At 44.1% G+C, this 144,179-nt stretch overlaps 2 protein-coding genes across 3 annotated transcripts; both read right to left on the bottom strand.

The window, feature by feature from the left end:
- Positions 1-9,344: 9,344 nt before the first annotated feature.
- Positions 9,345-82,312, bottom strand: LOC125460411 (coatomer subunit gamma-1). 2 transcript variants are annotated; one of them, XM_048547875.2, is made up of 24 exons: positions 82,200-82,312; positions 71,175-71,227; positions 68,034-68,114; positions 63,349-63,420; positions 57,930-58,009; positions 56,022-56,097; positions 53,259-53,351; positions 52,883-52,969; positions 51,897-52,054; positions 45,183-45,316; positions 44,250-44,317; positions 38,404-38,592; positions 36,826-36,921; positions 34,494-34,737; positions 33,148-33,223; positions 21,438-21,541; positions 20,190-20,315; positions 19,498-19,566; positions 19,242-19,384; positions 17,850-18,021; positions 15,369-15,466; positions 13,175-13,313; positions 12,534-12,632; positions 9,345-9,866 (listed from the first exon to the last, which is right to left on the bottom strand). In XM_048547875.2, the coding sequence occupies exons 1-24, from the start codon at positions 82,225-82,227 to the stop codon at positions 9,736-9,738; spliced, it is 2,616 nt and encodes an 871-aa protein (XP_048403832.1). In that variant the 5' UTR covers positions 82,228-82,312; the 3' UTR covers positions 9,345-9,735. The 2 variants fall into 2 exon arrangements, with proteins under 2 accessions (XP_048403832.1, XP_048403831.1); XM_048547874.2 differs by lacking the exon at positions 82,200-82,312 and adding an exon at positions 75,966-76,145.
- An 18,288-nt stretch (positions 82,313-100,600) lies between these two features.
- On the bottom strand, positions 100,601-109,496 carry LOC125460555 (urocortin-3-like). Its single transcript, XM_048548126.1, has 2 exons — positions 109,233-109,496; positions 100,601-101,113 (listed from the first exon to the last, which is right to left on the bottom strand). The coding sequence occupies exon 2, from the start codon at positions 101,110-101,112 to the stop codon at positions 100,603-100,605; it is 510 nt and encodes a 169-aa protein (XP_048404083.1). The 5' UTR covers position 101,113; positions 109,233-109,496; the 3' UTR covers positions 100,601-100,602.
- Between the last annotated feature and the right edge of the window lie 34,683 nt (positions 109,497-144,179).

Genomic DNA, 144,179 nt, shown 5'->3' on the forward strand with positions numbered 1-144,179 from the left:
TCAATCAGATATCCTAAATAAATCTAGTCCCATATCCCTCTAAACCCTTCCTATTCATATACACATTTAGACATCTCTTAAATGTTGTAACTGTACCAGCCTCCACAACTTCCTCTGGCAGCTCATTCCATACACGCACCACCCTCTGAGTGAAAAAGTTGCCCCTAAATCTTTTCCCTCTCAACTTAAAACTATGCCCTCTAGTTTCAGACTTCCCTCCCCTGGGAAAAAGACCTTGCCTATTTACCTATCTTACATTTTATAAACCTCTATAAGGTCACCCTTCAGCCTCCGACTCGCCATGGAAAACAGCCCAAGTCTATTCAGCATCTCCCTCTAGCTCAAACCGTCCAACACTTTCAAACGTTCTCGTAAATCTTTTCAAGTTTCACAACATCCTGCCAAGAGCAGGGAGACCAGAACTGCACACAGTATTCCAATAGTGGCCTAACCAATGTTCTGTACAGCCGCAACGTGAATCCCAACTCATACACCCAATGCGCTGACCAAATAATCAGTCATTTTTCCCCAAAGTGGAAAATGTCAAATATTATGGGGCATAGGTTTAAAGTGAGAGGGGAAAAGTTTAAAGGAGATGTATGAGGGAAGTTTTGTTTTTAAACACAGAAGGTGGTACATGCATGGAACGTGCTGCTAGGGTAGATGGTAGAAACAGATAAGATTTAAGAGGCATTTAGTCAGACACATGAATCGGCAGGAGGTGCAGGGATATGAACCATGTGCAGGCAGATGGGATTAGTTTAGAATGGCATCATGGTCAGCACCAACATGGTGGGCTAAAGGGCCTGTTCCTGCGTTGTACTGTTCTTTGTCCTATTAAGCACATTTGGAAAATTACAAAAAGGGTCAGCATAGCCTCATGAGAAAGGAGTTGTCTGATTTTTTTTTACAGTTTATTGAGCAAGTATCAAGCAAAGTGGACAGAGGGGAAGCCAGTAAACGTGTTTTTTTTGGACTCACAGAAGGTGTTTGACGAGGTGCCTCATAAAAGACTCTCATAAGAAAAGAGCCATGGTCTTGAAGGTAGTACATTGGCATGAATAGAGATTGACTAATGGGCAGGAGGCAGCCGCTGGGGATGAGGTGTTTGTTTTCGGGTGAGCGATCTGTGACCGGGGTTAGGTTCCCCAGGGATCAGTGATGGGACCACAACCATTTAATTTCCTTCCGTTTTGCAGTCAAATTTGCAGATGACACAAAAATAGGTGGAAAGGCAAGCCTCAGGATGGACACAAACAAAATATACCTCTAAATTGTAAGTGTTGTAAATGTGGGAAATGTAAAGTTGGACGTTTTGGACCCCAAATCTCAGGAAGGATGTACTGGCCTTGGAGCTGGTTCAGAGGAGGTTTATGAGAATGGTCCCAGGAATGGAAATCTTAACATATGAGAAATGTTTGAGGACTCTGGGACTATATGCATTGGAGTTTAGAAAGATGAGGGGGGATCTAATTGAAACTTACAGCATACTGAATGGCCTGGACAGAGTGGATGTGGGGAAAATGCTTCCACTGGTAGGAGAGTCTTGCACCCGAGGGCACAGCCTTAGAATAAAGGGAAGGCCTTTTAGAATGGAGATAAGGAGAAACTTGCCATGATTGAATGGCGGAGCAGACTCGATGGGCCTAATGGCCTAATTTTTGTTCCTATATCTTATGGAATAGAAAACTAAAGAACAGAATATTATTTAAATGGAGAAAAGCTGCAACACAAACAGACTTGAGGGTGTTTGTACATACAACACAAAGCTAGCACACAGGGGGAGTGAATAATCAGGAAGGCTAATGGAATGGTGACCCTTATTTCAAAGGAGTTGAGCAGAAGAGTGGGGAAGTTTTACTGCAAATGTACAAGGTCATCAGTCGAAATCAAGACCGTGAGGTCCCAGGTTCAATCCTGGGTTTCAGCATAACATTGAGGGCTCTTGCGATGCAGTGGTACTGGCCCTACCTCTGAACGAGGAGGTCAGGTTCAAGTCCCACCTGTTCCAGAGGTATGTCATAACATCTCTGAAGATTGATTCAAAATATCTACCAGGTTCTGGTGAGACCATATCTGGAGTACTACCAGCTGTTTTGGTCCCCTCATTTAAGGACCAAATTTATTTCATTGGATGCAGTTCAGAGAAGGTTCACCGGGATAATCCCTGGTTGGGAGGGATTGTCTTATGAGCAAAGATCAAAGTGGGACTTGAGTCATTAGTATTTAGAAGAATGACAGGTGATCTCAGTGAAACATATGAGGATTCTTATGGGGTTTGACAGGGGGGGACTCTGGGACCAGAGTCATAGAGTACAGGAAACGACCCTTAGGTGCAACCCGTCCATACCGACCAGATATCCCAAATTAATCCAGTCCCATTTGCCAACATTTGGCCCCTATCCCTCTAAACCCTTCCTGTTTATGTACCCATCCAGCCCCATCCTGTTTAGACTCTCCCTTTAAATCAAACCATCAATCCTGGCAACATCCTTGTAAATCTTTTCAGTGCCCTTTCAAGTTTTATAACATCTTCCTTGTAGCAGGGAGACCAGAACAGAATTCAGTATTCTAAAAGTGGCCTCTCCAGTGTCCTGTACAACCACAAGATATTCCAATTCCTATACTCAATGCACTGACCAACGAAGGCAAGTACCAAACACTTTCTGCAATACCCTGTCTACCTCTGACTCCCCAGGACTTTACCATGTGGTGTATAAGTCTTGCTCTGATTTGCTTTTCCAGAATGTTGCACCTCACATTTATCTAAATTAAAGTCTGTGTGCCACTTCTTGGCCCACTGGCCCATCTGATCAAGGTCCTCCTGTTTTCTGAGGTAACCTTCTTCACTGTTCATGACACCAGCTATTTTGCTGTCATCCACAAACTTACTAACAATACCTCCGTTAGTCACATCCAAATAATTTCTATAAACAACAAAAAGCAGTGGGCCCAGCATACAGGGTTGCCAATTGAAGATGGAAATCATTCATTCTGTGGAATTCTGAGGAATTCATCCTATTGAGTGTCCTTGGAACTCCTTGCCACAGAGAGGTGTAGGACCAGAGTCCTTGTGTATGTTGAAAGCTGAGATAGATTCTTGATCACCAGGGGTATCAAGGGTTATGGAGTAAAGTGAATGTGTGGGATGTGGGAACAGGTTCAAGGAGCTGAATGGCCTACTCCTGGTCCAATTTCTTATGGAATGGTGGAGCGGGTTTGAAGGGCTGAATGGCCTACTCCCACTCGTGTCTTCTATGTTTCTACCTTATTGGACCTTTCCCACACTATCCACATGTATTCCTTGATATCTTTCACAATCTTTCTGCAATTCCCCTGCAGGGATTTTGTTTGCTTAAACTCTCACACACCCCTCTCCTGATAATCTTTTAGCTCTGTGACCATTCTGTTACATCTCTGAAATACTCTAAAACAGATTCAAAGAATTCCAAAAGCCAATGTATAAATTTACATCAAGGCAACACTTTAAAAACTAAAAAGTCTTGATAAGACCAGCCCCATTCTGTATCCTCTGCTGAAAGCAGGCCCCATCTCATTTAACTCCTCCAATTTCCTACAGATTAAGGGCATGGCCATGGGCAACCTCATATCCACAAGCTATGCCTCCCCTTCAGAGGATATGTGGAACACTCCCTCTTCCACTGTTACACTGGCACCAGCCCCCATCTCTTCCTCCGCTCCATCGATGACCATATTGGAGCTGCCTTGTGTTCCCATGAGGAGCTTGAACAGTTCATCAACTTTACCAACACCTTTCACCCCAACCTCAGGTTCACCTGGACCATCTCTGATAACTCGCTTTCCTTCCCAGACCTCACTGTTTCCATCTCTGGTAACCGCCTCAACATTGATATCTACTTCAGGCCCACTGACTCTCACAGCTACCTGAACTACACCTCCTCTCATCCACTTTCCTGCAAGAATGCAATCCCTTACTCCCAATTCCTCTGACTCTGCCGCATCTGCTCCCAAGATGGAGAGTGCCACTCTTGAAGGTCCCAGATGTTCTCATATTTCAAGGACCACATCCCCCCTTCGGTAGTCAGAAATGCTCTCAACCACATCTCTTGCATTTCCCACACTTCTGCCCTCACGTCCCCATCCCCAACAAAATAAAGACAGAATCCTCCTTGTCCTCACATATCACCCCACCAACCTCTGTACCCAACGTATCATTCTCCACCATTCCCACCACCTGCAATCTGACCTCACAACCAGAGACATTTCCCTCCCCACACCTATCTGTCTTTTGTTGAGACTGCTCTCCCCATGACTCCCCACTTACCCCATCACTCCCAACACCTTTCTCTGCAGCTGCAGGAAGTGCTACACCTGCCCCGACACCACCCCCCTCACCTCCATTCAAGGCCCAAACAAAACATCAACATCAGACATAGGTTCACCTGCACATGCATCAACTCGGTCTACTGCATCCGCTGACCCCAATGTGGCCTCCTCTACATCAGTGAGGCCAAATGAAGGTTCGGGGACCACTTTGTAGAGCACCTGCGCCCTGCTTGCAACAAACGACACCTTGTGGTCACCAACCATATTAACTGCCACTCCCTGGGTGACATGTCTATTCTGGGTCTCCTCCAGTGTCACGATGATGCCACCTGGAAACTGGAGGAGCAGCACTTCATATTCTGCCATGGGAGCCTACAACCCAATGGTCTAAACGTGTATTTTACCAGTTTTAAAATCTCCCCACCTTCTAGCTTATCCCACATCCAACCTTCCTCTCATCCTGGCCTCCTTGACCTGACACAACCTATCCATCTTTTCTCCCACTTACCTGTACGCCCCCCCACCATTCCCTACCTGCACTCACCTATCACCATCCAACCTACCTTCCCCAACCCCAAACCTCCTCTCTATATCCCTGCTCCGTTCGCTCTCCCCGTTTCTGAAGAAGGGTCCTGACCCAAAATGTCAACTTCCCTGCTCCTCTGATGCTGCCTGGCCTGCTGTGTTCCTCCAGCTCCACCCTGTGTTGTCTCTGACTCCAGCATCTGCAGTTCTTGCTACCTTCATATATTTATATATATTACCTTCCAAATTCAACTCTGACCATCCAGTCCTATACTGCATTACATTTCCCTTAGCACAGGAGGCTGCGTCACTTCAAAATAATCAGACTCTAAGATTAGCTCTAGCTTAATTTGCACACAGGGTAAAATATGGTTAGAGATTCTCATCAGGCAGTGCTAGTTCACCTCTCGACCAAGAGGTCAAAGTTCAGGTCCCATCTGCTCTAGAGGTGAACAATAGCATCTCTGAACAGGTGGATTAGAAAATACCAAGATGAAGTCCAAGAGGACCATTGTCCTGCTCTCACAATAGAATGCGATGACTGGTGAGGAGTTTAACCCAACGGTCACAACAAGGGGAGAGTCTGAGAAAACGGGGCCTTGATGTTAACCTCAGCTGGTTCAAGAATTGAAACTGCACTGTTGCTGTCACTGTGAATCACAAAGCAGGTGTCCAGTCAACTGAGCAAAGGTTTAATTCTATTGAGAGGAAAGGACTTCCTTTTTTGTCCTGCCACCACCACTTGCATCCCAAACAGCACTTTAAATATGTATGATTTCTTAATGGAGGAGAAACCCAATTTACACACAGAACGCTCCCACAAACAGCAATGCGATAAATGACCAGATAATCTGCAATTAGGCTCTGACTAAGTGATAAATATGGCCCAGATATTCATATAAAAGGAAATTGTTGTTTCTTGGAATGCTAGACTTTACAATCACCTAAAAAATAAACTGAAAAATCTGTGGATGCATTAAATCAGGAACAAAAGCAGAAATTACTGGAAAAGCACAGTAGGACTGGCAGCAGAACTGAGGAAGGATCACTGGACCCAAAACATTCAGTCTGATTTTTTTTCTTCACAGATGCTGCCAGTCCTGCTGAGCTTTTCTAGCAACTCATGTTTTGTTCCTTAAAAGAAAGGAGACTTGGTTTAATATCTCATCCAATAGTGGTGATTCTGTCAGTGCAGTGTTCTCTCAATGTGGTACAAAGTGTTTCAGGCTGGATTACTTATGCATTTCAGAGATTCCACGCTACTAATTCAGCCAAAATGATTGCGATAGAAGATGGGCATTTAGAGAGTGATCAATTGATTTCCCCATTTACCTCACCTGCCTGCAAAGATCAGAAATTTATAAACATTTTCCCCACATGGTTTGACTAATTTTCTCAGAAGTGCCATTCGACAGTCTGAGAAATGGCTGCCTTTTCATTTGAGTGGAATTTATAATAGGTTTCATTGAGAGAAACAGGCAAGCAGCTGAAGTATTTTCTCTGGTCACTGAGTCAGTAAATAGGAGATTAACATGTTCAATTTTAGGCGATACATTTTTCAAAATATTATTACAAACACAGATGGAGGCAGATTCGATGATAGCTTTTCAAAAGTACAGTAGAAAAATATTTCTTAAAAGTATTTTAAATGGAGAATGGCATGAAATGATTTCTCACAGCTAGCACAAGTGTAACAGGCTCCAAACACTTAATTAGATCCTGATGCCCATATCCACCATTGCACACTTTTGCTTACGTTTTAAAGTAAAGCATTTTGTATTTCGTTAAGTACGGAGAGTTCTCACAGTGCGGTAGGAAGTGCCTGTGTATCTGAACCAGAAGTTTTGGTTTCAGATCCCACTCTAGGACTTGGTCAAGGAAGCTGTGTTTATATTAAGGCCAAACAGGTGGAATATCAACTCGTAAATCCTTTTAACATGTCAGGCAGTAAGAACAGGAGAGATTCATGCTCAGCCGTCTGACAGAAGGAAAATTGGACCACCCATCATCATCATCCATAACTCCACTGTACAATATGTAGACAAAAGAGTTTGCTCCCACAAGATCAGAACCAAGGAAGCATTATATTGTCCTTGCACGTTTGGATTTTGGACGAGTGCAGATACACAATACTGTTCAATTAACAGTAGGGCCCTGGGTAGTAGTGTAGAACAGAGAGATCTAGGGGTTCAGGTGCATAACTGTTTGGAATTTGTATCACACATGGACAGGGTGGTTAAGGTGTTTAGCACATTTGCTTTCATTGCTCAGACCTCTAAGTACAGAAATTGGGACATCATGTTGGAGTTGTACAGAATGTTGAGGAGGCCTCGGTGTGCAGTTCCAGTCATTCCTGGAGAGGGTCCAGAGAAGTTTAACCAGGATGTTGCCAGAATTGTAGGGCTTGAGATATACAGATAGACTGGAAAGGCTGGAACTGTTTCCACTTGGAGCATGGGTGGTTGACAGGTGGCCTTATTGAGGGGCATAGACAATGTGATTAAAGGGGATCTTTTCACCAAGGTGGGGATGCTCAAAACCAGGGCATATTTTTATTTAAGGTGAGAGGAGAAAGATTTACAAAGGGCGTTGGGGGGGGGGGTGGGGGGGCAACTTTATTTTTAAAAACAGTGTGTGGAACGAAGTGCCAGAGGAAGTGGTGGATACGGGTACAGTTTCAATGGTCAAAAGACATTTGGATAAGTACATGAATAAAAAATGTTTGGAAGGATATGGGCCAAGAGCAGGCAAATTGGATTAACTTGGTTTGGAAACATGGTCAGCATGGACTGGTTGGACTGAACGGTCTGTTTCTGTGTTGTATGTCTCTTATGATTCTGGGTAACAAAAAAGACTCCAAGGAACCGAAAGCAGTCCCAGGAGGTTCACTCCCTCATTTACACCCTCTGCAAGACAGTCAGGAGGCAGTGTGTGCAGATTAATACTTGGAAGCACTAACCAAATGGGGGCAATATGTACAGACCAGTCCCATCATTACTTGTATCAAAACAAAGGGCTGGAAAACTCAGCAGCTGTGGCACATTCTGAGAGAAAAGCAAAGGTAACATTTTGAGTCTGATTTTACTCCAGAACGCACAAAATCTGCCAGAGCTGCTGAGTTTCTCCAACACCTCGTTTACACTTTAGATTGCAGCAGTATTTTGTTTTTATCTGACCATCACCTTGGAATGCCTTCAAAATCTCTCTGCATCCTGCCTTATAAATATATTGCTATCATCGGGTCAAAATTCTGGGAAACAAACCCCTTTCCCTAACTTAGCTATGGAAATGCCTTCATCACACTGATTACTAGGATTCCCAAAAGGACCGGCAATATACCTCCTCAAGGATAATAGATGCAAAGGTTTTGAGGAAGTGTCACTTGACTGAAACGTTAACTCTTCGATTTCTCTTCACAGATGCAGCTAGATCTGCTGAGCTTTTCCAGCAACTTCCGCCTTTGCTTATAATAAATGCTGGTCTTGCCAGTGACACCTGCACCCCTAAAATCTTATGCAAACTGTACAGTTTCATTCATTAAAGATATTACGAGATAGTTTGTTCAGAATGCTGTCTCTATAATGCCAACTGTCCACTCCCGAGAGTGCATTAACTCAGCATTAACATCTTTCACCTGCTGACTGACCAGGGCTGCAGAAATAAAACCCAATTTGCACGCACCAAGGAGCTGTGGAATTTTCAATGTATAAAAACTAGCCAGCAGCGGAATCTGCTGCGATTCATCTGCAACAGTAATTTCACAGTTATACTATCAGGCTGGTTTGTAATTTGGAAGTAGATATACTCTTCAGAATGCACGAGTGAGGAAAATTAGGAATTATAAGATTGCTCAGCAACAGATTCCCCACTGAGAAAATTAAATGTAATGTGTGCCACAGGAAGCAAGGGAATAGAACAGGTGGGGTCATATAAACATATTAGGTATAGTAATCAACTCATCTTTCAGTGTGATTCTAGATCATTGATTGCACAGCTCGAGCTGCATTCACAAAACCAGAAATAGACCAACATTTTCAACAACTGCAGGGTTTGTCAATGACAGAATACAACACACAGCAGTATCATTAGCTGTTTGTGACAGGGTAGGGGAGAACGCTGCTCAGGAATGGCTGTCCTGAGGGAGCACACTCCACAGACATGTATTTGGGATCACCTCAGGGCTGAATGCAGCTGCAAGCAGGATTGTTTCTACACTAGCCCCTGTTCCACCAAGCTCCCTGCCATGTCAGGTAAGCGATGGTGTGGGGGAGAGCCACGGGAGGGGAAAGTAAGAGGAAGAAAGCAGGAAGGAATGGCCAGGTCCTGTTGACTATCCAGATAATCCCCACAAAATGTGGGCTTCAGCTGACGTCGAATGTCCACCTCAAACTGCCCAAGATCCTGCTGCTAGGAGAGAAAGAGAACTTCAAATTGTACAGGGGATAGGATTTCTTTAGAAACTCCTTTTAAATGTCTCAATCAACAGCAAACCAAAACAAAACAGACAGAAATTGGAATAACAAAAGCCTTTTTATTCAACAAATTGCAGACAGGGGAAAAAAGTTAATTCCCCTGTGTTCCATACTACAGTTTGTGTATTATATATGTGTAATGTAACAAGCCTTCATAGGCATGAAGGGTACTTAAAATTCATTCCGATTTGCTGGTATCCTCCAAACATTTCCTAACATTAATCAGAGATATTATTACAAGTGATCATTTCATAAACCTGCTTCCCGATGCAGAAAATCCAACAGCATCTATTTTTGCATCACTGAAGCAAGCTCAATCTTTTTTCACCCATAATTAGCAATAAAATGAACTAGTCATGGCGTTCCCTTAGAAACTTCTCACCCACCCTGGGCAGCGAGAGTAGGTCCAGCGTTTTCTTCTTAGAAGACTCTAACCAACAGAGGCCATGATGACATCGACAGGAACTTCATCTTTACTGCGTGCGGTCACTTGCATCGTCACTCCATCCATCAGGGCAAGCCGGGCCCTCACAAGGAGGTCGTGACCTCCGCGGAAAACACCTGAGACGTGAGAAGGAAAGGTCATTTCCAGGGATCAAGCAAGGTTATTAGGCCAGGCTCAATGTTGTTTTAGGTGCTGAGGTCTCAGAAGGTTCAGTTCAAAAAAACCTGCCACTCTATCGGTATTTATACACCACATTAATTTCCTCCATTAGGTTTCATCTCAGACGATCAACACACCTTTTAAATTCCAAAGTCTGAAGTCATGCGACACCAGGTTACACTCCAACAGGTTTATTTAAAATCACAAGCTTTTGGAGCACTGCTCCATCATCAGGTGAAGTGGAGAAAGGCGCACTGACACAGAATTTAATTTCTTTTAATTCCTTTCACACATATTTATCTCTGGCAACATCACCTTGAATGTACCTATGCTTCTCACCTCAACTACTGGACGATGCATTTCAAACTTCAGATCTGCATTATCCCCCTACTCCAGATAATCTTTCATCCCAACGGTTGACAAGAATTTATACGACTACCTTAAAAATATTCAAGGACTCTGCTTCCAATGACTTTTCAGGCAGAGACTTACAAGACAAGAGTTAAATGGATTTTGATTGACAAAGCAGTCAAGGATTTTGGTGTGCAGATAGGACGGTGGGGTTGAGATCACAGCTTGAAGAACCAAGTGGCTTACTCCCACTCCTGTCAATGCCAAAACTTGAAGTGAATCGTAATAACATCCAGCTTGCTTTCGACACCCAACAGTAGTTATCTTTGCTGACTCTTACAAGTCTCTTGGAAAAATACAACAAGTGATACTTTAGGGCAGGCTGATAGTATGGTGGATTAAATACTCAAAAGGGAGAGAGTTCAAATTCCATTTCAGTCAGTCACTGAATTCAATAACCTGTGACCATAAGGAATGGGAGCAGAAAGAAATGCTATCCCTGAAGGAAAGTCGACATTCCCTCACCACTACTGCACCTCAGTCTGGCTGACACCTGATCCCAGCTCCTACATTATGCCTTAATGGACTAAGCTAGAAACTTAATGCTGCAAAAAGGAATGAGAGAAGTATCAGACAGGGTGGACAAATCTCTCAGTAATGACAACAGGAGTCAAAGATTGTGGCCTAGGGGAGTCCAGAACCAGGGGTCATGGTCTAAGGACACAGGATACGTCAGTTAGTACTGAGTGAGGTAGAAATTTCTTCACCCAGGGAGTGGGGACCCTGTGGAATTCTCTGCCACAGATAATAGTTGAAGCCAAAACAGTGAATATTTTAAAGGAGTTAGATATAGTTCTTACAGCTAAAGAGATCAAAGAGTATGGGAAGAAAGTGGGAACAGGGGACTGAGTTGGATGATGTTGAACGGCAGCGCAGGGCTAAATGGTCTATTCCTGACCCTGCTTTCTACGTTTTCATGTCAACCAACCTCATTCAGTCAAACCTATACAGCCTGTCTCATTGGAATGCAGGGACTGGTACTGAGTGAGCTTTTACAATGTCGAATGATGCAGTTATTACAGATAGTGCTTTAAATCAAAGCCCACCCTCCACCACCATGTGCTGGGCACATCTGATCCCACCAGGTGGACTCCCAGAAGACCCAACAGATTTAAAGGTATCGTGCAAGCAAGATGTAAAAAAAAATCCAAATTACAGCACCACAGAAAATGAACAGGGCCTAGTGTTAGGCTCTTATGAGTCAGACACTAGCAGACTTTCACATTCTTACAAGTTCGGGGTTGCGCCAGGGACTTTGTAAAGGGTACATCAATACCCAGATGCCAACATCGCTGCGGTGAGGATAAAGGCTCCTTTCAGCTTTGGCGGACACTGAACAGAGATGAGGGAGAGACTGTGTGCCATGAACTGTTCCGGGTGTTTACCCTAACACCCGGAAATTACTTGTTTTGGATGTCTATATGCCAGGTCAGTGCTTCCTATTACATCAGAAGGCATTTCCCCAAAGGAGCCACCAACTGCACCCCCCCGCCCCCCCAACTAAGCTCACTCTTGCAATGCCATCCAAGTCAAAACAAAAGTGCAGGGGCACAGTGGTTATGTTCACAGTCAGCGTTAAATTCCAAAGGAACTGTCTGAAAACAAAATCTGGAAACAGAGCTTTGCTTTCAGTAAAACAGGCCTTGAAGCAGTCAGACCCCACAGCGTCACTTTAGGGAAGCAGATCTACTCACACTGATCTCTATGAGACTTGAAACAGGAGCAGAAGTAGACTATTCAGCCCCTCAACCTAGCTCCACCGTCCTATAAGATCACAGCAAATGTGTTTGCGCCTCTAATTCCCATCTAGCCTCGAGACTCAGTGTTACGTCACCTGGTGCCACATAACTTCCCTCTTTAGTAGTCTAGTGCAGCACTGAGATCAGGACAGTGGAAGACAGGCAACTAATATCAGCATTGCCAAACAAAAACAAATGCACCCAAAATTTTCACTTTTAAAATCACAGTAGCCAGGGCAGCACACAAAGTCGACTGTTTTTTACAATGTGAAAGGTGCTACTCACAAGCAAGTTGTTGGCAGTCATCAATGTTCAGCGTTGGGAAGGCAAATAGAGAAGTGACAAAGACTGAACCTCTGACATGCGCCAGAAACAGATCTCTGGGATACTGGGGCATCAATATGTTCATGACATCAGAGTCCAAACAGACCACTGCTGGGTGGGGGCCTGGAGGTGGATAAGGAACCAGCTTACCTGCTAGATAAAGTGTATGAGAATTCTTATTCTCTGGCACCTTGTCAGACCTCTCACATGGCTGCATGCCCAGGAAGTTAATAATGTTATTCACGGCCTCTGCAAACACAAGGACAGCAAGGTTTAGAAGGTGAACCACATGCAGCAGCAGCATGGCTGAATCCCAGGAGCAAGTCAAGGCCCATTGAATGGCACAGCATTTACTGCTGGATATTAAAGATCACAGTCAACAAAATAGCTCTTATCCCAATTATACCACCCAACACTGTCAGCCATGGGACAGCATTTGGGCTGATCCCAGTGGAGGCACAAGCACAGTGCACTTTTTTCAAAAACTGTGGTGGGATGCAAGTATCAGAGATAATGGGAACTGCAGATGCTGGAGAATTCCAAGATAATAAAATGTGAGGCTGGATGAACACAGCAGGCCAAGCAGCATCTTGTGCTCCTGAGATGCTGCTTGGCCTGCTGTGTTCATCCAGCCTCACATTTTATTATCGTGGGATGCAAGTGTCATCCTGCCACAACTGCTTGGAACAAGAGGGTTGTATTTACAATGCAGTCACAGTACAGGACCTTACCGATTATCTGTGCTATGTACAGGTGGGTGTTACATTTGCTAACCACTTGTTACCACTCACCATGAAGTGTTTTCATGCTGGACAGGGCAAAGGTCTCCTCCTTCTCGAATTCAGATCCCACTTCCTCCCAAGCAGCACTGAAGTTTGGCTTCAGGACTTTCTGGATGTGATCTGCCACAGTGATCTCCACATCTTCCAGCTGAGACAGAAGACAAAATAAAGCTGACTTTGTGCAGAGGTGTCTCTGGCATCTATCAGTTGCTATGGCACACAACAAATGCCTACTCAGACACATTCAAATTCCTGCAGGATTTCGGATCATAGCGTGAACAGAGTGTCAAGGGCATATGATTCAAGTTAAAAGTTGAAAAGGTCAGACTTGAAAGAAAGACAGACAATGCTGCAAGGTGAAGCAGGAAATTCTTTGGTGTTGCTTCAGATTTGTCAATGTTCCTTTGCCAAAGTGTAGCCAAAGCATTGTTAATCCAAGTTAATGGGGCTTCTGCTGCATTGTAAGTAAGTGTCGGCAGAGGAGTAAGGGCAGCCCCAAGGAACTTCCTAACCATGCAATTAGACAAATGGTATAAGTAAGGAGGGAAAATCAAATGTTGCCTATTTAAAGAAAAATCTTGTTTTCATACACCATCTGTCTTCAAATGGCTGGATTACAGGCATTTACCTGTACCATAAGTACCAGTGCTTTTCAAATTACTGTGCACTCTCCCTACTGCATTTACATTGGGGAGCCAAGTCTACACTAGGCTTGAGTTCTAGGTTAAGCAGAGGTATGGAATATTCATGGCACAGAATGAGGTCATTTGACTGTTCATGTCTATACTAACTGACAATAAACTGCCAGTTAATCTCACTATCCAGCTCCGGGTCAATAACCATGTAGGTTTACAGCATTTTAAACAAATTGCTAATTATTTATTTTTTAAATGTCAGCAGGATTTAGGCCTTTGCCACCATTTCAGACAGCTAATCCCAGACTGCCACTACCATTGGGGTTAAAGATTCTCTCAACATCTTTCTAATCCTTCCACCAATTACTTTAAACCTAAGGCAGCTGGTTGTTGACCTGTTGAGGGAAATGTCTCTTCGATCCAATCTCTCTCAGCCTCACGATTTTATCCACCTTAATTAAATCTCTCCTAAAGACCATACAGTCACCCTTTCCTGTTCCTAAGGATACAGCCTTGCCTAGTCAATCCGTTGTCATTGTTAAAATTTGCCAGTCCTGGACAAACATCCTTGTAAATCTCCTCTATATCCTTTCTCTATCCTCATGACTATAATCACACTCTTCTTGAAATGTGATGATGGGAACTGAACACAGTAGTCTTGATGTGGCCAAGCTAGTATTTTACACAGTTCTGGCATTGTCTCCTCATTCTTGTATCCAATGCCATGGTTGATAAAGAGAATACCCTGAATGCCTGATAACAAAGTGTGAAGCTGGATGAACACAGCAGGCCAAGCAGCATCTCAGGAGCACAAAAGCTGACGTTTCGGGCCTAGACCCTTCGGGCCCGAAACGTCAGCTTTTGTGCTCCCGAGATGCTGCTTGGCCTGCTGTGTTCATCCAGCTTCACACTTTGTTAACTTGGATTCTCCAGCATCTGCAGTTTCCCATTAACCCTGAATGCCTTTTTAACCCCTGTACTACCTACCTGTCCCCCTGCTTTCAAGGGCCTGTGAGCATGCACTCCAAGCTGTCTCTGCTCCGATATAGTTTCAGTATTTATACTGCGTTAATTTGCCTTGTTTGCCTCTCACAAAGACATGACCTCACACTTGTACGGCTGAATTCCATTTTCCACTTTTCAGTCACTTGACCGTCCACTGAGATTTTCATGTGGCTGACAGCTTCCTTCATCAATTTCAACCACTCAGCCATCCTTTGTACTAAGAGCACTGCAATGGCTATCTTTCCAATGAATCTAACATTCCCCATCTGGACCCACCAACGAAGGTTCAAACAAAAAAAATCCCACGACTTTTAAGATAAGTAGGAGTGTTATCTCAATTATCCTGGCCATTAAATACCCAACAAATTACGACCACAAAAATAGATTATCTGGTCAGCTGGTTATGAGATCTTGCTGTGTACAAATCGCTTGTAATGCAATGGGACATCCCGAGGTCTTGAAAGGTTTTACATCAATACCAAGGCTTTCCTTCTATTGCTTCACTACGACTCAGGATATTGGACTCATCGGGCATAAAGATGGATTCGTTCTGTTCCACTTACCACATACTCATCTTCATAACCCTCTTCATCAGCCTCGCCCGTATTAGGATCACAGTCTTTCACAGTGAACTTTAAAGTGCAGCTAAATGTACAGGACACTGAAGGAAGAGAAAGGAATGAGCTGCAAGTACAAACAGGGCTTGAAAGAAACAAATCACACTAATATACTGAGGGAAGGAGGTAAAATGGCAACACTTAACTCTGGTGCCTGCCTTAACATCCTAACACCGCATGGAATACATGGGCACTGCATATTTAACAGCTTAAATCTTCAAATGTCAACAGGCCTGCCGTGACTTCTTCACTGCCAATTCCAAATCTTTCAGACAAGATTACCCACAGCTCCCATGCAAGTTTAGATTACATTTCCTTGTTTTCCTGTACAGCGCACAGCCATGTTGAACACAGACTGACAGATTTTTGTTGGTTAAGGGTGTCAAGGTGGGTTAGTGGGGTTGAATAGCTTGATTTAATGTAATAATGGAACAGGCTAGATTGTTTAACATTGGTTCTCCTATGATTCTGGGGCACTGTAGCGACAGTAGCACCATTGTAACAGAGAGTGGATTTCAATTCCAGATTTATGAATCAAAATTCATCAGCAGCTCTCGTGGTCAATAATCCAGAGTATCAGATTGACCTTGGGTTACTAGTCCAATTGCATTATCACAGCATTACAGTCTTCCCAAAGTACTCCACTGACATTCTCATGCAGTTGAGCTCAGGAACATATTTTGTGAAGTCTTGAATTAGACAACACAACAGCAAGCTATGGGGGAATGGGAACAGACCGACAGTTTACTTGTAATCCAGGTCACCAGCAAGCAGGCTGAAGGTTTGAAGGGTGTAATCCTAAACCGAAAAAACAAAACACAGAGACCGTTTTCCAACCAGTAATATCAACGCAATCCAGGCAGAACCTACTCGGCTAAACAAGCAGGGTGTGTAAACATAAGTGACTTAAACACAAAGCTATTTACTCGTATTTCCTTTAGCTTTTAAACTGGCTCAGGATTAAACAGCCTTCATGCATGAAGCTGTCTATAATTTCAGGTCAAAACTGAAATTCCACAAATTACATTGGACCAGGAAGGTTCTTCAAATTGAGCTGATTTCCTTATGGGGAACACAAAAACAATTTTAGACTGTACCTATCTAAAGGTATTTAACTTACTGAGTACATACCTAGTGTGCATGAATTGAACTATTAGTACAGAAAAAAGAACTCTAGATGCTGGAGATCTGAAACAAACAAATACTGAAGTTGCAATAGCTGGGGGCATCTACAGAGAGAAGACAAAGTTTTGTATTTCGAGCCCAGTGACCCCCCCTTCAAAAATGAAGAATTATACTGTTAAATTGTTTCCTGAGGGGTATTTTTGGTATTAAAATAGAATTTCCAGGGCTTGAGCATAACAGTCTACCAGTGGCCAATGTGTTAGCATGGCAAAAGTAGACTATTCAGTCACTGGTGTTTGTAGGAACTTGCTATGTGCAAAGTGGCTGTTGTGAGTGCAACAATAGTGACTACACTCCAAAAAGGAAGCATTCAATTGGTATTTGAAGAAATCCAGCACATTTGAAAAGCAGTACATAACTGCAAGATTTCTTTTTAAAAAAGGTGTTTTAAAAACAATTTACTCAGATGGAGGAATGGACATCAGTGATTCCTTGAAATTTTACAAGTTGCACATGGCTTGGTTACTTCAATCCACAATTCTTCAAATCTTCAATGGCCACACATGCATAACAGCTTAGTGCAAAACATTACTGGACGCCCGATTAAATGCATATAATTTGCTGAGAAACCCATACCTGTTCTCTTAATTAAACTGCACCAGGTTAAAACACTTAAAAAGAGAATCAACAAATACTTCAAATAGACAGAAAACAAAACCATTATTTTCTATTACAATTGGGCTGGAAGACTTCTATATGATTATGCAAGTTATGTTTAGCGGACAGTTGAAGCATATGCTAAGCAACACAATTCCAAGCAATCTTTGGGTTCAAATACTGATCAAAGTACTCAAAGTAGAAACTTTACTCTTGGGAGTTAAGTAAGTCAGAGCTTTACAGCACTGAAGCAGGACCTTTGGCCCAACTTGTCCATGCTGACCAGATTTCTGAAACCAAACTAGTCCCATTTGCCTGCATTTAGCCCTTATTCCTCCAACCCTTTCCTAAAGGTGCATCTGTCCAAATGTCTTTTAAATGTTGTAAATGCACCCACCTCTACCACTTCCTCTGGCAGCTCGCTTCATATATGCACACAGTGTGCGAAAAAGTTGCCCCTCAGGTCCCTTTTAAATCTTTCCCTTCTCATCTAAACCTATGCCTTGCAGTTTTGGATTCCACTACACTGGGAAAAATGGCCTGGGCTATTCAGCTTATCGATGGCCTTATACAGGCTTACAAAGTTGTGAGGGGCAATGTCTTGGTAATGCAACATCCTCCAGGTAACTGCAAATGCTTCCTCACCTGCAGCTGGATCTTCCTCAGGCAACATCACCAGTGTATAACAGATGCCTGGCTGGTTATAGGATAGGGTAGTCGCTGGAATACAGCACAGCACTTCGTAACCTTCCGTTGGTTCCATTTGCACTGTGACATTCTCCAATATTTGGTCATTCAGAGTATTGGTGCAATCAAACTACAGAGGCCAAACAGAAAGTAATTTAAAAAATGCAGCTTATTAAGATACCATATAGGGCTTGAACTAGAGCCTTGAGGCTTGCAGCCGATCCACCCCTCATTCACCTTTGGCCCTCAGAACTCTCCAGATCTTCACACACACAGCTATTATGGGTTGCTGAAAGATTTCAGACCCCTTTTTGTTACCTTGCTTCGACAAAAGACAACTTTAGAAGCTAGCACCATACCAAGAAGAGACTGTCATCCCAACTTTCACACAGTGCTGCAGGTGAAACATCTGACACAAGATGATCGCTGGAGCTTTTGTTCCTGATTCTTGAGGAGGGAGTGGTCACTTTACAGCTACCCACATGATTAACAATTAATTCAGGACTGCAGTGTGTGAGCAATGCCACACTTCGGTCTAAAGGTTAGTTGGCATTGTCTTTCTGACAGAAGGTCATGGACATGGCCCCATCTTCATGACCATAATCAAGACTGACCCCCAGTACTAAAGGGGTATTGCATTAACAGAGGTGCTGCCTCTCAGCTTAGTTTTTCAACTATCCTTTTGGGTGAACATGAAAGATCCCACTGCATTATTCAGAGAGTAACAGGGATTTATCCCGATCCTTTTTACTTAAGGAAAGGATTAATTAATAGAATTGTTGTGCTGTTGGAAAGATCACCTTTTCCCACCCACCCCAAATTACATTTAGGAAGGTGGTGGTCAGCTGCCTTCTTAAACCAGACCAGTATTTACAGTGTTGGTGCAATTACAGTGCTATCATGCAGGAAGATCCAGAATTTTGTCCTCGCCACAGTGAAGGATGGTGGTAATGCCAAGTCAGAATGGCATGCGGCGCTGCTTCCCTGCATCTGCTGCCCTTTTTTCTAGATTGTAAAGGCCCTGAGTTTGTAAAGTACTTTTGGCAGCAGGGTGTGGGGAAGGCAGGGTTCACTGCTATGCACCTTGTAGATGGTACACAATGTTGCCACTATGTGTTAGTAGTGTCCAAAGTGAATACTGAGTTCCCCAGTGAACTCTCGTGGAAGTACTCTGTAAATTAACTGCAAGTCTTCCTTTTACTGCTATTTCAGCTCAAATCAGAAAGTTAAATATACAGCATTATGGCCTAAAAACAACAGCCAGGGGAGGAAAATGCAACCACAAAGATTAACGACTCCAACCAACTTTGAGACACAAGAATACAGCTGAAAAGTCTAGGAGTCACCTACCTGGAATACAAAATGATTTTCGAAGGTGTGTTTTGTGCAACGGATAACATATTCTGTCTCTGATTCTGTGAGGGGTACAGGGTTAGGCGAAGACTTGAAAAGTGAGCCAAGGTCTTTGAACTCTGGGATAGCAGCAAGTTGTTCTGAAACAGAATGAGATTTTCCACTTTGGGTTTAAGGCAAACAGCAACTCTGAATCAGGTGTTGTAATATTTGCACTACAAACTGATATTTCTATAGTCAAAGCCACCCTCACCTTGGAAAATATCCTGCCTGCTCGATGCCACCTTCTCTGGCACTTTGACAGTGGCTGCTGGAGAGATTTCTGGAATAATAAAACATCAGTAAAAAGTCAACACAGACAAATTTTGTTGGGGAAGAATAGAGGTTGCAGAGAGAGCAGCGAAGGTGCCTCCCTTTTCATAACTGCCTGCAGGCGTTTTTACTTCCAATGCAATTCACCAAGCTCTGCTGGGATTCACAAGGGGTTCAAGTCATCTCTGTCCTTCAACATTGTTCTGGAAGGGGAAGGAAGAAAAAGACCTAATTGTAAGCCTTTTCTAACAGCTAGCTGACGCTCATATGTCCTTCCTTTGTGGCAGTCCTAAGAGACTAATTCAAACAAATTCATGCAATTCTTTTTTTTTCAAAAGAATGTGGCACCAACAAAACTGCCATTTCTATTTTCTGGGATGGGAGTAGTTTGACGGAAGCCATTAGATCCCACTGTTTCTCAAAATGTCATTCGAGAGATACGTAAAAATGAGGAGGATCGTTCAACTTATCACATTCAATTAGGAGAAGAAAAATGTTCTTCCCCAACCCAATCAAAATGCTGTTTGAAATGATTAGTGTCTCCACTACTTTGGTGAGAAAGCCCATTAACAAAGACAAATGACGTTCACAGTTTACCGAGGGTCAGTAGGGAACACAGCTCCATGCACCTACCAGACTTCTGTTCTGAGGTGGGAGCCATCGAGAGGGGAACTGATTTTAGGTCAAAGGGCTTTTCAGATGGTTCCAGTGTGTAGTGGTGAAGTGCTCGCTCCAAGCCTGGAATGGACACTTGTAGACCTGGAGAGGGAGAAATTGCATTGATTTTTAAATGTACCTTGTGAGCAAAACGATGCTGGTATTTTAAAAGCTAAAATTTGAAACACACTGTGCATGCTATTCTCCAAAATATTTTTTGTGTAGCTACTGAAGACACTGACACTCATTGCAGCACAAGTGTCATTGCTCGACTCTGTATGTCATCGATAGCCATAATTCAGCTCAACCAGTTGCTTCTCATCACTCCACTTTAAGATCATAAGATGAAGGAGCAGAAGTGGGCCATTCAGCCTATCAAGCCTGCGCTGCCATCTGCTAACATCATGGCTGATCTGATGACCCCTGACTCCCCTGTCCTGCCTTTTTCTCATAGCCGCTGATTCCCTTACTGATTAAAAATCTGTCTATTTCGGCCTTGAATATTCTTAACACCCTAAGCTCGACAGCCCTCCGTGGTAAAGAATTCCACAGATTCACTACTCAGAGAAGAAATTCCTCCTCATCACTGTCTTAAATAAGCGATCTTCATTCTGAGATTATGCCCTCTGTTCCTAGACTCTTTCAGAAGGTTATGATCTGTAATGCTGGGCTTTATAGTTTTCTATTTTCTTTTCCCTAAGAACTTATACTTAAGGACCTGTACCAGGTACCTTGTGCCTAAGACGGCACCATAAGTGGTGAACTTGTAAACTTCTCACCTGTACTCATTTGAACACGTGAAAATAAAGATAAACCTAACCTTAATCCTAATCCAAAGGGAAACAACTTTTCTAGTTCCACCCTGTCAAGTCCTTCAAGAATCTTGCAGATATTTTCTAATCAACCTGTGCAGAGGTATTATTACACACTGTCCGGAGCTAGTAGGACTTGAACATGGGTCTCCAGGCTCAGGAGTAGGGGTACTACTACTGCACCACAAGAACCCTTTTATTTATACAAATAAACTTCTCCCAAATCAGCTGTTACTCATTTAATTAAGGAAGTGCAAGCACTGCCCACCTGGGGGGGTAGGAGGGCAGTGCAACCAAACTCAGCTCTTAGGTATTTCAATTAACTTGAGACCTGTTACAGTTTGAATGATCAGATTCAACACAGAGTGAACACAATAACAATATATGAGCTGACACACATGGCGCTCCTTACCATTGAGGATATAAGCAGAGTTCAATGCCTTTTGTTTCTGCTCCAGCACACTCAGGTAGAAAGTGGCTCGGTCTCGTACTTCATTGTCATCATCCATCATACATCTGTGCAAAATATACAACCTTACATTAAAATTTTTAATGGCAGAAGGATCGGTATCTAGAAGGTACAGATTTAAGGGTGATTGCTCCAAGAACCCGGGGAAAGTGCAGGAAAACCTTTACACTGAGGTATGATGATCTGGATGGGTGGAGGAACCAAATTCAATGACAACCTTGGAAAGAAAATTAGATAAATAGAAGAATATCATTTTGCTGGGCTCTGGGAAAAGAACAGTGGTGGGTATTTCTTGCATAGTGCTTTCAGTGGCTAGCATAGGCTGGTTGGACCAAATAAACTCCATGTAGTATGCTTCTCAACTACAGACTAGAAATTTACACTGATTCAGTTGAGGACAAAGACATGGAGGCTGCGACTTTGAACTGCTATGAGCGCAAGTGTAGCATAAAATATTTAAGTGTAAGCATTTTAAAATAATGTTGGAATCATTTTGTGACAATACTATGGCTTTAAGAGGTGTATTTTGTCAAAGAGGTTTTACAACAGAGGTGGTGAACCATCTATTTGAATAGAATAAACAGTTTGTGAGGCTTTGGATTTTTTTGGCAAGTTGGAAAATAAATGGGTGGCAGCAAGCTCCCCCAAAGCCAGGATTTTTAGTTTTAGTTTGTCAGTAGCAGTTGCTGCTGGGGTCTTGAAGCTAGATGTAGAAGCTGTTTTTCCTTTCTCTGTCACAGCTAAAAGTTGGGCTTCTCTTTCTGCTCCGGATGTGAGTTTGCTCGCTGAGCTGGAAGGTTTGTATTCAGTCGTTTCGTCACCATTCTAGGAGACTCTGATGAAGCGCTGGTGTTATGTCCCGCTTTCTATTTATCTGTTTAGGTTTCCTTGGGTTGGTGATGTCATTTCCTGTTCTTTTTCTCAGAGGATGATAGATTGGCTCCAAATCAATGTGTTTGTTGATGGAGTTCCGGTTGGAATGCCATCCCTCTAGGAATTCTTGTGCGTGTCTCTGCTTGGCTTATCCTAGGATGGATGTGTTGTCCCAATCAAAGTGGTGTCCTTCCTCATCTGTATGTAAGGATATGAGTGATAGTGGGTCATGTTGTTTTGTGGCTAGTCGATGTTCATGTATCCTGGTGGCTAGCTTTCTGCCAGTTTGTCCAATGTAGTGTTTGTCACAGTTCTTGCAAGGTATTTAATAGATGACGTTCGTTTTGCTTGTTGTCTGTATAGGGTCTTTTAAGTTCATTAGCTGCTGTTTTAGTGTGTTGGTGGGTTTGTGGGCTACCCTGATGCCAAGAGGTCTGAGTAGTCTGGCAGTCATTTCCGAAATGTCTTTGATGTAGGGGAGAGTGGTTATGGTTTCTGAGCCCGTTTTGTCTGTTTGTTTGGGTTTGTTGCTGAGGAATCAGCGGACTGTGTTCATAGGGTACCCATTCTTTTTGAATACGCTGTATAGTTGATTTTCTTCTGCTCTGCGTAGTTCCTCTGTGCTGCAGTGTGTGGTGGCTCGTTGGAATAATGTTCTAATGCAGCTTCGTTTGTGGGTGTTGGGATGGTTGCTCCTGTAGTTCAGTAGTATGAACTAGTGTGAACTACAGGAGCAACCATCCCAACACCCACAAACAAAGCTGCATTAGAACATTATTCCAACGAGCCACTACACACTGCAGCACAGAGGAATTACGAAGAGCAGAAGAAAATCACCTATACAGCGTATTCAAAAAGAATGGGTACCCTATGAACACAGTCTGCCGATTTCTCAGCAACAAACCCAAACAAACAGACAAAACGGGCTCAGAAACCATAACCACTCTCCCCTACATCAAAGACATTTCGGAAATGACTGCCAGACTACTCAGACCTCTTGGCATCAGGGTAGCCCACAAACCCACCAACACACTAAAACAGCAGCTAATGAACTTAAAAGACCCTATACAGACAACAAGCAAAACGAACGTCATCTACAAAATACCTTGCAAGAACTGTGACAAACACTACATTGGACAAACTGGCAGAAAGCTAGCCACCAGGATACATGAACATCAACTAGCCACAAAACAACATGACCCACTATCACTCGTATCCTTACATACAGATGAGGAAGGACACCACTTTGATTGGGACAACACATCCAGCCTAGGATAAGACAAGCAGAGACATGCACAAGAATTCCTAGAAGCATGGCATTCCAACCGGAACTCCATCAACAAACACATTGATTTGGAGCCAATCTATCATCCTCTGAGAAAAAGAACAGGAAATGACATCGCCAACCCAAGGAAACCTAAACAGATAAATAGAAAGCAGGACATAACACCAGTGCTTCGCCGGAGGCTCACTGATGATGTTACCTAGAATGGTGACGAAACGTCTGAAAACTAACCTTCCATCTCAGTGAGCAAACTCACATCCAGAACCTCAACCTGAGCTACAAATCTTCTGAAAACTCGCTTCTTTTTCTGAGGCTAGAATTGCATGTGATACAATCAATTTTACTAAATTTGCCAGGTGTGTGTTTATGGGATGCTACTGCATTGAAACAGCTACTGTTTAGTAGTTAAATAATCTTATGATTCTGTTAAGATTTCAGTAGAGTTATGTTATTCCAATTTCTGCTTTCTTTTGTTTTTTCTTAAACTACAGTGTATGAACAAAGTATGTTTTGCTTCAGGACTGGTAGTTTGACCAATCGCATTGCATCTGGAATGCAATGCCTTGCATTTAACTTTTAAAATAAGTTAGAGTCTAGGCTATCTTAATATTTTTTGAGGAGATTTGGTCAGGTCCATAACATTTACATTTTGCAACAGTGCAGAAATTTAAACAAAGATAAAAATTCCCTGGTTTAAAATCTTAACCAATGGAGCAGAAAGGTTCTGGTGCTGGTTCTTTGAAAAAGCAAGCTAATTGTCAGTTCTATTGGAAACCTTTCAGAATGAATCAGCCCTTCTTTCAAATACTCCATCCTCCAGCTATGATATCACTAGCAGGCTTGCTGGAAAGTGACCGCTCGCTGGGGTTTGCCAATTTTGCAGGATTAGAATGGTGTCTCAAGGAATTAAAGATTAATTTCTGAGACACCACTTCAAGAAATGCAGGAGAAAATTTAATCATAGGAGTATTAAATCATGTAGGGAAATTATTCTTGCTTTCAATATTTCTTTGAACAACTCTGCACATTGGTTATAAAAAAGTGTTGTAAATGCAAAAAGGGCTGTTGCAAATGATGTGAGGAATCATCCAACTGTGTGACAAAGTCTTTCCAATTAACCAGGGGAAGGCAGTGTGTTGTGCCAATGGCAGGAGCATGAGGTTATACATACAAGACAGAAGAGTGAGAGGACTTGACAGGATCGATGCTGAGAGGATGTCTGCTCTCATGATGGAAATCTAGAATAATCTCATAGTTAACAGATTGCCCATTTAAGATACAGATGAGGGACAAATTATTTTCTCAGAAGATTGTTATGTCTTTTTAATTCTCTAGCCCACTAGATGTTGAACCTGACTCATTGAACTTTCCAAAGCTGAGATATACAGGTTTTTGAACTGTAGGGGAGCCAAAGGTTATAAGAAGCAGGTACGCAAGTGGAGTTGAAACCAAGCAACTTAACGAACAGCAGAACAGCCTTAAGGGCCAAATAGCCTTTGCCTACTCCTGTTTCTCATGAGGCAATTAGATCATGTAGTAAAAACTCCTGGAACATGCCAACCAGAAATGGCAACTGTACTGCTAGCAGTGGGAACTACAATGGGAGCAATGTGAGGGTGGCACCACAGAGCAGTTTTAGATGGAAGCAAAACAAAACCTAGAATTGTGTATTTGAAAAATAATCAAAGTTACTCGATGAAAACAGAAATTGCTGGAGAAACTCAGCCGATTAGGCAGCAGAGATAGTAGGAACTGCAGATGCTGGAGAATCTGAGATAACAAGGTATAGAGCTGGATGAACACAGCAGGCCAAGCAGCATCATAGGAGCAGGAAAGCTGACGTTTTGGGCCTAGACCCTTCTTCAGGCCTGCTGTGTTCATCCAGCTCGACACCTTGTTATCTCAAATCACGCAGCATCTGTGGAGAGTGAAACAGAGTTAATGTTGAGTCCAATATAACCCTTCCTCAACTATTTTGTTTTTAATAAAGTCACTCAATGCTTGATAACCATTTGTTATTTTTTGCCCTATCCTACAACTAGGGATTTTCAATATTCAGTCCTTTCCTATCTAAAGGCCCTACAGGTTTTTCTGCTAACGTTAGTTACAGACTCTTTAATCAGCATAAATTAAACTCCAGAGTGACTAAAAGCAACCTTAAGATTTTCAAAGCTATACAGAAAGTGAGTGAACTATTCCAGTCAAACCCTGCATTACTAGCCTAGCAAAGAGGGTTGGCAGGTTATGTAGCCTCACAAATAGTAAAACGAGGCAATAGTAATCTGGAACATTGTCCAGAAATGTATATTTTTGATTAAAGGATCTAGCAATTTCTCAATATAACAAGGTTAAGAATGCAACAGGAGGAGCAGGTCAATCAGACTGTGCAGCCTGCTCTGCCACTCAATAAAATGTTAGCTGATCATCAACCTCAATCTCCATATCCTGAGATCTCATTGAAGTGTGCATCTACAGCCCTCTAAGGTACTGAGTTCCAAAGATCTGCAACCCACAGTGAGGAAATTTCTTCACATCTCAGTCCTAAATGGAGTCCCCTTCAGTAGAAACTACGATCGCTTGCTCCAAACTCAGGATTGCGTTTTTTCGATAAAACCCTCAAAGTAATTTTGCATGTTTCAATTAGATTACCTCTGATTATTCTCAACTTCAGAGTATATAGATCTATTATATTTAATCCGTCCTCCCAGGGCAGCGCCCTCTCATTCCTCGTTCAAAGATTTTTATTGTCTTTTGTAAGAACAGAGTAAACAATGACAGCTATTAATAATCACAACCACTACATATTTTCACACATGTGTGAACTCTGCAGAAATGTGCACCATGAGTTACAATTCAAGATATAAGGATTACTAGTCGTTAAGCTCTGGTAAATTTGAAGAATTGGTTCTAATGCCCATGTTATAGCCTTGCTTTCGCTTTGCTATGTGTGAATTTGCATTTTTCCATCTTAGCTTATTCAATTAGCTACAATAACTACAGAATCACTCTGTAGCTCCAATTCATGGCAGTCACAGGATTTGTGCAAGTGCCCTAAGGAGGAGTTAGCTGTCAGAGCTAATGAAGTTTTAAGTTTCTGAATAGCTGGCACCAGGAACCTGTCAATAATCTCAGAGCTGCAAGAGTTAGGGAGTTCTTGGGGCGAACAAGCATGCACAGATTATGGGATCTGCAGAATGTCTTTATCAGTTGAGTATAAGCTACAACTGCATAAACAGCAACTGCTTTTACTAAATAATCATAAAATTATAAAGCAGTGCAGCTGGCTCATCTGATCTTCAAAAGGTTCTTTGAAAGAGCTGTTCCTAATTAGTCACTGCCACACTCTAGTCCCTGAACTAGCACATCTCCCCCTTCAAATATTTACCCAATTTCTATTTGTAGGTTACTGTTTAATCTGTTTCCACTACCCTTACAATCAATCAATCGCAGATACCTCATTGTGGGGAAACAGCATTTTTCTCAAGTTGTTTTTGCCACTTGCCTTATATCTGTATCCCTTGGTTACCAATCCTTTCAGCAATGGAAACAGTTGCTCCTTATTTATTCCGTCAAAACCATAAACGCTTCAAGACTCTGAACACCTCAGGTGACTAGCACCTGAAGAAGCACTGAGACTCTGAAAGCTTGTGTTTCCAAATAAACCTGTTGGACTATGGCCTGGTGTTGTGTGATTTCTGACCTTGTCCACACCAGTCCAACACTGGCACCTCCACATCAAATTTCTCCTTGGAAGTGGTGTATTCCAAGGAGAACAAGCTCAGCTTCTCCAGCCTTTTTGCTCATGGGAGGTCACTTAAAATCTAATTGTAACATAATTAATTAAAAGATTTCCTTACAAGGTGCTTCAGTGGCTCCCTGCTGGGAAGTGCCTGGTCTCTATTCTGCAGTTTCCCTTGGCAACGCCACGGGGATCAGAACCCCACACTGAGAATGGGAAACAGTAAGGTTCCTGAGTTAGGGGAATGGGAGGTGCTGGCAGAACCTTGTAAATTCAAATGATATTGCCACAAATTTCACATCAGTCCAAACCTGTGTTAATACAGGGTCCTTCTGCTGGCAAGATAGATTTCTCTCTTCAGAATTAGAATTATTAGCCTTTTAAATAAGTTACGATGCTGGGAAATCCAAAGACTGATCCTTCCAGGTTAAAATTCTGAGTGCTAATTCAATATACTGGTTAACACGCTCGTAAAATTGCCACTCAAATCTGTTTAACAGTCATTAAACATGTTAAAATAATTCCTGACATTTAATTGAAAAACCATTTCATTAAATTGGATACAGGGCAATTTAGCAACAGCTTTCAAAGCAGAACATTAAAATTATCATAAAAAATTTTTGACCTCTCCAGATTGAATATAACTTTCACAGCATCAAGGTTTATTGAGAGAACAAGCAGACTTGTATTTATAAGCCTATGAGATTACCCAAATCACTTTACAGTCAATGAATTACTTTGAACTGTAGTCACCACTTTTACATAGGCAAATCCCCCACAGTAAACAGAAATAGCCAAGACCACTTCTAATACATCAAATATTTTAAAGTATACAGATTTTAGAATGTCTGCCATGCCTTTCTCTTAGCAGTACATTTGGGAACCTTAGAAGGGGAAGTAAAGTCTAGGGCAGGACTCCCAGCTAAAGGCATGCAGCCTGTACAGCTGGCTGTATTTTTGCCTACAGTTTGATAAAACAGAATTATCTCTGGAGTTCTCAGGGAGTTGTACAACCTTAACTACTACATTGTTGACATAACAACCCAATAGTCAAGAGGTCCAATGTGGCAGATCTTAATGAACATCAGAGGAAAATGGGCTTGCATTTATATAGCACCTTTCATGGATTTCCAGAACCTGCTGCTCCCCTAGTCAAGCTGTTCCAGTATAGATGCAGCACTGGTATGGAAGTGAAAATGTGGAAAATTGCCCAAGTATGTCCTGTACATAAAAAGCAGGACAAATCCAACTTAGCCAATTGTCGCCGCATCGGTCCACTCTCAATCATCAGTGAAGTGATGGAAGGTGTCAGTAACAGTGTTATCAAGTAGCACCTGCTCAGTAATAACCTGCTCAGTAATAACCTGCTCAGTGATGCCCACTTTGGGTTCAACCAGGGCCACTCACTTCTTGACTTCAGTACAGACTTGGATCAAACATGGGCAAAAGAGCTGAATTCCAGAGGTAAGCTGACAGTGACAGCCCTTGGCATCTAGGCTGCATTCAACCGAGTGCAGCATCACAGAGCCCTAGCAAAACTGGAGCCAATGGGTATTAGGGGAAAATCTGTCTGGTGGTTAGAGTCATACCTAACACACAGGAAGATGGTCATGGTTATTGGATGTCAGTCATCTCTGCAGTAGTTCCTCAGGGTGGCATCCTCAGCCCAACCGTAGCTGCATCAGCAATAACCTTCCCTCCATCATAAGCTCAGAAGTGGGGATGTTCACCAATGATTGCACAATATTCAGCACCATTTGTGACTCCTCAGATACTGAAGCAGTCCATGTCCAATTGCAACAAGATGTGGACAATATCCAGGCTTGGGCTGACAAGTGGCAAGTGGCAAGTGGCACTCGCATCACACAAATGCCAGGCTAAGACAATCACCCATGAGAGACAATCTAACCATAACACCTTGACATTCAATGGCATTAATATCACTGAATCCCTCCACTAACAACAACCTGGGAGTTACCATTGATCAGCACTTAACTGAACTCACCTTATAAGTGCAGTGGCTTCAAGAGCAGGTCAAAGGCTAGCATTACTGCAGCAAGTAACTCACTTCCTGACTCCCCAAAGCCTGTCCTCCATCTACAAGGCACAAATCAGGAGTGTGATGGAATACTCCCCACTTGCCTGGGTGAGTGCAGTTCTAACAACACTCAAGAAGCTCGATACCAGCCAGGCCAAAGCAGCCCACTTGACTGGTACTGCATCCACAAAACTCCACCATCGGCACTCAGTAACAGCAGTGTGTTCTGACTACAAGATGCACTGCAGGAAGTCACCAAAGATCCTCAGACAGCACCTTCCAAACCCACAGCCACATCCATCTAGAACGACAACGGCAGCAGATATACGGGAACACCACCACCTGCAAGTTCTCCTCTGAGCCACACACCATCCTGACTTGGAAATGTATCACCGTTCATTCACTGCTGCTGGGTCAAAATCCTGGAATTTCCTCTCTAATGGCATTGCGGGTCAACCCACAGCACATGGAATACAGTGGTTCAAGAAAGTAGCTCACCACCACCTTCTCAAGGGCCAACTGGGAATGGGCAATAAATGCTGACCCCGCCAGTGACACTCACATTCCATAAAAATGAATTTAAAAAATAAAAATCAGGATATAGCTAACTGGTTGAAAAGTGCTTTTGGAAGTTAGTCAGTGCCATAGTGCAGGAAATAACTTGCAATCAGCAAATATCCCACAAACATCAATCAAATATATCTACAGGCATAACACAGCACGAAGCTGGATGAACACAGCAGGCCAAGCAGTATCAGAGGAGCAGGAAAGTTGACGTTTTGGGTCGAGACCCTTCCTCAGATTTCTGAAGAAGAGTCTCAACCCGAAATGTCAACTTTCTTGTTCCTCTGATGCTGCTTAGCCTGCTGTGTTCATCCAGATTCACACCGTGTTATCTCAGATTCGCCAGCAGCGGCAGTTCCTACTAACTCTATATAGACAGGCAATCTGCTTTCTATTACTCTGGCGTTATAGCAGAGGTTAGGTACTAGGGAGAACCTACTGATAGTGCCACAGGTCTTTCACATCCAGTGGAGCAAGCTAAGTGGAGCCTTGGTTTAATAATTCACCTGAAGTCCTGTGCCTCTAACTGCACAGCATAGGGAATATCAGCCTAAACTGTAACTGGCTTTCTCTAAAGGAGAAAAACCTTATTTCAGAAGAACTGTACTTTATAATGCTTTAATAAACGGCAGGTTCATAGCCTTATGCTTTTACCTTAAGCAATTCACTAAGAAATCAAATCAAATATATTTTTTAAAAAGCAGTTGACAGTGACATTGTATAAATGGTCTGATGGGTAACCATCAGTGCTTTCTAACACCAATGTTAGGCGCTCACAGCGATCCTCGGCACCAGGTTGTTAAAAGCCTTCTCCAATAAACACTCTTAAAATGTGCAAGTACATTTTGAGGTGTTGTTGATTGCAGATGGGTGAGCTTTGCTGCATACATGTGATTTTTCTGCCTGCGGTTACAGTCATAACACATCAAGCATACATTTAAAAGTCAGAGTTATGCTCCTCTATCTACTCAATTCAGTTTTGCTTACCCTTCCTGGACCACACCCAAGTGAGTCTCCCTTTGTAAAACATAACTCGGCTCAGAAACAAAATCAGAAATTGCTGGAGAAAACTCAGCAGGGATGGCAGCGTCTGTGGAGAGAAAGCAGAGTTAATATTTCAGGTCCAGTGACCCTTCTTCATAACTCAGCTCACCCCTTTCTTTCACCCCTTCTGTAAACCAAACCAGATTCGGATCCTTTCCTAAAGGAAAGGATATTGCCAGACTTTGGGTTTTTTTTAATATCAACATTGCTTACATGGTTGCATTGGACTAGCTTTTAATTCCAGCTTTTACTGAATTCCAATTTCACCATCTGCTATGATTGCAATTGAACCCATGTCCCCCAAATATTAACCTGAGGCTCTGGATTACTGGTCCAGTCACATTATCACAATGCCACTGCCTCCCCAGTTTAAACGTGCCCACTGCCTCTCAATCAATATTTAAAGCAAATGCTTTGGTCATTTCATTAATTCCTCTTTGCGGTAGTTTGCTGCATACTCTCTGTGGAATTCCTACATTACAACAGCCACCACACTTTAAAAGTACTTCATCGAATGCAAAACACTTTGGGGTGTTCTGGGATTGTGCAAAATGCTGTATATATTTGTTTTTAATACACATATATAAACACAAGCACACTTGCCTTTTCTTTTACAGCTAAGCTCAATCCTCTTATTACCCAATACTATTTTTCTAGAAGCACTGCTGAAAAGGCAAGCATTTATTACACTTTCCTCAGTGCCCATGAAAGGATGTAGTTACCTTCTTAAACCATGTTGTGTGGATTATAGTTTCTCGTAAGAGTTTTGATACAACTGAGTGGCCTAAGGTCACAGATTTCCCTCCTTAAAGTTTCAACTGTTACAACAAATTATATTTATGCAGCCCCTCTAAAGTAATAAAACACCCCAAGGCACTACACAGGAGCATTTCAAAACAAAATATGAAGCCAAGTCACACAGGAAATATTAGGTCAGAAGTCCAAATGTCTAGAAGTAGATTTCTAAGGTGTGCCTGAAAGAAGGGTGTAAAGGTGCAGGAAAGGACCTCCAAAACCAAGGGTCTAGGGAACTGAAGGCGCAGTCACCAATGATGGTGCAATTAAAACACTTAAAAATTAATTAGGTAAATAACTTAAAAATTAGAGGAAAGAAGATATCTCAGAGGTTGTTAGACAGAAGGAGATCGTAGAGACAGGAAGGGCCAGGGCCCTAGAGGGATTTGGAAACAAGGATGAGAATTTTAAAATCAAGAAATTTCTCAGCTGTAAGCCAATGTAAGACAGCAAATACAGGGGTGATAGGTGTTGCGATATGGGCAGTATTAGTGAACTTGATGATTTGTTCTGACAACTCAGTCGGTATGTGGGCACCATTACCGATACAAGATTTTTAATTCTAAATTTATATAAGTAATCAACTTAAAATTTTCCAAATAACATAGTCAAATTGAACTCATGTTGATAGTTGACTAAAGCAGATTTCCAGCTAACTAGTCCAGTAACAGAACGACAATGCTGTCACATCTGCGCACTCCAGCTAGCGGTCACTGCATCGAAAACAGGGCTAAAAAGCCAGTGATTTTCATTTCTCTTTACTGTCAAAGCATCCCTCCCTGCCAGAGATAATCAGCCACCAGATGAGAAACTGCAAGGAGCAATCTCTCATTTTTCTTCCTCTTTTCCCCCTAAAAATATTGTTGTTTCTACTTACAAGCAAGCTTAGCTCCACAAATTTTAATCCGAGTAGTCAGCCATATAGAAAACCACCAGAGAATAGGATGGATCCAAGTGAATACAACAAAGTCACTGTTAGAATAGGAGCACTTGCATCAGACCTTTAAATATCTGTGAAGCTGATGCTGCATTTCTGAACATGCTGGAAATATTCCACTATATTCTCAGAGATCAGTAAAATTTACACTGAATGGTTTGCTTGCTCTCTCTGACTCTATGCTTACACAGAGTGAGTAAATTATTTTTGGGGAGGATGAGCAGGACAGTACACCTGACCTTAGGAAACAGACTGGAGTAGGGCATTCAGCCCTTCCACCCAGTTCCAAGATTCAACTAGGCCTGCTGTGTATCTGTTCATTGCATCATTATACTCACATTGCCTTGGTAATAACAGTTAGCTGTACTGTGCACTTACCTCTTCAATAGCACGCTTACACTGGGATACATCTCTTCATTCTGGGCTCCAAACTTTGCCAAGGCACTCACAGCAGCTGCAAAAACGTTAGAAACAAAGAAATACAATTCCGTAACTTGGATTTGAAATCCTGCCAGGTGTATGGTTTGAAAGCACCTTAAGCGCGCAGGTGCAATGAAAATAAAATTCAGCACTCCAGTTTCAACATTACAACAAATGCAATTGCCCTTGAATTTTACTACTGTGATTTATACTGCAGATTTCTGACATGCATGGGAATTCCCGCACCTGTTCTTTGCCTAAACTGACAAGATCTGGGACAAGGCATGTCGGCTAGTCAGTCCTGCTGCTGGACTCAATATCCAATCTCACGTCACCACAGCAGTTTGATTATACAGTGCATAATCAATAAGGCGCACAGCATAACATCACCATGCATAATTTGTAAGGGGCCATACAACTAAGGCACACTGAAGCAGTAGGTCATTCGGCCCTTCTACCCAGTTCCACCATTCAATTAGACCTTCAAAGTATACAGACCCGTAGATAAAATTATATTGAACAGACAGTGATGTCCATTGTGTACCTGCTCACTGTTTTCACACCCGTGGTAACAACAGTTAGCTGTACTGTGCACTGACCTCTTCAATAACACGCTTATACTAGGACATATCATTTCATTTTGGGCTCCAAACTTCACCTCCATGACTGTAAACGGACAGGGGTCAAGGTTATGGGGTCACCATCCAAGATCCCCCATTCAAATTTCAAATGATTCTTTGGACACGAATGCCATTCCTTCAATGTGTCAGGGTCAACAGTCTGGAATTCTCTATAAAGTCCCTTAAGGATTGTAGTGGCTTGCGAGAGCTCACCAACCCATTTTCAGGGCAACTAGGGATGACCAACAGATGTCATCTTGTCAGTGTCACCCAGGGAAAGATCCAGCCACATGGCTTCCATTGTTTTAAACTGGAAGGAAGATAAATAGTACAGGGATGAAGTCAGAGGCTGCACTGATGATGTTACCCAGCAGCATAATGAAACGTTTGCAGAACAACAAGCCATCTTGATGCACCCACCAACCACAAGATAATTCACTTTCCTCCAGGTACACTTATTCTTATACTCCTTTGCTGGTCTTCAAAAGCCCAATAGCAACTCAGCCTCAGCAGTCTGCTGGCTTCCTCCTCCCCCTCCCAACCCCAGAACAACCACCACAAGCACAGCTTCTTTCTTTCTTTCTTCCTCCACATTCTTGCATGGTTATCACCTTGTCGAGCACTCTGTGGCTCATACTTCACCTAAGAAATATCTTCAATGAGCAGATACAAAGTGCAACTAACCTGCTCGGACCTCTTCGTTCTCCAGGATGACTCGATTATAGATGAAGCGAATATACTTGGAAGGGTTGGGGGTCCTGGCTCCTTCCCTCCCAAGCAGGTGAAGGATCCGGGTGGCGAGGACCGTGAACTCGCAGTCCTCAATGAACTCGCAAAGATGAGCCAGCCCAGTCTCCTTGCTCTCTGGGTTGTCCTCAATTATACAAATGATGCATTCCACAATGGCACGCTTGTACTCAAATCCACCCTGAGGGGAATGTCAGAATTCAGAACATGAACCAACTTTAGATTCCTCACTGCTCAAAAATCAAAAGACAGTCACACCATTTGTTGGCTGTGCAATGGCTGAACAGCTGATTAACTGTTTGGGAGTGGCCATCCCTGGAATGTAAACAGATTTAATATTGTGAAGCAATTCTCTGAAAGCGCCATGAACATGTGTATGAACAAACATTCAAAGTGGTGTACTGCACCCAGGCTGAACAAGGATGTCACTGATGTCCAATTTTCACCTAATCTGCTTCCTTTTTTGCAACATGAGCATGATAATATGAGAAAATGGCATCTTAGCATCGAACAACTATAGAACAGAAGGAAATAATTTGAGTCTCATGTTAGTGCACTCTTCATTCACAGCTATCTCCTCTATACCCATTTAGCACAATCTTTTTAGTACTTAACCAATATTATTTTAAATTATGCTATGGATGCTCTCTCAATAATTGGATTCACAGGGAAACTGACCAACCCTCGGAAAAACATCTTAACACATATTTTAAACAAAAATTACACTTCCTGTTGCTGCCCTGAAAGAACCTGCTTTAGACTAAACCAGATACAATAACTTAGTGTAGATAGGTGAGCACAAATTCAATGGGCTGAAGGGCCTTTTCGGTGCTGTATGACAAACTAGACTCCACAATTTATAAATACATTTGAATAACATTCCCAATACAAGCAACAAGATGAACCCAATTTTATTGGTGTTTTTAAACTAAATAATATTGCTGCTGTGGGATATTAGGTTAACAGGATTTATTGAGTTCTTTATCAAATTTCTGTTAAGTTAGCAGAGGCCTGAATAGCATGTAATGTTAACAGGACTGCGGGCTAATCACCTCACAAAGGTGATTTTCACCCCACCGGTGTTATAATAGTCCTCTCGTTTCTTTCTTTGGTTTCTTCTCTTAAATTCCCCAAACACCAGCCAAGTAGGAGTCTCCCCAAGACAATCTACCTATGCACTCGAGTTCAAGGTACAAATGCAAGAGCTAACTGTATGATTTATGATTTAAAACGATTGCTGGATAAGTCATATATACACAGAGCATGTTTCCACTTTCCTATCAATACCTCCCACACCAACCTTGGGACAGCTTTGCCGACAACGGGAACGCAAAAGGGACATCAATGGCTTAAGCTGGAGGAATAATTCCCCAGAATGCTACTGCATCGTACCATCATACTGCCTTCTAGGTAGATTGGACACCTGATCTCATAAGCCTGAGACTATTCAAATGCACAAGTTTGGACCAAATTCTGAACACCTCATAAACATCACTCTAATCTTACAGTAGGCAAGGAGAACAAAAAAAATTGAACAGGGGTGTTCAGTTTGGGAGGGGATTTTTACAGAACACACTGGGAAATGAATTTCACTGCCCAGGTGATTTTTAAACAGAGGACATCAGTTCATAATAATTGTTAGTTGACCTGGAACGCATGGAGGAGGAGTTTTTTTTGCTTTACAATGCAGTGAGTTACAATGTTCTGGAAGGCATTGTCTGAAATACTGGCAGCAGATGCAACAGTAAATTGCAAAAGGTAATTGAATATATGCTTGAAACAAAAAAGAAAATAAATTGCAGGTCTATAGGGAGTCAAACTAATTGGACAGGTTTTTCAAAAGAAAAATATACACATCATGGTTCTCCTTCTCAACTTGAGATTGCTACAAAGTTCAATGAGCAATTGCAGTCAAGTCTTTACAGTCACAGAGGATCATAGGGCTAATCCCTTGTTAGAGACAGAAAGATGACCGGTGGTGGGTTTAACCCGAGGGTCACCATGCCTCAGGCAAGGGACAAGTTGAGAATGAAGGACATTCATGGTAATCTCAGCTGGTGCAGGAATTGAACCTGCACTTTTTGCATCACTCTGCATCATAAACCAGCCACCTAAATAACTGGAATCACCACTTCGTCCCATTTGGAGGGCAGCTGTAAACTCTGCTCAAAATCCTGCAGAACATTAACTGAAGTAACTGTAAAACATTCCTTTAATTTAAAAGCAAGTTAATTTTCAAGTATTTGATCTTCAATTAAAATTAACATACCTCTTCTCGCAGCATGGTGAATAGGAAGTTCATCATCACGGAGTGCTTTCGTGGAAATTTCTGGCACAGAGTACTGATGGCTTGCACCACTACAACCTGAACCAAAGATCATTGGAAGAATCTTAGACACCAAGCCAGAGGAGTATTCTCCCTTTTTTTAAATTTTTCTTTAAATCATAAATTAAGCTTTCAAAAACAAGCTAAAATCAATCACAATCACACAGGACTGACACCTGCCAGGCACAGGATGTGGGCAGAGGGTCGGGGAAGCTGTAAAGAAAACGCAGCTGATCAGCAGCAGGTCAAAATGACTCTCAACCAACCAGCGATGAGGCCAAGAATCAAACCCAATACCTTCAGGATTACAGAGGCACTGCCAGGACAATCAGTGATGTGCCTAACATGGTCAGCTGTCACTCATCATACAGTACGCCTACTTGCAGGTCAGAAAGTTGTGCGTTCAAGAGCTATATTTAAGTGGATCCTCTCAATCCCACTGCTGGATGCTCCCCTCGCCCGCCCCTCCACTGCTGAATACTCCCTGGTCCCGGCCCTTCTCCTGCTGGATGCTCCCAAACCCTAGACACTTGTTTATTTCTGAAATCAAGCATAACGTATTCTCTTAGTGGCCTGGTAACTAAATCCTTGTGACTACCACAAAATGTAGAACAAGGCACAGATTTTATACTCAGTTCTGCACTGAATGAGCTAGTTTCGGCCTGGACACAGTTTAATTGACCTTGAGAGTCCTGGTTAGAAAGGAATAATCAACAAATGATCCCTGCTGGAAAGACTGTGTGCAAGTATGTACAATATTCAGAGTTTTGGTGGACATATGAGGTCTCTTAGATGGGGAGCTAAGGGGGTTGAAGTATGCAAATGAATTATGAGTACGGTAAGGTCTCAGACCCTGCTTTACCACTGAGTAAGATCCTGGCTGACAGGAATATTCTACATTCCCACCTACTCCTGACAATGTTTCACCCCTTGCTTATTGAAAATCTATCCACCTCTTCCTTCAAAATATTCAAGAGCCACCAATCCAGCACTTTATGAGGAAGAGTGTTCCAAAAAGTTATGATGCTCTGTGAGAAAGACATCTTTCCTTGCTCTATCCTAAATGGGCAACCTTTTATTTTTCATTACCCCCTGTTCTAGATCTGCCCAAAAAGGGGAACGATCTTTTTCAGAGTGGTGGAACCCAATGATGTGTAACGCTGGCAATGAGAGCATATCAAATAATATATACACACATTTATAGATTAACTGAAATAGGCATGTTGGAAATATATGATGCAGCTTGATAAGCATGTGGAAGAAATAATAGAAAGCTATGGTAATAGGAAGAGATCCAGTAGGACACAAGGTGACTTCATACGGAGCATAAGCATCTATATAGACTATGGTTGGTCCAAGTGGTCTACTCCTGCATTGTAAATTCTTTGTAAAACAAAAAAGTCCCTTCCTTCAAAAACAAAATGATATAACTCTGGTAACGAAGCCTGGGAATTTATCAAAAATACTGGAAATAGGTGATTACTGAGTGCCATCACTGAACTTGAAGGTGGTAACGATTACCTTGAACTCATCCGAGATTTCTGACATAAAGGAGGAGATCTGCTTCATGAGACGGTCAATGCTGCTCTCACTGCCCGTTTTCAGCAGCGTGGTGATGGCAAGAGTGGCAATGCTGCGGTTCGAGTCTGTCACCAGGTTTTCCAGATCCAGGTTGCATGCAGTCACGGCTGACGGGTGTTTCATTGCCACCTGTAAAACAAGCAGTTCAGCTGCTTTAAAAGGACTCATCAGCGCACTGATCTCCAACGCGATTAATGTCACTAACATTGAATGCGTTTTGAAAAATTTCAACTAAATAGGACCTGCCACAAATTCAACTAGACCATCAACAGTTTTCTAATTTAGGATTTTCCTTTCACACCATACCATAAAAGGAATGGACAATGATTGGGCAGACTGCAAAAAAAAATTCACCTGATTTCAAGTGGAAGAGGATGAACTCGAGGAAGCACTAGAACATCATGCAGTCTCATGACGGACAGCAGGGGATTGGGACTAAATAATTAGCACTTGCAAATTGCTGTCACAGGCAGATTGGACCAAATGCCCTCTTCCTGCGCTGTATGGTTCTGTGGTCCTAAAGTTGACTGTTTAACTACAGCTCCTTAGTAACATAAAGCATTAAAAAGTTACGCAAGGCGAAACCTAAATAGAATACCTGAACTTAATAAGATGATAGCACAAGAATCATGATTAATAAGTGGTGAAAAATAAATTTACATGAGATAAGACCGTAAGGCATAAGAACATAATTAGACTGTTTTGCCTACTGAGTCTGCTCTGTCATTCAATCATGGCTGATACGTTTGCCAACCCCAATCTTCTGCCTTCTCCCCATAACCCCGGATCCCCTTACTAATCAATAACCAACTATCTCTGTCCTAAATACACTCAATGACTTGGCCTACACAGTGTTCTGTAGCAATGAATCCCACAGATTAACCACTCCTTGGCTGAAGAAATTCCTCATCTCGAATTGAATTATTGTCACATGTACTCAAATGAGTAGTGAAAAGTTTACAAATCACCACTTACAGCATCATTTTAGGTACAGAACTTACTTACAGAACAGAGAAATAAAGGAAAAGAGGTTACATTACAGCTATACACGGTGTGCCCACAAGTCATTTTAGTTCTAAAAGGTCATCATTTCACTCTGAGGCTGTCCCCTCAGGCCTGAGTCTCTCCTACTAGAAGAAACATCATGTCCACATCCACTTTATCCAGGTCTCTCAGTATTCCGAGTTTCAATCAGATCCATCCTCATCCTTTTAAAAGCCATTGAGTACAGACCCAAAGTCCTCATTTAACAATCCCTTTGTCCTGGAATTATTCTTGCAAACCTCATCTGGACCCCCTCCAACATTAGTACACACTTCCCGAGATACAGGGCCGAAAACTGCTCATTTCGATGCAGTCTGGCCAGAGTCGTATACAGCCTCAGCAGTACATCTCTGCTCCTGCATTCTAGCCCTCTTGAAATAAATGCTAACATTGCATTTGCCTTCCTAACTGTCAAGTGAACTAGCATATTAACCTTAAAAGAATCCTGAACTAGTACTCCCAAGTCCCTTTGTGCTTCAGATTTCCAAAGCCTTTCCCCCTTTAGAAAATAATCTACGCCTTTAATCTTCTTACGAAAGTACATAATCTCATTTTCCCGCATTGTATTCCATCTACCACTCCTTTGCCCACTCTCCTAGCTTGTCCAAATCCTTCTACAGTCTTCCCAACTCCTCAACACTACCCATCCCCTCATCTAGAACACAGAACATAGAACATAGAACATAGAACAGTACAGCACAGAACAGGCCCTTCAGCCCACAATGTTGTGCCGACCATTGATCCTCATGTATGCACCCTCAAATTTCTGTGACCATATACATGTCCAGCAGTCTCTTAAATGACCCCAATGACCTTGCTTCCACAACTGCTGCTGGCAACGCATTCCATGCTCTCACAACTCTCTGCGTAAAGAACCTGCCTCTGACATCCCCTCTATACTTTCCACCAACCAGCTTAAAACTATGACCCCTCGTGCTAGCCATTTCTGCCCTGGGAAATAGTCTCTGGCTATCAACTCTATCTATGCCTCTCATTATCTTGTATACCTCAATTAGGTCCCCTCTCCTCCTCCTTTTCTCCAATGAAAAGAGACCAAGCTCAGTCAACCTCTCTTCATAAGATAAGCCCTCCAGTCCAGGCAGCATCCTGGTAAACCTCCTCTGAACCCTCTCCAAAGCATCCACATCTTTCCTATAATAGGGCGCCCAGAACTGGACGCAGTATTCCAAGTGCGGTCTAACCAAAGTTTCATAGAGCTGCAACAAGATCTCACGACTCTTAAACTCAATCCCCCTGTTAATGAAAGCCAAAACACCATATGCTTTCTTAACAACCCTGTCCACTTGGGTGGCCATTTTAAGGGATCTATGTATCTGCACACCAAGATCCCTCTGTTCCTCCACGCTGCCAAGAATCCTATCCTTAATCCTGTACTCAGCTTTCAAATTCGACCTTCCAAAATGCATCACCTCGCATTTATCCAGGTTGAACTCCATCTGCCACCTCTCAGCCCATCTCTGCATCCTGTCAATGTCCCGCTGCAGCCTACAACAGCCCTCTACACTGTCAACGACACCTCCGACCTTTGTGTCGTCTGCAAACTTGCTGACCCATCCTTCAATCCCCTCATCCAAGTCATTAATAAAAATTACAAACAGTAGACGCCCAAGGACAGAGCCCTGTGGAACCCCACTCACCACTGACTTCCAGGCAGAATATTTTCCTTCTACTACCACTCGCTGTCTTCTGTTGGCCAGCCAATTCTGTATCCAAGCAGCTAAGTTCCCCTGTATCCCATTCCTCCTGACCTTCTGAATGAGCCTACCATGGGGAACCTTATCAAATGCCTTACTGAAGTCCATATACACCACATCCACAGCTCGACCCTCATCTACATCAGTGTCATCTGCAAACTTAGCAACAATACCCTTGGTTTCTTCACCGAGATCGCTATTGCAAAATGTGGTTAACTGTGGCTCTGATACTGTCCCCTGCAGAACTCCACTAGCCACTGGCTGCTACCCTGAAAAAGACCACTTTATCCCATTCAGCCAATCCTCTATCCATGCCAGTACCTTGTCACTAACACCATGGGATCTTGTGTTATTTAGCAGCCTCCTGTCTGCCACCTTATCAAAGTTCTTCTGGAAATCCAAATATATCTCATCCACTGGCTCACCTTTCTCTAGTACCTTGCGCATTATCTCGAGAATTCTAACAGATCTGTCAGGCATGACCTCCCCTTGATGAAGTCGTGCTGACTCAGCCCTATGTTACCACACACTTCCTAGTACTCCGCAATCTTATTCTTAATCCTATAGTCTCAACAAGATCAAACAAAATTGCCTATAATTTCCTGTCATTCGGCCCTCCTCCTTTCTTAAACAGAGGTGATATGTTAGCCATTTTCCTGTCCTCTGAGACCTTCCATGTCTATAACGATTCCTGAAAGATCACCTCAACACCTCCTCAGCTATCTCCTTGAGAACTCTGGAGCCAGTTGATCTGGTCTGGGTGATTTATCCACCTTCAAACTTTAGCTTCTCCAGTACTTTCTCCTTAATGACCACTATGCTCACCTCTGCCCAGACCCGCCCACACCCGTCCCCTCAATTCTCTTGAAATTCTGGTGTGCTACTGGTGATTTCTACCGTGAAGACTGATTCAAAAGTACCTATTCAGTTCCTCTGCCACTTCTTTGTTGCCCATTACAATTACTCCAGCATCATTTTCAGCAGTCCACTCTTGCTACTCTTACCTTGTAGATAACTAAAAACACTCACGTAATCTTCTTTTATGTTGCTAGTTTTCTTACCCTCGTGCTTCATCTTCTCACTCCTCACTGCTTTTTTAATTGTCCTCTGCTGGTTTTTAAAAGGCTTTCCATTAATCTTCACCACACTGTGTGCTTTTTCTTTTGTTTCTACGCTTTATCACAGAATCCCTAGAGAGTGGAAACAGGCCCTTTGGTCCAACAAGTCCACACTGACTCTCAGAGCATCCCACCCAGACCCATCCCCCTAATCTACATATCCCTGAACACTACAGACAATTTAGCACAGTCAATCCACCCAGCCAGCACATCTTTGGATTGTGGGAGGAAACCGGAGCGACCAGAGGAAACTCACGCAGACACAGGGAGAATGTGCAAACTTCACACAGACAGTCACCCAAAGATGGATTTGAACCCAGGTTTCTGGCGCTGTGAGGCAGCAGTGCTAACCGCTGAGCCACCGCGCTGCCCTGACCTCCATTATTAGTCATCCCCTTAGTATGTTTCTTCTTCCTTGGGATGAATTTCTGCCGCTCCTCCCAAATTACTCCTAGACATTCCTGCCATTGCTGCTCCACTGTCTTCTCTGCTAGGCTCCCCTTCGAATCAACTCTGGCTAGCTCCTCCCTTATGTTTCTGTTTACCTTTAAGATATAAGACAACACTTGTTAATGCAAAGGGTGATCAATGTCTGCAATATGTCCCATGCCAATGATATAGATTTTAAAGCGTACTTAATTTTGCTGGGATAGAAGAATTTGAATATTAAAGATACAAACATGACAGGCCTGTCAACTTTTCTGAAGGTTCCAAAAAATTATTTGAGAATAACTGGAACAAAGCATTCAATTCAATTCTGCCACTTAGGTCTCCAAAGTACAGAGCTGCCACATTCTTCACTTTAATAAGGCCAGCATAAAGAGGAAAACTACCCAAGTCAAAAACTTTTCAAAGAATAAACCTCTGCAGATGTTAAAGTTTTTCCAGTTCTTTAATTTCCCTGAGTTAACTAGCATTTTTGTACAAAATCATTGTTCAAATGTTTCAAGATGGTGCCACAGCATGGTGACATTTTGCGAGCTTCCTACAGCAAATCTTATTCTTCCAAATCTTATAATCATTCTACTCTTCTAAAATATGTTTGGGTGTAGTGCTGAGAGAAATCAGAAGCACAGGGGTGAAACCCCATTGCCTTCAGGTCAACAGTTTAGTGCAGTAGTGAGGCAGTGATATCTTCAGGTGTTAAACTGGGGTCCTGTCTATTCATGATATATTGGAGGGGGGGGGGCAGTTCCCAATATCATGGAGCAATATAGATTCCTCAATCAACACCCACACTATCTCAGAGCTTGTTTATCAGACAGCTTGCACTGCACAATTTGAAGGCTGTGATTTTTACAGCAGTGCCTGCCTCAAAGTGCCTCAATGACTTTAAAATGCCATAATTAGGGAAACGCATTACAAAAATAAACAAATGCTTGCTGAAAAGTGTAGAGTGTGAAATTAATAACTTCAGAAAATTGTTTTATGACACTAATCATTAGCTATGATAGGAGTAACCACTCGGGATGGCTTTAGTTCAGAAAGTCCACGACCACCAGCTTGTCACAGCAATTGATATCTAATCTCACTGTCATCCTCATTTCCCATATTTGACCATTCCATTCTATTATTTATCTACTCTACCATTACAAAGAAGCAACAATCTCTGCCTCAATTTCTCAGTAGTAAACATTATGCACCCCAGCACCCCACAGTGTACAGACTTTTTCTCATGTTTTATTTAGCAAGCACCACATCACTGAATTCAAATACTAGGAAACAATTAATGAAATGTTTGCTTAATTTGAAAGAAATTTTTCTTTTAAAAATCTCCTGTTTAGCCTCCTTTGATCCAGTATGTCTTCACAACTACAGGTTCCCATCACTGGTGCTACCCACGCAGCGTAAAGAAAATTTTCATGCCAAAACGCGAACATCTAGCATCACCCTTCAAATCTGCTCTTACCTTATTGAGTGTCCTCACTGCTGCATATCGCAGGGCTGCCTTAGGCGAACTACAGAACAACTGTAGCACTGCAGGGAGAAAAAAAGATCAGAATCAAAGACCACATAAAAAGCAAAAATTAATGCATCCCACTGCCATACAAGCCATCAAAATATTGCTAAACTTAACTTAAACATTATCACACATATTGTTTGTGTAGGGTTGTGTGACGGTAACATGTAATAATCCAACGTTCGTAAGGCAACCAAGAAATTTTTTTAAAAAGTAATAAAAACAGAGCAATATGGGATAGTTTGCATAGTACAATGCAGAATTTGCCCATTGTTCTTCAGGTAATGGGCTATCAACTTCTGTGATACTTTACGGTTGTAGATATCTTAGCCCATTGTTTTGCTCTGCCTAGCTTCTATTGTATCCCCCAACCCTGCGAGAACTCTATGCTCTTCCAACTCTTGACTTTTTGTCCATCCTCCAACCCCTTTGCGTCAATGCTGGCAGCCATGCATTTAGCTCTCCCAGGTGCTGGCATTCCTTCCCTAATGCCACTGCACTTCCGTTTTTCCTTAAAGGTTCCTTGATTGAGGTTTTGATTACCCATCCTAAAACATTTAAAAACAATTTACTTCTGCTTGTTGAACCTATCATGATTTTTATGCCACATTAAAACACAAATTCTTATTATTGTCAAGAAAGTGAATCACTGGCTGTATAGGCACACTAAAGGACGCAAATTATTTGGTTAGCTTTCTCAGGTACATTTTGATGGAGTGAACAACTGAGAGGCCTCCTCATTTTCCTCCTGACTGTAAGCTTCTCAGCTTTACTAAGCGGGTCAACATTTCAATCATTGAGCCAGCGCGGAAGTTATTCTTAAAGCATTTCCACCTTTACAATATTTATTCAAACCAATTTTCTTTGCTTTCACACACTTACCAGACACAGCAGGAGCCAGTTCTTTGGCTGTACAGTTTGGCAAGTTGACAATGGCAGAGGCTGCTTCATAGACAACCATCTCATGCTTGTTCCTCATGCAGTTCTCAATGAAGTCAAATAGAGGATTGTCACGGCTGAGTGAACAACAAAGCAACCAATTAATACCCTGTTGGTTCAACAAACCCTTCTCTCAGAAGTCCAGCAATTTAAAAATGCAAATTTGGATTCCAGAATAGAAAAAGAGTTGTACTTCTGCAGAGCACAGGCAAACCCAAACATCGACTGGGAAAATTAAAATAAACCTTTACGGGAAAATGTAGCAGCACCACATGCAGCATACACTCCAGGAGTGAGGACTGTTTCAGCTCGCAACCACTTGTGCTTTTTCAACAAAAGCACTTTACATAAATAACCACAATGATTCCGAGAATTCTTAAGTATCAATAAAGGTGGTCAGGATTTGGATCTATTTCTTTGGAAAACAAAACTCTAAGTAGCGTGCAGATGTCTGGACTAAACACTCATTCAATTGTACACGTGTGTACTCAGTTACAGAATACTGCACTCCTGTCTATGCCAGCTCACTGCACACTGAACGAGTGGCTACTCAACAGCATGCCACTCTGTGTCTGGTGCTAACGCACTGTATCTTACTCTCCCTGTCATAGTAGCCAGTGTTCTACATAGCAGCTCTTCCATATGTTCCACTAGCAGATGCAGGAAAAGCACTAGCAAATAGTTTTCATGACAAAACATGTTGAAAATTTACTCTGATCGATTCTCTCCAGCCACAGCACAGATCTCTGCAAGATAGTCAACTTTTTCTCCATTCCTTTGACTTTTCCTTTTCGACTCACTAGCATGAGAAGTGGACAGATGGCCCTGAACATCATTTATAAACGCACAGAACATCAAATATTTCAATTGGCAATACCAAAAGTAACAAGCCTCGAGCGTTACCAACTGTGTCTCTAAGATACCGATATATGGCTTTTATCAAAATTTGACAGCGTCACACCTATTAAAACAGTAAATTTTCTGCAGATATTTTTTAATCATGTTCCACATCACTGAGTCAAGACCATTAACTCGCAAAACTAACTTAGACGCTAGTGATCATAATGTGCTAGAAAGGCTGGAATACTGTGCTGCACTTTTGCAAAGGCCTAACAGATCTTCATTTTACTTAACTGTCATGCCTATTTGTCAACTGTTCAATATTCTTTCAACCTGGGTTACATTTCAGACAAGAATTAGCTTGAACACACAAGTTGTAGGTTTGCCCCCCAATCATTTCTTCCCTCATCTTCTGGAGGTTTTAGCGAACTCTGAGGTTTTCTTCCTATCATATGCTGCCATGTGTGCTAACTTTGTGTCTGACCAAGATCAGCCAATTCAGCACAGTGCAGAGATTAAACCAAGGAAATCCATGCTCCAAGCAATTCTCCCAGTGGAAAGTCCTTTTACCATCAGCGGAAAACGCTGATGTTTGGAAGACAAAAGAAAAATGGAGTGCATACTAAGCACCGAAGTCACTAATATTTCAGTGTAATAGTTACAGTTCTAAATGACATTTTCAAAAATTTGGCAAAATGGCTCTAAGTCACACGACATATTCACACAACAGAAAAATGTAAGTTATTAGATTTCATAGCGCATCACCTCTTCCAAGTATGTTTGCATGTGACAATCTCTGTTTCGCAAAGATAAAGTGTTGAATAATGGGGAAGACAGATTGCTGAGGACGCTTGCTGTGCCTCCTGAGGGATTTTGGGCACCAGGATGGATGAAGGATTCGGAGCTGCAAATTTTGGATGATAGCCTAAAGGTTCCTTTGGAGTTGAAGCCCCAGTGAGTGTTTTCGCAGGGAGAATTGCATATGCATTTCTACCTGCCAATCAGGAATTGCGACTTATTTTATCCAAGGATCATCGTTAAGAATCCAATTTGACATGTTAAAACTGCAATTCTTCTGCAGATTTTGTTTTAGTTTTTCCTTTAATTAATTTCTTTCCCCTCCTCCACGCAAGCCCAATGTTATCTGTACGTGAACCAAGACAGTCAGTATCGGCAGGTTTTCCAAATATGGAGCAGCTCAAAGCCAAGTCGGATTTGGCACTCGCCAGGAATTAGCTGTAAGATGGCTGGCTGGTTTTTCCAGTGACAGGGACAGACGAGTGCATTAACCCAGAACAGACCACAAAACCCTCCGAGGCCCCTTTGGTTGGTGTGTGTTGGATAAAAGAAATGAACATGTGGAGGAGTTTAAAACAGGAGCACACCAACTTAAAACCAGACCCAGGCTAATCAGAAGGGAAGAAGGGAAACACTTTTACACAAAGAGCCATAGAAACATGAAATTCATAGAACATAGAACAGTACAGCACAGACCTTCGGCCCACGATGTTACGCTGACCTATTATCCCACTAAGATCAATCTACCCTGCATACCCTACATTTTACTATTCTCCATGTGCCTACCCAAGGGTCGCTTAAAGGTCTCTCACGTATCTGACTCCACTCCTTCTTTGCTCCACAGAAAAATACAAAGTCCACGAGTCGATCACATAAAATCCAAAATCAAAAGATTTTCTTCTCTACACTACCGTGCCAAAGGATATGGAGCCACGGTGGTAAGCAGTGCTTAAATATGGATCAACAATGATCTCAATCATTGGTGAAACAGACTCAACAGCTTGAATGGTCTATTCCTATTCTTAGGCTACAGTGAAAAGGCATGCCCAAGAGAAATCATTCCAACTCCGGCAGTGTGCAAATCATCCTACGGTTTACGTTATTCATTTATAGGATATAGCTTTCACAAAATAAGCCCAATCATAACTGCTCTCGAGATGGTGGTGGTAAGTTGCCTTCTTGAAGCAGTGCAGTCCATGTGGTGTAGGTCCTTTTAAGAGGCTTTGCTAAGCCATTGCAGTGGTTGACTCACAAATGGGTTAAGTGGGCAAGACCTGGTAAAAATGGCATCTTTCCCTAAATGATATTAATAAACCTGATGGGTTTTTACAATAATTGACAATGATCTCGTGATCACTGCTAGACAAGTTTCCATTTCCATGTTTAGTAGCTGAATTCAAATTTCTCCATTTGAACATATGTTTTCAGAGCATCAGCCTGGGTCTCTGGATTACTAGGCCAGTGACGTTAACATTATCCCCTGGATCCCAGCAAACAGAGTGTTTAGGAATCTTGATTATCTTTTTGAAGCATTTTGCAATTAAGTTAGAGCCTGAACAATGATATTTTTTAACTTAAGACCATAAGTGTCACAAACAAGTTTTCCCACATTATAGAACATAGAACATTACAGCACAGTACAGGCCCTTCGGCCCTCAATGTTGTGCCGACCTGTCATACCAATCTGAAGCCCATCTAACCTACACAATTCCATGTACATCCATATGCTTGCCCAATGACGACTTAAATGTACTTAAAGTTGGCGAATCTACTCCTGTTGCAGGCAAAGCGTTCCATTCCCTTACTACTCTGAGTAAAGAAACTACCTCTGACATCTGTCCTATATCTTTCACCCCTCAATTAAAGCTATGCCCCCTCGTGCTCACCATCACCATCCTAGAAAAAAGGCTCTCCCTATCCACCCTATCTAACCCTCTGATTATCTTATGTGTCTCAATTAAGTCACCTCTCAACCTTCTTCTCTCTAACGAAAACAGCCTCAAGTCCCTCAGCCTTTCCTCGTAAGACCTTCCCTCCATACCAGGCAACATCCTAATGAGAAGGTTCGTTTTCAGACGTTTCGTCACCATTCTAGGTAACATCATCAGTGAGCCTCCAACGAAGCGCTGGTGTTATGTCCCACTTTCTATTTATCTGATTAGGTTTCCTTGGGTTGGTGATGTCATTTCCTGCGTTGGTGATGTCATTTCCTGTTCTTTTTCTCAGGGGGTGATAGATTGGCTCCAAATCAATGTGTTTGTTGATGGAGTTCCGGTTGGAATGCCATGCTTCTAGGCATTCTCGTGCGTGTTTCTGTTTGGCTTGTCCTAGGATGGATGTGTTGTCCCAATCAAAGTGGTGTCCTTCCTCATCTGTATGTAAGGATACTAGTGATAGTGGGTCATGTTGTTTTGTGGCTAGTTGACGTTCATGTATACTGGTGGCTAGCTTTCTGCCTGTTTGTCCAATGTAGTGTTTGTCACAGTTCTTGCAAGGTATTTTGTAGATGACGTTCGTTGTGCTTGTTGTCTGTATACGGTCTTTTAAGTTCATTAGCTGCTGTTTTAGCATGTTGATGGGTTTGTGGGCTACCCTGATACCAAGAGGTCCGAGTAGTCTGGCAGTCATTTCGGAAATGTCTTTGATGTAGGGGACAGCGGTTATGGTTTCTGAGCCCATTTTGTCTGTTTGTTTGGGTTTGCTGCTGAGAAATCGGCGGACTGTGATCATAGGGTACCCATTCTTTTTGAATACGCTGTATAGGTGATTTTCCTCTGCTCTGCGTAGTTCCTCTGTGCTGCAGTGTGTGGTGGCTCGTTGGAATAATGTTCTAATGCAGCTTTGTTTGTGGGTGTTGGGATGGTTGCTCCTGTAGTTCAGTACTTGGTCCGTATGTGTTGTTTTCCTGTAGACGCTGGTTTGAAGTTCCCCATTGGCTGTTCGCTCTACTACGACAAACACTACATTGGACAAACTGGCAGAAAGCTAGCCACCAGGATACATGAACATCAACTAGCCACAAAACAACATGACCCACTATCACTCGTATCCTTACACACAGATGAGGAAGGACACCACTTTGATTGGGACAACACATCCATCCTAGGACAAGCCAAATAGAGACACGCATGAGAATTCCTAGAAGCATGGCATTCCAACCGGAACTCCATCAACAAACACATTGATTTGGAGCCAATCTACCACCCCCTGAGAAAAAGAACAGGAAATGACATCACCAACCCAAGGAAACCTAACCAGGTAAATAGAAAGTGGGACATAACACCAGTGCTTCGTCGGAGGCTCACTGATGGTGTTACCTAGGATGGTGACGAAACGTCTGAAAACTAACCTTCCAGCTCAGCGAGCAAACTCACACCCAGAACCTCAACCTGAGCTACAAATCTTCTCAAAACTCACTAACATCCTAGTAAATCTCCTCTGCACCCTTTCCAAAGCTTCCACATCCTTCTTATAATGCAGTGACCAGAACTGAACGCAATACTCCAAGGTGCGGCCGCACCAGAGTTTCGTACAGCTGCAGCTGTATGTCGAATGTGACTAGCTGTAGAGCTTAGTCTTCTCTATGGTGGCCCTAGTGCAACTTCAAGATGTACTCCATCTCATTTTTAGCAGTTTCAAGGAACACAGTCCAACAGTAACTCAAAGCAACAGATCGCCAATAAATATTAGGTTTGCCAGCGATCTGAACAACACCAATGATTTTTTTGTTTCAATACCATTATTTTTCTAGTTCTCCTATCAGCTTTCAGGTGGCATCTCTGAGTGAAATGTTCAATCAAACATGAATTGAGGATAATTTTGTACAGTCCACAATGGGACAAGCATTCTTTATCCAGAGTGGTTAAAATATAGAACATACCACCACAAAGAAAGGTTAAAGCAAATGGTACTGCATTATTAAAGGGACTGCAAAACACATACAAGAGAGATGGTAATAGCGGGATCTCCTGATAGGATGAGATGATAAGGAACCAGGAGAAACTGCTTGTGGGGCAAACACAGAGTCAAAGAGTCATACAGTACAGAAACTGACACTTCAATCCAACCAGTCCACGCCAGCCGTAATCCCAAACCGAACTAGACCCCTACCTGCCTGCACTTGGCCTTTATCCTTCCTAACCTTTCCTATTCATGTACTTATCCAAATGTCTTATAAACATTGTAACTGTACCTGCATTCACTACTTCCTCTGGAAGTTCATTCCATACATGAACTATGCTGTAAAAAAAAGTTGCCCGTCATGTCTTCTATTAAATCTTTCTCCTCTCACCTTAAAAATATGCCCCCTTGTCTTGAAATTCCCCACCCTAAGGAAAAGGCACCTGCCATTCACCTTATCGATACACCTCATGATTTTATAAGCCTCTGTAAAGTCACCCCTCAACCCCCCACACTCCAGTGAAAAATGTCCCGGCCTATCCAGCTTGTCCCTATAACTCAAACCCTCTATACCCAGCAACTGCCGGTAAATCTTTCCTGAATCCTTTCCACTTAAAATTAACCTTTCTATAACAGGGTGACCAGAACTGGACACAGAACCCCAGAGGAGGCCACACCCAATGCCCTGCACGACCTCAACATGACATCCCAACTCCTATATTCAAAGGTGTGAGCAATGAAGGTAAGCATGCTAAACGCCACATTAACCAACCTATCATTGACGCAAACTTCAAATAATTATATATTTGAACTCCTAGGTGTCTCTGTTCTACAACACTCCCCAACGTCCTATTTTCAATTGTACAAGTCCAGCCCTTGTTTGTTTTTCAAAAATGCAATACCTCGCATTTATGCCGTTTCATAGCCCAGTTGGGCTGAATGGCCTGCTGTCAATTATATGTATTCCTTTGCATTGAGACTGTCTAAACTCATTTCATACATGTTCTTTGCAGGCAGAAGACTTCCCACTCATTATATTATTGAGTGTGGGAGGCCTTGTCACAAATTTCAATGGTACAACAGAAGAACATGGTTCATTTGACCTTGAAAAGGACTCACTTGTTGTCGTCCTCCTCCAACAGTTTACTGGCAATGCGGATCATCATGCAATAGGCAAACGGTGACTTGAGGCCCTGGCGTGAGAACTTTGACACCATCTTGTTAACTGCAAGGCGGTCATTTTTCCTGATGTGGTACAGTAGGCCCAGAGCATGATACTGAAAGAGAGAAGTGCAGTCACACATTGTATTGGAGGAAGTACAGAAACCAGCATGCAGATGTGGAAAAGTTAATAAGCTCTTTATAGTCACAATTTATTAAGAGAATATTGTCTAGAACACTGGTAAAATCTGTTAAAATGGGGATTTTTTTTTGAATAGGTAGACACCAGTAGTTTACCATCTTAAGTAAAAAGCAGTATGCCTGACGGTGCAGCACTAAATTTGAAACAAAAACAGAAACGTTGGAAAAGCTCAGAGGGTCTGGCAGTATCTGTGGAGAGAGAAACAGAGTTAGTGGTTTGGGTCCAGTGACCCTTCTTCAGAACAGACACTTCATTTGACCTGAAACGTTGACTCTGATTTCTCTCCACAGATGCTGCCAGACCTGCTGAGCTTTTCCAACAATTTCTGTTTTTGTTTCAGATTTCTAGCATTCATAATACTTTCGATTTTCTTTCAGCACTCTATCAAATCCATCCATAATTTTCAACACGACTACTCAATCACCCACTGACCTTCTGTAAGTAGAATGAGCTTCTTTTATCTAATAACATTCTAGCAAATCTCCAGCACATTCCCTCCAAAAATTGGATATCCTTCCTAACATTTGCTGCTCAGCATTGGGCCTAATACCCCAAGCTGCAGACCAAGTGGTGATTTCTAAATCACTTACTTGCTTCTAATCTCCTACAGTCAACACAATAGGCTAATTCAGTGCAGAAGTACAGATTCAATCTTGAGCCAAGTGCACTGGGTGGTGTACATACCCACTAAGTTATCAGTGAAGTGTTTGTTTTGATTTGATTGTGCCAGCATTCAATTTACCTGCACCATAATGTTGTCACTAGAGGCCGCCTCTTGCGCTTCATTCACCCAGCGCTTCACCACATCAAAGCCAGTCTTGAGCAAGTGCTACAGGACACAAAGGTGGATTAATAATATCCTCTCCCAACATATCCATCCAATGATATTTACAGTTGAATTGCAAAATCCCAAAGGAGCACATGGAGGAAATCCCAAGTTGAAAAGACAAATGTCATCCCTTCATAAAGTGCCATCATACAAAATCAGAGCAATGAATTATTGGGAAGATGAATAAGAAATGGAGAGAGTCTATGTAAGAAACACCAATATCAGATAAGCTAGCATTATTCCTATACAAGTTACTATAGTGTATTTTGCAACAAACAACAAGGCTCACCAAGGAGGAAAGCAATGCTGAGCTGGAGACACTGGGCACTTTGTCCACGATTGCCTGTTTCATGTATCGCTCGATGGCTTGCAGCATGGTGCCCTGTCAGGAATCATACAGTAGAGTGAGTGAGAGAGATCGCAAGTAGCACCTTCACAGAAGGTCACCATTTTAAACAATGACGGGACAGACGAGCCCAACTAACGTTCCTGGGTGTTTCTTAGGCCTACCCATACTGACTCCACACTGAGAGAGCTAATAACCTTCCTTACTATTGCGTTAATTTCCTCCTTAACTAGTAAAGCAACTGCACTGCCTTTTCTTTTTTGTCTATCCTGCTGAAAAACTTATTACCATTGGATGTTCTCTTCCCATTCCCGGTCAACCTGCAGCCATGCCTCGGTAATCGCAGCGTTGTGATGCCTGTTTACATCTGCTTCCATGATCAAATTAACCACTTATATTGGGTGGCCCAGTGACTCAGTAGATAGCACTGCTGTCTTACAGTGCCAGAGATCGGAGTTAGATTCCACTCTCGCTTTGTACATCTCACTGGGCTTTGTACATTCTCCCCATATCCGTGTGGGTTTCCTCCCACTGTCCAGATGTGCAGGTTAGGTAGACTGGCCATGTTAAACTGCCCGTCGTGACCAGGGATGTGCAGGCTAGGTGAATGAGCCATGGGAAATGCAGGGTTAAAGGGATAGGGTAGGGGTTGGGTCTGGGTGGGATGCTGTTTTGAAGGTCAGCGTGGACTCGACAGACCAAATGGCCTGCTTCAACACTTTAGCAATTCTATGACTCTATTGCACACACTCATTGCATTAAGCCACTAAGTTTTAAGATTTGCTTTGTTACCATTACATGGCCTGCCTCCATTATTTTTCACTATGATCTTGTTTGATTCTAGCCCATGGTTTCTCTGCTTATCACTTTTCTTATTCTGCCTTTTGCTCTTGTCCTTGATTTCCCTTCCTCTGACACTGTGCATAGGCCCTCTTTCCAATCATCTTAGTTTAAAGCTTTCGCAATCATTCCAGCAAATTCTCTCCTGAGGACCTTAGTCCCAGTACTGCAAAGATACAACCTGTCCTGTTTGTACTGGCCCCTCCTCACCCAGAACAAGTCTCAACGCCGCAGAAATCTGAAAGCTACCGCCCCCACATCGTCTCATCGGCCACATATTCATCTGACACAGTCTACTATTTCTACGCTGACTTGCACATGGCACTGGTAGTAAACATGAGATGATTACCTTTTGGAGTCCTACTTTTCAGCTTACTTCCCAATGCCCTACATCCAGCTTTTAAGATGTCTGTTTTTTTAATCTGCCATTTGGCACATCTGCTTGATTCAAGTCGGCAGCACGAAGAGTGCAGAGGTCTTCGGATTTTCTAACTTCAAACTACTTTTGCTTTTACAGATCTTTACAGAAGTAATAAGGGCTGGCAAAAGAAGTGGGCAAGGAGCTGACTTGGTTTGTAAGAGTTTTAATTAACCATCCAAATTAAAAGTGCACAGTTGCAATAAGAAGCTCTTTGAAACAACTCAAAAACAAAATTTTAGTCAGTTTCATTCTCACAACAATGTAGTTAATGCAGACGTATCGTGAGATGTCCTTAGCAGTTCTTCTGTTATGGTTTCCCCACCTCATAAGCAGATGTTATTTACTATAAATACAGTTAAGGCAACTTGTAGCTTACTACAACAGCTTTATTTTTCTCAAATCAGTATGTTTTTGAAATCTCATTTAAAAACATTGAAGAAACGTGTCCGACCCTGTTTAAAAAAGATAATCAATGCATATTGACAAAGGCATGAAAAACTGTCTCCGCTTAATCATTCCTGTAGTTGCTTTACCCTGATGAATGGACCAAATAGACCTATGGGTTTGTTACTGTGGAAACTTTATCATGAACAGTTAGCCTGATAGCCGAAGTGTCTGGTGTTGCATAAAGTGACCAAAATTAGTACGATTTCAGGTATCTGTCATGTTTGTTGGTTTCACCCTGGAGTGGTATCGAGACATTACAAATAATTTTGGTACTCGTGGTCCTGCAACTCCAATCTCAGGAGATGAAAACACAAGTCTTTCTGACATTCTCTGACTCCAAATGGAGAATGTCCCTTTGATCAAACATACTGGGTCAGGAAGATATCAAAAGGCAGAGTGTATTAGAGAGGAAACCCCAGGGACAATCACCCAAAGACATACCAGCCAAAGGTGGAGCAATGAAAATCAATCATGTGCAACAGGCCACAGACAGACAAATATATAATCAAAACGTTGCCAGGATACATGTGAATAAAGGACTAAAAAAAACTGCCTAATGAATAGAGACAATTGCACTTTCAATGCTTACAACTATGGGCAGTTATTTCAGTACTGGGAACTAGAACATATCCCTTTCATAATTAAATCCTATCAACCCATCATTCCCTAAGCAGGAAAGTGCAGGTTAGATGCACGGTGAAGCAATCTCTTGCTGTATCCCAACAAAGTGCTTCAAATTCCACCATACCAATTTAACCATTTCAGCAGCAGAACCCAGTCATTCCATTATCTATGGGCAACACCAACAAGTTCTACTGGAAACTGGGCAGACAATCTCCAATCTCGGGTCCTTACTGCTGTGGAACCAAGATTCAAATAGAATGACACATTGTGTTCGTCAACAAAACTTGCTTTATAACTTGGTTATTAAAAAACAAACATTGCTATCCTATAAATTATGTTCACATGCAGGTCCACCTCTTCAGCATGGTACTTACATCAGTAATTTTACACAGTGCTCTCACAGCAGGTCCCCGATAATTATCTTCTTTCCCAGTCATGTCTTTAGTCAGGCTGAAGGGAAAAACAAAATTCAGAATAATGATTGAAGCAAAACTTTGCTAGATTAAAAAAAAATTAATCCTTTTAACTTTAACTATGAACAGTATTTCTTTTTGGGCTGAATGGCCAATTAAACCGTCACACCGCATGTACCTGCATTGTGTGCTGTTTATTAAAACAGTACTTAGAAGGTGGGGTTGGGTGGGGGGGGGGGGGGGAATTGCATTTGCACAGCATTTTATATGAGCTCTTTAAAGTCAATAAATCATTTTATAGTCACTGTCACTGTTGTAACAACATCACTGCAGATTATTTGGACACAGTAAGATCCCACAAACAGCAATGCTGCTACAAGTATAAATATTGTCTAAGACACAGTGAAAACTCCCCTGCTCCTCCTCTAAGTAGCGGGATCTTTTATCCCCACCGGAGAGCAGTCCAGGCCCTCCAAACCTCTCATCCAAAAGCCAGTGTCATCCACTAAACAGTGCCTTGGTTCTACACCAGTATATCAGCCAAGACTATGAACTCAAGTACATGGATGGAACTCGAATGCTGTCTATTGACATTCAATGCACCGTCTCCAACCCAGGCTCACTCCTCCCAAGAAAGATCAATTTTTGCAGCTCCTTAACTTTCAATTTTCATTTCTTATGATCAAATCAGACTTCAAAAAATATTTGATCAGATGGCAACAATCTTCCTCACAAATATTTTCAAAAACATATTCATTGGTCATTTACAACGAGCAGATGAAGAAAAACTAAGAAAAGATGGTCTTGACCAAAGGGTGCTCGGGGGCTGCAAGAAGGTCTTTACATATGCTGAATTAATTGGGCCAGGAGAAATATACTGTTTTAACTCAAAAATGTAAAGCAGTGTTACTGTGGAAACAGTATCCTGTGTGACGGAGAGTAAATGTTATTAACAGCCCTTGCCTGTGAAGATTGTATTATCTGCAATTGGTATTATAATCATTCTGGTTTGATTTATTTCCCATAAACCAGTAATATAATCAAAATTACAAGACACTGGAACAAAATTACCCTGCAGGCAAACTTCTACAGCATATGGTATTCCTCTCATGCTTGTATTTTACTGAGTGAAATCCTGTGACTTAAAGTTGCTATTTCAACAGCTTTTACAGACTGCATTACAAACTGTTGTTGGCAGGAGCCCCGTACTCTGGCACCTCATCCAAATGTTGAAGCAAGGTGTAAATGGACAGGATACCAAGTCAGAGATAGCAAGAATTGCAGAGTCAAAGTCAACACAGTGTGGAGCTGGAGGAGCATAGGAGGTCAGGCAGCATCAGAGGAACAGGAAAGTCGACGTTTCAGGTCAGGAGTTCTGATAGAAGGTCCCGATCCGAAACATTGACTTTCCTATTCCTCTGATGCTGCCTGACCTGCTGTGTTCCTCCAGCTCCACAGTGTGTTGATACAGGATACTAAGTCAGCAAGGAGAGGGATTGGCAGACAAACAGGTCAAAAACAGCTAAGTTGACAAGAGGGCAATCCCATAAACACTCTCCTCATACATACGAGCCATTGCCAAGCATCACAGACTGTAGTCTCTTACTCTTTCAGCACAAAGGAAACATAGGTCCAGTGACCAACTTTAATTCATAAGATCATAAGATATAGGAGCAGAAATAGGCCACTTGGCTCTAAGTTTGCTCTGCCATTCAATCAAGACTGATATGCTTCTCAACCACATTCTCCTACAAGACCATAATATATACACAAACAGAATTGGGGACGGAGTGGGCAAACAGCCAAGTTGGGAGGGAATACAGTTGAAGTATTTTAACCACCTGTTAATAGATTCCCTGTAATACTAACCTGCTGGTAACAATGATGACGTCCTCAGCAATGTTAGCCATCTCTTTGATTGTCAAGTAGCACATCCTTCGTAGGGTGGGCTGATACAGATAAACGTATAAACAGAAGTTAATCATATGACGTTCCATGTCAACAATTTTCAATTATTTGAAAATTTGTACATGAAAATTAGTCACCAGTTCCAGGACTTCCTTGAACAGTTTCAGAAAAATTAATCTATGAAGGCAAGGTTTGCATTTATTTAGCATATTAAGGTGCAATTCATATCCAATAAATCACTTTGTCATTCCAACATAATGACTATAAAGCCAACCTCAACAGTAATAATTGACATCATAAGATTGCACAATGAATGAAAATTATTGAGTGAAACATAATCCAAAACAAGACATCACTGCCCTGCTTGTCACCAATTTTCATAAGACATAAGAGACAGGAGCAGAATTTAGGCCATTTAGCCCATCGACTCTGCCCTGCCATTCAATCATGGCTGATAAATTTCTCAACTCTGTTCTCCCACTTTCTCCCCATAACCCTTGAACCCCTTGACAATCAACAATCTATCTCTGTCTGTCTTAAATATGCTCAATGACCCAGCCTCCACAGCCCTCCGAGTCAGTGAGTTCCATAGATTTACTGCTCTCTGGCTGAAGTTTCTCCTTATCTCCACTCTGAAAGGTTTTCCCTTTACTCTAAGGCTGTGTCCTCAGAACCTAGCCTCTCCTACCAATGGAAACATTTTCCCAACATCCACTCTTTCCAGGCTGTTCGGTATTCTGTAAGTTTCAATTACATCCCCCCTCATCCTTTTAAATGCCATTGTGTATTGATCCAGAGTCCTTGAACGTTCCTCAAATGTTAAACTTTTCATTCCTAGAACCATTCTCACGAACCTCCTCTAAACCCACTTGAGGGCCAGTACATCTTTTGAGACATAGCGCTCAAAACTGTGCACAATACTCCAAACGTGGCCTGGCCAGCATGTTACAGAGCTTCAGAAGTACATGCATGCTTTTATTGTTCTGAGGAAGGGTCACCGGACCCGAAACATTAACTCTGATATTTTCTTCACAGATGCTGCCAGGCCTGTTGAGCTTTTCCAGCAACTTTGTTTCTTCCCTGATTTACAGCACCTGCAGTTTTTTTTGGTTTTTATCCCTGCTTTTACACTCAGGTCCTCTCAACTAAGTGCCAACATTGCATTTGCCATCCTAACTACTGATTCAATTTGCAAGTTTACCTTGAGGGGATCCTGGGCTAGAACTCTCAAGTCTCTTTACACTTCAGCTTTCTGAATTTTCTACCCATTTAGAAAATAGTCCATACGTTTATTCTTCTTACCAAAATGCATGACCTCACTCTTTCCCATGTTGTATCTATCTGCCTTCTTTGCCCACTCTCCTAGCCTGTCCAAATCCTCTGCAGCTTCCCCAACTCCTCGATATTACCTGTCTCTCTACCTATCTTTGTATTGTCTGCAAACACAGCAAGAATGGCCTCAGTTCTTTCATCTAGATCATTAACGTGGAAAGTTGTGGTCCCAACATTGACCCTTGTGCAACAGCACTTGACACTGGCTGCCATCCTGAGAAAGACTCTTGTAACCCTACTCTCTGCTTTCTGCCAGAGAACCAATCCTCTAACCATGCTAGTACCTTGCCTCTAACACAGAGGGCCCTTATCTTCCTCAGCAACCTCCTGTGTAGCACCTTATCAAAGGGTTTTTGAAGTCTAGATTGTAACATGCATTGGCTCTCCTTGGTCTAATCTGGTCATTACTTCCTCAAAGGCTTCTGAAAGATCTGTCATGCATGGCCAGCCCTTGATGAAGCCATGCTGAATTTGCCCTATTTTTATCAAGCATGTCCAAGTATTCAGAAATCGCATCCTTCACAACAGACTCCAAAATCTTATCCACGACCGAAGTTAAGCTAATCAGCCTATGATTTTCCATCTTTTGCCTTAGTTCCATTTTAGACAGGGATATCATGTTAGCAATTTTCCAGTTCTCTGGGACCCAGCCTGACTCTAGCAATTCCTGAAAGATCACCACTAACACCTCCACTATCTCTACAGCTAATTCTTTTAGAACTCTGAGGTGTAATCCGTCTGGTCCAGGTGATTTTTCCACCTTCAGGCCATTCAGTTTTTCTAGCACCTTCTCCTTGCTGATGCCCATCACACTCAGGTCTACCACTTGTCTCTCTCAAATTTTTGGGAGATTCATGTTTTCTACCGTGAAGACTGATGTGAAGTAATTATTCAGGGCTTCAGTCACTTCCTTGTTTCCCCAATACTATCTCTCCAGTGTCAAATTCCAGTGGTCCAATATCCACTTTTGCCTCTTTTTCACCCTTTGTATATCTAAAGAAATTCTTGCAGTCTTCAACCATATTACTAGCTAGCTTACCTTCATATTTAATCTTCTCCCTCCACCTTTTTTGGTTGCCCTCTGTTGGTTTTTGTAAGGTTCCCAGTCCTCTGGTTTCCCACTGCTCTTTGCCACATTATATTGTTTCTTTTGCTTTTATGCTGCCCCTGATTTCCCTTGTCAGCCATGGTTGCCTCATTGTCCCTGTACCATGCTTCTTTTACCTAGGGATGAACTTGTACTGTGTCTCCTGAATTACTCATAGAAACTCCTGCCATTGCTGATCCAGTCTTTCCTGCTAGGCTTCTCTCCCAGTCAATTTGCCCAGCTCCTCCCTCATGCCTTTGTAGTCGCCTTTATTCAGTTGTAATACCGTTGCCTCTGATTCTATCTTCTCCCTCTCAAACATCAGAGTAAATTCAATCATACTATGATCACTGCCTCCTAAGGGTTCTTTCACCTTACGCTCTCTTATCGAGTCTGCCTCATTGCACAACACTAAACTCAGTAATGACTGTTCCCTTGTGGGCTTTAACACAAGCTGCTCCAAAAAGCCCTCTCGTAGACATTCCACAAATTCCTTTTCTTGCAATCCGTTAGCAACCTGATTTTCCCAGTCACGTGCATATTGAAAACCCCCATGATCACTGCAACTTTGCCTTTCTTACACACATCTATCGCCTGGTGTATCTTGTGCCACGGCTCCTGTTTATGTTCCGATCATGCTCCAATTATGTTTTTTTGTTACCTTTGAGGTTCCTCAATTCTACCCACACATATTTTACACCTTCTGGCCCTTCTTCTATGCTTACTATTGATTTTTTTTAAGAGCAGCATGGTGGCTAGGTGGTTAGCACTGCTTCCTCACAACATCAGGGACCCAGGTTTGATTTCAACCTTGGGTGACTGTGTGGAGTTTGCACATTCTCCCCACGTCTCTTGTGGATTTCCTCCAGGTACTCCAGTTTCCTCCCACAGTCCAAGGGTGTGCATGCACCGAGGGTCAGTGTGGACTTGTTGGGCTAAAGAGCCCTGTTTCCACACTGTCGGGATTCTATGAATTTAATTTCTTACTAGTAAGGTAACCCCACCCCTTCTGTCCACCTGCCTATCTTTTTGACACGCTGTATATCCTTGGATATTTAGCTCCCACTCCTGATCCCCTGGCAACCACACCTCTGCGATGCCCACTGTATGATACCTGCTCATTTTGATCTGTGCCACAAGCTGATTTACCTTAATCCTTCTACTGATATAACACCTTCAGTGATGTATTGACCGCTCTTCTTCACATTCATTTATCCAGTGTGCTTGAAGTTTGATTCCTAACCCTTTCTAAACACAGTGTCCTATTTGTGTCTGTGCTGGAGACTTTACTAACGTCTCCTGAGTTCTCCTTTCCTGTCATTTCTTTCATATTCTTCCACGTAGTTGCAGCCACCCGTACAGATGTTAATCTGCTGCTTTGTTTCCTACTGAGGTAAGTTTTACCCTTAACTTGCACACCCCCCTCCACCACAAACTTTCTAGTTTAGAGTCCCATTGAACAGCCTATTAAATCTTTTCAGTAGGACATTGGTCAAGCTCAGTTCAGGTGGAGACAGTCCCAGCGGTACAGACCCCTCAGTAGACATGATTCTATTCCCTCTCCACAACATGGTCTACAATGAATCCTGTCAAGGTCCCAGTGATATATGATAATATCAAACGATGGTGGTTGCAATAAGATCCTCAGAAGGGTGTATCTGGAGGGCATTCACCAACACAGTCCTTCAGCTTTGATCCAGCGTCTGCACTCTCAGATCCCACTTATTGGCACCAAACCCAGCCTTCTCTTGACAAGAGTGCCAAAATGGCAGCCCTTCCATCCAGCAGCAGCTGTGGTTCATCTAGAAGGTTCTAATGCATGTAAGATGCTGCCACAGAGGTTAAAACAAAAGCATGAAGGCTAGGCGTTGCTAGATGAAAAAGACTACATTTCATTCACTGTCTGCCATACAAGTGGTTGCATTAGACAATAATGTCAATTTTGATACTTGATAACAATCAATTTGTCTACAACACCAGGCATTGAAAATCCCACGAGAATGCTTTGGAAATGATAGGTTCAAAGTCATTTCTTCCCTAGAATGTCCCATCGTCACATGCTTTACTTCAAAATTACAGAGTGACAGAGAAAGAAAGAGGGGCTTTATCATCGGACCTAATGTTTCATCATCTTTTTTCCATGCATTACCCTATCTTATACCTACTATGTATGGACTGTGCCCATTTATTAAAGCATGTCACCATTACCTTCTCAATGACAATACATGCTAGTCTTACAAGCAATGGTTGCATTGGATTAACATGAAAAAAAATCATAACAATGACATGTAAGTTAACAAGTTGTGTTATTTATAAATCTTTAGTGTATTTGTAAGGGTCCACTTCACAAGAATCATTTGATCCTACTTACCACTGATATATTTTAACAACACGAAAAGTATATACGCCCCCGAGACGTCCCTTTAGTTTCATGATCACAAACAATTGACTTCTGAATTTCATTACAGGACCTAACCAAAATTTAAAGTTAAATTTGGGAACAATAATTTTTTCACAATGACTTCTATAAAATGTAAGGTTGGGTATTTGGAAGTTTTGATGTTGGAAACAGTAGAATAAAACACGCTGTACTTGAGGTAGGCACTTTGGACACTAAGGTGGAGTACTGGAGGCTGCAAATTGGTCACTAGTAGTGGAGTTAACTCGGATAACGAATCATGCATGAAACACTCTATGTTCAAGCATTGTTTGCTGGAACACATTGGTATAAATAACCCAGTCATGAAAAAAGGCAGAGTTTTTAATAAAAGGTAGTCCCTGGGTTGCAAATAAGCTCTGTTCAAATCCATTCATAACTTAATTTCTACTCAATCAGGAGCTCCATACAGGACAATATAAAACAGCTAAACGCAAGTACAGGAAATGTTCCTGCGTCAGATATTATAAATTACACCAAACATGTTGGATTGCATTCATAAATTGGAAACATTCTATACTTACATCATTTGATTGGAAGAGCTTGGTCATGGCGAAAAATGCCTCTGTAGCCTCTATGGAGCCAAAATGCTCCCCCTGTATAAGAATAATATAAGAACTCTATTTCTTCCATGTTCCATATATACTTTTCCACAAGATATAAGGTCATTTTACAAAATGGCTTTCCCACACTTAACATTTACATGTCAGACCTTAGCATCAAAGTTATTCTCTAGACCTCCTCTTTTACTAATCTCAGGAGCCTTTTCACTCAGCCTTGTTCTTCACTAGGACCATATCTCAGCTCATTGTGAAATCCCTTTGTCCCCATTAATCAAGAGTTTCCAAACTTCAGCAAACTTTATGAACAAAACGTTTGGCTCAGTGGGACCTTATTCTCCTAGGGTCACTATTTTTAACTTCTTCCAACAAAACCATCTTCTCTATAGCAAAGAGTTGTGAGAGCATGGAATGCGTTGCCAGCAGCAGTTGTGGAAGCAAGGTCATTGGGGTCATTTAAGAGACTGCTGGACATGCATATGGTCACAGAAATTTGAGGGTGCATCCATGAGGATCAATGGTCGGCACAACATTGTGGGCTGAAGGGCCTGTTCTGTGCTGTACTGTTCTATGTTCTATGTTCTATGTTCTAAATTAATTAAAGGTTTGATTCTTTCCAAATTTCTAAACTTCTTACTTCAGGCTTGTGCCAAATCATACACACACAAAAATGCATATTTCACACAGAATATAGTGAACTAGAAATGCAAAGTCTCCACAGTATTCCCACAAAATTATCACTAGCTAAGCACACAGTTACCAATACTCACACCCACCAATCACATCAGGCCTGCAAGCATGAATTTCCAGAGACTCCTTTGCTTGACCCCTTGAATAAACCCGGTTATACAGTCCACTTGGCTCTGGTAAAAATTCCCTGTTCCACAAAGGTTGCTTCTTCTGCTATTGAAAGATTTTATACACAAATGGTCTTATTTTCATCTCCAAACTCAGCTACAGTCTGACTCCCACTTGCCTATTTGCTCTTGATTGCGAAAACTCACTTTTTCATCACAACTTAAGTCATATGTTCACTGTTTAGTATCTTGGTGAAAGAAATTTCTCAAACTTGATCCATGCTGAATTTAAAGGAACCATCATACGAAGAAATCAGATGTTTCACAAAATGCAAGATTCATCACAACTCTCATCGGTTAACAGCATAAAACCTGCTAGTTTGTCACCATGTTGGTGGAGTTGTGGACAGAGTGGAGGGCTGTTGTGGGTGGCAACGGCACACTGACGGGATGCAGAGTTAGGCAAAGAAGTGGCAGAAGGAATACAGCCCAGAAAAGCGTGAAGTGATTCATTTTGGAAGGTCAAATTTGAATGCAGAATACAGGGTTAATGGTAGGATTTTTAGCAGTGTGGAGGAATAGAGGGATCTTGGGGTCCACGTCCATAGATCCCTAAATGTAGTGACCCAAGTTGATAGGGTTGAAAAGAAGGCTTATGGTGTGTTGACTTTCATTGGCAGGGAAATTTAGTTTAAAAGCTGTGAGGTTATGCTGCAGCTCTATAAAACTCTGATTAGACCATACTTGGAACATTGTGTTAAGTTCTGATCAGCTCATTAGAGGAAAGATGTGGAAGCTTTAGAGAGGGTGCAGAGGAGATTTACTGGGATGCTGCCTGGACTGGACGGCAGGTCTTATGAGGAAAGCTTGAGGGAGCTAGGGCTTTTTTCATTGGAATGAACAAGAATGAGAGGTGACTTGATAGAGGTTTACAAGATGATGAGAGGCATAGATACAGTGGATAGTCATAGACTTTTTCCCAGGACGGAAATGACTATTATGAAGGGCCATAATTTTAAGGTGATTGGAGGAAGGTATAGGGGAGATTTCAGAGATAGGTTCTTTACAGGGACAGCAGTAGGCAGATGGAATGCATCGCCGGTGGTAGTAGTGGAGTCAGATACATTAGGGACACTTAAGCGACTCTTGGATAGGCACATGGAGGATAGCAAAATTTAGGGTATGCAGGGTAGATTGATCATCGTAGGATAAATGGGTCGGCACATCAGGGGCCAAAGGGCCTGTACTGTGCTGTACTATTCTATGCTCTATGGCAGTATTACAGAAATTGGAAGTGGAAAGAAGATTTGCTGGATAAATAGAAAAACAGCTCCTAACCTTACTCTTAAGAATTTTACAGAGATAGTAGGAACTGCCGATGCTGGAGAATCTGAGATAAAACGGTGTGAAGTTGGATGAACACAGCAGACCAAGCAGCGTCAGAGGAGCAGGAAAGCTGACGTTTCGGGTCATGATCTGCAGAAGGGTCTCGACCCGAAACGTCAGCTTTCCTGCTCCTCTGCTGTTGCTTGGCCTGCTGTGTTCATCCAGCCTCACACCATTTTATCTCTTAAGAATTTTACTTCCTTTTGTTTATGAAAATCCAAATAATGTCATTTTTATAACTTGTTGTTAGTTTATAGCCAGCTGTTGAGGATGTTTTATTAGGAACAATTAATTTAAAAATCTCCCACTATGCACATGCTGTAGTTTCAAGGCTAACGTCTTAGAACTAACAGAAAATACAAGTCTATTCATGAAGCACCAGCACCATCTGTTGTCCAGAAGTCAGTAATACATCAGAAACAATTTGAAAAGCATAACCGCTCCTAAAGGGAAGGTATATTTGCATATTTTTTCAATCACACATCTCTAATCACAACAGTCAAGTACACTAGTAGTTTATATGTCCAAATGTTACAATCAAGAGGTACAGCAATCAGTAAATTGAATAGGACACTGAATTATTCTGAGGGGTATACGGCAAAATGGTGAGCTTCTGTGCTGTAATAATTGGTGATACCAGATGATACCAGAACAGTTGTGATATGGAAGGTCATTCTATACCTCAGTTATGGAGGCCAGTTTTGATCATCAGATATAAGAGGCAAGTAAGACTCTGCAGTATAACAATAAGATTGGTCTAAGACTGAGAAAGACTGGAATAAACTTGGATTTTTACCACTGAAGTATACAAAAAGGGATTTTGGTACTGGATGAATGGCACAGAAAAAATAAATCTGGTATATTCCTTCAAGTTTAGCTGTGACAATTGGACAAGGTAGCAGAACTCAACTTGTGGATGCCCAGACATTCTTCACAAAGCATGCAAAATATGGAGCTCTCCATTTGATAATATAAGTGAAAGGCTTACACTCACGAAGTAACTGAGATTCTATGATGGTAGGACAGGTGGCCGGGGGTTGGGCGTCTTGAGTAGATGAGTGAATGAAGCACATTCGCCATCCACATTTATCCTTTAAAACTCCCTTCCATCCCCATAACGGACTCTAGACCTAACAAAAATTTGTATAATCACACAGCAAAGATCACCCAGTCCTTTATTTCAACTCTTTGAAAGGTTTCCAATTGGTCAAACGTCACTCGCCACTCTTTCGCCACCATCCTGCAAGTGCTCTCCTTTAAGCAGTTCATTTTCCCCCCATTTACCAGCACCCTTGTTAACTGAACAATTGATCTTTACACAACATTTATGTTATTGAAATGCCTCACTAACTATTATAACTCTATAACATATTTTATAATGTTTACATTTTCCATTCTCACAATATGATTTGCAAAAAAAGTTAAGCACCGCATTACCTACTTTAGCGAAATTTACAAACAGACCCTGGAAAGTTATATTGCTGCTTTAAGAATTCTATTACTTAAGTAAAATATTTCTAATGACCATAGTTTATTGAAGTCACATCCCTATTGTATAAAGGCATTTGCATCTAATCAGTATCTTAGCGATAACAAATCAGACTAATTCCAAATAACTACTTTTGGTGGTGTTGGTTACAGGATAAATATTAACCACAGCAGTGGACATATGCATTGAACAATGTCATGTGATTTTTTACATCCAATTGCACAGTCAGATGCAGCCTTGGTTTGCCTTATTCAAAACAAAAGCAGCTGTGACAATGCAGCATTCCCTTGGTACTGTGCTGAAATGTCAAGCCAAATTATGTGAAGTCCCTACAGCAGGGGTCAGACTTTCCTAACATCCCACCTGTATGGCTTGACTCTTTTTTTAAAGATCATGCTCCTTAGTCCTAGGCAGCACACCAGCAGAAAATTTATTTTCAGTTAACTCATCGTTTCCCTCATATCTGAAAAGATCTCAATCACATCACCCTTTAACCATTATTGACGACAAAGCTAGATCATATGCTAGGGAACTGCAAAAGTGAAAAGTAAGCAGAGATGTATTCAAACTACATAAAAGCAGGAGGGAGAACGAGCCATAATGATATTGCGATAGGGTGAGATGAAGCAGTGAGCAAGGAGGTTCATAAGAAGCACAACCCACTGCTTACACACCAGTCAGTCCATTGTTGTGTTCCACATTCTATGTGCCTGAACAGGTATTTTTAAATCTGCTGGGACCATTTTTGGAGAACATCACCAGCACAGGTTAGTGCACCTGTACACTGCATCACCCTCTGCCTCACATTTACACACTTTGTGTGGCAAGGATTCCTAACAATGATACTGATTGAATCTTTCAGATTGACATGATCAACTACGAATTGTCTAAAGATTTAAGAGTACAGTTCAAACAAATTACAGCCAATTGTTCAAAATACTAGGATTATTACTCAAAGCTACAAAAAGAGGCCCAACCTGATTTATTAGATACAGGATCTTGGTCAGAATATGAGCACACTTCCGAGGGTTGATGGGAGTTTCGTTAAATACTCGAGCCTGCAATGAAACAATAGCAAAAACAAAAGTAGGTATACATTATATCATTAACAATCTCAGCAAATCCATATGAAATGCACAGGCAGGTTAAGAATGTCCATTCAGTCCATGAAATCTCTAGAATGTTTATTACCTGATCATAAAATCTAATGCAGTTCCCAGCGCTAATTCAAGCATTCATGGCACACTTAGATTGTCTCTTTCTTTGGAATAAAACAACCAGATCTGTGATTATAAAGAGTCTGTAGTCTCAATAGATTTTGAATCAGCTGGGTAAGGCTAGACAAAAGCAGCAAGATAAAATATTTCTGAGTGCTAATGAGAGAATATAGCACTTCACAGCATACCGCTGGCTTCCCTCTGAAGCTTTTCAATTAAAACCACACATCAGTATGCACGTACACACACATTTCAAAGCTTACTTCTCCATTTCTTTTAGAAAGGAAAAAGTTTGAGGGTGACTTAACAGAGGCATTTACTATTACAAATTATTTGATAGGCCAGATGTGGAGAAATGATGTGTATTTGTGCAGGCGTTCAAACTGTGGGCTATAAACAAGAGTCACTAACAAACCCAAAGAGGATGAGGTTGTTGACTTGCTTGCCGAGCTGGCTTGTTTTCGCTCAAACATTTCATCACCAAGCTAAGTAAGATAATTAGTGAGGCTTCCGAAGAAGCGATGTTGTTCTACTCTGCTTGGAATTTACACTGTCCAGTCCATTATGGTGAATAGTGTCATTTCCGCTTTTGTTCTAAATGGGTTCTATATTGGGCCCAAATCTGTTTGTTTGTTGACTGCATTATGGATTGAGAACCATGCCTCTAGCCAAACACAGACACACACAGGAATTCCTAGAGGCACGGTTCTCAACCTATAATGCAATCAACAAACATACAGAATTGGACCCCATATACAAAGCTATATAGAACAAAACCTGAAATGATACTACTCACCATAACGGACTGGACAGTATAAATACCAAGCAGAATTGAACAACATTGCTTCATCAGAAGGCCCCACTGATGATGTTACCTAGTTTGGTGACAAAAAGTCTGAACAAAAACAAGCCAGCTCAGCGGGCAAGTCATTAACCTCATCCACAACCCAAGCTACAAATCTTTGCCAAAAAGTTTTAAACCCAAAAATCTATTAACCCAGCGAGTATAGAACTTGCTACGACAAGGAGTAATTGACACGAATCACACAGATGCATTTAATAACATGCCAGACAAACTCTTAAATAAGGAAGAGAAGGGTAAGAGGAGGACAACTGCCTCGAAGATGATTGTTATCTGCCTTCTTGAACCAGTGCAGTCTCTGGAACGTAGAGATGCTCAATGCTACTAGGAATGGAGTTCTAGGGTTTATAGTCAGCATTGGTTATGGAAATGCAATATTGCTCCAAATAAGGAAAGTAGGGGCTTGGAGACAAACCCACACTTGTGGTGTTTCCATGCATCTACTGCCTTTGTCGTTCTAAGTGGTAGAGGTCACTGGTTTGGATGGCACTGTTAAAGGACCGCTGGTGAGTTACTGCAGTGAATTTTATAGATGGTACACACTGTTGCCACTGTGAATGGTGATGAAGACAGTGTTGAAGGTGAATGGGAGTTAATCAAGCAGGCTGCACAAAAACAGAACTGCGGATGCTGGAAATCTAAAACAAAAAGAGATTGCTATAGAAACTCAGCAGGTCTGGCAGCATCTGTGGAGAGAAAGCAGAGTCAACATGTTGGGTCCAATGATTCTTCTTCAAAAGAAGTTCTTCAGCAATTTCTATTTCAATGAAGCAGGTGCCTTTGTTCTGGATGGTATCAAGCTTCTCAAGTTACTGGAATAGCATTCATTCAGGCAAGTGGAGCCATTCCCACTACATTCCCAATTTGAACCTTGCAGAAAGTAGACAAGTCCTGGGAACACAGGAAGTGACTTAGTCACCACAGAATTCCAAGGCTGACCTGCTCTTACAGCCACCAATACATATGACTTGTCAAGTTCAGTTTTTGGTCAAAGGTAGTCTCCTGGATGATGATAATGAGGGATTCAGCCAAAGTAATACATTCAATATCAAAGGCCAACAGTTATATCCTTTCTTATGAGGCAGGTCATTGCCTGGCACTTGAAGGACACAGATGTTACTTGCCACTTATCATTCCAGGCTTGAATGTTGTCCGGATCTTGCTGCATATAAACACTGTCTGGTTCAAAACCCGAGTAATCGCAAATGATGCTAAATGCATGCAATCATCAGCAAGTACATTGATGAAATAGCTGAAGATGGTTGGGCATCTCTCGCCTCACTTGTGGAGTTCAGCAATTTTCCTGCAGTAATCACGCAGTAATGAAGTCAGGAACCAAGGTGCCCTGACAGAAGCCAAACTGACGGTCAGTGAGTAGGTTATTCCTTTGCATGTTTTGATTGACAGCACTGCTCATGATCCCCTTCATCCCTTTGTTAATGTTAGGGGGCCGACTGAGAGGTAATTGGCTGGATTGGATTTGTCCTGCTTTTGGATGACAACAGTCGATATAGCTGCACTCACACAGGCAAATGGAAAGCATTTCACCACATTCCTGACCTGTGCCTTGAAGATGTTCCCTGATAGTGCATGCAGCTCATTACCCAGGTCTCAATACTGAAATTAAAATGTGGGTGCTTGCTTTAATCGGTGCTCATTGTTTATTCTTTGCCTCTACATGCCACCAGCTCTAATTCTATTACTTCCCGCTGTCACTTAAATCAAGCTTCACAGAGAGGCTCGATCACTGCAAGCGAAAGGGGAGGCCACCAGCTCTATGCACAACTTAGTGGGAGCACAGATGAGCACATGCTTCAAAGTTGCAGTATGGAAACATGAATGATCAGCATTCCACCTGACAGTTAGACACACACAAACACTGTGGCTGAGGTCACTGTACAGTGATCCACAATAGGAAGCTGGGATGACCTGTACCCTCTTGAGGTCAAGGGATCGGTGGAGGCACTATGGCATCCGAACCAGCTAATCTAGAAACCAGGATACTACTGCTATAGCTCAGCACAGTAATCACTACTCACCTCCTGCAGTACAGAACCTTTGTCCAAGTGCTGGAATGGATTTGAGCCCCCACCTAAGAGAAAATAAGAAGGAGGTTCATAAAAACCAATTGGAACAATGTAAATGCAATCATGAAAATCAACAAACAATATTTGCCTAATGCCTTAAAGAGAGAAAACATACGATATGATGATATTTTAAAAAACAGCAGTGGAAATGTACTCAATCCTGTTCCATCCTCCACCAAGACAACCAATGAACTTTTATCTAAATCTCAATTTTCCACGCTAAACTCATCCTCCTTGTTTGCCTTATTGATCTCAATCTTGAATTTTCTCAACTGCAGAGCATTCATCTGAAAATTGGTACAAAGACACTTCATATTTAATAATTATTGTGGACGATAGTTTGATGGGCTGTGGAGATTCTTGGTAACACAAGGGCTGGGTTTCTTCAGCATACATATGAATACTGACTGGGTTTTCAGATAAATTCAGTGACAGGCAGCATGCAAGATGAAAATCAGTAGAGGGCCAAGGATAGATCCTGGGGAGGCTGGGGGAAGTGACACAAACTCAAATGATGGGAAAGAGAAATGTATGTGGTACTTATGCTGAAAGTGAGGGCGGCAGGGTGGTGGGAGAGGATGTGTCTCTAAGTGTCTGCATGTAGATAGGTAGAAATGGAGGCCAGCAAGAGAGTGAGAGACAGGCATACGAAGGGGAGACTTAAACCAGGACAGTATGTTTTTTCTGTCCTGATGTGCTATCCAATCAGTAAGTGATAAAAGCTGAGAGTAGGAGAAAATCGGTAAGTTATGCTGAATATAACCAATGTGATGTGTTAAAAAACAAAAGAACCATCGATGCTGCAAATCAGGAACAAAAACAGAAACCTCTTGAAAAGCTCAGCAGGTCCTGCAGCATCAGTGAAGAGAAACTGAGGATAACGATTCAGGTCCAGCAACCCTGTTCTGAGGAAGGTCACCGGGCCCCAAACGTTAACTCTGGTTTCTCTTCACAGACGCTGCCGGACCGTATAATGTGACAGGGGGCTTGCTTTACGTTGTTTTTTTAATTCATCCACAGGATGAGGCCCTCGCTGGCTAGGCAGCATTTATTGCCCAGAGGGCAGTTAAGGGTCAACCATATTGCTGTGGGTCTGGAGTCACAAGTAGGCCTGACCAAGTAAGGATGGCAGTTTCCTTCCCTAAAGGACATTAGTGAACGAGATGGGTTTTTCCAACAATCAATAATGGATTCATGGTCATCAATAGGCTCTGAATTCTAGATATGTGCTGAATTCAAACTCCACCATTTGCCATGGCAGCATTCAAACTCAGGCCCCAGAACATTATCTGAGTCTCTCGATTAAGCTTCATCAGAGGCTCCACTGATGATGCTATATCTCATGTGCTGACAAAACGTCTGAACAAAAACAAGCCTGATTGGCGAGGAAATCGATAACCTCAGAACTGTGGATGTAGGGCATCTGAAATTAAAACAAATTGCTGGAGAAACAAAACATGCCAGCTTGGTGAGCTAGTCAACAACCTCATTTACAACTCATGCTACAGATCTTTGCCAATACTTTAAATCCACAGTTCTGCTTTATTTTATTCTCCATGACTGTGTATTTTGACATTGTTCTTGTTAAGGAACCTGGGGATGTTTCTGCAGCCTTTAATGTAGAAAAGCAACTATTAAAAGAGTGGTGAAAAGAAAATCACTATTCTCTACAAGTAACAAGAAACAATTCATTTAACCCAATGAACAAATTAATAAAATTACTGACAAACTGACAATTCCCCTCATACTACTAACTACTCCCTAACTGGTTTAAATTTTAATGGAATGCTGTTAAATACAGACAAAGTCCCACTAACATAAATCCAATTATTAAGAAGCAATAAATTATAACTTAACCTCTCCAAGTTCGCACAGACTGTCTTCTGGAATATTCTGCCATCTCCACTATCTTCACAAATGCCTTTCTTCCATTAATTCTGCTGTCAGGGATCTTGTATCTCTAATTTCTTCAATGATGATTTTGAGCTAAAATACCGTGGTACATTTGGTTAATTAGTTGGGCTTTCTCTGAGCGATGAATGGTGCTAACTCTAGCGGGTGGCTGTATTTCAGATGGCAGTTGGCTCGCTCCAATTTTCTAAATGCCCTCGTCTTTCTACCCATAATGACAGAATGAAATTCTTATATTATGATTGGTTTTAGGCTGTCAACACCATCAGATTTAAATTCGATTGGCTTTCTGTATCTCGGTGCTTCGTTTAAGTAAATAGATCGATTTCAAACTTGTCACAACTTTAAAACAAGACTGCTACTTTGTCTGCCACCAGCAAGGCTTTCTTTTTCATACATTAGTTTCAATTTTTGAGGCTCTGTGTTCTGGAAACTCCAGCTGGTGCTCACAGAAATTTTAAAAAAGTGTGCATCCAAATACAGACAAAACACAAATCTCTTAAAGGAACCACACATTTTAGCTTCCTGCCTGCCACTTCACAATTACTCTACCCAATTTCATAACAACATATAATAGCAGCACTCAAAAATTTGTTGCATCCAATCAGTCCCTCCTCTACTGGCCCATCACTCTTTGAAAAATCAACTCTACAGTAAACACTAACCAATCACAACAGTCATAACTGACTTACTAGAATAAGAACAACAAATATATCGTTAAGTAATGTTAGATAAAATTTCGGTAAGGTAAAAAATATAAAACAGAAACATGGCTGAAAAGAGAACTGAAGTTTTACTCTCGCACTCATCAGGACAGCTGCAAAATTGCAAAATTTTAAATAATCACAACTTTTCTACTGCATTCACTCCTCGGCATCTTTCCTCCCAACAACTCATCTGGTCTGGGTGTGCATTCCTTCGTGGCAGATAAAGGAGTTACATCGAAGCAGTACCCACTTATTTTGTTATCCACAGGATGCCCATTAACCCCTGCAGCTTAATGAGGATTTGCGGTACACATGAAAAGGGAGTTGATTGGTCAGCAGGTCTGATTGGCTGAGGCATTGCTACCTAAAATGTAATTGGAAACAATAGCCTCAAACTGGTGAGGGGCAAGGTTTGAGCATATTCCTTTCGCTTACAAAGATCAAGATCCTGTGTATGAATGCATGTCAATTCCAGCAAACATAAATGAGTCAAGTTATGAGCTCGACTATTATCACTTGACAGAAAATTAAGTTCATGACTTTTTCTTTATTCTTTCATGAGATGTAGGCTTCAGTGGGTAAGAAATATTTATTATTAATTGCTAATTGACCAGAGATCAGTAAACATCACATTGCTGTTGGTCTGGGGTCACATGTAAACCAAACTATAAGAATGGCAGATTTACTTCCATAAAGGAAAAGAGTGAACTGGTGGTTGCCATTAGACTAGCTTTTTTTAAAAATTGCAGATTTGTATTAATTCTACCATCTACCATGACAGCATTCGAACGCATGTGCCTACTTTAGGCTGGGGTTTTGGATTTCTAGTCCAGTGACATTTCCACTTTTCCACTGCTTCTTTATTATGTATTTTTTCTTTTGTTCTAACAGATTTCCTGTACACTTCCAGTACTTTATGGATGAGTTTTATTATGAAACCAAGAAAATTACAACAATATGACTAGACAAGCCAACAAGGACAAGACAGTCTGAATATTCAGGAAGGAACTGGATAGGTAGTTGGCAGAGTAAATCAGATTGAGCACCCTATTGATTATTTGGACTTTGCAACAAGCCTAGTGGCTCCAGCGATCTTTTTTAGCCCTGCCTTTGAAATGTCTAACCATTAAAATGCTCACAGGGAACTCCTACAAATGTTGTCAAACCTGTAGAGACACTTCACAAATACTGACAGATTTGACATACCATTAAAGCTAATACTAGCTACCAAAAAAAACTGACACCAAAAAGATTGATGCTAACTTGTATTAATTAGTATACAGCCAAACCAACCCATTAGTAAGTCATCAAATGCAGAAAAATATGAAAAATTGATTGTAGCTAGACAGGAATCCATCACTGTCATTCACAGTTGTTTTTTGGACGGGCTGAAAAGAGATTTGACTGATGAGCTCAAAATGGCAAGGCATCTGTACAAGTAGATAGGAAGAAAGTGGTCCCAAAGGTGAAAGGATTGAGAACAAGAGGGCACAGATTTAAAGCAATTGGGAACGTGAGGGCAAAACACCATTATGCAATGACTGGTTAGGATCTAGAATGTGTTGTGCATGCAAGTGTTTGTGTGTCTGTGTATACAAGTGTGTGCTTGCACCTGCATGTAAGCAGATTCAATCAAGCCTGAGGAAGGGTCATCAAACCCGAAACAGATGATGCCAGGCCTGCTGAGCTTTTCCAGCAACTTTATTTTTATTCAATCTAGCCACTCAATAGGGAACAATATTACTTTTTGAAAACGAAGAATGTGAAGAATTACGAGGAGAAGGCAAGGGAATGGCACAGGGTGAATTGCTCATTCAGAGAGGCATCACAAGCCAAATCGTCACCTACAGTGCCAGAACCATTCCATGATGCCAGCCAAATCCCAGCCCTGCCCTGGCAAAGTATGTCATCACTGGGTTCAGATAGCTCCAGGCAACTGAATGAATTTTAAACACATTTACAGAAGTTAGTTTCGAGCCCACATTGAGCAGATTCAGAAAGGCTTTACCATGGAGCACCTGAGCTGACTACATCAGGAACTTGCTCATCACTTGCTCCCTTAGGCCGGTGCTGCCATAGTAACCAACACAGGCCCCTCATCCCGTCCTTCATGACTGGCACTTACCAGACTCCTCATCCTTTTTGTCAAACTTTTTCAACATCTTCCCAGCCTTTCGGTTTTTAACCTACTAACTTTACAGGCGCTCGAAGACAGCCGGCTGCTTCCACACTTTCCCTCTGGATCACCCCTACTCTCAAACAGTCTCAGCCCTCTGGCTCCCACTTCCGGTGTCAATGCCTTCACTTCCTGCCAACCTGTCACAACGACACGTCATTCGCCCCATCGCTGCGCATGCCTGGCGCCGGCTCCGCTCCCGGACACGCCGGCAGTCTGAGCATGCGCAATGCCTCCGGACTGGCGCGGATTCTGCGCACGCGCAGGACCGGCTCCCATTCCAGCGCTACTGCAGGTAGCCTCGGAATCCGTTCCGGCAGCGCGCATGCGTGACTTTCTTTAATGTGGTTTCTCTTCCCTTTCAAATAGGGTGTTGTCCATTACTGTTTAATTTATGCTATTCTTTACCTATCTTTCTTACCAAGGATATCTGAAGTGTAGAAACTGGCCACACTGAACCCAAATAGCCAAGTCCTGGTGTTTGTGGGGTTGTCACACAAAGATTAAAAGCACAACAGGAGGCCGTTTGGCCCATCTAGCATGACCTAGTCCTCTACATGAGCAGTTCAGAGAGCCCCACCTCAAGGGATCAAGAGATAAGACTTTAAGACATAGGAGTGGAACTAGGGTAGTTTGGCCCATCAGGTCTCATCGTTGCTGATATAATGTGGCATGGCGACTCAGCAGTTAACACTGCTGCCTCACAGTGCCAGGGACTGGGGTTCAATTCCACCCCCAGGCGACAGTCTGTGTGTGGAATTTGGGTCTGCCTGAGATTCCTCCGGGTGCTCCAGTTTCATTCCACAGTCCACAGGATGTGCACGTTTGGTGGATTGGCCATGCTAAATCGCCCATAGTGTCCGGCGATCTGCAGGCTAGATGGATTAGCCATAGTAAAGGTGGGGTTACAGGGATAGGTTGGGGGTAGATTTGGGTTACTTGCTCTTCGTAGGGTTGGTGTGGGCATTGGCCTGCTTCCACACTGGAGGGATTGTATAGTTTTAAATCCCATTCTCCTGCCTTCACACTGGGCACAACAAAGATGTTGAACCCCTCTTCTGTTGTGTCCATTGCCCAATTCTTTGGACAGGAGTCCTTTCTCTGTCCCATAGACACCTTCATCTGTCTCCAACACACCCCTCCATACCTAGTCCCCTACTTCTGTCCCCTTACTTACAATCAATCTGTTCACTGAAGATTGTCAATGTCACCATGATAATTTCTCTGCCCCCTTGTCCATTCAAACCAGTGTCCCTCTGAACTGTTTGCACTCTGTGCTCTTAGATCCAACTCTCACTTTGAAATCAAGCCTGCCAACAAGGGTGGTGCTGCTGTTCACTGGCATATTGACTTTGACATTGGGAAGGTTGAGCAGCAGCTCTCAAGGTTCCTCCTCTTATCTCTCCTGGACCATGACCCCACCATCGAACATCAGGATATTATGTCCATGGCAGTCAGTAAGTTCATCTTATTCTAGGCATGTCTTCCCCCCTCCACCCACCCCATATACCCTCATTCCCCACAGCCTCCAAGTTCACAGTCCCCCATCCCCAGACACCCTTCTTCTACCATCTTCCCAAGATCCATAAATGGGCTGCCCAGCAGACACAATGTTTCTGATGTAGGGTCTAGGCCCGAAACGTCAGCTTTTGTGCTCCGGAGATGCTGCCTGGCCTGCTGTATTCGTCCAGCTCCACACTTTGTTTCTGCTTGTTCCTGCCCCATAGAATTTACTTCTTACCTTGACTTCTCTACTTTTGTCCAGATCCTTCCCATATATATCTGCAACTCTAAGGGTGGCACGGCGACTCAGTGTTCAGCACTGCTGTACCACGGCACTAGGGACCCGGGATCAATTCCACCCTTGGGCAACTGTCTGTGTAGAGTTTCAGCATTCTTCCCGTATCTGCTTGGGTTTCCTTTGGGTTTCCTCCCACATCCATAGGTTAGAGTGGATTGGCCGTGGGAAATCGTAGCATTGTGCCCAGGGATGTGCAGGTTAGGGTGGATTGGCCGTGGGAAATCGTAGCATTGTGCCCAGGGATGTGCAGGTTAGGGTGGATTGGCCGTGGGAAATCGTAGCATTGTGCCCAGGGATGTGCAGGTTAGGGTGGATTGGCCGTGCTGAATTGTTCTGTAGTGCCCAGGGACATGCGGGCTAGCTGGGTCAGTCATGGGAAATACAGGGTGGTGGGGGCGGGGTGTCTGGGGGGGATGTTCTTCAGAGGGTTGGTGCAACTGAATGGGCTGAATGGCCTGCTTCCACAATGTAGAGTTTCTATGATTCTGACAGTTTACAACAGTTTCAAAATTTTGACTTTGACGACACCAACTGCCTCCTCTTCGACATGGATGTGAAATCCCTTTACACGTCCATCCCGCATCAAGATGGTCTCAGGGCTCTCCTCTTCTTCCTGGAAAATAGGCCTGAACCATCCCTGCCCACCACCACCGTCCTCTACCCGGCTGAGCTGATCCTCATTTCAAACAATTTCACCAGTAACTCTTCTCACTTTCTACCACGGCCGTGGGCTCATGCGTGGACCCCAGCAATGTCTGTCTCTTTGTGGGGTGCATGGAACGTTCCTTGTTCCAATCCCATTCGGATCCCTCCTCAAAACCCTTTCTCTGGCACTTCAAAGACATCATCGGTGCTGCTTCCCTCTTTACCTGGTCCATCTTTGACTCGTCCGTTCCTTTCCTCCACATCTCTGTTTACATTTTTGAGAAATCCACTGCAAACCCACCAACTCCCAGAGTAACTTCGACTATACATCCTCACACTCTGCTTCCTGTAAGGACGCCATTCCGTTCTCCAAGTTCCTCCATTCTGTTGTATCTGTTCTGATGATGCTGCCTTCTGTGTGTGGGGGATCGGGGGGCATGGGCTACCAGTGGTGGTGGCTTGCTGGTGGCATGAGCCTCATACTGTCCATCTTCTTCTCCAAACAAGGATTTCCCCAGCACAGTAATTGACAGGGCCCCCAGCCGGGTCCGACCCATCTCCCGCATTTCAGTCCTCACCCCCTGTCTTCCATCCCCCAACAGCAACAGGGTTCCCCTCATCGCGACTTTCTTCCTCTCCAGCATCCACATTCAGAGGATCATTGGAAACCATTTCCGTCACCTCCAGCAGGATGCCATCACCAGACTCGTTCCACATTCCTTCTGTGTCAGCCTGCACTGGGACTGTTCTTTCCGGGACACTCTGGTCCACTTTTCCTCCACCCCCAGCACCTCCTCACACCCCCACAGCACCTTCCCATGCAACTACAGAAGGTGTAACACCTGCCCAATAACAGTGCTGCTCACAATGTGGTCTCCTCTCCACTGCGGAGGCAAAATGCAGACTGGTTGACTGCTATACGTCTGTCTATAAAAATGACCTTGAGCTTCCAGTTGCCTGCCATTTCAACATGCCACCCTGTTCCCTGGCCAACACCTCTGTCTCAGGCTTGCTGCAGCGCTCCAGGGAAGCTCAGTACAAGCTGGAAGAACAACACCTCATTTTCTGCTTGGGGTCTCAACACCACGTTTAACAATTTGGAACCTGAACACCTCATTCCGTGTCCTTTATGCATTCCACACACACACACACCGTCCCATCCCCACCTGCAGCCCCCAGACCCCGCACACCCCACTCCCCCAGCCCTATCATGCCGGGCTGCTTTCAGCACCTCTGACCCATCTTCACCTACTTACAGTCCCCATTTCAGCTTCTCTCCTTCCCTGGCTTCCCATTATCCATGTCTTTGCCTAACTTCTCCTCTCTCTCTGGGCTCCATTTCTGCCTATGGATAGGGTAAATAGGCAAAGGGCGGTCAAAAGCTAGAGGGGCATAGGTTTAAGTTGAGAGGTGAAACATTTAAAAGGGACCTAAAGGGCAACTTTTTCACACAGAGGGTGGTGCATGTATGGAATGAGCTGCCAGAGGAAGTGTCAGATAAATTTGAGTACAATTACAACATTTAAAAGGCACCTGGATGGGTATATAAATAGTATCAGTGATAATGGGAACTGCAGATGCTGGAGAATTCCAAGATAATAAAATGTGAGGCTGGATGAACACAGCAGGCCCAGCAGCATCTCAGGAGCACAAAAGCTGACATTTCGGGCCTAGACCCTTCATCAGAGAGGGGGATGGGGAGAGGGAACTGGAATAAATAGGGAGAGACGGGGAGGCGGACTGAAGATGGAGAGTAAAGAAGATAGGTGGAGAGAGTATAGGTGGGGAGGTAGGGAGGGGATAGGTCAGTCCAGGGAAGACGGACAGGTCAAGGAGGTGGGATGAGGTTAGTAGGTAGATGGGGTTGCGGCTTGGGGTGGGAGGAAGGGATGGGTGAGAGGGAGAACCGGTTAGGGAGGCAGAGACAGGTTGGACTGGTATTGGGATGCAGTGGGTGGGGGGGAAGAGCTGGGCTGGTTGTGTGGTGCAGTGGTGGGAGGGGATGAACTGGGCTGGTTTAGGGATGCAGTAGGGGAAGGGGAGATTTTGAAACTGGTGAAGTCCACATTGATACCATATGGCTGCAGGGTTCCCAGGCGGAATATGAGTTGCTGTTCCTGCAACCTTCGGGTGGCATCATTGTGGCAGTGCAGGAGGCCCATGATGGACATGTCATCTAGAGAATGGGAGGGGGAGTGGAAATGGTTTGCGACTGGGAGGTGCAGTTGTTTGTTGCGAACTGAGCGGAGGTATTCTGCAAAGCGGTCTCCAAGCCTTCGCTTGGTTTCCCCAATGTAGAGGAAGCCACACCGGGTACAGTGGATGCAGTATACCACATTGGCAGATGTGCAGGTGAACCTCTGCTTAATGTGCTCCTGAGATGCTGCTTGGCCTGCTGTGTTCATCCAGCCTCACATTTTATTATCTGGGTATATGAATAGGACAGGTTTAGACCAAATGCTGGCAAATGGGACTAGATTTATGTAGGATATCTGGCCGGCATGGGTGAGTTGGACTGAAGGGCCTATTTCTGTGCTGTCCTTCTGTGTGACTCTACTCCTCTTGCCCCCTCACCCCCTGTCTTTAGATTATATACCTACCTTTTCCTAGTTACTATCAGTTTTGAAGATGGGTCACTACACTCAAAACATTAACTTTCTTTCTCTCCTCCAATGCTCCTCAACTTGCTGAGTTTCTGCTTTTCTTTCAGCTGGATACACTCGCCACCCTTTCCATGTCACTTAGGGAGTTTTATTTTTCTCTTCAGTCCAGGTTTCCTTACTTGGGTTGGAAGAAGTTCAGAGAGGGTCTGCCTCACCGAATCCTTGGATTGTCTTCTGAGGGAACGCTATTTGGGTTGTGCCTGTACTCTTTGGGCTTAGAAGAAAAAGAGGTGACTGTGTTGAAACATAAGAGATTCTGAGGGGTCTTGAAAGGATAGATGCCAGGAGGATGACCCCTTGAGGGGGGAATATCTAGAATGATTGGTTGCAGTTTCAGAATATGTGGTTTTCTATTTAAGACCAGACATGAGGAATACTTTTTCTGAGGAATAATTGCTATCTCAGAGGGTAATTATCTTGGAATTATGAACTGCAGCCAGCAGTGGAGGCTGGATACCTTCAAGGCTGAGTTGGACAGATCTTTGTTCTACATGCAACTGAGGGCAGGAAAGGGAGTTGGTTGGGCAGAGTGGAAAGGGGAGATGTGGCTACAGTCATGATCGTAAACATATACAGAAATGGCTGAAAAAACTCAGCAGGTCTGGCAGCATCTGTGGACAGAAATCAGAATTAGCATTTCATCTCGCGTGACCCTTCCTCAGAACATCTCGGTCATTGTCTTATTGCATGATGGAGCATATTTGATGGGCTGAATGGTCTACTCCTGTTTCTTGGGTTCTTGTACAACAAAGCTACCGATCAGGGGAGCATACCAATAAGTTTTTGATCATGTTCCAACTCATTCAAGGTGAACAAATTACCTTTGAAGTAGATAAAATAGAGAAATATTTTGATTCTGTATTCCCTTGGTACCCTGGGCCCCACAATCCCTGTGAGCAAAGTCAAACTTTACTTGCATTATAAAACTCATTTAGTTTCTACGGAGCTGGGGAATGTGAAGGAGAAAGTTTCTCTTTTCATACTACATTTATAATCAGCTTGCGCGAGTTCACAGCCAGGGCTATATTCCTGTGTCTGACAAGAGTCTTAAGCTTCAAAATATTGTTCACCTACCGTATTCACAATCGTCATCGAAGAACATTTTCACTCACTTGTGATTGAGCTTCAGGAATGTGTTCCCTGGTGATCGATCTCTCAGCACCTGTGTTGGACTCGTGTACGAAAATACCTGCACTTTGACCTCTAGCTGACAGTGTTAGCTCCACACCCAGGCACTGAACAGTGCAGGTGAGAGAGACGTTTCCTGAGGTAAACCAATGCTCAATGCAATCAAGATAAAGGGCCAGCTGGTAAATGATCTCATTCATGAGACATTCTTTGCAGTTCCTTCCCGACATTTTCAGAATGGAAACCCAAAACTAAAAGAACGTAGGACAAAGAACAGTACAGCACAGTACAGGCCCTTCGGCCCACGATGTTGTGCTGAACTTTCACCCTAGACCTAAGGTCTATCTAACCTCCACCCCTGCCTTATACTATCATCCATATGCCTATCTAATAGCCGCTTAAAGGAGCGACATAAGGAACAATGCTAAGACCACAACAATTTATAATTAATATTAATGTAAATTAATATTAATTTTAAATTAATCAAATGTTATTTACATTAATATCAATAAATATTGATGTTTTGAAAACAGTTCACACGACAGAAGAGGAAGTGCTGGAGGCTTTAGAAAATACAAAGGTGGTTAAATCTGGCCTAGTGTATCCCAGGATGTTGTGGGAAGCTAGGGATGCAATTGTAGGGTCCCTTACAGAAAGATCATGGGTACAGTGCCAGGAGTGGCTAATGTTGTGCCTTTGTTTAAGAGTCATAGAATCCCTACAGTGTGAAAGGCAAGCCATTCAGCCCATCAACTCCACACTGACCCTCTGAAGAGCATTCCCACCCAGGCCCACTCCCCACACTCCCATAACCTTGCACTTCCTATTACCAATCCTGCACATCTTTAGACAGTGGGAGGAAACCAGAGCACCCAGAAGAGACCCAAGCAGACACAGAGAGAATGCGCAAACTCCACAGTTGCGTGAGGCTGGAATTGAACCTGGGACCCTAGCACCATGCAGTAGCAGTGCTAACCACTGAGCCACCATGGGATGTAAGGAGAAGTCTGGGAACTCTAGACCTGTGAGTCTGACTTCAGTGGTGGGTAAATTGTTGATGGTGATTCTGAAAGATAGGATTTTCTGCATTTCGAGTGGCAAGGATTGATTCGGGATAGCCAGAATGGTTTTGTGCAAAGGAAATTGTGTCTCACAAACTTGATGGTGTTTTTGAGGAAGTAGCCAAGAAGATTGATGAGTGCAGAGTGGTAGACATTGTTTACTTGGACTTCAGTAAAGCATTTGACAATGTTTTGCATGGTAGACTAATGAGTAAAGTAAGATCACATGGGATCCAGGGTGAGCTTGCCAATTGGATACAAAATTGGCTTAACAGCAGGAGACAGAGAGTGGTGGTAGAGGGTTGCCTTTCAGGCTGGAGGCCTGTGGCTAGCTGAGTTCCATCGGGATCGGCAATGGGTCTACTTTTGTTTGTCATTCGTGTAAATAATTGAGATGACAATACAGAAGGCATAATTAGTAAGTTTGCGGATGACACCAAAACTGTTGATACAGTGGGCAGTGAAGAATGTTATTTAAGATTACAAAGTGATCTTGATCAATTAGTTCAATGGGTTAAGGAGTGGTAGTTGGAGTTTAATTTGGATAAATGTGAGGTTTAGCATTTTGGTAAAACTAACAAAGACAAGACTTATATGATTAAAAGTAGGTCCGTGGGAAGTAGTGCCGAACAAAGGGACCTACAGGTGCAGGTGCATAGTTCTTTGAAAGTGGAGTCACAGATAGACAGGGTGGTGAAGAAGGTGTTTGGGACGCTTGCCTTCATTCGTCAGTGCATCGAGTATAGCAGTTGGGATGTCATGTTGTGGCTGCACAGGACATTGGTTAGGCCCCTTTTGGCGCACTGTGTTCAATTCTAGTCTTCATGCTATAGGAAGGATATTGTGAAGCTTGAAAGGGTTCAGAAAAGATTTGCGAGGATGTTGCTGGGTTGGAGTTACAGGGAGACACTGAACAGATTAGATTAGATTCCCTACAGTGTCGAAACAGGCCCATCCCACCCAGACCTATCCCCGTATAACCCACACAGCCCTGAGCACTGCGGGCAATTTAGCACGGCCAATCCACCGAGCCTACACATCTTTGGATTGTGGGAGGAAACCGGAGCACCTGGAGGGAACCCACGCAGACATGGGGAGAATGTGCAAACTCTGCACAGACAGTTACCCAAAGCTGGAATCGAACCCGGGTCCCTGATGCTACGAGGCTGCAGTGCTAACCACTGAGTCATCATGCCGGTGGGCATATTTTTCCTGCAGCATCAGAGGCTGAGGGGTGACCTTGCAGAGGTTTATAAAATCATGGGGGAATGGATAGGGTGAACAGCCAAGGTCTTTTACCCCAGGTGGGAAGTCAAAAACCAGAGGGAATAGGATTAAGGTGAGAGGTGAAAGATTTAAAAGGGATCCAAGGGGCAACATTTTCACACAGAGGGTGGTGCGTGTATGGAATGAGCTGCCAGAGGAGGTGGTGGAGGCTGGTACAATTACAACATTTAAAGAGAATCTAGATTAGTAGATGAATAGGAATGGTATAGAGGGATATGGGCTAAATGCTGGCAAGCAGACTGGATCAGTTTGGGATACCTGGTTGGGATGGACGAGTTGGATTGAAGGGTCTGGTTGTGTGCTGTTTAAAGTTATGACACTATAAATTCAGCAGGCAGTAGAGAAGACAAAGGGAATGTTGGCCTTTATTTCAAAAGGAATGGAGTATAAAAGTAGCGAGATTTTGCTGAAACTATGCAAGGCATTAGTGGGATCACAGCTGAAATACTGTGAACAGTTCTGCCTCCTTATCTAAGGAATGATGTATTGGCATTGGAGGCAGTCCAAAGAAGATTCACTGAACTGATCCCATGTATGGAGGGACAGTCTTATGAGGAGTAGTTGAATAGATTGGGCTTGTATTCTTTGGAATATAGAAGAATAAGAGGCAATTTTATTCAAACATATAGGATTGTTAGGGGACTTGAAAGGGTAGATACAAAAGGGTTGTTTCCCCTTGTAGGAGATTCTAGGACCATTGTATGTAATCTCACAATAAGGGATCAACCAGTTATAGGGAGGAATTTCTTTCTGCAGTGGGGAGTGAATATGTGGAGAGATAGTAGGAACTGCAGATGCCAGAGAATCTGAGATAACAAGGTGTAGAGCTGGATGAACACAGCAGGCCAAGCAGAAGGGTCTAGGCCCGAAACATCAGCTTTCCTGCTCCTATGATGCTGCTTGGCCTGCAGTGTTCATCCAGCTCTACACCTTGTTATTATCAGTGAATATGTGGAGTTCTTTACCACCAAGGGCTGTTGATGCCGGGTCATTAAGGCTGAGATGGATGGAATTTTAATCAGTATCGGAATCAAATTTTTTAGAGGTGAGGGGGTGTTGTGGTGAAAGCAGGAAAGTGGAGTTGAGCATTATCAGCTTATCCATGATATAATTGAATGGCAGAGCAGACTCGATGAGCTGAATGGCCCACTTCCGCACTTTATCTAATGATCTTACCTTCTCCCCCTTTTCCTGAACTCTTGGGAGGCCCCAAATCCAGGGTTCTGCAAGCACTCCGCCCAATGTTGTCACTTTCCAAATACAGAAGGATGAATGGGGCGTTCAACCAGGGAAACAGATCATCATCACCAAATGACGGCAGAACAGAAAAACCCACTCTCCGCACAAACTAATGTAATTCATACCAGCTCTGTTCGCAAAAATGTAAGCTTTAACAATGGCTTTGTGTATGAAATTAAATCTGTTTCATTTAAGGTCTCCCTGATGAACACCAGACTTGTTCACAGTAATCCCAATGATATCTAACCAAAGGTTCAAACAAATTTATTGTAATAATACTGTTTTTCATTTCTATCCTTCAGATCATAACACTTGTTATTTGCTTTTTTAATGGCTTTATTATTTGTGTTGAGTTTTAGTTGTATTTTTATATTTTTATGCATGCGGGTGTTGCTAGCAAAGTCTAGCCCATTTGTTGCCCATTCCTAATTGCCCTTGAATGGAGTGGCTTGCTAAAGCTGTTTCAGAGGGCAGTTAAGAGTCAGCCACATTGCTGTGGCTCAGGAGTCACATGTAGGCCAAACCAGTTAAGGATGGTCGATTTGCTTCCCTAAAGGACATTAATGAACGAGGTGGGTTTTTACAATAACTGATGACAGTTTTGTGGTCATCATTATTAAGGCTAGTTTTCAAATGCAAAATTATTTTTTGAAAAATGAAATTCCTCTAGCTACCTTGGTGGGATTCAAACGCATGCCCTTAGAATACAGTTTAGATTTCCCAGATTGTTAGTCCAGTCATATTGACCACCACGTCACTATCTCCCAATTTCTGTATCTGATCCTTATTCACTCCCCGTTCTTCTCAAAGTGCAGCATCCCAAATTCAACTACAGTGATGTTTGCTTCCATGTCCTTTCGATATGTTTTCTCTTTAGGCGTTGGGGTAGAAATGAAGGGTCTAGGCCCGAAACGTCAGCATTTGTGCTCCTAAGATGCTGCTTCGCCTGCTATGTTCATCCAGCTCTACAAGTTCAAGTGATGGTGTTGCTAAAGTGTTTTGTAGGCTAGGGCAAGGTTGATGCAGAGCAGTGAAGCTACTCCTGATTGGATCCCAGCTGCTACTTAAATACTGCGGGTGGTAAAAAGGACACATATACTCTTGCTTTGACAGCAGAGGTCACACGCAGAGGAATTCCTGCAGAAGGGACAGCCTCGGAAAACTATGTGGCAGGATATTTGTGAGTGCAGCATGTTTGAGGCTTTTCACTCGCCCCATTACAACAGGGACAGCTCGCAAGTCCAGGCTACCAGTGCCTACTGCTGCCCCAGGGGGCTGGTTTAGCACACGATGTCAGAGGGGGAAAAAGGGCAGAGACCGTGTACATTCGCTCCAAGTAAAACACCATATTGTACTGAAAAAAAAATGCATGCAAACTTCAATATAGTTGAATTTGGAGTGCTACACTTTAAGAACAAGGAGTTGTAAAAGTGTCTGATACAAACACTGGGGAAGATGGTGTGGCATGGTGGCTTTTCCAGTTTTGAAGGTGCTGCCAAAGAAGTTTTCGTTACCAAACAGGCAGGAATTAACACTTGTGTGGAGCACTCCTAGCAACTGAGTATAATTGTTCTCCATTTGGACAAATTCCTGGAGTTACCATTGACCTGAAACATAACCAGATGCCAACTGTGTCCACACAAGTAGACCTGATCAGAACAAGACATGCAATAAGAGATAACACAGTGTGGTGCTGGAGGAACACAGCAGCCAGGCAGCATCAGACGAGCAGGAAAGTTGACATTTCGAGTCGAGACCCCACCTCAGAAAAAAGGGTCCAGATCCAAAATGTCAACACCATAACCACTCTCCCCTACATCAAAGACATTTCGGAAATGACTGCCAGACTACTCTGACCTCTTGGCATCAGGGTAGCCCACAAACCCACCAACACACTAAAACAGCAGCTAATGAACTTAAAAGACCCTATACAGACAACAAGCAAAACGAACATCATCTACAAAATACCTTGCAAGAACTGTGACAAACACTACATTGGACAAACTGGCAGAAAGCTAGCCACCAGGATACATGAACATCAACTAGCCACAAAACAACATGACCCACTATCACTCATATCCTTACATATAGATGAGGAAGGACACCACTTTGATTGGGACAACACATCCATCCTAGGGCAAGCCAAACAGAGACACGCACGAGAATTCCTAGAGGGATGGCATTCCAACCGGAACTCCATCAACAAACACATTGATTTGGAGCCAATCTACCATCCCCTGAGAAAAAGAACAGGAAATGACATCACCAACCCAAGGAAATCTAACCAGATAAATAGAAAGTGGGACATAACACCAGCGCTTCGTCGGAGGCTCACTGTTGATGTTACCTAGAATGGTGACTGATTATCTTTGAACAAACCTTCCAGCTCAGTGAACCAGCTTACATTCGAAACGAAATAAAGACCCACTCTCTTGTGGGCTGAGAGGAGGAGAGCGCTGTGTTGGAGGTGGAAGGAAGACGTCGGGTTGGCTGTGCACCCTTGCAACCGGTGGATCTTAATGCTGGCTTCGGCCTAACCCTGGTTCAGGGGAGCAGCCAACCTGCAACGATGGCTGCGGCAAGTGCTCGTGCCCCAGGTCAGGGGGTCTGGAACACCATCCGTGTTTCCGTGAAGAAGGTGGATGAAGGTGCACCTGTGGACCGCACCTTCTTCGTGAAGAGGGTCCTGTTGGACTGCTGTGGGTTCGCTGCTGTGGACGTTTACTGCCTGCAGGATTTCCCCGGAGGAGGTTTTTACGATGTAACCTTCAGGAGTGCCAAGCTTTGCGAGCGCTTCCTGGAGGTTTTCAAGGAGAAAGGAGATGAGGGCCCCCTCTCTGTATTGACCGCTGTCCCGCTGTTCGTGATGCCAGCGCAGAGGAGCCGTATGGTGACTGTACACATGTACAACCCGCATGTGCCAGCAGTTGATGTCCTGACCTTCCTTGGAAGGTACGTGAAGGTGGAAGGGGACCTAACTGACATCATGGACCTCTTTGGCATCTGGACCAGTAAGAGGCAGGTCAAGGTGATGCTGAGGATGGGCGCGGACGGGAACATCGTACACCCACCGTCCAGCTTCGCGATCGGCGGGAGTCATGTGCCACTGGGGCCCTGGAGGGCCCCCCGGAACTTCCAGGCGGGAAGTAGGAAACAGCGCGTCCCTAGCCTGACCCAGAGCCGGACTCTCCTGCCTCCGTACCCTCAACGGGGGGATGCCACCCGGAAGGCAGCATGGACAGTTTCCTGAGCCTGGAGAGCATGCAGCAGTTAGCCTGGGCAATGGGCATGAAGGGATAGATGGAGGGGCTGGACCTTGGACTTGGGGAGGGTACTGCGGTCACTGCCCACAATGGGGGTACGAGTTGCGAGCATTAATGTGCGCAGTGTCAAGTCCACCGCAAGATGTGTGTCCACGTTGGCCTACCTGACCACCGTCAAGGCGGACCTCCTGTTTCTGCAGGAGTGCGGGATACCGCACCTCAGCAGGTACGGGAAATGGTCCGGCGCCTGGACCTGTGGGCCTTCGATCTGGTCGGGGGTTAACGACTGTCGCTCCTCGGGCCTGGCTATTCTGCTGTGGGGGTGCGACTTCACAATTTCTCAAGTCCAGGAGGTGGTGGGGGGACGCCTCCTAGTGGCTGACGTCACCTACAGGAACGCTCCCCTGAGGCTGATCAACGTGTACGCCCCAGTGGTACGGAGTGAGCAGTTGGCCGTCCTGCAGCGGCTTCCACCCCTGCTGGCTACGTCCAGGCTGGTCATCCTAGGCGGAGACTTCAACTGCATCATCGATGCAGATGGAAGATCCAGCGTGGGGAGAGCGGGTGGGGGGAGTCAACTGGACGTCACGTCCAGATTCCTGATGGGCACGGTGAAGGACGCCAAGCTGCTCAACGTCTTCAGCACCCCTGCAGACGGAGCGCAGCGGAGGTACACCTGGTCGCGGCCAGACGGGTCTATTCGCTCAAGGATAGACTTCCTGTTTGTGTCACGGGCGTTCTCGGTCAGGTCCACCGGCGTCGAGCCGGTGTTCTTCTCTGACCACTGCCTCCTGCTGGCCGACTGTCACTTACAGGATGACCAGCCGGCCAGCAAGGGGACGTGGAAGCTCAACACGACTCTGTTGACCCCAGAGAACGTCGAGGAGCTTAAGAGGGAGTACGCCGGTTGGAGAACCGTGAAACCCCTCTTTTAGTCTCCGGGCGACTGGTGGGAGACACTGAAGGAGAACATCAAGAGGTTCTTTGTCCTCAAGGGTGTTCGGAAGGCAAGAGAGAGGCGGGCAAAGCTGTCGCGACTCCAGAAAAGGGTGCAGAACCTGCTCCTTCTGCAGTTGATGGGGGTCACTGTCACGGAGGACCTCCACGAGGTGAGGGGCCAGCAAGCCTCACTCTTCGCCGTGGAGGCCTCCAGGATAATCTTCCGGTCCAGGGTCCGCTCCGTGGAGCAGGACGAGACGTGCTCGCGTTTCTTCTTTCAGAAGGTGCACAAAGAGAGCTCTGTGCTTAGCCAGCTGAAGGAGGACGACGGCTCGGTGACGTCATCTCGGCCCGACATTTTGAGGATCAGCAGATCCTTCTATACCGGATTGTATGACACGAAGCCCACGGACAGCACGGCCTCCGAGTCGTTCCTGTCGTCTATCATGGAGGTCTTAGATGACGGCACGAGGGAGTGGCTGGACCGGCCGATATCCCTGGACGAGCTGACCAGCGCCCTCAAGTCCTTGGAGAGGAATAAGACTCCCGGGAGCAACGGCTTACCGGTGGAGCTGTATTCCGCTCTGTGGGACCTGGTCGGCCAGGACCTGCTGGAGGTGTACGATAGTGCGCTTCGGGCAGGGGAAATGTGCAAGTCCATGAGGAAGGGCATCATCACCCTCATTTACAAGAGGAAGGGGGAGGGGGGAGAGGGAAGAAATTAAGAATTGGCGTCCCATTTCACTATTGAACGTGGTCTACAAAATCCTGGCCAAGGTCATAGCCAACTGGGTCTACAAAATCCTGGCCAAGGTCATAGCCAACTGGGTCAGGTCTGTCCTGGAGTCGGTGATTCACCCTGACCAAACCTGTGCTGTGCCGGGCAGGAAGATTGCTGAGAGCCTCGCGCTCATCAGGGATACAATCGCCTACGTGCAGGACAGGCGGGTGGACACCTGCCTCGTCAGCCTGGACCAGGACAAGGCCTTCGACAGGGTCTCTCGTGCTTACATGAGGGACGTCCTCTCCAAATTGGGGTTCGGGGAGGGCATCCGCAATTGGATCTGGCTGCTCTACACCAACATCGTTAGCTCAGTCTTGATCAGCAAATGGGAATCGGACAGTTTTCCCGTCAGATCTGGAGTCAGGCAGGGCTGCCCGCTCTCTCCTGCCTTGTTCGTGTGCTGCGTGGAGCCCTTCGCTGCATCCATCAGGAAGGATGTGAGCCTGAAGGGCGTGACTATCCCAGGCAGCGGAGGCCTTCAGGTCAAGACCTCCCTGTACATGGACGACGTCGCCGTCTTCTGCACCGATCGTCGGTCGGTGAGTAGGCTGTTGGACATCTGCGGCCAGTTTGAACTGGCCTCGGGTGCCAAAGTCAATAGGGGTAAGAGTGAGGTCATGTTCTTCGGGAACTGGGATGACCGCTCCTTCATCCCCTTCACCGTCAGGACAGACTACCTGAAGGTGCTGGGTGTTTGGTTCGGTGGAGCTGGGGCGTGCACTAAGACTTGGGAGGAGCGTATCACCAAACTGAAGCAGAAGCTGGGCAGGTGGACGCTCCGGTCCCTCTCCATCGCAGGTAAGAACCTGGTTGTCAGGTGCAAGGGGCTTTCAGTACTGTTGTATGTGGCGCAGGCCTGGCCTATTCCCTGGACCTGCGCCGCTGCGGTCACCCGATCCATCTTCCACTTCATTTGGGGGTCAAGGATGGACCGGGTCCACAGGGACACCATGTACAAAGACCTGGAAAATGGGGGAAAGGGCGTACCCAACGCCACCCTCGCCCTGACGGCTACCTTTGTATGCGGCTGCATCAAGCTGTGCGTAGATCCTCAGTACGTAAACACCAAGTGTCACTACTTACTGAGGTTCTACCTGTCCCCGGTGTTGTGAAGGATGGGCCTGGCCTCGTTGCCGCGGAACGCTCCGAGTAGTTGGACCGTCCCGTACCACCTGCCCTTCGTGGAGAAATTTTTGAAAGGAAACATCTTTGACCACAAGGCCGTCAGGCAGTGTTCAGCACATAGTATCCTCGAGACCCTTCGGGAAAAGGAGAGGGTGGATCCCGTCGTGTGGTTCCCCACGCAGACTGCCAAAGTCGTTTGGCAGAATGCCTCATCGCCAGAACTTTCAAACAAGCACAAGGACATTGCTTGGCTGGCGGTGAGAGGGGCTCTGCCAGTGAGATCCTTTATGCATGCCCGGAATCTCTGCGTCACCGCACGCTGCCCTCGAGGTGGCTGCGGGGGTGACGAGACTGTCGATCACCTCCTTCTGGACTGTGCCTATGCGCAGGAGGTCTGGAGGGGGATGCAGTGGTATTTGTTGAGGTTCGTCCCGAGCAGCTCCGTGACGCGGGACTCCGTGCTCTACGGGCTGTTTCCGGGGACACACACCGAGACCAACTTCAACTGCGCCTGGAGGACCATCAATGCGGTGAAAGATGCTCTTTGGTCTGCCCGCAACTTGCTGGTCTGCCAGCTGAAAGAACTGAACCCGACTGCGTGTTGCATACTGGCGCACTCCAAGGTCCAGGACTACGTGCTGAGGGACGCACTAAAGCTTGGGGCAGCCGCCGCCAAGACGCGGTGGGGAAAGACCACGGTATGAAACCCCTCGTCCAGAATAGAAAAAAGGGCCCTATCTGGTAACTGGGCCCAGCTGGCGCCTTCCCCAACTGGTCAGGGGGCCAACGGGGACTGTGCGGGGAGACGACTGTCGGGGTGTTTCCTTTGCTTTGATTTTTTTTCTTCTTTGTTTGTTTTTTTCTTTTAGTTGATGTACGTACCCCGTGGGTAACCCAGAGCGGCTTGCATGACTGGGTAGGTGTATAAATGTTTTATTTTTTGTACATTTTATGAATAAAGTATATTTTTCAAATAAAACAAAGGTGACGAAACGTCTGAAAACTAACCTTCCAACTCAGCGAGCAAACTCACATCCAGAACCTCAACCTGAGCTACAAATCTTCTCAAAACTCGCTAACACTGTGTTATCTCTGACTCCATCATCGACAGTTCTTGCTTTCTCAAAATATGGAATAAAATGACTTAAAGGAAAGTGATCTCTGCTATTCAGAATTACATTCCCTTCACAACAAAAGAATGTTTGGCAAATCTGTTTTTTAATGCATGAGCACTAAATATATGCATTTTTTGGGGAATTTTTAAATCAATTATGAAGTTGTTTTTTGAAAAGGAGCTTCTTTTAACTTATTCATTTATGAGATGTGGGGTGTCTGTGACACATCTGGAAAGTACTGCCCATCCCTAATTACCCTGGAGAGGGATTTGGTGAGCCTCCTTCTTGAACCACTGCAATTGTCAACATAAGTCACAATGCTGATATAGTGGAAACCCCAGGAGGTTGACCTAGCAAGAGTGGAGGAATGATGGTGAGTAGCTGGGGGGGATCTCGCAGGTTTTGGTGTTCTCATGCAAATGCTGCCTGTGTCCATTTAAACGATCGAAGTTGCAGGTCTGAAACGTGTTGCATGTTATGGATGGTAAACACTGCTGTCACTGTGTGCCGTCTGTGAGGGGAGGGAACGTTGATGGCGGTGCACAGTCGAATAATTAATTGGGTTACTTTGTCCTGAATGGTGTCAAGTTTTTTGGCGCATTGTTGGAGCTGAACTTCTTCCATGCAAGTGAGGATTATTGCATCACACTCTTAGAACATAGAACATTACAGCGTAGTACAGGCCCTTCGGCCCTCGATGTTGCACCAACGTGTGAAACCAATCTGAAGCCCATCTAACCTACACTATTAACTTGTGCCTTGTGGATCGTGGACAGGCTTTGGGAAGTCAGAAGGCGGAGTATTCACAAAGAATTCCCAGGCACTGCTCTGTTCCTGAAGTCAGTGTTTATATGGCTGATCCAACTAGGTTTCTGGTCAGTAAGTAACTCCAGGGCTTTGTGATATACTGATAATGCTATTGTCTACCAAGGGAAGATGATTATACTCTCTCTTGTCGGCACTTGAGGGCCCAAATGTTACTTCTTGCTTATCAGCTCAAGCTGAATGTTGTCCTCATCTTACTGTATGTGGATATGGAATACTTCATTTTCTGCAGAGTTGCAAATTGGATCCAAGCAGATCCCATTGATATATCTCCCTTAAACTGTTCAGATTTGCAAAATCACAGCAGCCTTCCCCATTAGCTCACTGGCAAACCGCACCACCTGGCACGCTGAGATAGTAGGAACTGCTGATGCTGGAGAATCTGAGATAACAAGGTGTGGAGCTGGATGAACACAGCAGGCCAAGCAGCATCAGAGGAGCAGGAAGGCTGACGTTTCGGTGCTGTTGGACACTGCAGGCTTTGAAAGCTCAAGTTCCATCTACAATCACTTGAGGCAGCAGTGACCTGATTGCTCATTCACTCAGGAGACTTTGTTCCTGCTCATGATTACCTTGCAGTCAGACATACTGGAGATTGTGTAGAATTGAGACGAGGGCTGAATTCCATTAGTCATAATAATTCTTTAATAGAATAGTCTGCACAGTCACGCAAGCAATGGCAACCTAAAGGTGGAAACACACCAGGAAATCTGCCTGCAGTAAGAGGAACCCTTCTAAACCACTATTTGGGTCTAACCTGGAACACTGAGTCCCATTCACAGAAGCCTAAAGTGTTGAAGCAGGCCATTCAGCCCATCACAGCTTCACTCTCCCTCCGAACGCCATCCAACCAGACCCCCCCAACCCTAGAACCCTGCATGCCTCATGGCTAATCCACCCAACGTGCACACCCCTGAACACTACGGGCAATTTAGCATGGCCAATCTGCCCCAGCCTGCACACCTTTGGACTGTGGGAGGAAACTGGAGCACCCGGAGGGGACCCATGCAGACATGGGGAGAATGTGCAAACTCCACACAGACAATCATCCGAGGCTGGCATATCCCTTGTGCTGTGAAGCAGCAGGGCTAATCACTGAGTCATCATGCCACGCCATGCAACACTCTTTAGGAAGGATGCCAGTACAATGGAGAGGACTTTAACGGTTTATGGTAACATTCTGGACATCAATTACACGGCAATACAGGACAAGGTTGGGCTTGTTCTCTGAGCAGAAAAGCCCAATGGGAGATTTAATGTCTTAATTCATCATGAGTAGAGTTAAGGCAAGTGTTGTGTTTACACACACATTATGATGATCTGGAATTCAGTCTTTTAAGAGGTGTTGGAAGCAGATTTAATAATAATTTTCAATCAAGGTGAACACATATTTGACAGGAAAACATTTGCCTTGATGAAACAGCAACAGAGTAAGAACATTTGTACAGCCCATTCAGAGAACTGAATGATTTCTTTCTGTGATAGAGTCATAGAATCATGGAACACGGAAACAGACCCTTCAGTCCAACCAGTTCATGCCAACCATAATCCCAAACTAAACTAATTCCATCTGCCTGCACTTGGCCCATATCCTTCCCAATATTTCTTATTCATGTTACTTAGCTACTTAACATTGTAATAAAGTGTGAAGCTGGATGAACACAGCAGGCCAAGCAGCATCTCAGGAGCACAAAAGCTGACGTTTCGGGCCTAGACCTAGGCCCGAAACGTCAGCTTTTGTGCTCCTGAGATGCTGCTTGGCCTGCTGTGTTCATCCAGCTTCACACTTTATTATCTTGGATTCTCCAACATCTGCAGTTCCCATTATCTCTGATACATACTTAACATTGTAACTGTACCGGCATCCACCACTTCCTCTGGAAGTTCATTCCACACACGAACCACTCTCTCTGTAAGCGGAGCTGGACTTCCCATGGACTGGGACATCTTGCAAAGACCTTGCAGAAGCCCTGGAGCTTTCTAGGAAAATCCCTTGTAGAGAAGATGAACTCCATCTGATGCCTTCTGATTCTTTTTTGCAACTAAAAACGGCACAAGACTGTGGTGGAAAAACATTTGTCACTTGTGTTTTTCTAGATATATGCGGCAATACATAAATAAATAAATAGCACCGCTGAAATAAATCCACAAGATCATGGCTGGTCTGAGGACTTCATATTCTGACCTACCTTTGATACCCTTTCTCCCCTTGCTCACCTAGAATCCATCTATCACACCTTTAAAATAAGCAAAGACTTTGCTTCCACCATGTTTTGAGAAAGAGGGTTCCAAGGTCTCTTGACACTGTCTTGATAAAAAAAAGTCCTCATCTGTGTTGTAAATGGGCCACAAATTATTTTTAAACAGTGACTCCTAGCTCTAGATTTTTCCACGAGAGGAACATTCGTTTTAATACCCCAAGCCTGTCGAGAGCCCCTCGGGATCTTCCATGTTTCAATCGAGTCACCTCCTACTCCTCCAGACTTCAGTCGGTAAAAGCCACATTAAAAATATCCACATTTCTTGAGAAGACAATCCACCCAAACTTATTGGACCATCGAAACCTGGGAATCACTGAAGATCAGACGGACCCTGGTGTGCATGCCCATCAGTCAGTTAAGGTATCAGGACAGGTTGATAAATTGGTAAGAAGGCATATGTGATAATTGCCTTTATTAGCCAAGGCATACTGTTTAAGAGCAGGCAGGGAACACTGGAACTGTACAAAAAGTTGGTTGGACCACAATTAGCGTATTCTTGAATGTACACTTTTGTGGGGGTGTGATGGCACTGCAGAGGGTGTAGTGGAAGTTTACCAGGATGTTGCTTGGTTGGCGAGTGTTAGCCTTGAAGAGAGACTGGAAATGTCTTCCTTAAAGCAGAGGAGATTGAGAGGGAACACGATTGAGATGTACAAAATTATAAGGGCCATAGACAGAGTGGAGAGGAAGAAACTTTGCCTCTTGGTGAGACCATCAATGACCCAGGGATATAGATTTAAGGTAACGGGCAGAAGATTTAGAGGACTTGTAAGGAAAATCTTCTCCAATTAGAGGATGGCTAGGAATCTGAAACTCAGATTGGTGGAGGCTATAGCCTTTCTAACAATTAGTTACGTTGTGCACTTGTGATGCCAAGACATACAAGGCTAAGGGCCAAGTGCTGAAAAATGGGATTTTAACAGGTAGTGCTTTTGACCGACAATGACTTGATGGGCCAAAAGGCCTTTTTCTGCACTGTATATTGTTGTAGACTGTGCTGAAACTGTTCCACTGCAGAAAGAGACCATTTGGCGCATCATGTCTGCAAGAGCTCGCCATATGACCAACTCACTCAGTGTCATTCTCCCCCTTCTCCAATGCATCTAATATGAGCAAGTTACCAGTCAAGCATGAAATTTAATAGAAGTAAACATTATGGGGTGTGACACATAACTACAGACGCTATTTATTGGAGGAGTTGTTAAACCGGTTCCAGGGACAGAAATGATGGGTCCCGTTCTTGCCTTCTATAATTTTAGCTTTTAGCCTGGTAATCCTTTCCTTAATAGCAGTCAATGCATTTACATCCTTTCTCAAATGAAGAGACATGGTATATCGGTAAGTCATTTTGACTGCACGTCAAAACATAATGAGAACAATCTAAATTAATTATTTGAAAGTACGGGAGCATTTGTGCGTGGGATCTTTAAAATTAGTGTTAATAGGCCCCTGTGTATGATTGCATTTAAAAGTCAGGGACCCCTTGTACTTCAGATGTGGTTTCACCAATGCCCTACATGTAACTGAAGCATTAACTCCTTCCTCTTGTACTCAAGTTCCCTCACAATAACTTATAACATTCTGTTTGCTTTCCTAATTACTTGCTATGCCTGCACACTGAGCATCTGTGATTCATGCATAGGCTGAAGGTAAAATTGGGGAGGTGATGGCCTGATGGTATTGCTGGACAATTAATCCAGGAAACCCTGGTAATGCTCTGGGGATGTGGGTTCAAATCCCACCATGGCAGATGTAGAATTTGAATTACTTTTTTTTAAAAATGGAATTAAGAACCTATTGAAGACCATAAATCCATTGCTGACTGTCAGGGACAAAAACCCATCTAGTTCAATATTACCCTTTAGGGACGGAAAGTGCAATCTTTACCTTATCTAGCCGAGATGTGACCCACAGCAATGAGCTTGACTCTCAACTGTACTGTGGGCAACTAGGGATGGGCAATAAATGCAGGACTAGCCAGTGACACCCTCATCTTATGAACAATGAAAAAAAAAATCTTTTAGTTACAGAGTTGTAAGGCCAGATCCATACTCCCTTAGGAGGTGTGGGGTGCCCCCACACCTCCTCCCTCACCCCTATCACAGGCCCCAAGATGACTTTCCACATTAAGCAGAGGTTCACCTGCACATCTGCCAATGTGGTATACTGCATCCATTGTACCCGGTGTGGCTTCCTCTACATTGGGGAAACCAAGCGGAGGCTTGGGGACCGCTTTGCAGAACACCTCCGCTCGGTTCGCAATAAACAACTGCACCTTCCAGTCGCGAACCATTTCAACTCCCCCTCCCATTCTCTAGATGACATGTCCATCATGGGCCTCCTGCAGTGCCACAACGAGGCCACCCGAAGGTTGCAGGAACAGCAACTCATATTCCACTTGGGAACCCTGCAGCCCAATGGTATCAATGTGGACTTCACCAGCTTCAAAATCTCCCCTTCCCCTACTGCATCCCAAAACCAGCCCAGTTCGTCCCCTCCCCCCATTGCACCACACAACCAGCCCAGCTCTTCCCCTCCACCCACTGCATCCCAAAACCAGTCCAACTTGTCTCTGCCTCCCTAACCTGTTCTTCCTCTCACCCATCCCTTCCTCCCACCCCAAGCCGCACCTCCATCTCCTACCTACTAACCTCATCCCACCTCCTTGACCTGTCCGTCTTCCCTGGACTGACCTATCCCCTCCCTACCTCCTCACCTATACTCTGCTCTCCATCTATCTTCTTTTCTCTCCATCTTCGATCCGCCTCTCCCTCTCTCCCTATTTATTCCAGAATCCTCACCCCATCCTCCTCTCTGATGAAGGGTCTAGGCCCGAAACATCAGCTTTTGTGCTCCTGAGATGCTGCTGGGCCTGCTGTGTTCATCCAGCCTCACATTTCATTCCCTTAGGAACGTGTCTCCTTTCTCAGAGCACAGTAGTAACTCTGAAAGGGGAAGTCTTGTGAATGGAGTTTTAAAATTCGTATCAAATCCTTCCATGCCTCACTCCCCTTATCTCTGCCATCTTCTCCAACGATGGCCCACTGGTATTATCACTGGACTGTTAATCCAGAGACCCAGGTAATGCTCTGGGGACCTGGGTTCAAATTCTGCCATGGCAGATGGTGGAACTTGAATTCAATAAATACCTGGAATCAAGAATCTAATGATGACCGTGAATCCATTGTTTTGTTTCAGGAGAAACAAAAACATCTGGTTCAATAATACCCTGTAGGGAGGGAATCCTTGTCTGGCCTACATGTGATTCCACAGCCACTGCAATGTGGTTGACTGATAACTGCCTGATGGGTAATAAAGAGAAACCAAGCGGAGGCTTGGGGACCGCTTTGCAGAAGACTTCCATCCGGTTCGCAATAAACAACTGCACCTCTCAGTCGCGAACCATTTTAACTCCCCCTCCCATTCTTCAGATGACATGTCCATCATGGGCCTCCTGCAGTGCCACAACGAGGCCACCCGAAGGTTGCAGGAACAGCAACTCATATTCCACTTGGGAATCCTGCAGCCCAATGGTATCAATGTGGACTTCACAAGCTTCAAAATCTCCCCTTCCCCCACCGCATCCCAAAACCAGCCCAGCTGGTCCCAACCTCCCTAACCTGTTCTTCCTCTCACCCATCTCTTCCTCCCACCTCAAGCCGCACCTCCATTTCCTACCTACTAAACTCATCCCGCCTCCTTGACCTGTCCGTCCTCCCTGGACTGACTTATCCCCTCCCTACCTCCCACTCATACTCTCCTCTCCACCTATCTTCTTTTCTCTCCATCTTCGGTCCGCCTCCCCCTCTCTCCCTATTTATTCCAGAACCCTGTCCCCATCCCCCTCTCTGATGAAGGGTCTAGGCCCGAAACGTCAGCTCTTGTGCTCCTGCGATGCTGCTTGGCCTGCTGTGTTCATCCAGCTCCACACTTTGTTACCTTATGATGGGTAATAAATGCTGGGCCTAGCCAGCAATGCCCTCATTCCCTGAATGAATAAAGGAACCCTGTCACCCCATGTACTGTTTCAATGTCTGGTCTTCTCTGTATCCATGATTGATTTTGCTCCATCAGGAAAATCCATGCTTCCAATTGCTTTGGCCCTAAGCTTTAGAATTCTACCTTTCCCCTGAGCCAATAGATTGCTCTGCCTTTCTCTCCTCCTCCAAAGAAATTTCTTAAAAAATACCTCTTTGAATGAGCATTAAGACACCTGCCCTGATGTTTCCTTAGGTGGATCAAAACCAAATAGTGTTTGACAAAGTTCATCTAAGAAAAAGCTAAATAAATCGTGCCCTGTATCCGATAAACAGAGCAAAATGCAAAGAAAAAGATCCCACGAGAAGTGCTGGCAGGTTTCAAGAATAGATTTAATGTGTGTATCACACGATAAATAGTAAGAATATAAACAAAAAGCCATACATTGGATTTGAGTTAATTTTTCTTTTGGTCATTTTCCAATCTGTGCCATCAATGCAGCATTTGCAGCAGCTTTCGCCCTCATATCTTTAGCCTTGGCGAGGTCAATGAGGATGCTGAGGATGTTGGTGGGCACATCCAGAGACAGGGAGAACCTGGCGTCCTTGCTATTCCTCCTGGACAGCAACATCTCCCTTCCCCTCTGCACATCAAAGGTGTACTGGAACGGCAAGGTGAATGTCCTCCTGGGCCAATAGGAGGTCACCTCGCCATGGGAACGGCCCATCACAGTGTCTTTACGTTTGACGTGTGAGCGGTCAGGTGACCAGTTGCTTCCCTCAGCTGCCATGGGGGTCCCAAGACTTGGATCAAGGATTCTTACGGCGAGCAATTGATTAATTTTTTCCTCTGCCATCTTGGCTGTGCTTTTCTTGTTGCTGTAGCTGCTCACAAACCTTTCACCTTTGACCTCGTGAGCTTTCAATGTCACAAAGGACATGACGAGGAGAACTGACAGCATCATGAAGCTCTGCCTGAACATCCTGCAGAGAAAGACAACATCATAGATTTGGCATCAGTTAAGATCCTGAATACGGTGGCTCAGCGGTTAGCACTGCTGCCTCACAGCACCAGGGACCCAGGTTTGATTCCCCGTGTCTGCGTGAGTTTCCTCCGGGTGCTCCGGTTTCCTCCCACAGTCCCAAGATGTGCAGGTTAGGTGGATTGACCACACTAAATTGCTGACAGAGTTCATGAATGTGTAGATTACGTGGGTTATAGGAGGATGGGCTTGGGTGGGATGCTCTGAGGGTCAGTGCAGACTTGTTGGGCCAAAGGGCCTGTTTGCACACTGTAGGGAATCTAGGATTCTATGAATGCTATGGAAAGAAGACATGTGAAATTGCTCCACTGCACAAACTTCCCATTTGGCCCATCGTGTCTGCACTTGCTCTCCATATGAATAATTCACTCAGTGCCATTCCCCACTTCTCCTGTGCAGACCAGGAGACCAAAATGTACACAATACTCAAGGTGTGGCCTCACCAAGGCCCTTAATAACTGCAGCAAGACATCCTGACTCTGATACTCAGTATGAAGGACAGCATGCCATTAGCTTCCCTCACTGCCTGCTGTACCTGCATGCCAACCTTCAGCAACTGTTCCACCATGGCACCCAGGTCTCACTGCATCTCACCTTTTCCTAAACTGCCACCATTCAAACAAGAGATAATGGGAACTGCAGATCCTGGAGATTCTCAGATGACAAAGTGTGTAGCTGGATGAACACAGCAGGCCAAGCAGCATCTCAGGAGCACAAAAGCTGACATTTTGGGCCTAGACCCTTCCTGCCTTCCTGTGTTTGTGACCAAAATGGATAATCTCACATTTACCCGCATTCTGTTGCATTTCCCATGTATTTACCCACTCAGCCAGTCTGTCCAAATCACCCTCTCATCTCTTAGCATCCTCCTCACAGCACACACTATCACTCAGCTGAGTGTCATCTGCAAATTTGGAGATATTGTATTCAATTCTTTAATCCAAATCATAGTTGCATATTGTGAACAGCTGGTATCCCAGCACCGACCCCTGCAGCACCTCATTCCTCTCTTTCCACTACCCCACTGCCCATCTTTCTGCAAAGGGCTCATTTATTCCAACATTTTGCTTCCTGTCTGCCAACCAGTTCTCTATCCTAATCAATATATTACCTCCACTACCAAGAGCTTTAATTTTCCTTACTGATCTCTTGTGTGGAAGTCATCAAACTGTATTTGAATCATTATTTCTCCAGCACTGATTCTTGTGGCATTTCACTAGCTGCAGTTGGCATCCTGGAAGTGTCCCCTTTTTCCCAACGATCTGTTTTCTGTTGGTTAGCCAGTCCTCCATCCGTGCTAATATGATGCTTCCAGTTCCGAGGGGTCTTATCATATGAAGTAGCCTAACATGTCTTACCTTATGAAATATCTTCTTGATATCCAAATACATTACGTCCACTGCTTCATCTTTATCCTGCTTGTAAACTCCCCAAAAGTATTCTAATTAATTTGTAAGGCATAAATTCGAGGGAAGGCAATGGTCTAGTGGTATTATTACTGGACTGTTAATTCAGAGACCCATATAATGCTCTGGGGACCCATGTTTGTATTCTCGCTAGGGCAGATGTTGGAATTTAAATTGAATAAAATATCTGGAATTAAGAATCTAATGATGACTGTGAATCCATTGTTGATCGTCAGGAAAAACCCATCTGGTTCATTAATGTCCTTTAGGGAAGGAAACTGCCATTCTTACCTGGTCTGGCCTACATGTGACTCCAGACCCACAGCAATGTAGTTGACTCTAAGTTGCCCAATGGGCAATAAATGCTGCCTGGTCAGCGACTCCCTCATTCCACAAATGAGTAAAGGGAAAATAAAAAGTTCCCTTTTGTAAAGCCATGCTGACTCTACTTGAATAGATTTTGTATTCCTAAATGCTCTACTACTACATCCTTTATGATTTATGGGCAGCATGGTGGCTCAGTGGTTAGCAGCCTCACAGCACCAGTAACCCCATGTTGGATCCCACCTTCAGCTGACTGTCTGGGTGGAGTTTGCATGCTCTACCCGTGTCTGCGTGGGGTTTCCTCCAACAGCCCAAGGCTGTGCAGGTTAAGCAGACTGGCCATTGGAAATGCAGGGATAGGATGGGATGCCCTTCGGAGAGTCAGTGCAGATGGGCCAGATCGTCTCTATCTGCAATGTAGTGATTCAATAATCTAACATTTTCCCAGTAGCAGACATGAGACAAGGTGGCTTTTACTTACTGGTCTCTGTCTCCTTCCCTGCTTAAATAAACAAAAGCAGTGCTCTCAGGAGTGTTCTCAGAGACTTTTCCAGATCCTGAGGATTCTTGGAAGACTGATACCTGTATAATTATTATCTCTATAGCTACTAATTTCAATATCGGAAGATGCATCCCATTAGCCCACCTCTTCTCTGGTGATTTTTATCGCACTTATTTCCTCTCTTCCTCTTGCTCCTTGAATATTTCGTAATTTTGGAATTCTGTTAGTATCTTCTGCTGTGAAGTATTTATTAACTCATCTGCCATTTCCAGTTTCCCAGTCTCATTCTCAAAGGGCCAACGTTAACTTTGGTCTCTCTCTTCCTTCTTATATATTTAAAGAAGTTCTTGCTGTCCATCTTAAAGTTTATCCTCTCCCTCTTTATTATTTTCTTCATTGCCTTTTGTTGGTTTTTAAAACTTTCCCAAATCCTCTGTCTTATCTCTAATCTTTGCCACATTGTCTGCTTTAAATTTTAATCTGATTCTATCCCTGACTTACCTGGTTAACTTTGGTTGCCTTAACCCCCTCCTGAAATCCTTCTGTCTCACTGAAATATATCTTTGTGGTTTGCCTAAATGTCTGCCATTGTTCCTTAACCATCTTTGCTGTTAAACCTCTTTCCAAGTCCACACCAGCCAGCTTTTCACTAAATTTATTTGTAACTATTCTCACTTAAGTTGGTTCCAAACCTCCCTCTCAAACCGAATGCTCAATTCTACATTGTTATGATCACTATTTCCATGAGGATGTTTTGCACTGACATCCGTTATTAAACTTGCCTCTTTATGCACCACCAGATCTATTATAGTCTGATCATTGGCTGGATTCACAACATATTGTTTTAGGAAAATATCCTGAATACTCTCTGTGAATTCTTCCTCCTGGCTTCCTCTGCCAATCTGATTCTCCCAGAAGTTGCTGGAAAAGCTCAGCAGGTCTGGAAGCGCCTGTGAACAAAAAATCAAGAGTTAACGTTTCGGGTCCGGCGACCATTCCTCAGAGCGGACCTGCTGAGCTTTTCCAGCAACTTCTGTTTTTGTTCCTGATTTACAGCATCCGGGTCACATTACTGTGAGCCTGGAGTCACCTGCAGGGCGGGCTTTAGCAAGTCAGGTTTTACGACAGTAACAACTGTCAATAGCTTCATGGCTGCCATCAATGTTAACTGGCTTTCCATAATGGAAGTCAAATTCCACCAACTATTGCGGTGGGATTTGAACCCATTTCCACAGAGCATCAGCCTGAGCGTCTGGATTATAAACCCACAGACACTTCCACTGAGGTAGGGGAAACAAAGGATTAAATGATGAGAACAAGAGCTTGTTGCCGTACAGTATAAAAGCCTGAGAGACTCTCTATTCGAGTTGTTTAAATTTTCAAAACATTACATTTTAGGCGTTTGATAAGGCTCCCCATGGTAGGCTCGTGCAGAAAATATGGAGGCATGGGATGGGGGAAATGTGGCAGATTGGATTCAGAATTGGCTGACCCTTAGAAGACAAACAGTGGTAGTGGACGGAAAATATTCAACACGGTACTCAGTTACGAGTGGTGTACCACAAGGATCTGTCCTGGGTCCTCTTCTATTTGTGATTTTTGTAAATGATTTGGATGAAGGAGTGGAAGGGTGGTTTAGCAAGTTCGTGGACGATACGAAGGTGGGTCACATTGTGGACAGTGTGGAGGGCTGTTCTAGGTTACAAAGGCACATTGATAGGATGCAGAGCGGGGCTGAGAAGTTGCAGATGGAGTTTAACCCTGAAAAGTACGAGGTGATTCATTTTGGAAGGACAAATTTGAAAGCAGAATACAGGGTTAACAGAAAGATACTTGACAGTGTGGAGGAACAGAGGGATCTTGGGGTTCATGTTCACAGTTCCCTGAAAGCTGCCACCCAGGTGGATAGAGGTAATGGGAACTGCAGATGCTGGTGAATCCAAGATAATAAAGTGTGAAGCTGGATGAACACAGCAGGCCAAGCAGCATCTCAGGAGCACAAAAGCTGACGTTTCGGGCCTAGACCCTTCATCAGAGAGGGGGATGGGGAGAGGGTTCTGGAATAAATATGGAGAGAGGGGGAGGCGGACCGAAGATGGAGAGAAAAGAAGATAGGTGGAGAGGAGAGCATAGGTGGGGAGGTAGGAAGGGGATAGGTCAGTCCAGGGAAGACGGATAGGTCAAGGAGGTGGGATGAGGTTAGTAGGTAGGAAATGGAGGTGCGGCTTGGGGTGGGAGGAAGGGATGGGTGAGAGGAAGAACAGGTTAGGGAAGCAGAGACAGGCTGGGCTGGTTTTGGGATGCGTTGGGGGGGAAGGGATTGAGCTGGGCTGGTTTTTTGATGCAGTGGTGGGAAGAGAAGAACTAGGCTGGTGTTGGGATGCGGTGGGGGAAGGGGAGATTTTGAAGCTGGCGAAGGCCACATTGATTCCATTGGGCTGCAGGGTTCCCAAGCGGAATATGAGTTGCTGTTCCTGCAACCTTCGGGTGGCATCATTGTGGCACTGCAGGAGGCCCATGATGGACATGTCATCTAAAGAATGGGAGGGGGAGTGGAAATGGTTCGCGACTGGGAGATGCAGTTGTTTATCGCAATAGTGGAGTCGGCCTCATTGGGGCATTTAAGCAGCTATTAGATAGGGACATGGATAATAGTATAAGGTAGGGGTGGAGGTTAGATAGACCTTAGGTTTTAGGTAAAAATTTGGCACAACATCTGTTCTATGATCTATGTTCTAAATAGAATAGATAAACCAAAACTGTTTCCCTTCATGAGAAGATCAAAAATGTGAGATATCGTATTTAAATTAGGACCATGCAATTGAGGATAGGAATCGGGAAGCACATTTTCAGACAAAGCAATGGAAAGCTGGAATTCACTCCTGCACATCCCTTGAAAAAAAAATGGGCTGTGAATATTTGCAAGAGAGGGATCATGAGATTTTCATTATTTAAGGGTATCTGGGGATATGGAGTGAGGTAGGTACATGGTTCTGATATTGAAGTCAGGCATGTTCTATCTGAATGCATGACTGCAACTTGTTGCTGTACCAGCAAGAAAATTTCTTCTGGTCATTACTTGTAGCTAAACCTTTGTTTGAAAACATGCCAACAACTTTGCTAGCATTTACCCCAAGCGCCACATCTATGACAAAACTTGAATGCCAGAAGAAACCTTCCCCCAATTAGTTTTCTGTTACAACAGTGCACTGTCTAACGTGGTGGAAGCAGATTCTATAGTCACTTCCATAAAGGGCCTCAGCCATATACTTGAAAAGGAGAAAGAAAATTTCTGAAGGGTCTGGACCCGAAACGTCAGCTTTCCTGCTCCTCTGATGCTGCTTGGTTTGCTGTGTTCATCCAGCTCTACACCTGTTGTCTCACATTCTCCAGCATCAACAGTTCCTACTACATCAAGAAAATTGCAGGGCTGTGGGGGAAATGTGGGACTAATTTTACAGTTCTTCCAAAGAGTCAAGAGAGGTAGGATCAGCAGAACGGCGTCTGTAGTGCTGTTCTGAGTGCAGTAAAATCAGAGGTTCTCCTGAGCCTGGTCCACATATTAATATAATTGTAGCTGCTCTCTACCTCTTCTTCCTGGTTTCAGTAATTAAAGGGGATCACTAGTCTATTGGTTATGCAGACACATCTTGCTGGATAGTCTTGTCTCCCCTGCAGTATTTACTCAATCTACATTGTTTATTCACCTTCTGAGTCTGTGTCCCCAGTTGGTATTTAACACTTACAGTTGAAACAGATTATTTACTTGGCTTGGGTTTATCTGCAGTCACGGTAACCTCAAAAGCTTCCATGAAACTGGTTGCCTTACCCCTTAGCAATATTCCTGACTTCCTTGCACTCATGCTGGTAGCTCGGCTGTCTGACCCCCAGCCCTTCCATCCCACCCTTGTTATCACTGAACAATTTGCACTGTCTCCAGGCTGAAGAATACAAAAGAAATAGGAGCAAAAGCATGCCATTCAGCCCATCAAGTCTATGGAATATCAGTCAGTAACATCATGTCTGATATGGCATTACTCCCATGCTCTTGTCTCTACCCTTTAACAAGCAAAAATCTGTCTAATTCAACCTTGGGTATATTCATAGAATTCCTACAGTGTGGAAACAAGCCATGTGGCCCATCGAGTCCTATGAAGAGCATCCCACCCAGACCACACCCTTACCCGATCCCTGTGACCTCACATTTCCAATGGCTAACCTGCACTTCCCTGGACACTATGGGTGATTTAGCATGGCCAATCCACTTACATCTGCACATCTTTGGACCACGGGAGGAAATCCAGGACACCTGGAAAAAACCCACACAGACAGGGGAGAATGTGCAAACTCTGCACTACAATGGCCCGAGGCTGGAATCGAACCCAGGTCCCTGGTGCTGTGAGGCTGTTATGCTAACCACTGCTGCTCCCATTGTCAGTTACTGATTCTCCGCTGTGGAAAAGAATTCCAAGCACTAATCACCTTCCCGGAAGGAATTCGTCTTCATTTCTGTATCGAAGGGGAGAATTTGGATTTTGAAACTGTGTCCCAGATCCAGATTTGCCCATGAGACTAAATGTCCTTTCATCATCCAACTCGCCAATCCTCCTCAGAATTTTGTATGTATTTAAATAAAGTGTAATATAATGCTGTAACACTGCCTAATGCACACATTCACTATAAAATTCCTAGAACTTTAATTTCAAATGATGAGGGGCTTGATTGGGATTTTGGACAGGGAGTTTTCACAATTAATTGCAGCCCTTTAAGATGGATTCGACAGGGATGCATTTGTAAGTTTCACAATGTGACTCAGATTTCGCTACTGCTCTATTAGCCCTCCGCGGTCTCTGTGCTCCTCCAATCATGGCCCCTTTTGTACTCCTGATTTCAACTGCTCTACCACTGGGGTCCCTGCCTTCAGCTGCCTGGGACCCTGATCCTCCCTCAACTTCTCTACCTCACTCCTCCTTGCAGACGATCGAATGAGCTTCTTTTGATAAGGACCTGTACTCAGAACGCTTTCCTCAGGCTCCTCGTCAAACCTGGTTTGCGGGCATTGCTGCGGAGCTACTTGGGATGGGATGCTACGCAAATGCAAGTTGTTGTTGTTGTAAACTGGCACCCAACTGGGCCTGTGTTTGGTTTTACTGCAAGTGGGGCTGAGGCTGAGGGTGGGGACAGGAGCGTTGGAAAGATTTGTCTTCTGCTACAAAGCTTGTGTGTGGGTCAACCCACAGGAGGTGGGCCCTGGTGGTTCAAAAAGAAGGTTTGACCACCCACTTTCTCAAGGGGCAACAGGGGATGGCCAATAAATGCTGGCGCACCCCGCACGCCGCGAGTGAATAAAAGAAAAAAACAAACAAAAAAGAGTTAGTACTTCATAACATCTGTACTCCACAATCCCCACTTCCCCTTCAATCGAATAATACAATTTGCTGCATGCCACAGCCCTACTTGTAGCAAAATTCATTTCCAGCATTCAATGAAAAGGATATCCGCTCTCCAAAGTATAGTGTTCCTAAATTCTCATTCCCACACATTGTATTCAACACTCTCAAGATTATGTAAATAATTAATTGAATACAGTGTGCCATTGTTTTTTTTCACAGGACCCAAATAATATTTATTTGCAAACTTTACGATGCTAACTGGGAATGACTCCACACAGAATCAAAATCATTTAAAAAACAATGAGCTTTTTTTAAAGAGATTAGTGGACGACTCACATTAACTAGGGCTGAAATTGATCAGCTACTGACTGTCTGCTTTGAGTAACTTTTAAAAACAGCTTTTTTTTTCCCCCCCTCCGAAAATGAAACACTTACTTCTGGTAGTGTCTGCCTGTTGAGAATTCCTTTGCACGTTGGCTCTCTCGCACAGATCAGAAGTAGACAGACTCTTCTCGCTTCGATGAACCTGCTTGATTTATATTTTCACATTCCAGCTTCTAGATCTCACCTCTCTCTGTTCTTTCCTCTTACGTAGGAATGACTTGTGCTTAACTAGCGCGCACACACAATCGTTGAAAGCATGAGATGAAGATGCATTGCAATTTTCTGACTAATTTAAGATCCTTCTGTTCTGATTGTCACGCCGTTTCCCAGCCGAATAGTAGCTTCTGCCTGTCCCCCACCGTCCATACCCCCAGAGGACGGACCACAATTGGAAGAGACATTACCACGCAGTTTGATAAACACAAACAACTGTGGTTGCTCGGGGTCTGAAATAAAACAAAGCAGAAAGTTTTTTTCCAAAAGCAGAACTACAACACCTGTGGAGAGAGAAAAACCTTTGGGATCCAATATTACTTTGAAGCTTAACTGTATCTCGCTTGCAGTTTACATATTAATTTCCATTAAAACTCAGCCAAACATAAACCCATCTATCTCAGCTTTGAAACGTTCATTTGAAACCCCAGCCTCTAATGCTAATGAACTGCAGAGGCCCAGATTAATGCTGTAGAGACATAGGTCTGAATCCCCCAGAGGCACCTGTTGGAATTTGAAATTAATTATTACATCTTATTACACCCCATTTTATGGGTGGCACGGTGGCTCAGTGGTTAACGCTCCAGCCTCATCGCACGGGGGCCCAGGTTTCATTCTAGCTTTAGATGACTGTCTGTGTGGAGTTTGCACATTCTTCCCATGTGTATGTGGGTTTCTTCTGGGTGCTCCGGTCTCCTCCCATAGCCTAAGATGAGCAGGCTAGGTGGATTCACATTGCCCCATAGCATCCAAGGATGTGCGGGGTAGGTGGGTTAGCTGTGGGAAATGCAGTACTATAGGGTAGGAGCTGGGCCCAGGTGGGATGCTCATCTCTGGGCTGGTGTGGACCCGGTGGGCTGAATGGCCTGTCCCCACACTGTAAGGATTCCACAACCTGGATTTGAAAACTAGTCTCATTAATGATGACTTGAAACGATTGACCACAGCTGGAAAGCTGACGTCTCTGGTCTGGACCCTCCCCCATTTCTGAAGAAGGATCCAAACCCGAAACGTCAGCTTTCCTGCTCCTCTGATGGTGCTCGGCCTGCTGTGTTCCTCCAGCTCTACACCTTGTTATCTCAGAGTCTTCAGCATCTGCAGTTCCTACTATCTCTGATCTACATGTGACTCCAGACCCACAGCAATGTGGTTGACTCCTAGCTGCATTCTGAAATGGTATCTGAGCATGCAAATTAGGAGCAGGAGTAGGCAATTCGGCCCATTGAGTCTGCTCTGCTATTCAATAAGGTCATCACTGATCTGATTACTCCACATTCCTGCCTACCCCTAATAACCTCTCACCCCCTTGGTTGTCAGGGTCACTGAGTACATTTAAGACTGAGATAATTCTTGATTATCAAGGGTGCCAAGGGTTAAAAGTGGGAGAATGGGTTGAGGAACTTATCAGCCATGACTGAATGGCACAGCAGACCCAATGGGCTGAATGGCCTAATTTCTGCTCCAATGTCTTATGGTGTTATGGTCTTGAGAATGTATCTTTTTCTGAGCTTAGAAATATTCAAAGTCTCTGCTTCTGCTGCCCTTTGAGGAAGAGATTCCCAAGGGCTCTCAAATCTCCATGGGTAAAAATGGCCCCTTATTGTCTCTGTTTTAAATGTGAGAGCTTTTTTTTAAAATTATGAAGGATAGGGTGATGGTAAGGGAGCAAACAGTAGTGGTAATATCATTGAATGTCAAGGGGCGATGATTAGATTCTCCATAGTTGGAGATGGTCATTGCCTGGCATTTATAGAGTCATACAGCACAGAAACAGGACCTTCAGCCCAACCAATCCATGCCAACCATAATCCCAAACTAAACTAGTCCCACCTGCCTGCTTTGGCTCATATCCCTCCAAACTTTTCCTGCCCGTGAAGTTACATAAGTGTCTTTTAAAATGTATAATTGTACCTGCATCCGCCACTTCTCGGGAAGTTCATTCCACACTTTAATCAATCTCTGTGCCCCTTTTGTCGTTTATTTAAATCTTGCTCCTCTCATCTAAAAATATGCCCAATAGTCCTGAAATTCCCCATCCTAGGGAAAGGACAGCTACCATGGATCCTATCTATACCTGTCATGAGTTCATTAATATCTATAACGTCACTTCTCAACCTCCTAGGCTCCAGTGAAAAAGTCCCAGCCTATCTTTATAACTCACACTTTCTATACCTGGCAACATTCTCTCAGGTCTCTTCTGGATGTTCTCTACCTTGTCACTTCTCAGCTCAAAACCTCGATATGTCCAGGACTTTGCACATGGACAGAGCTGCTTCAGTTTCTGAAGTATCATGAGTGGACCTGAACAATGTGCAATCATTGGCGAACATTCGCTCCATTGGCCTTATGATGGATGTAAAGTCCTTGATGAAGCAGCTGAAGTTAATTGAGACAAAGACACTAAGATAAAACAAAGGTCTGTGGATGCTACAAACCTGAAACAAAAACAGAAATTGCTGGTGGCACTCAGCAGGTCTGGCAGCATTTGTGGAGAGAGGAACAGAGTTAAAGTTTCAAGCCCAGACTCAAAGCATTAACCCTACTTTCTCCCCACAGACGCTGCCAGACCTGTTGAGTTTCACCAGCAATTTCTGTTTTGGGGCCAGGGATACTACCCTGAGCAATTCATGCAGTGATGTCCAGGGTAATTCATGCAGTGATGTCCAGGGTAATTCATGCAGTGATGTCCAGGGTAAGAGATAATTGACATCTAACACCCTACAGCCTCCAACTTTCTTTTGCCAAGTACAATTCCAACCATCAGAGAGTTTTCACCTTGATTCCCTTCCATTTCAGCTTTGTTAGGACTCCTTGATGACAGACTCAGTCAAATGTACCCTTAATGTCGAGGGCAGTTACTCCCACTTCACCTTAGATTTTCTGTCCCTGTTTAGACGATGGTTATAATGAGGTCAGAAGCTAGTTACCCGGCAGAAATCAAACTGAGCATCGGTGCGTAGGTTATTCCTGAACAAGGGCCACTTGATAGCACAAAAACATAAGTTGCTTCAAAGCCTCAGCAGGACACTTGATAGCACAGATGATGATCCCTTCCATCATTTAATTTATGATTGAGAAGAGACTGATACAGCAGTAATTTGGTTGGATTTATCCTGCTTTTTGCAGACAAGACAAACCTGAGTAATTTTCTATATTTCGGGTGGATTTTGGTGTTATAAGCAGATTAGAACAGATTGGGAACAAAAACAAAGTTGCTGGAAAAGCAACAATGATGGTTCTCTGATGTTCCTTGGCCTGCTGTGTTTATCCAGCTCTGCAGCTTGTTATCTCAGATTCCTCAGCATCTGCAGTTCCTACCATCTCTGCTGGAAAAGCTCAGCAGATATGACAGCATCTGTGGAGGAGAAAACAGAGTTAACATTTCGAGTCCGGTGATGCTCCATCTGAACCAGGCCCGAAACGTTAATTCTTGTTTCCTCCTCCACAGATGCTGTCAGACCTGCTGAGCTTTTCCAGCAACTTTGTTTTTGTTCCTGATTTACAGCATCCGCAGTTCTTTTGGTTTTTGTTTAGAACAGATTGGCTTGGGGCGCAGTATTATCTGGAAAAGAAGTCCTACTTGCTGCTGCAGGAAAATTGCCAGGGCCCATAGCCTCTATAATATCAAAGTATCTCCAAACATAGAATGGCCTGAATTGATGAAAGACTGCCGTGTGTGATGCTCAGGATCCCGACAAGGCTGGGAAGAATCAGCCACTCAGTACTTGTATAGCTGAAGTTGCGTGTCACTGCTTCAGCTTTGTCTCGTGCACTGTTGTTCTAGGCTCCTCAGTCATTGGGTATGGGGATATTTGTGGGATCTCCTCCTGGTAATTGCTTAGTTGTCCACCACCATTCATGACAGGGCTGCAGGAGTTCAGATTTGGCCTATTGGGGTGAGGGATCACTTAGCCAGGTCTAATGCATGCTGCCTCTGTTATTTGGTAATCAGGTACTCCTGCATTATAGCTTCAACTAGTTAGGTATCTCTGGTGCTAATCCTGATTTGCCCCCCTATACTCTTCACTGAACTAGTACTGACCTCTTGCCTCGATGGTAATGGTAGAGTGGGGGAACTGCTGGACTCCGAGATTTCAGATTTGTGATTAGATAGTTTTATTGCTGCTGATTGGCCACGGCTCCTCATGGAGGCCAAATTTTGAGTTGCTAGATGTATTCAAATGTTGCCCCAACTTTGCCCAGTGGTAATCCCACATAATACAATGGGGGTGTATCTTCAGTGTGAAAATGGGACTCTGTGTCCAGAAAGACTGCGCAGTTGTCATGGACAAATACCTCTGTGACAGGTTGAATGATGAGAGCAAGGTACATTAGATTTCTCCCTCTTGTTTGTTCCCTCACCACATGTCACAGGCCCAGTCCAGTAGGTGCATCCTCTAAGACCTGGCCAGCTCAGTCAGTACTGATGCTCTAGAACCACTTTCAGTGATAGACATTGAAGTCCCACGCAGAGTACATTCTGTACCCTTGTTGCACTCTTCCAAATGGTACTGGAATGGAGGAATACTGAATCAGAAGGTGGCAATCAACAGATTGGCCATATTTGACTTGATTCCAAGAAATCCAGGGCCAGCGTTGAGGACTCCCAAGGTAACTCCATCCTTGCCATTTCTGCTGGGACAGGACATATCCAGGGATGTTGATGGTGCTGCCTGGGACATTGTCTGTCAGGTATGGTCCCATGAGCATGGGCATGTCAGGCTGTTGATCGACTAGTCAGCAGGGGAACTCTCCCAATTTTGGCACCAGGCCCCTAGACGTTAGTGCAGAGGACTTTGTGGGGTTGTCAGGGTTGCATATTACTGTTGTTTCTGGTGCCTGAGTCAATGCTGTGTGATCTGTCCAGTTTCATGTCTTAGTTCAGGCTTGTCATGGTTTTGATGCAACTGAATTGCATTCCAAGCCATTTCGGAGAGTAATTAATAATCAGCGATACCACTGTGGGCAGGGATTCATGTATAAGCCAGGGAACGTAGATATGGCAGATTTCCTTCCCTAAAGCGCATTTCGCCAACCAGTCAGGTTCAACAACTGACAGTCATTTCATGGTCACCAACAGGCCAGCGCTCTAATTCCAGATTCTTTATCAAATTCAAAAGTTGCCATCTGCCATTGTTACAGAGTGTTGACCTGGGATTCTAAGTTACAAGCCCAGTGGCAATATCACTGTGCCACCTCTCCAAAGTGAGCAAAGAATTTGAGTATTGCTGAGAAAAGTCATATGCTGTTAAAACTATTCCGTCTCGCACAGATCATGACAGAATTGCAAGAATACAAAATCTCAAAGGGTACAACAATTTATACAGCAGCGCATTCCACGAGCCCACCACTCTCTGTCTAAAGGATAGTAAGTAGACTTCCGGTCCAAATGAATGCAAGGTGAGAGGCCTCAACTTCATTCCTCTTTCCTCAGTAATAATCATAGAATCTTACAGCCATTGTGATGGCGCACATCATAATTGTAACAGTTTTGAGAATGAGCCATCCAGTTAATTGCGCAATCTTTGTTTTCAGTCTCAGCCCCAACCTCAAAGACAATAAACAATAGACAATAGGTGCAGGATAGGCCATTCGGCCCCTCGAGCCAGCACCACCATTCATCATGATCATGGCTGATCATCCACAATCAGTATCCTGTTCCTGACTTATCCCCGTAACCCTTGATTCCACTATCTTTAAGAGCTCTATCTATCTCTTTCTTGAAAGTATCCAGAGACTTGGCCTCCACTGCCTTCTGGGGCAGAGCATTCCATATATCCACCACTCTCTGGGTGAAGAAGTTTCTCCTCAACTCTGGTCTAAATGGCCTACCCCTTATTTTTAAACTGTGTCCTCTGGTTCTGGACTCCCCCATCAGCGGAAACATGCTTCCTGCCTCCAGAGTGCCCAATCCTTTAATTATCTTATACGTCTCAATCAGATCCCCTCTCATCCTTCTAAACTCAAGTGTATACAAGCCCAGTCGCTCCAATCCTTCAACATATGATAGCCCCGCCATTCCGGGAATTGACCTTGTGAACCTACGCTGCACTCCCTCAATAGCCAGAATGTCCTTCCTCAAATTGGGAGACCAAAACTGCACACAATACTCCAGGTGCGGTCTCACCAGGGCCCTGTACAGCTGCAGAAGGACCTCTTTGCTCCTATACTCAATTCCTCTTGTGATGAAGGCCAGCATGCTATTAGCTTTCTTCACTGCCTGCTGTACCTGCATGCTTGCTTTCATTGACTGATGTACAAGAACACCTAGATCTCGTTGTACTTCCCCTTTACCGAACTTGACTCCATTTAGATAGTAATCTGCCTTCCTGTTCTTGCCACCAAGGTGTATAACCACACATTTATCCACATTAAACTGCATCTGCCATGCGTCCGTCCACTCACCTAGCCTGTCCAAGTCATCATGTAGTCTCATAACATTTTCCTCACATTTCACACTGCCACCCAGCTTTGTGTCATCAGCAAATTTGCTAATATTACTTTTAATGCCTTCATCTATATCATTAATGTATATTATAAATAGCTGCAGAACCAGCACTGAACCTTGTGGAACCCCACTGGTCACTGCCTGCCATTCCGAAACGCACCTGTTTATCACTACTGTTTGCTTCCTGTCAGCCAGCCAAAAGAACGTATATGATGTTTTTATTGTCATTGCTGATATCAACTGCCCTCCTTCTTTCCTGATTGAAGTCACATTTCAGTTGTTCGCTCATGGGGAATGTGTTAGACCCTGTGTCATGGGGACTGTGTTAGACCCTGTGTCATGGAGACTGTGTTAGACCCTGTGTCATGGGGACTGTGTTAGACCGTGTGTCATGGAGACTGTGTTAGACCCTGTGTCATGGGGACTGTGTTAGACCGTATGTCATGGAGACTGTGTTAGACCCTGTGTCATGGGGACTGTGTTAAACCCTGTGTCATGGGGACTGTGTTAGACCCGATGTCATGGGGACTGTGTTAGACCCTGTGTCTTGGAGACTATGTTAGACTCTGGGTCATGGGGACTGTGTTCGACCTGGTGTCATGGGGACTGTGTTAGACCCTGGGTCATGGGGCCTGTGTTATACCCTGTGTCCTGGGGACTGTGTTAGACCATGTGTCATGGGGACTGTGTTAGACCATGTGTCATGTGGACTGTGTTATACCCTGGGTCATGGGGACTGTGTTAGACCATGTGTCATGTGGACTGTGTTATACCCTGGGTCATGGGGACTGTGTTATACTTTGTGTCATGGGGACTGTGTTATACCCTGGGCCATGGGGACTGTGTTAGACCGTGTGTCATGTAGACTGTGTTAGACCGTGTGTCATGGGGACTGTGTTAGACCCTGTGTCATGGGGAAAGTGTTATACCCTGGGCCATGGAGACTGTGTTGTACGCTGGGTCATGGGGACTGTGTTAGACCCTGTGTCATGGGGACTGTGTTATACCCTGGGTCATGGGGACTGTGTTATACCCTGGGCCATGGGGACTGTGTTAGACCGTGTGTCATGTAGACTGTGTTAGACCGTGTGTCATGGGGACTGTGTTAGACCCTGTGTCATGAGGAAAGTGTTATACCCTGGGTCATGGAGACTGTGTTGTACCCTGTGTCATGGGGACTCTGTTAGGCCGTGTGTCATGTGGACTGTGTTAGACCCTGTGTCGTGGGGACTGTGTTAGACCATGTGTCATGTGGACTGTGTTAGACCCTGTGTCATGGGGACTGTGTTATACCCTGTGTCATGGGGACTGTGTTATACCCTGGGTCATGGGGACTGTGTTGTACCCTGGGTCATGGGGACTGTGTTCGACCATGTGTCATGGGGACTGTGTTATACCCTGGGTCATGGGGACTCTGTTAGACCCTGTGTCATGGGGACTCTGTTAGACCGTGTGTCATGTGGACTGTGTTAGACCCTGTGTCGTGGGGACTGTGTTATACCCTGTGTCATGGGGACTGTGTTATACCCTGGGTCATGGGGACTGTGTTGTACCCTGGGTCATGGGGACTGTGTTCGACCATGTGTCATGGAGACTGTGTTATACCCTGGGTCATGGGGACTCTGTTAGACCGTGTGTCACGGGGACTGTGTTAGACCGTGTGTCATGGGTTCTGTGTTATACCCTGGATCATGGGGACTGTGTTAGACCGTGTATCATGGAGACTGTGTTAGACCCTGTGTCATGAGATGGAGGCAGAGGTGTGTCTAGGCAACTATATCTTTTCAATCTGAACTGGATTTAAACTAGCCCACAAACACACAAATTTGGAACAGGAGGAGGCCACTTGACCCTCCATTCAATGGTTAATCTAATTAGTTCACATTCCCCTGACAGCCTTTGCTTATTAAGAATCTATGTCCTTCTGCCTTAAAACATTTTCAAACACTTTGCTTGCACTACCTTTTCAGGAATACAGTGTTAAAGACTCAACATGCACTGAAAGGAAAAAAGCAGTTCTCCTTATCTCTGTTATAAATGGTCACACCCACATTTTTAAGCAGTAGCATCTGGTTCTACATTGTTGCACCCAAGTTGACGTTTTGGTCAAGAAAGCGCAGTAATGTCTCTGCTTCCTCAGGAGGCTATGGAAATCTGGCCCGTCTGTAAAGACTGTTACCCATTTCTATCGGTGCACCGCAATAAACATTCTATCTGGATGTGTCACAGCTTGGTGCAGCTTGCTCTGCCCAGGACCTTAAGAAACTACACTGAGCTATGAGCACAGTCCAGTCCATCAGATAAGCCAACCTTCCATCCATTGGCTCCATCTACACTTCTCACTGCTTCAAGGACATAATCAAAGACATGCCCCGCCTCGGTTATAATCTCTTCCAACTTCTTCTGTCAGGGAGAGATATACAAAAGCTTGGACACACGTACCAAGAGATTCAAGAATAGCTTCTTCCTCACTGTTATTACACTTCTGAATGGACCTCTCAAATTTTAAATTTAATGTTGATCTCACTCTTCGTGCACCTTCTCTACAGCAGTAACTTTGTATTCCTGGCTCTGTTCTATTGCCCTGATGCACTTTGTATGGTATAATTTGCTTGTACTGCAGGCAAAACAAAATTTTTCACTGTACCTAGGAACACGAGGCAATAATAAATCAAATCAAATCACATCAAGAGGAAACATCCTTTCCCATTGGTCATGTCAAGACATCTTGGGATCTTATGTATTGTGATCAAGTTGACTTTTACTTTTCTAAGCTCAAACATGATTGAGTTTAATCTGCCCAATGTTGGGTCTCGTGACTGAAAGGCCAGGGGCCAAAACCTTACATTTATTGCATTTCAAAACAACAACGACTTGCATTTGTATAGCATCTTTGATATAATAAAACAGCCTAGGTGCTTCACAGGAAATTTGCGAAGCAGACCTCAATGCTGAGGCATACAAAAAGATATTAGGTCATAACCTACTTAAAGAAGTAAGTCTTATGGAATGTCTCAAAGGTGGAGAAGAGGGGAATCCAGAGCTTGAGAGGCCAGAGTTGGAAGAGAGTAGATTTCCTGAAAGGACTGGAGGGGCTTATATAGATAGGAAAGAGTGAGGCCATGAAGAGATTTGAAAACAATGGATTAGAATTTTAAAACTGAGACGTTGCTTGAGCAGAATTACAGCTGACGTGTACTACATTGTTTACGAAACGTGTTGGCATGTTCTGAGGTTGTGCAAGGGGCTACATGAATCCAAGTCTTTGCTTTTTTTAAAATAACCAGATCAAACACAATTCGTGTAAACAGCCCCAAAGATGCACTGAAGTAAAAACAAGAATACGCAAGGAGGCTTACTAAATTTAAATTAAAATATCGTTTTGCAGGGTAAAGATAGATCCTGGCACTCCTTGCAGCTTGGATTGTGGCTGTGGTAGCATAATGGTAAAGTTACTGGATTAGTAATCTGGAGACCTCTTTGGTTAATGCTTCAGGGAAATGGATTCAAATCCTACTGTGGCAGATGGTGAAATTTCTAATCAATTTTTTAAAAAAAATCTAGCTTGCTGGTTGCCATGTAACCACCGTTGTGCAAATTCATCTGGTTCACTGCTGTCTTTTAGGGAAAGTCATCTGTCATCAAAATGTTGGTTTGCAGACACAGCAGGTAATTAAGAAGACAAATGTGATGTTGTATCAGTGATAATGGGAACTGCAGATGCTGGAGAATCCAAGATAACAAAGTGTGGAGCTGGATGAACGCAGCAGGCCAAGCAGCATCTCAGGAGCACAAAATGCACTCTCTGATGAAGGGTCTAGGCCCGAAACGTCAGCTTTTGTGCTCCTGAGATGCTGCTTGGCCTGCTGTGTTCATCCAGCTCCACGCTTTGTTATCTTAAATGTAATATTGTCCCTCATTGCCAGAGGAATGGAGTTTAAAAACAGAGAGGTTATGCTGCATCTCAATAGGATGCTGGTGAGGTCTCCCTACTTGAGAAAGGAAGTACTGGCACTGGAGAGGGTGGGGGCGGGGGTGGTGCCGAGGTGGTTCACTATGTTGATTCCAGAGTTGAGAGAGTTGGGTTATGTGGAAAGATTGAGTAGTCTGGGACTATACTGGAACTTAGAAGAATGAGGGGGGGATCTTAGAGAAACATATAAAATTATGAAAGGAACAGATAAGATAGAAGCAAGGAGGTTGTTTCCACTGGTAAGGGTGAAACTAGACCTAGGGGGCATAGCCTCAAAATAAGGGGGAGCAGTTTTAGGACAGAGCAGAGTAGGAACGTCTTCACCCAAAGGGTTGTGACTCTGTGGAATTCCCTGCAGAGTGAAGTGGTTGAGGCTGCGTCCCTGAATGTTTTTAAAGCAAAGATAGATTTGCTTTAAGGAATTAAGGGCTAAGGGGGGCAGGCGGGGAGGTGGAGCTGAGTCGACGAAAACATCAACCATGATCTTGTTGAATGGGGGAGCAGGCCCGAGGGGCCTGAGGCCTACTTCTGCACCTATTTCTGATGTTCTTATTCTTCTTGCAAATTCTGAGTGGAGTTAATGAGAGTAGTGACCTTGGCAAGACAATGAACTGCTCCACAACCCATTACACAGAAGCCAGTTTTAGCATCACCACCCATCACACCAAACTATAGAATTGGACTGCCTGGCGTTAGCTAATGCAATGGGGAGATGGCATCGAAATGGATCTTCTGATCTGTGCATCACCAGGCAAGGGCAGATGCAGCCAAATCCTACTCATTTTTAAGGATTTCTTTTCTTCATAGAAACTGACATGATTCAAGAAATGGGATTACAAATGTGAATCTTTCGATGTGCCATTGTGCCTCGGAGATGTACTGATGACGTGCATGCCTCTGATTTTATGAATAAGAGTCATGTTTCTGACATTGACACTGAGACCATTTGAGCTGCAACTGACGTCGAAAGCTCAAATCACTCTCACTGTTTTCCATTTCAAGATAGGCCCTTGGAGTTCAGTTAAAGGTGTTTTGGTGCTTTGCACTCTCTGAATCTTCCAAATTGTGTCAACCCTGCTTCCGCTCGGATTTCTAGCCTCCAAGCAAATTGCAGGAAGTTCTGAAATCTCATATTAAGGCATGACAGAATGACAGTTAAGTCTTTAACCATAAGTGAGCAGATTAAAAAAACATCAATGACTTTATTAATTTCCTTCCTTACTCAGCGTTTGCCAGAGGGGCTATGTAGCAAGGAGGTAGAGAGTTTCTGCAATAAACACTATTGCCTGTTTGAGGTTTGAGTTATGATGATAATCTCACAGCATGATTAATGTCTTATTGCATCCTCATTCGGTGTCTTTTCAACTGAAATTGACCACATATTTTGAGCTGTATATCTTTGAAGGAACTTTTGTTTCTAACAAAATTAGTTGGTTCCAAGAATCAGACTTCAGGCACACTGCAAGCAACAACTAGCAATCACCATAAATACATTCATTTATATAGTGCCTTTCATAAGATGTGTACTTCTCAAAGGATGTTGCATTCAATTAACTACTGTTGAAGTGACCATTTTACTGTAATTTAGGAAATGTGGCAGACAATTTTCTTTTTTCTTTATGTATTCATGGGATGAAGGCGTCACTGACCAGGCAGCATTTATTGCCCATCCCTAATTGCCCAGAGGGCAGTTCAGGGTCAGCCACATTGCTGTGGGTCTGGAGTCACATGTAGGCCAAACCAGGTAAGGATGGCAGTTTCCTTCCCAAAAGGGCATGAGTGAACCAGATGGGTTTTACTGATAATTAACAATAGATTCATGACCATCATTAGATTCCTAATTCATGATTTTATTTTGATTTCAAATTCCAACCTCTGCCACAGCAGGATTTGAACCTGAGTCCCCAGAAAATGAGATAACATGGTGTGAAGCTGGATGAACACAGCAGGCCAAGCAGCAGCAGAGGAGCAGGAAGGCTGACATTTCGGGTTGGGACCCTTCTTTCCTGCTCCTCTGATACTGCTTGGTCTGCTGTGTTCATCCAGCTTCACACCGTGTTATCTCAGATTCTCCAGCATCGGCAGTTCCTACTATCTATCCCCAGAAAACAATCTGAGTCCCTGGATTAACAGTCCAGCAACAATACCACTAGGCCATTGCCGCCCCTTTGCACAAAGCAGGCTCCCAAAGCAACAATGTGGTAATCTTTGGTGATGTCTTTTGGAGGAATAAATCATAGAATCCCCCATAGCGTGGAAGCAGGCCATTCGGCCCACTGATCCCATACCCCTGCATTTCCCACCAATCCACCCTGGCCTGCACAGACACAGGGAGAATATGCAAACTCCACACAAACAGCCACCCAAGGGTGGAGCTGAACCCATGCCCTTGTTGCTGTGTGATAGCAGCTCTAACCACTGAGCCTCTGTGGCTGTCAACTTAGTCTTTCTTGAAATAATGCCTTGAATTCAATTTACCCATCTGAGCAGGTGGGCAGGGCCTTGGTTTGGCATCTTGCCTGAAAGATGACATCTCCAGCAATCTGCCAGTACTACACTGGAGTGCCCGCTTCACTGATGTGCTCAGGATTCTGGACAGTGGGATTCACCTTCCAACCTTCGACAATAAATGCACCCACATTATGGGTCAGTGGTGATAGTGTTACCACTGAGCTCCCCGCTGGCCCCTAAATTAGTGAAAGTGTTTGCCCATATTAGTCAACTCCAAATTGTTCAATTTTCTGATGGTTGGGTGACTGCTTTTGCAAATCGACTCAGTGAGGACTGCCCTCTACGCTTCGTCAGTGGCCAATGTAGCCACTTGTCAAAACTTCTCCAGCAGGCCTACCAATCTAGCTACCTCCACCCTGAAGAGTATCAAAGGCAGATTGTGCAGGCAAACACCAAATTCTCCACCCAGCCTGGTGCCACCCTGATTTGGAAATGTATTGCAGTTCCCTCAGTGTTACCAATCTTAGAATTCTCATGATAATAACATCCAGGTTGCCCTTACATTCAGCTCCTGGGATGCAAGCATCACCATCAACATATTTATGAGCAAGCTTTAGGGGAGGCATGGCCTAGCGGTTTTTTCATGGGACTGTTAATCCCAACATCCAGGAAATGATCTGGGTTCAATGCCTGCCATAACAGTTGGTAGAGTTTGCATCCAGAAATTTGCTTCAAAATTCTGGAATTACGAGTCTAATGATGAATGTGAATCCATTGTCGATTGATGGAAAAACCCGTCTGGTTCATTAATGTCCTTTAGGGAAGGAAACTGCCATCCTTACCTGGTCCGGTTTTACATGTGACTCCAGACCCACAGCAATGTGGTTGACACCTGACTGCCCTCTGGGAAATTAGGGATCGGGAATAAATGCTGAGACAGCGACACCTGCGTCCCATGAATAAATAAAAAAAAGTTGTCCTTGAGCATGGAGGGGATAAGCCAGCTAAATAAAGAGTGGTTTTCACCATTTCAGAGTGCTGTTGGAAGCCATACACTGGAGTATCTGTCTGGAGTCACATGTGGGCCGTATGGGATAAGGGCTGCAGATTGCCTTCCCCAGAAAATCGAGTGATTCTGATGGGCTTTTGCAGCAATCCGGTAATGTCCACTAATGATCATCATTCTTAGGCTAACTATATTATTCCACATTCATCGATTCAACTGAATCTAAGTTGCCGCATAATAATAAAATGTGAGGCTGGATGAACACAGCAGGCCAAGCAGCATCTCAGGAGCACAAAAGCTGACGTTTCGGGCCTAGACCCTTCATCCTGAAACGTCAGCTTTTGTGCTCCTGAGATGCTGCTTGGCCTGCTGTGTTCATCCAGCCTCACACTTTATTATCTTGGAATTCTCCAGCATCTGCAGTTCCCATTATCTCTAAGTTGCCGCATGTACCTTGTTGGGATTTGAACCCACATCACCAGAGCATTCATCAAGGCTCGTTAACTGTCAGGTTACTTAGAACAGAATAGAATAGAATGGGATAGAATAAAATAGAATATCCTTTATTGTCATGTGTAAAGCTTTTAATATCTGACCACACACTGCTCCAGTCATCTAATGTCAACACTTTAACAGCAGTGGTTTAGCAATATTGCTCACCATTGCAGTCTCAGGGCAGTTAGATGATGGGGGTAAACACAGGAAGGATGTTCCCAATGACAGGTGAGTCCAGAACCAGGTGTCAGACTAAGGATATGGAGAAGCCCCTTTTAGGACTGAGTTGAGGAGAAATGTCTTCACCCAAATACTGGTGAACCTGTGAAATCCTCTGCTACAGAAAGCAGTTGAGGGCAAAACTTTGACTGTTTTCAAGAAGGAATTAGATATAGTTCTTCGAGTTAAAGGGCTCAAAGGGTATGGGGACAAAGCAGGAACAAAGGACTGGATTGCATGATTAGCCATGAACACTTTGAATGATGGGCCAGGGTTGAGGGGCTGAATGGCCTGCTTCTGTGCTTCTGTGAATGCTATCTTTGCCAGTGACAGCAAAATCTTAATGAAAAAACTGCACAGAGGCGGGACCCCATCACCAAGTCAACCTTTATTTACTAGAACACAGTACACTGGCGACAGCGAACCAGCTCAGATTCTCAAACTGAGGAGCTGCTGATCTGTTGGTTATATGCAAGTTCCAACAACCACCATGGTGTGTTTTGAACCCAGATCGATTTCTGGATTAATAGTCCCATGATAACGCCACTGGGCCATTGCCTCCCCCATCTCTTGGCTGGATTGCTCAGCCAAAGATTTCCTGATTGGCCCAGGTTAACACCCCCAATGAATGACCTTGTTGTCAAAGAGGTCCAGCTGGTCCCAATCACCGCACTTAACAATAATGTAAGTGGGTGCCGGCCCACTCTCGTGCACTGCTAAGTGAGTGTCGTCCCTTCCTCTCGACCATGTGTCAGGTGCAGTGTTAACCCATGAGCTAGACTTCCTTCCCTAGGGGGAACTTCATGAAGAAAAGCAATATTTAACTCTCGTCCTCATTATTAAAACTCAAGAACTGGCCATTATTCCGTTGCTATAGGTGGAATCTTACTCTAAAAGCTTCTGAATTGTAACAATATCCCCTCTTCCACAGTACTCAATTCGCTGTACAATGCTTAAAACTGCTTTAAAATTGTGAAAAGCACTATATAAATAAAAGATGTTCCTTTGGTTTGCAACTCATGTTGTACAGTGCTAAATTATTAGCTTCCCATTGCAGGAGAGCGTGATTGTGCTATGTGAACGGTATACCCTCCCTCCTTCAACAGGACTAAGTTATTATATTTTCTTTATTGTTGTCACAGGATGTGAGACAACATTTATTACCCACTCCTAATAGCCCTTGTACTGAGTGTATCATTTTGGGGGATAGAACACAGAACAGTACAGCACAGTACAGGCCCTTCAGCCCACCATGTTGTGCCGAAATATTATCCTACTAAGATCAAACTACCCTGCATTTCTGACATTTTACTATCCCCCATGTGCCTGTCCAAGGGTTGCTTAAAGGTCTCTAATAGTTAAGAGTGAACCTGATTGCTGTCATGCTGGAGTCACGTGTGAGCCAGGCAGGGATGGTAAAATTCCTGCTCTTAAGGACATTTTTAAAAATTCATTCACAGGATGTGGACATCGCTGACCAGGCAGCATTTATTGCCCATCCCTAATTGCCCAGAGGGCAGTTAAGAGTCAACCACATTGCTGTGGGTCTGGAGTCATGTGTAGGCCAGACCAGGTAAGGATGGCAGTTTCCTTTCCTAAAGAACATGAGTGAACCAGATGGGTTTTTCCTGACAATTGATTCACAGTCATCATTAGACTTTTAATTCCAGACATTTATTGAATTCAAATTCCACCACCTGACATAGTGGGATTTGAATCCATGTCCCCAGAACATTACTTGTGTCTCAGGATTAACAGTGAAGTGATAGTACCACGAGGCCATTGACTCCCCTAGTGAGCCAGGTGGGTGCTGATAACAATCAGTGATGGTAAAAGGTCCTGCTGTGTCTATAAAAGTAGCCACGTTGACACTTAAGACAAACAAAAGCAGGGCGTGTGGATGGCTGACCTGTTCTAAGCACTTCGCTTCTCGTGTGTGGACTGCACTATACTGTGCCAATTCCCTGTACACATCTCGTATCAGGCACCTAATAGAAGATAATAAAATATGAAGCTGGATGAACACAGCAGGCCAAGCAGCATCTCAGGAGCACAAAAGCTGACATTTCGGGCCTAGACCCTTCATCAGACCTAATAGATGATATTTGTATTCGCACCAGTGTCAATCATGGTATTAAACGTACCATAACTCCACAACAAGGAATTCAGTATCAACTGTGAACTCTGCTTTTTGTGGTTATGTATGTGAAGATGATCAGAAGCCAAGGAGTTTTTTTACAGGTGAAGCTGATTGGTTCTCAGCTACCTGAGCAGTTTGGAACTTGAAGCAAGTTACAGAGACATAGACAGAGAGAGAGAGAGAGAGAGAAAGGACACAGACGTGGGTGTTGTTATTCTTTCCAGCAGAAGCAGCCTGTTCTCTGCAGTAAGAAAAACAGATTAAACTTGAACCAGGAACAAAAACAAAGTTGCTGGAAAAACGGAGGAGAACACAGAGTTATCGTTTCAGGTCCGGTGACCCTTCCTCAGAACCGTTCTGAGGAAGGGTCACCAGACCCGAAATGTTAACGCAGTTTTCTCCTTCACAGATGCTGCCAGATCTGCTGAGCTTTTCCAGCAACTTTGTTTTTGTTCCTGATTTACAGCATCCGCAGTTCTTTTGGTTCTTAAACTTGCACCAATTGCCTTTCCTGCAGTGGTCGATGTAAGCTGTAATGTATGACTTGATAAATCAGATATATTTTCCAAACTAATTAGGCACTCTGTACATCTTACAAATCAATGGAAGCTTCTGGAGATAGACAACAGAATAGCAAGGACCTGGTCAGCTAAAGAAAGCTCGGAACCAGGAAACAAAGAACATTGAATTGACTTTCCAGTTTTCCTCTACCTCCGCCAATAACCTCTTTCCTTATTTGTTTGCCTGTCTGTGTGCGAGAGAGTTTATAGGTAGATTAGCGTTTTAGTTAGTCCAGCCATATTGCAATAATTTATATCTGTTTACTTGTAGCAGCAGCTTAATTACTTACCATAAATATTAATTCTTGTTTAATGCAGAAACCTGGTTCGTGTTTTATTTTATCTACTTTGGTCTAAAAGTTAGCTAAATTAGCGTACTATGTGTACCTAAGTGTTACCACTTAGAATGACTCCAGGAATAGGAGGGCTAGATGTCCCAGTGAATCAGAATGATATACAGATTTTTTTTTCTAGTGTTGTGAGCTAACCTTCCACCATCACCTCTACCACAGACGACGCAAATATTTCATGCTACAACCCGCCTAATGTCATGATCCCTAATGTGATTTTGGGGTTACACAATACTGCCTGTACAATATGGGCTGAGCGCTCCCCGTACGATATCCCCTGCTACGTATAGCACAAACACAGAAAGCCAGACTGTCTTGTTAAGACAGATCTCCTAAAGCGCACTAACAACATCATTATAAATTGTTATTGCATTGACGTCTCAGACTTTTTAAAAGTTCGTTCATGGGACGACAGCATTCACTAGCCCAGCGTTTATTACCCAGACCCCATCTAGAGCCACATGTAGGCCAGACCTGTTAAGGATTCTGTAAACAATGTTAGCAAACCTGGTGGGTTTTTCCCCCAATGATGCATTCATGCTCGTCCTCAGGCTCCTAATTCCAGATTTTTGTTGAATTCAAATTCTACCATTCTGGCAGGATTCGAATCCCGATCCCTGGGTCATTACCTGGGTCCCTGGGTGAACAGCCCAGAAATAACTCCTTCTCCTGGGATAAAATCTTCTCCTGGTCTGGCCTACGTGTGACTCCAGACCCACAGCAATGTGGTTGACTTTCAATTGCCCTCTGAAATGGCCGAGCAAGCCATTCAGTTGTACCAGCCGCTGCAAAGTCCCAAAGAAATAAAACTGGGCAGATCACCTGGCATTGACCTAGCCAGTGGGAAAGTCCTCCTCACTAACATCTGGGGCTTAGCACCAACACTGGGAGAGCTGTCTCACAGACTAGTCAAGCAACAGCCTGACATAGTCATACTCACAGAATCATAACTTACAGACAATGTCCCAGGTACCACCATCACCATCCCTGGATATGTCCTGTCCAATCAGCAGGACAGCCAGGAAGCAGCACAGTGGGATACAGTCAGGAGGGTGTTGCTTTGGGAGTCTTCAATATTGACTCCAGACCTCACGAAGTCTCATGGCTTTGGGTTAAACATGGGCAAGGAAACCTCCTTCTGATTGTCACATACCGTCCTCCCTTAACTGATAATCAGTACTCCTCAATGTTGAGCAACACTTAGTGGAAGCACTGAGAATGACAGGACACAGAATGTACTCTGGGTGGGGATTTCGATGTCCCTCAGTGTCCACCACCAAGACTGGCTCGGCAGCAGTGCTACTGATTGAGCTGGTTGGGCCCTAAAGGACATAGCTACTAGACTGGGTCTGCGGCAGGTGGTGAGGGAACCAACAAGAGGGAGTAACATGCTTGACTTTATCCCTACCAATCTGCCAGCTGCAGATACATCTCCCCATGACCGTATCGGTAACAGTGACCATTGCACAGTCCTTGTGTGGGTGAAGTCTCGCCTTCACGTTGAGAATTCCATATATTGTGTTGTGTGGCACTATCACTGTGCTAAATAGGACATATTTCACACAGATCTGGCAACTCAAGACTGGGAATCCATGAGGTGCTGTGGGCCATTAACAGCAGCAGGATTGTACTCTATCACAATCTGTAACCTCATGGCCCGGCATATCCCCCTCTCATCCATTACCATCAATCGAGGGGATCAACCGTATTTCAAAGGAGAGGCAGGGGGGCATGCCGGGAGCAGCACCAGGCATACCTGAAGATGAGGTGTCAACCTGGTGAAGCCACCAAACAGGACTAATTTTCCATTGACCCTTCCTCTGAACGAGTTTACAGATGCTGCCAATGGTCAACAGACCCAAAACATTAACTCTTTTTTTCTTTCACAGCTGCTGCCAGACCTGCTGAGCTTTTCCAGCAATTTCAGTTTTTGTTCCTGATTTACAGCATCCGCAGTTCTTTCAGTTTTTGTTTAGGCCAGACCAGGTAAGGATGGCAGTTTCCCTCCTTAAAGGACGTCAGTGAATCAGATGCATTTTCCCCCTATAATGGGTAATTCCAGATATTTATTGAATTCAAATTTCTCTATTTGCCATGGTGGTATTTGAACTTGGGTCCCCAGAACATTTCGTGGGTCTTCGGATTAACAATCCAGCGATAGTACCATTAGGCCATTGACATCTGGGATCTGAAGCTTGTAGGTTTGACAACACCTTGTCCAATGGGGTGAAAGTAAATGCAGCTCCAGCACAAAGAGCAGCCACAAACTGAGGCTTCAGTTGCTGGACGGTGGGCTCTGAGCAAGCATTAATTGCAATGATACCTGGCTAAAAGGTGTACTTCTGAGAATCAACTGCATGGCCCATACCTGTATTCCTTGGAGTCAGTGATCTGATCGAGCAGATGAGATGATTGAAGCAGTGGATTGCAAACAATTTCCCACCATGACCCCATTTGGAAACTTATAAACTGATGCGACTGTAGAATGAGTGCTGGCGGGAGGGTGTTGGGACGCTGAGAGATGTAATAGTGAAGGTGAGCTTTAGAGTCGTAAGAACGGGGAAAGTTAGGGAGCTAGAAGTATGAAGCAGTATTAAAGTCAATTTTTTTCTCTTGGTTTTTAAATTATCATTTTGTAGTGAGATGGACATATAGGGTTCATAGATTTATACAGTACAGACAAGGCTCTTCAGCCCATCAAGTTATACCACCAAAAATACACTACTACCTACTCTAGTCCCACAAGGCCCATAGCCTTGAATATTATGACATTTAAGGGCTCATCCAAGTACTTTTTAAAGATTTTGAGGTTTCCCTCCTCAATTACCCTCCCAGGCAGTGCATTCTAGACCCCCACCAACTTTTGGGTGAAAAATCTTTTCCTCAAGTCCCCTCTAGACCTCCTGCCCTTCACCTTAGGATTATGCTGCCTTCTTATGGGCCTTTTGACTAAAGGGACCAGCTGCTCCCTTCCACCCTGTCCATACCTTTCATAGCCTCTGTCAGGTTCCGCCACAACCCTCCCCACTCCAAAGAAAACAACACCAGCATATCACAACCTCTCTTCATCTCTGAAATACTCCATCTCAGGCAGCAATCTGGTGAAACATCTTTGTACGCCCTACAGAGCAAAAGCTTAGTGGAAGGGAGGGAGTTGAGGATTATCGGATCAGCCTTCATCTCATTGAATAGCAGAGCAGAATCAATGCTCTCCTCCTAATTTTTATGGTCTTATTTAACGCAGGACTGTGCCTCTGACCACTCAGACTGCCTTACATGCATTAAGTGCGCAATAAATTGAATACTCTACCTGTGGGGAATGGGCTGTTAAAATTCAGGCAACAATGTGGGCAGCTGGAGATACCTGTAACAGGTACATTCTCACCTGCCTCGCTTCCACTCCCTGACCTTGCTGTACCCCTGGCCGCCCTGTGAATCAAACGCAAAGCAGCCAGCTCGAGGTCAGATGCAGCAGATCTTGGGATAATAGCAAGCAGGTACACCAGGGAGATATACCTCAAACAAAGTGACCCATTGGAAGAAACCCAGTGGATCTCTCGCTGGTCACCCTTGTGCTCTCTGACTTTGTGGACATGATTCATAACCTTAGATTTCCTAAAGCACAGAAGGAAGCCATTCAGCCCATCGAATCTGTGCTGACTCTCCAAAGAGCATCCCACTCAGCCCCCCTGCCCTATCACCCAACAATTACTCTGGCTAAAATATGATCATGCAGTGTGGAGCTGGATGAACACAGCAGGCCTGGCAGCATCAGAGGAGCAGGGAAGTTGGCGATTTGGGCCTGGACCCTTCTTCAGAAATGGGGGAGGGGGAATGGGGCTCAGAAATAAATAGAGACGGGGGGAAGGCGATGATAGAAGGTGGATAGAGGAGCAGATAGGTGGTGAAAAGACAGACAGGTCAAGGAGGTGGGGGACAAGGCCAGTAAAGGTGAGTGTAGGTAGGGAGTTGGTCAATGAGGAGGGAGGGAGAAAAGATGGACAGGTCAAGGAGGCAGGGACAAGTTAGGCTGGCCTTGGGATGAGATCGGGGTGGAGAGATTTTGAAGCTTGTAAAATCTACCTTGAGACCATTGGGCTGCAGGGTTCCCAGGCGAAATATGAGGTGCTGTTCCTCTAGCCTGCAGGTGGCATCATTGTGGCACTGGAGAAGGCCCAGGACGGACATGTAATCCAAGGAGTGGGAGGGGGAGTTGAAGTGATTCGCGACTGGGAGGTGCAGTCATTTTTTCAACTACCATGTGTAGGTGCTCTACAAAGCGGTCTTCAAGCCTCTGCTTGGTTTCCCCCATGTTGTGGAGGCTAACACACCTAGCCTGTACAGTGGGCGATTTAGCATGGCCAATCCACCTAGCCTGCACATCTGTGAGAAAAAGCCAGAGGAGATCTGCATGGGCATGGGCAGAACATGCAAACTCCACACAGGCAGCCACCCGAGGCTAGGATTGAACCTGGGTCCCTGGTGTTATACAGCAGCAGTGCTAACCACTGAGCCACAGAGGGGCCCAGTTGTACTGTGCCTGTAATAAACATCCTGACAGAACAAGCTTTTGGTCTGATCAGCCAGTTACTGGGACACAGTCTACGTACCAGACATCACTCCAAACTCTGGAATTTACATATAATCTTACTCAATTTTGTGATAGGAAGATTTTTTGGACTGATGGTGTTATCCCGATAACAGAATTCATTGCTTGTGTATTAGCAGAACTGCTTAACCTGTCATTCAAATCTATTTTCTTCCTACATTCTCTCAGTTTTCTATTCTTAAAACCATTGCTTTCTATTGCAATATGATGTGATGCCCAGGTAAGGGTCTAGGCCCGAAACATCAGCTTTCTTCCTTTGATCGTCTGAAATTTGACACTCTTGCATTTGCCCTGATCAGTGGATGAAGAAAAGCTTCAACGACATGTCTCTCTTTCCAGCAAAATAGTTTTTCAATTAGCCTTTCAAAAGCCCTCAGGAGAACTCAATTGAGCATTAAAACCCATTTAAGAACAGCCTGGGATTTAACCAGGGCACATCCCAAACATTAGCTCCATTTGTTCGAGCTGATGAGGGGCAGTCATGTGTTTCAACAATGGAATGAATTAACAATAAAAGTCTAGCCTTGGGTCTTCAGTGCTCAGTTAATAGTAGCATACAAACAATTTGCTGGCTTCAGTCATTTGTCTTTCCTCCCATTACCGCCATCCTCTCAGTGAGGGTACCTCTGGTATTTTCCTGACACAGCGAATGAACCCCTCCATCTCACATTGACTCTGTGCAGCACCGCGCAAATTCTCGGTGTTATTGGGTTGGTAGTGGGGTCATCAGCTTTTCATGTGAAATAGTATAAATGCTGTTACAGCTGGGCTCTTTCACAGAGTCAGAGGATTAAACAATTCCTCACAAGGACAGAAAGGGGAAACAGGTTTTGATGTGGAAATGTAATTATCAGGACACTGTCTCAAGCAGACTCTCTAGTAATGAGGGCTGTAATTATCCTGTCCCAGTAAATCTCTCCATCACAGGTTTCCTGTCATCCTCTACCTGAAGAGATCTGCTACTAAAATGAGTCTGTTGAATTTTCATCTCTTCCAAAACTGTCGTTGTATTTTCTTCCTACATTCTCTCAGTTTTCTATTCTTAAAACCATTGCTTTCTATTGCAATATGATGTGATGCCCAGGTAAGGGTCTAGGCCCGAAACGTCAGCCTTCCTGTTCCTCTGATGCTGCTTGGCTTGCTGTGTTCCTCCAGCTCTACACCTTGTTATCTCAGATTCTCCAGCATCGGCAGTTCCTTCAATCTCTAACCCACTCACTGGTCGCTTGTGGTTTGGGACAACATGCTGCCATTAATTCTCCTTCCCATGCCAGTCTAAGAACCTAGTCTGGTGGAGGGCTGACAGCATAGAAGTTTCAATGGTCGGGATACTTATCTTTCTTAGCAGGATGTTGTTTGTTTTTTTTTAATTTGTTAACTTGTGGGACATGGGCATCACTGACTGGGTGACCGGACCCGAAACGTTAACTCTGTTTTCTCCTCCACAGGTGCTGCCAGACCTGCCGAGCTTTTCCAGCAACTTTGTTTTTCTTCCTGATTTGCAAGGTCGGCTGTTCTTTTTTTTACGATGTTGGTGAGGCCACTTTTGGAGAACTGTGTACAGTTCTGGTTGCCCTGCTATGAGAAGAATATTATTAAATTAGAGAGGGTTCTGAAAAGACTTACCAGGATGTTGCTGGGATTGGACGGTTTGAGTTATAAGGAGAGGCTGCGTGGGCTGGGGCTTCTTTCCCTGGACTGCAGGAGGTTGATGGGTGACCTTAGACACGTTTATAAAATCATGAGATTTATAGATAAGGTGAATAGCAAAGGTATTTTCTCTGTGGTGAGGGACTTCAAAACTAAAGAGCATAATTATAAGGGGAGAGGAGAATGATTTAAAAGGGATAACACAGTGCGGAGCTGGATGAACACAGCAGGCCAGGCAGCATCAGAGAAGCAGGAAGGCTGACATTTCGGGTCGGGACCCTTCTTCAGAAATGGGGGAGTGCAAGGGGGCTCTGAAATAAATAGATGACGGAGGGCACGGTGATAGCAGAGGGGTAGTGGAGCAGATAGATGGGAGAGAAGACGGACAGGCCAAGGAGGTGGGGATGAAGCTAGTAAAGGTGTCTGTAGGTAGGAAGTGGGGGCCGGGGTTGGTCAGTGAATGGGTGGGAGAGAAGACGGACAGATCAAGGTGGTGGGGATGCAAAGTGGGTGCTGGTCTTGGGTTGGGGGAGATTTTGAAGCTAGTAACGTCCACATTGATACCATTGGCTTCTGAGACACAATATGAGCTGCTGTTCCTCCAATTTCTGGGTGGCAGCGTTGTGACACTGGACGAGAACCAGGATGGTCATGTCACCCAGGGAGTGGGAGGGGGAGTTGAAGTGGTTCGCGACTGGAAGGTGTTTTCATTTGTTGCAAACTGAGTGAAGGTGCCCTACAAAGCGGTCTCCGAGCCTCCACTCGGTCTCTCTGATGCAGAGGAGGCCACATCGGGAACAGTGGATACATTCACGGATGTGCAGGTGAACATCTGTTTAATGTGGAAGGTTTTTTGGGGGCCTGGGGTGGGGGTGGAGGTGTAGGAGCAGGTGTAGCACCTCCTGCGTTTGCAGGGAAAAGTGCCGAGGGGTGGTGGGGCTAGTGGGGGGTGTGGAGTGGACAAGGGGGTCGCAGAGAGAGAGGTCCCTCTGGAAGGCAGAGTGGGGAGGGAAAAATATCCTTCATAGTGGGATCAGATTGCAGGTGGCGGAAGTGACGGACAATGATATGTTGGATCCAGAGGTTGACAGGGTGAGACATGAGGACAAGGGGAATTCTGTCTTTGTTTTTTTTGCGGGGAGGGGGTATGAGGGCTGAGATGCCCTCCCTCCCCTCCCCACCTCAGTTGTGAAAAGCCTCAACCTGCCCCCCTCAGTGATTGAAAAACATCCCAGGTGTCTCTGTATTTCCCCCAACAGTGGTCGAAAATGAGGAGCTGGAATAGTTCATCAACTTTATTAACACATTCCATCGCAATCTCAAGTTCACCTGGACCATCTCTGATACCTCTCCCTTCTTCTTGGACCTCTCTGTCTCCATCTGTGGTGACCACCTCGAAACTGACATCTATTTCAAGCCCACCGACTCCCACAGTTACCTAGGCTACATCCCCTCTCACCCACCTTCCTGCAAGAATGCGATCCCCTATTCCCAAATCCTCCCTCTCCGCCGCATCTACTCCCAAGATGAGGTGCTCCTCTCCAGAACATCCCAGATGCTCTCATGTTTCAAGGACTGCAATATCCCCCCCTCAGTGGTTGAAAACACCTTCAACTACATCTCTTGCGTTTCCCGCACCTCAGACCTCACACCCCCTCCACACAATAACAGCAAAGACAAAATCCCCCTCGTCCTCACATATCACCCCATTAGCCTCCAGATACAACTCCCCATTCTCTGCCCCTGCTGCCACCTGCAATGTGACCCCACCACAAAGGGTATATTTCCCTCCCCACCCTTATCTGCCTTCTGGAGGGGCTGCTCTCTCTGTGACTCCCTCGTCCACTCCACACTCCCCACTAGCCCCACCACCCCCGGCATCTTTCCCTGCAACCACAGGAAGTGCTACACCTGCCCCCACACCTCCTCCCTCACCCCCATCCCAGGCCCCAAGAAGACTTTCCACACCAAGCAGATGTTCACCTGCACATCTGCTAATCTAGTATATTGTATCTGCTGTTCCCAATGTGGCCTCCTCTACATCGGGGAGGCCAAGTGGAGGTTCGGACACCGCTTTGCAGAGCACCTATGCTTGGTTCGTGACAAATGACAACACCTCCCAATCATGAGCCACTTCAACTCCCCCTCCCACTCCTTGGATGACATGTTCATCCAGGGCCTCCTCCAGTGTCACAACGATACCACCCAGAAACTGGAGACACAGCACCTCATATTCCGCCTGGGAACCTTGCAGCCCAATGGTCTCAATGTGGACTTTACTAGTTTCAAAACTTCCCCACCTCCGACCTCATCCCAAGACCAGCACACCCCTCTCATCCCTACCTCCTTGTCCTGACTGTCTTCTCTCCCACCTATCCACTCCTCCCACCTCGCGGACCAAAGCCCACCCTTACCTACCTGCTATTACCGCAACCCCCTCTCTGTTTATTTCAGAGCCGGCTTCCCCTCCCACATTTCTGAAGAAGGATCCTGACCCAAAACATCAGCTTTCCTGCTCCTCTGATGCTGCCTAGCCTGCTGTCTTTAACAAGTCCTTAAAATTAAGAGATGTTAGATTGGACCAACATAGAGGAAACATTTTCACCTGTGAGGAAGTTCAAACATTAGGGGCAAAAATATGAGATTGTCACTAACAAATTCAATGGAGAATTCATGAGACTTCTTTATCTAAGGAAGATGGAAAGAATAGAATGATACAGAAGTAGAGATAGATAAAGCAGAGTAGGAGGAGGTTCAACCAGATGATGAACCCTGGCACAGATTAGTTGGGCAGAACTGCCTGATTCTTTGCTTTAGATGCTGTGCAATTTAGAACTGAAAGGTGATAATTCTCTCAGCAAAGGGCTTAAGGATGGATATTGTCAACAGTGCAAATACCCATAAATTCTGTGTTCCTCCAGCTCCACACTGCATTGCCTCAGACTCCAACATCGGCAGTTCTTACTATCTCTGTAATCCTGTCTGGTTTACATGTGACTCCAGACCCAAGGTAATGTGGCTGGCTCTCAACTGTCTGGTGGGCAATTAGGGATGGTCAATACATGCTGCCGAGCCAGCGGCGCCCTCTTCCTGTGAATGAATAAAAAACATGCAGGCAAATGGGATTAGTTTAGCTTGGGAAACTCGGTTGGGGCAGATGAGTTGGACCAAAGGGTTTGTTTCCATGTGAATGCCTCTATGAATCTACATATACTATGATGGTGTGTGAATCGTAACTAGGCATTTCTTCCCTCACCCTATGTATCACCAACACTGCCACCTGAACCCTCCCTGTTCTAACAACAACACCTTTACTTTCTCTAGGCTCTCTACTTTAACTGAAGGCCCTAATCACTATTACCATTTTATTAAATGACCTCAGTACCTCCCAAGGCATTCACATACTTTCTTTATGCAGGTTCCCAGAGGCAAGTACAATGGTCTAGCAATGTCCTAACCAGACACTTAGAAAAACAGTGATCTTGCTTTCTAATTTCTTACTAACAAAACCATCGACTCTTCAGCACTGAGCATTCAACTTTAAGCATGGAGCCTGTGTGGCCCCATGGTAAATTAGATGGTGTCCCGACACATTAATCTTTTGGGGGAACTATTTCATTGAATTATTTGGGTGGTATTTCATCGAGGTGATTGGGATCTTGCTGATCAACAAGGCTACTGACTAGAGCCCCACATTATCTCCTTCAGGGAAAGCCAGCCATGTTTATTTACTCATTCATGGGATGTGAAAATCACTGGCTGAGCCAGCATTTATTGCCCAGCCCATTGAGAAGGTGCTGAGCTGCCTTTTGAACTTCTGTAGTCCATCTGCTATAGGTAAACTCGCAATGTCCTTCACAGGGTCAGAGAACCCCTACAATATGAAAACAGGCCCTTCGGCCCAATACACCCACACCGACGCCCGGAGCATCCCACCCAGACCCATCCCCCTATAAACCACCTAATCTACAAATCCCTGGGTTTAGCGTGGCCAATCCAAATAACTAGCGCATCTTTGGACTGTGGGAGGAAACCGGAGCACCCAAAGGGAACCTACGCAGACACAGGGAGAAGGTGCAGACTCCACACAGACAGTAATCTGAGGGTGGAATTGAACCCAGGTCCCTGGTGCTGTGAGGCAGCAGTGCTAACCGCTGAGGAACCATCTGGCCCTTTGGAATATATTGCCGTTCCTTCTGTGTCGCTGGGTCACAATGCTGCATTTCCCTCCCTAAGGTGGCTCAGTGGCTAGCACTACTGCCTCACAGCATCAGGGATTCCATCTTTGGGTGACCGTCTGTGTGGAGTTTGCACATTCTCCCTGTGTCTTCTTGGGTTTCCTCCGGGTGCTCTGGTTTCCTCCCACAGTCCAAAGATGTACAGGCTAGGTGGAATGCCCATGTTAAAATTGCCCGTAGTGGTCAGGGATCTGCTGGCTAGGTGCATTAGCCATGGGAAGTGCAGGGTAGGGGCATGCTCTTGGTGGGATGTGTTTCGCATGGTTTGTGTGGACACAATGGGCTGAATGGCCTACTTCCACACTGTAGAGATTCGGTAATTCTATGAGGTCAGGATGTTGAGTGTCTTGGAGGGGAACATCCAGGGGGTGGTGTTCCCATGTATCTGCTTCTCGACGTCCTTCGAGATGAGTTGGTTCTGGGTTAGGAAGGTGCTGTCTGAGGATCTTCAGTGTATTTCTGCCGATAACATTAAGCACCAATCAAGCACTAACTGGATAATTGATGGAGCAAGGGCCTCAGGGGCTGACATTCTGCCCATTAGGAGATGCCAGCCAACTGGAGGACTTCCTAATTGAGCAGCACCCCTAGAGAGGCAGTGCCAGTATTATACTTGCCTGAGGTGCAGAAACATTTCTGAGCTCTGAGGAAGGGTCACCGGACCCGAAACGTTAACTCTGTTTTCTCCTCTACAGATGCTGAGCTTTTCCAGCAACTTTGTTTTTGTGCAGAAACACCAATGGGCACAGGCACAGGGGCGTGATAGCAAGAGGAGGCATTGGTGCCAGATGTGGCGAAAGTGAGGATGGAAATGTTCTCAACAACGTGGGCAAAGGGTTGGCAGTTAGCTGGTTCTGCCACCCCTTCCCAAAGCGAAGTTTTTCAGTTATGGAACTGAGTATGTTTGAATGATGGATACCCCGAGCCCACAACCTCAATAGCATATACTTTCTCAGGCTTTTCACATGATGAATCCCATACTCCCTGCTGAGTGATTGGAGGCATAAGGCATTTCATTGGGCATTAATTTCCCCAGCTGGGGGCCTCAGGAGGGCAGTAAGGGGTTTCCCATGGGTCTTCCCACCATTCAAAGGAGAATCCTGAATCGCCACTACCTCGCCCCATGCTTGATAATTTGCCCTCATGCCACCAAACCCATCATGGGCAGGGCATTAAATTCCTCCCACAGGGTTATAATTCCACAGAAGGAGGCCAACCAACTCCATGCCAGCTCATTGTACAACTATCCAGTGAGTCTCGATCCTTTGTGAAATTCTTGTAGCACTATCAGGTCATTTCCCACAAGTGCCCATCAGTTTCCTTCTAAACTTATTTGTCATCTTCACTTCCACCCTCTCATGAGTATGGTTCAGAGTCAAAAAATTACATCTCTCATGCACAACTTTAAATTTGTGCACCCTAAGCATCATGCTAATCGTTAGTGGGAAGGACTTTCCTTTGACTATAAGACCAGAAGATATAGGAGCAGAAATTAGGCCATTTGGCCCATTGAGTCTGCTCCGCCATTCAATCATGGCTGATAAGTTCCTCAACCCCATTCTCCCGCTTCCTTCATCCCCTTGATAATCAGGGACCTATCTATCTCCGTTTTAAATACACTAGTGATCTGGCCTCAACAGCCTTCTGTGGCAGTGAATTGCATAGATTCACCACTCTCTGGCTGAAGATGTTTCTCCCTATCTCTATTCTAAAAGGTCTTCCCTTTATTCTAAGCCTGTGCCCTCGGGTCCTAGACTCTCCTACCATTGGAAACATCTTCCCAACATCCATTTTGTCCAGGCCATTCAGTATTCTGGAAATTTCAATTAGATCCCCCCTCATCCTTATAAACTCCAATGAGTATAGTCCCACAGTCATCAAACATTCCTCACATGTTAAGCCAGCAGTGCTGGGACCATTCTTATGAACCTCTCTGAATCCCCTCCAGGGCCAGTACATCCTTCCTGAGATATGGGGCTCAAAACTGCACAGAATACTCCAAATGTGCCCTGACCTGGGCCATATAAAGCCTCAGAAGTACATCCCTGCTTTTATATTCATAAGACTATCTTACCAGACCTGTCACAATCTCCATTGAATCTCCCATCAATCTGAATTGCTCCAAGATGATTGACCCCATCCTCTACCAGCCTAACCTTGCTGTAAAATTTGTTATCCCTGGAACCATTTTGGTTGATCTCCTCCACATCCTCTCAATGAGCTTTTCTGTTGTGGACAAAGATCGAGATCATCTGTCTAAACCTGTCATCTATTTTCTAAGGATCTGTATCACTTTGCTCCCTGCCCTTCCATGTACCTGTCCAGATATATCTTAAAAGACACTATTGTGTCTGCGTCTACCACCTCCGCTGGCAACACTTTCCAGGCACCCACCATCCTCTGCATAAAGAACTTTCCACGCATATCTCCCATAAACTTTCCTCCTCTCACTTTGAACTCATGACCCCTAGTAATTGAGTCCCCCACTCTGGGAAAGCTTCTTGCTATCCACCCTGTCTATACCCCTCATGATTTTGTAGACCTCAATCAGGTCCCCCCTTAATCTCCGTCTTTCTAATGAAAATGATACAAATCTACTCAACCTCTCTTCATAGCTAGCACCCTCCATACCAGGCAACATCCTGGTGAACCTCCTCTGCACCCTCTCCAAAGCATCCACATCCTTTTGGTAATGTGGCAACCAGAACTGTATACATTACTCCAAATGTGGCCGAACGCAAGTTTTATACAACTGTAGCATGACCTGCCAACTCTTGTACTCAATACCACGTCCAATGAAGGAAAATATGCCATGTGCCTTCTTGACCACTCTATTGACCTGCGTTGCCACCTTCAGGGAACAATGGACCTGAACACCCAGATCTCTCTAAACATCAATTTTCCCAAGGGCTTTTCCATTTACTGTATAGTTTGCTCTTGAATTACATCTTCCAAAATGCATCACCTCGCATTTGCCCGGATTGAACTCCATCTGCCATTTATCTGCCCAACTCTCCAGTCTATCTATACTCTGCTGTAATTTCTGACAGTCCCCTTCACTATCAGCTACTCCACCAATCTTAGTGTCATCAGCAAACTTGCTAATCAGACCATTGATACCTTCTTCCAAATCATTTACGTCTATCACAAACAACAGCGGTCCCAGCACAGATCCCTGTGGAACACGACTGGTCACAGGTCTCCAATTTGAGAAACCCCCTTCCACTACAGCTCTCTATCTCCTGTTGCCCAGCCAGTTTTTTATCCATCTAGCTAGCACACCCTGGACCCCATGCAACTTCACTTTCTCCATCAGCCTGCCATGGGGAACCTTATCAAACATCTTACTGAAGTCCATGTATATGACATCTACAGCCTTCCCCTCATCTATCAACTTTGTCACGTCCTCAAAGAATTCTATTAAGTTGATAAGACATGACCTTCCTTGCACAAAACCATGCTGCCTATCAATGATAAGCCCATTTTCTTCCAAATGGGAATAGATTCTATCCCTCGGTATCTTCTCCAGTAGCTTCCCAACCACTGACGTCAGGCTCACCGGTCGATAATTACCTGGATTATCCTTCTTAAACAAGGGGACAACATTAGCAATTCTCCAGACCTCCAGGGCCTCACCCATGTTTAACCCATGTTGTGCTTAAATTTGGAGGCAATATTCCTGTTGCAGTTGAACCAGATCTTGATAAAAGGTTCTGAGTAACACAGTTAACCTCTTTGGGCAGGTGATGGCCGAAAGGTATTGTCAGTGGCCTGTTAGTTCAGGCCAAATCCAGGTAATGTTCTGGGGACAGGGTTCAAACCCTGAAGGAGCAGTTCATGGGATCAGAATTCAATGCAAAAGATGTCTGGAATTAAGAGTCTACTGGTGATCACAAATTCCTCTGGTTCACTAATGTCCTTCAGGGAAAGAAGCTGCCATCCTTATCTGGTCCGGCCTGTGGTTGACTCTATAGGGACGTGCACTAAATGTGGGCCTTTCCAGTGATGCTCTCATCCTGTGAATGAATTAAAAATGTCCTAATTATAAGACTTGAGATCCCATAGACTTGACTAATTTCTCTTTCAATGTGTCCTACCACCTTCTATTTGCACAGATTTTGTCACCATTTTGCTTACCAGAAGACCTCCCACACCACCATCCTTCATCCCACAAGTTACACTGGGTGTCTTGGAAATTCTGAGAAGTTTGGGTATAATTGGGGAAATCTCCCTTTGGAGCATTACGGATAGAGGAGGCCCTAAAAAGATGATGGATTGTGAAAGTCAAAAGCCACTGGCCTGTGGAATGTTGCAAAGAGGTGGAAAGGTATAGAAATAATACAGGAAGATCTACTTTGGTGTCAAAAAGGGTTACAGAACAAAAACAATGGACAACACAACAAATAGAAGGAAAAGGGCAGGGAAATTGTGCAAGTGACGGAGTGTGATAGAGTTAGGGTTAGGGTTAGGGTTAAGGTTAGCTTGCAGTTAATGTCCAACTGAGGACGAGAGTGATAACCATATTGATAAACTCCACAGAATGCAAAGTTTTAGTTTTGTACGCCTCTGTGTTGAACATAAGCCCCTCTGAAATCTTGTGTGAAAACAATCGTTAGATACTGCAGCAGAAAACTGAAATTCACACATACTTCTACCTGCTGCCAAAAATCAATTAATTTATATTTCAAGAAAGTAATTCATTGATTTGAATACATGCACGCTGGAGACAGATTATGGGAATTAATATGTTTATAAACCATCACAGAATAGGGAGACAATAACATTTTGCTCCATAATTTAATAAAGGTCATTATTGCAGCCAAGAATGAGGCAGCTTTGCAAATGTCACTGACTAATAATTCAAGGAAGTAATGATGAGAGGTTAATAGTACTGGGCCTTATAAATTATCAGTAGACTAAAAGGATAATGATACAAATATTTGAGCTTCTTTGATACAAATCTTTATTGATAGCATTTCCAAATACTTGACATGGGTCCTGGGAGTCTGAAATGAACCAGAAACACATCAACGATGGTACTTGGCAGTGTTGAAATTCCAAGCAATTCACAAGGGTTTATGTGCTGCAGTGAGTGAAGGTTCGGCAGTCTGCGTGGAAGTGCCAAATGCCTCATTCCAGCACATCGAAAGCAACTTTCTTCTTTAGCTTTCCTCCCTGGCTTTCAGGGGAGCCAGGAGGTGCCAGTGTTGGACTGGGATGGACAAGATCAGAAGTCACACAACACTGGGTTGAAACCCAATAGGCTTGTTTGAAATCACAAGCTTTTTGAGAGCTGGCCCTTCACCAGGTGAAGTCTTCATTCGCCTGATGAACGAGCAGCGCTCAGAAAGCTTGTGATTTCAAACAAGCCTATTGGACTATAACTTGATGTGGTGTGACTTCTGCCTTTCAGAGGGGGCATGGTATTGCCATCCTACTTTTAATCCAATATTGTCTGGGAACCTGGGTTCAAATCCTGCCTGGGTGGAATTTGAATTCAGTACGAACCTGGAACATCCTGATGACCATGAAACAACTGTCAGAAAAATGCTTCTGGTTCTCTGATTCTCTTTCGGGAAGGAAGCGTGCCAGCTCTGGCCTACGTGTGACTCCAGACCCAAAGCAATGCAGCTAATTCTTAACTGCCCTATGGGCAACTAGGGATGGGCAATAAATGCTGGCCTAGCCAGCCACACCCTCACGCTGTGAATGAATTCTAAAAAAATTTCTTGGTGGAAACATGTGTATGCAAGCCATATGCACCATCAATATACAACATGTCATGCCTGGAGCCCAGGACATGTTTCCATTTTGTTGGTTCGTTGCTATCATACTAACAGGGAACAAGTAGGCCACTTGGCCCTTTGAACCTGGTCTGCCTTTCAATAGGGTCATGGCTGATCTGATTTCAACCCCAACTCCTCATTCCTTCATATCCTGCAATATGCTGAATTCCTCACCTTCCCAGCAAGGGATGCATTCGGAGACCCAGTGATGGTAGAAAACGAGGTACTCATGTGAAAGGTTGTGTGCACATGTCTCGGAGTGCATGGTGTTCTGCTCTGAGGCAGATACCAAGCTTTCCACTTTCATTTCACAGCATGTCCCAGGTTGCCATGAACTAAACGACTTGCTGGGATATTTCACAGGCAATTAACAGTCAACCACATCACCGTGGATCCGAAATCAGACATAGGCCAGTCCAGGTAAGGATAGCAGATTTCCTTCCCGAAAAGGGGTCAGAGATTCAGATCGTTTTTGTATAACAATCAAAACTTGCTTCACGGCCCCTGTTACAAAAACTAGCATTCAATTCCAGATGTTTCCTAATTGCATTTTGGTTCCACAAAGGTGCTGTTGTAGGATTTGACCCCATGCCCCATAAAACTTTGAGCCTGCGTGACTACATTATTACTCTATTGACAGTGCCACCAAGCCATGTAACTATCTCTCCCAGCAGTTGGTCACTTTCGCTGGATTAATGATGAAGTAGTTCACATTGCACAATCATTATCACCATCAATGTCTCATATTTATGATTGGGTCTAAGGAAATAGACCGGGCCTTGGCTAAACATAGAACAGAACTGCACAGGATCTGGCCCTTCGCCCAAAATGCCTGAGCTGATCCCATTGCCATTCTAAAC

This window comes from Stegostoma tigrinum, chromosome 11 (assembly GCF_030684315.1).
Source record: "Stegostoma tigrinum isolate sSteTig4 chromosome 11, sSteTig4.hap1, whole genome shotgun sequence".
Classification (NCBI taxonomy): domain Eukaryota; kingdom Metazoa; phylum Chordata; class Chondrichthyes; order Orectolobiformes; family Stegostomatidae; genus Stegostoma; species Stegostoma tigrinum.

Bases quoted from the DNA above. Each gene is read 5' to 3' on its own strand.
- LOC125460555 (XM_048548126.1), bottom strand. From the start codon at position 101,112: ATGTTCAGGCAGAGCTTCATGATGCTGTCAGTTCTCCTCGTCATGTCC.
- LOC125460411 (XM_048547874.2), bottom strand. From the start codon at position 76,002: ATGTTGAAAAAGTTTGACAAAAAGGATGAGGAGTCTG. The intron at 52,970-53,258 runs GTGAGCCTTGTT...TGTGTCCTGTAG, and splicing joins CAGCATTGCTTTCCTCCTTG to CACTTGCTCAAGACTGGCTT. The intron at 15,467-17,849 runs GTGAGGAAGCAT...CTCTTCCTTCAG, and splicing joins TGAGGAAGATCCAGCTGCAG to TGTCCTGTACATTTAGCTGC.